The sequence below is a fragment of the Macaca mulatta genome, chromosome 6 (assembly GCF_049350105.2).
Source record: "Macaca mulatta isolate MMU2019108-1 chromosome 6, T2T-MMU8v2.0, whole genome shotgun sequence".
Classification (NCBI taxonomy): Eukaryota; Metazoa; Chordata; class Mammalia; order Primates; family Cercopithecidae; genus Macaca; species Macaca mulatta.
This window is the reverse complement of record NC_133411.1, coordinates 150,919,230-151,063,408: the sequence shown is the minus strand read 5'-3', so window position 1 is coordinate 151,063,408 and position 144,179 is coordinate 150,919,230. Positions and strand designations below refer to the sequence as shown.

The window sequence follows — 144,179 nt, the reverse complement described above, 5'->3', positions numbered from 1 at the left end:
TTGTAGCAGACTGGAAGCCTCTTGAGGCTCACCATCTATTTGTTTCTCTCTCTTGAAAAATTGTTGTGACTATTGTCGCATAAACCCCACAGAGATCTGCGGGTGCCATCCACAGAGGGCAGTTCCCAGTACTGCCCCAGCTGGAGTCCATGGCACTAGCAAAGTTCTTAGAAGAAATATCTGGCATGTAGCATCACTGTTGGGAAAGCAGAGGGATTTGCCTCCTCAACCTCCTGCAGGAGGTCCTGGTATTCCAACTGGATGTCATCACTTCTGCTGATTTCTGCCCAGGAGGGTCACCACCCCTCCCCCAAAGCCCGACTGGCTGCAGGCAGAGCCCTGGGGGTTCACCCACCTCTCAGGAGCAAAAGGCCAAAGCAATGTGGTAAAGCCTCGCTGCACTGTTAACGATTTGAAACGGAGAAGAAAGAAAACCACCAGAATAACCCTTTGACCATCTACACACACCTCACAGTGTCTTGAAATCTACTTCATTGCTCATTTTGAAAGAACTACTTCATTATTTATTTTGAAAGAACTAAAAATGAGGGTCCTCGCAGAGAAGTAAAACACCCCTGACTTGAGAAGAGACTAACACAGAGGGGATTTTCTTTTTGCTTTTTATGTTTGCCTTCAATTGCACTTGAATCCAGATAAACACAAAGTCCCCTTGACACCCTCTTCCCCAGTTCCAGTCCCCTTCTGGAGGTGACCATGGTCAGTGTTTATCTTTCCAAATCTGTCTCTATGTACCTATCTGTATGTGTACAGATAAAAATAATTTTTGTGGCATTTTAAAAAAAACATATTTCCATAATAGCCTGAAGCTTACATTTCTTTTTTTCTTTTTCTTCTTTTTTTTTGAGACGGTCTTACTCTGTTACCCAGATCGTGCAGTGGTACGATTTCGGCTCACTGCAACCTCTGCCTCCCAGATCCAAGAGATTCTCATGCCTCAGTCTCCCGAGTAGCCGGGATAAGAAGTGCGCACCACCATGCCTGGCTAATTTTTGTATTTTTAGTAGAGACTGGGTTTCGCCATGTTGGCCAGGCTGGTCTCGAACTCCTGACCTCATGATCCACCCGCCTCGGCCTCCCAAAGTGCTGGGATTACAGGTGTGAGCCACTGCGCCCAGCCAAAACTTGCATTTCTTACACATAAATATATCTTGGAAATCTTTCCATATTGGCAGTGTGGTGGCATTGGAATGCATCCATTTGGGAAGGCCGGATTCTATCTTCCCTGTACGTAGCCAGTTAGGGTAGACCAAGAGACGTTTAGGCTGAGATTTGGATCTCCTGTATTGCTGTTCAGCTGCTGGCTGCAGCTGCTCCACCTGCCCTGTGTCCTTCTTCAGCAGCTCCATCTCCTGGGCCAGGTGTGTGTTTGGCTCTTTGATGAAGGAAGGGGTCAGCTGCTCCCTCAGGACACTTGTACCAACAAGTTGGAGGTGGAGAGAGACTCCTATGGATCTTGTGGGCTCCCGCTGGTTCTCACTCTTCCCTACTTACATCCCTCTTCTCTTCCTGCCCTGTGGATGCCAAGCTCCAGTGTCAGATGAGAAGGTAACGGCCTTCCCAAGACAGTTTAGCCAGCTCCCCGATTGTTTAAAGTCAAATCCCCATCTCTCTCTCTCTCTCTCTCTCTCTCCCTCTTCGTCTCTCTCTCTCTCTCTCTCTCTCTCACACACACACACACACACACACACACACACACACACACACTGTACCCCCTAGTGGTTCCACTTCTCCAATTGAACTGTTGAGAACACATAATGATACTTCATTCTTTATTCTGTTTAACCACCATGAAAATGGCAATGTGATTTAGCCTCTCTCCTACATGAGACCTTGGGAAATTCCATTTTATTCCTCTAACAAACCTTGCTGTAATAAGTACTCTTGTTCATATTTGTTTATTTTTTAAAACCATATCTATAATTAGTTCTCCAGAAAAATTAAACTGATGATTCAAAAAGTTTGCATATCTTACATTTTAGTAGGTAGGTCCAAACTGCAGGAAGGCTGCCTGGAACCAATGTAGATAGGGAACATTGATGCAGTGGTTTTAGTCTCTTCCCCCAACAAGGATAGAGAAACATTTGACAACAATCAATTAGTCAAGATAAGCACTTTCCTTGAGTTCAGCAGTATGCTTGGCACTACACGTATCCAACATAAGAATTCCCAGATTGTACAGTATGCTCAAAAAAGTCTAAGGGACACAGAGAATGTAGTAGGTTGAATCATCAATCTCAATTCTTCACTGCCCTGTTGCAGCAGTATCACACATCCACACCTTTGCTATGGTCATGAGAGGGCAAAGTGTGGCATTTGCCCTTGAATTGGGGTTTGGCCTTGTGACTTGCGTTAAATACTAATTACAGATTTCAAATATGAAGTGAGCAGAAACTTGAAATATGATTGTGCAGCTGGGCTTGCCCTACTTTTTGGCCATGAATAGAATATGCCTCAGGTGGCCGGGCGCAGTAGCCCACTCCTGTAATTCCAACATCTTGGGAAGCCGAGGCGGGTGGATCACCTGAGGTCAGCAGTTCAAGACCAGCCTGGCCAACATGGTGAAACCCCGTCTCTACAAAAATACAAAAATTAGCCGGGCATGGTGGCATGTGCCTGTAATCCCCGCACTCCAGCCTGGGTGACAGAGCAAGACTCCATCTCAAAAACTGAAAAATAAAAAGAATATGCCTCAGGTATCTGCTGATCCAAGGGGGATGAAAGACATGTGGTGCAGACCTCAACTCAGCCACAGCCTGGAGCCAAGACCCACAGATGCTAGCAGAGAGCAGCGGAGCCCCAGCTGGCCTAGAGACAGATCAGAATCACACATTGCATTTAGTCATCATCTCTCTTCAGTCTCCTTCAATGTGAAACAGTTCCTTAGCCTTCATGGCCTTGACACTTTTGAAGATTACAGGTCAGTTTCTCACAGAATGTCTTTCAACTTAGTCCTCATGACTGGATCCTGGCTATGCATCTTTGGCAAGAATATCAGAGAAGTGATGCTATGTTCTTCCCACATCCTATCAGTGCATTTCCTGCCTTGCTTTTCATTTGTCCCATTGCTGATGACGTTCACTTTGATCACTTGATTAAGGTGATGTCTGCCAGACTTCTTCACTGAAAAGTTACCCTTTTCCCCCTTGAAATTAACAGATGTCTTCTGGAGAGACTATCTGAAGCTATGTAAATATTTATTTATTTATATTAGTGTGGAGTCATGGCTTCCTAAATCAGTCAATGGGTTAGAACCATTACTATCATAATTTATTTTGGTCTTTAAATCATCCCAGCTTTGCTTAATAGAAGCCCCTTCAAGCTGGCTTCTGTGGTAACATATCCTCATCATTTTTTAAGCACTTTTTTGCTTTCTGACACAACAGGATCTTCCAGGCTTTTCTTACACTTTCTATGCCCTAATATGGGAATCAGTCATTTCTGCAAGGAGCCCTAGTTCCTGCTATTGGAAAATGGTATTTAGAAGAGCTGGGTGCTGGGTGTGTTCATTACTAGTGAGGTGTGTCACTCTTCTCAGGCCATCAGAGCTAGTGGACACTGCTATCTCATTTTATTTATCCATCCATCTACTTACGTGTTGAAAGTCATGAGTTCTGACACAGATCTCAATTCCAACACGACACTACAGGGTTCACTTAAGTTCTGTCCCTCTCCATAATTGTAACTCCCTTCTCTGACTCTGAGAAATCTGGCTCCCATTATTCCTAATATATGTACTTTTTGATCACTTTCCCTACCGTCACCCATCTGCCATCATCATCCTTTGCCCTGGACATACTTCTCACCTTCTGACACTCTGTGCCCGGCTGCTCTCTTGCATGGACACCCTCTTCAACTCTAACACCCACATGGGGATGTTCTTCTATCTGCTCGGACTCTGATCCTTCATGCCAGGCCCTTCCTCTGTGTAGACAACTTCCTCCCTCTCTGTAGACTCCGATACCTGCCGCCAGGCCTCTCCTCCCCATGCACACTCTCCTCTCCCACCCAGGTTCTGTCTTCCCACACAAGGGCATGCCCTTGCACCATGTGGACACCTCCCTCACCTTTCACAGGCTCTGACATCCTCCTCCCCAGATGCTTCGGCAGTCTTTCTACACAGACACCCTCCTTACCCCACTCAGGCTCCGACACCGCATTCTGGACTACAGCAGTCTCTCCCAGGTGTACTAGGTGCCTGCCTTGCTTTATCCTAATGGTTTTTAGAACCATTCTGGTCAGAATGGGAAGGGAAAGCACAGGAAAGGAAGTAAAAAAGAGGGGGGAGAGAGCCAGGCTGCTAAGTGAAGAACAGACTGTAGGGAGGCAGGAGGAGAAGGAAGACCAGGTGAGAGGCTATCGCAGCAATCCCATCCAGATGATGGTGACTCGGGTGGTGAGAAGTGGTCAATATTCTTGGTACATTCTAAAGGTAAAGTCAGTAAGAGATACTGATAAAAACACTTGGGAATTCAACCCAAGGACGATTTTTTTTGCTGTTGTTTTGCTTAGTTTGCTTAGTCACGTCTCAAGTGGGTTGCAAATAGAAACCCACTCTAGGCCAGGCACGGTGGCTCACACCTGTAATCCCAGCACTTTGGGAGGCCCAGGAGGGTGGATCACTTGAGCTCAGGAATTCGAGACCAGCCTGGCCAACATGGTGAAACCCCATCTGTACTAAAAATACAAAAATGAGCCAGGCGCAGTGGTGCATGCTAGTAATCCCAGCTACTCCAAAGGCTGAGGCAGAAGAATTGCTTGAACACAGGAGGCAGAGGTTGCAGTGAGCTGAGATCGTGCCACTGCACTCCAGCCTGGGTGACAGAGTGAGACTCCATCTCAAAAAAAAAAAAAAGAAAGAAACCCACTCTAACTTAAACAAAGAGGATGACTTTGTAAGGATTCCGGTGTAGCTCTCAAGCTCTCAGAATCCAAAGGCAGGAGGAGCAGCCAGGTCTCACGAGGAGTTAGAACCAGGACCCGGAGAGGAGTCCAGTGCTGGGACAGGCGTCCTTCCTCTCTCTGACTCTCTGGCCACATGGTCGTTTGTCAGTGCTGCTCCTGCACACCTGCTTTATTCTCCTCCCTGGCAGACCTCTTTCCTCTGTTCCCCATGCACACAGCAGAAAATGGTGATGATGACCCACGGCTCCTGTCTTACCTATTCCTGTTCAAAAGACCAGTGGGAACCAAAGAGTCTGATTCCTAGTTCCAAGTTCTCAGGAGAGAGGTTCTGAGTGGCCCAGCGTGGGTCAGTGGCCCATCTCCTATGGCCTCCTAATAAATAAGTCAATAAGTCAATACCCCATGTAGTGACCTCAAATTCAGCACCACCTGGACAAGTCAGTCAGGAGTGACACTCCCTAACATGTATTCCTTGAGGGGCATTAGTTCCAGGGAAAAAGAACCAATGATATAAAGGGGCATGGCAGGAGGCATATGTTTCATGGTTCCACAGGTTTGGGAAAAGGTTAAAGGGGGACGGGGTTACATGGTACAAAGCTTGCTCCTGGGACCATTTTTTGTCTAGTTGTTATATAATATTTGACCTATGTATGGGATACATGTGATATTTTGTTACATGGATAGAATCCCTAACGATCATGTCAGGGTATTTGGGATAGCCATTACTTCCAGTATTTATCCATACATTGTTGCTAACTATAGTTGTCTTACTCTGCTATCATTGAACATTAGAACTTATACCTTCTGCAAGGCGGGCAGATCACTTGAGGTCAGCAGTTTGAGACTAGCCTGGCCAACATATTGAAAACCCATCTCTACTAAAAATACAAAATTAGCCAGGCATGGTGGCATGCACCTGTAATCCCAGCTACTCGGGAAGCTGAGGCAGGAGAATTGCTTGAACCCGGAAGGCAGAGTTTGTGGTGAGTTGAGACTGCACCAGTGCACTCTGGCCTGGGCCACAGAGCGAGACTTCATCTCAAAAAAAAAAAAAAAAAAAAAGAACTTATACCTTCTGACTGGGTGTAGTGGCTCAGGCCTGAAATCCCAGCATTATGAGAGGCCAAGGCAAGCAGATCACTTGAAGCTAGAAGCTTGAGACCAGCCTGGACAACATGGCGAAACTCCATCTCAAAAAAAAAAGAACTCATACTTTCTATCTAATTGTATGTTTGCACCCATTGGCTCAACCTCTCTTTCCTGGCCCCATTCTTGATTGAAGCAGGGACACTTCTAGGGACCAGGGGTCAATGACCTCAAAAGTGTCACTTATCTATCAAATGCAAAGGGTTGAGTGGTGGTTGTGAAGTACATGGAAACAGATGAGACACAATCGGCCTCCTCAAGCCAACAATCTCTGAAGGGAACTAAGAAATGCTACAGTGAGAAATGATCCAAGACAGCAAGGATTGTGTGGCAGGCGCTCTGGAGAGCATTGGTGACTTTGGGTCAGTGGCCCATCTCCTATGGCCTCCTAATAAATAAGTCAATAAGTCAATACCCCATGTAGTGACCTCATGGAATGAAGCCCACTTACCAGCAGGCTGCAATCAGCAGCATCTCAGTTCACAGGACAGAGCCAGGGTGGGCAGGGAGACGGGAGAGGAGAATTCTGGTTATTCTACCGCGGAAAATGCAGGCCCAGCAGAGACCCCTCGAGCAACACTGCCCTCTTATTCTGCAGGCAGTGGGCCTCCACAGGGCCTTGGATCCTCTCACCGCTGATTTATGGCTTGTGCAGCCAGCAAATTTATACCCTCTGAGGATTTTTTTTTTGTAGTATTGCTCCTCCAAGTGCTGGCTTTATACCTCAGACATATAAATCTGTTAGAGGGTGGTATATGGCCCAAAAAGTCTTTACCAGGCAGGTAAGATTTTGTTCTCATCTATAGATTCTTTCAGAGTCTCCCCAACCTGAGTCCCCTCTTTATGTATTCAGGCTGTCTTTTTTCACTGGAAAAAACAGTCCAATCTACAGTGCCAGTGGTTGGGAGATGGGGCCTGTCTCCTTCCTAATGCCCTAAAATGTTCATGGAGCCACCCAGTTCCCCACAGGTTGGAAGGGTCAATCTCAGTCATCTGCAAGGGGATTTTGCTAATACCTTTGTTTTTTTGTTTTTTTGTTTGCCTGTTTTTTTTTTTTTTTTAAGTAGAGACAGGGTTTCCACCATGTTGGCCAGGCCGGTCTTGAATTCCTGACCTCAAGTGATCCACCCACCTTGGCCTCCCCAAGTGCTGGGTTATTAGCTCTGGTTGATTCCACCATCTCTAAGACCTTGGCCAAAGGGGCAATACAACAACAAAACAGATGTGGAATCCTGTTACAACTAATTTCAGTTGTCATTTAAATCTTACATGGCTAGAATCATATTTGCAGTCTAAAGCAATATGGTGCTAGGGCGAAGAAGGAAGTGTCATGCAAATTCTTGAAATTCCTGCTCATTTCCCCCTCTTCCTTTCTGAGTGTTGTTTGGTTGAAGGAAAGTTCTAGTGTTTGATGTAGGGATGGTGTGGCAGGGGCAGGGTGAATGAAAGATATTTATTTCTTGTGGCTGAATAAGCAGAGCTTGGAACAGATCGTCTCCCACTTCCAAGCCAAGCAGCACATCCCAATAACCTTCCCCAGGAGTGGCCTGCTTCTAGAAGAAGCAGGAGGAAGCCAGTGCTGGCCTGGTTCATTTGTGGGGAGGGTTTGTTGGACAAGAGCAATGAAGGACTTGTTCCTGGGGCTCCACACTGAGCTTGGAAGTGGTTCCATCATGCAGGCTCCTTCCTTGATTCAGGGACCATAGATTTTGGTCACAAGGAAATACTAAGATAGTAAGAGTTCCTTGTTTTCCCCTGAAAAGGAATGGTTCACTCTAGGTCAGTGCTTCCAGAGTAGGTTTCATGCAAAACTAGTCCCATGAAATGCTCATCAAAAAGTAAGTTTGGGCAACACTGTTTACAACAGTTCCACCCTGGGATTAATATAGTAGTTTGTTCTGTGAAGGGGCTGAGAAGCCCAGTAGTTAAAACGTTTGGTTAGGACGGGCACAGTGGCTCACATCTGTAATCCCAGCACTTTGAGAGGCCAAGGCGGGCGGATCACGAGATCAGGAGATCAAGACCAGGCTGGCCAACGTGGTGAAACTCCGTCTCTACTAAAAATACAAAAAAATTAGCCAGGCGTGGTGGTGGGCACCTGTAGTCCCAGCTACTCAGGAGGCTGAAGCGGGAGAATGGCATGAACCCAGGAGGCAGAGGTTGCAGTGAGCCGAGATAGCGCCACTGCACTCCAGCCTGGGCAACAGAGTGAGACTCCATCTCAAAAAAAAAAAGAGAGAGGCCGTGTGGAACCCCTGCCCAGGTTTAGGACTGCGCCAGCAGTCCCCTGTGTCACCAGCCAGCTCATACCCAAGAGCAAGCACAGGACAGAGAGAGTCTTCCCCCAGACTAAGATTATCACCGGTTCCTCCCCAGCACACCTGCTCAGGCTGGGGAGCAGAGACCAGCCTCAAGAGATTGTTGACACAGTCAGGCTCCATTATAAGTTGCACTGGGTTGCATTAGCTTTTCTTCCTGCCACCCAGTGGGTAGCAGTGGGGTGGGGGCTTCTACCAGGTATAGCCTTAAATAAAGAAGCTGCACTTTCTATGCATACCGAGAGTGATGGGAACAAAAGTTACAGCTCTACTGTAAATAAACGGAGGTGTTTCTTTTTGTTCAATAATGATGGTACCTCTCTATGGAACACAGTGAGCTAATCCAGAGAGGTCTCAGTCTGTCTACCTGTCTCCTGGGAATAAAGGATTTCTCCTATAAATCGTTCATTGCTCACTTTAAGAGAATATTTTATTTATGTATTTGAGACAAGGTCTGACTTTATCACCACTGAAGAGCAGTGGTGTGATCTTGGCTCGCTGCAACCTCTGCCTCCTGGGCTCAGATGATCCTCCCACGTCAGCCTCCTAAGTAGCTGGGACTATAGGCATGCACCACCACACCCAGCTAACTTTCTATACTTTTTGTAAAGACAGGATTTTGCCACGTTGCCCAGGCTGGTCTTGAACTCTTGAGCTCAAGCTAATCTGCCCGTCTCAGCCTCCCAAAGTTCTGGGATTACAGGAATGAGCCACTGTGCCTGGCGAATAGTTTAAATTATGAACAAACTGCCAAAGGACAGGTTGGTGGCTTCACTGTGCCAGTGGCCATGGTTTTGCCTAGGGCCTAATGCATGGGCACTGGAATCAGAAGGGCCTGGGTGCAAACGCTGCTTCCACCATGCCCCAACTTTGCGACCTGGAGCTGCTAACTTCCTCTCCCTGAGGCAAGTGCACACCTGTAAAATGAGGACGACACTCAGCCCGACCTCACAGAGCCCTTGGGAGGTATCAAGTGAGGCTGAAGAAGTACTAAGTACAGGGCTTGGTACCTGTGCACAGTAATTATTTTTCCTCATCAGCAAGTGAGGGCCAGTTGTGGTAGCTCATGCCTGTAATCCCAGCACTTTGAGAGGCTGAGGCAGAAGGGCTGCTTGAGGCCAGAAGTTTGAGACCAGCCTGGGCAACATAGAGAGACCTTGTCATTATAAAATAAATAAAAAGAAAGTTTTTTTAAAAAGTGAGGATTATTACTATTACTATTCCCATATCTCTCTGCTGCATTGTAAGACGTGACTATTGAGTGATTGATTTTCTTTTTGAACAGCAGAACTCTTGTGTCTGTAAAAGTGAATGCTGTTCATTCATGCTCATCTCCAATGGGACTGAGCTGGACATAAGGAGCACTAAGTTTCACAAGCGCCTGTGCCCTGTCCCCCTGGGACTGCACTAAGCGAGGCTCGGAAGGACACTGTGCACTTTCTTTTGCTTTATCGTCAGGGTTCAGCACAAGGCCCGGGAACACAGTAGGGACTACATTCATGCTTTCCCAGTGGCACCCTGCCCTTGTTGGCAATGTTTTCTGGCTTTCAGATTCTGAGGCATCAGCTCTGGCGTAACCTCAGTGGTGACAAGCCTTCAACTTTATGTCTGGAAACCATAGGCCATTTGGAGCCCAGACGGCAAATAAGGCGAGGAGGAGCTTGTCCAATGATGCTGAATGAGACCATTTTTGGTCAAAAGTGCAAGGAAGCAGTTCAGCTTGCAGGCCCTGTGAATGGGGGTGCCCCATGGGGCAGAGAATACGCCAGTGCAAGTAAACCTCTGGAAACAGCGCACACGCCTCAGTGGTCACCAGGTCAGCTGGCTGGAGGTGAGGACTGATGTGTCTCTTTAACTCTGTGGCCTTAACTCGGGCTTCCAAGTCACGGTGGTGGAAAATTCTGATTGTTTCATTTTAAAGAACAGAAGAATAATTTGTCCTTAAATGATGTGTATGCGGCGCGATTTTCTATTAAAAAGGAATCTATATGGACTATCTCAGGAGGGATACGATGGAAACCGGTAACAGGGCCTGCCTCTGGGGTGGCAGTTGGGGAGGGGCTGGGGACAAAGGTTCCGGGGGCCATGTATTTTTCCCATACCACATTGTGTACCTTTTAGATTTTATACTATTTGCATGCTATTGCCTATTAAACAATTATGAGCAACAGAGCAGGAAAAGCAGGAGGAAGCAGCAGCATTCCTTTCCTGTATAATAAATATTTAACCTAAGTTTTCTCTCTCTAAAAAAAAAAAGGTAAACCATAAAAGGATTAACAGGAAGCGAATGACCCCATTGGGCCTGTTAGCACATCCCAGGGTTACTCTCCCAGCCTGGCAAAATAGAAGTACATTTCGCTTCCCCAAACTATGTAGGCTTGTAGTTGAAGACAATAAATACCCTTACCCTAGACCCCCATGGATAATTTGCAATAATCAATTTTACAAATAATAATCCTGTAAACTACATTTTGAAAGAAAGTGCTCGATCCACCAACTCCTGCACTCCTCTCTTTGTTGCCGGTTCACTGCTCAGACACTTCCCCTTAAGGGCAACAGGGACAAAGAAGGGTTAGAATCCGGACTTTTCATCACCTCCTCCATGAAGGCTGAGCTCTAAGACCACAACCCGTGACTGAAGCAAGGGTTTTGGATCATTTGTAATTGCTCTTGGATGACCCACAATTTTTTGTTTGCCAACACTAGTCCTGGGAGGAAGTGAATTAGCTTTAACTGAGGACAGGCAGGAGTCCCATATTCCTCCCACTGTAGATTTTACATTCTAAATGAATGACTGTGTGACAGGCACTGGGGAGGAACTAGGGACAGTCACTTTTGTCTGTGACATGCCCAGTATCCTTTCCTCTTCCTTCAGGAAGAGCTCCCAGGGTTGATTTGGGATCCACCCTGCTACCCTCAAGATGAGGCTCCAAAACACAGCTATGGGGAAGAACACACATCCTAGCCTAAGCCAATCACTGTTCCAGATTCCCTGGGCCACGGGGCTTGGATCAGGAAAGGAAAAATGGCCCCAGGGGAGCCAATGGGCCACAGAGGCCTTTCCTGGGAATGCAGAGCCGGAGACTGGCACTCTCTCTGGCTGGACTTGGATCCTGAGTCTGAGGGGCTGCCGGTGCCACCCCATCTTGTCTTCACAAGGAGTCTACAGCAAGGAGAGGAGAGCGAAGAGAGAGTCCAGGGTTGATGCTTGTCCTCTTTCGGCCCTGAATCCCTTCCATTCTCATCCCCACCCTCAGGCATCCTTGTATATGATCCAATAAATTGCTTCTTTTATTTATTTTATTTATTTGTTTGTTTATTTTTGAGATGGAGTCTCACACTGTCACCCAGGCTGGAGGGCAGTGGTACAGTCTCGGCCTACTGCAACCTCTGCCTCCCGGGATCAAGCAATTCTCCTGCCTCAGCCTCCCGAGTAGCTGGGATTACAGGCACCCACCAGCACGTCTGGCTAATTTTTTGTATTTTTAGTAGAGATAGGGTTTTCACTATGTTGGCCAGGCAGGTCTTGAACTCCTGACCTCCTGTTCTACCCACCTCAGCCTCCCAAAGTGCTGGGATTACAGGTGTGAGCCACTGCCCCCCGCCAAACTGCTTCTTTATTAAGCCAGAGTGGGCATGGGCTTTTCTGGGTCTTATAACCAATATGGTCCTGTGTGACATACTAGTGTGCAAACTCTTGGAGACTGAAGCTTGAATTGAAAGCTGGAAAAGCAGTGGGACTCACTTTGACCAGTGAGCATCTTTGAATTAAACCCTGGACTATTCCTTCAAAGTCACCATGGTTTATATTCTTTCTTCTCTTGGGAACGTGGGAATAGCAGAGGGAAAAAGCCTGAGATGTATGTTAATAATAGGCCATTTAACGGAGGTTTACCCACCATCTTACTACCGTAGTCCACTCCCTCCCACTAAAAGGGCATTTTTTGACCAGCCCCAGGGCTTAGAGTTCAGAGCTTCCTCACAATTTCACTGAAGAGCAGGACATTCTCTTACTGGGAATCACAGGGTCCTCTGAAAGCACAAGCCCGTGTAAGTAAGGAATGAGCCTGAAGATAACACGGGGTTAATAATCTGCTTGTCAACACTTTTAAAGTCTCTCTCAAAGGCAGTTCGCAGGCAGCAGAGCTGGCTGATGAAACCCTGAATCAGAGTCCTCATATGGGATATTTCCTCCCCTCCGAGCTCCCAACTATCGTTCGTTTCTTTGATGGTATAGGAAATTCGTGGACTTATTCCCAAATTGAACTCTCAGTAGAACATACTGGGCAACATAGCACGATCCCATCTCTTAAAAATGTGTGTGTGTGTATGTGTGTGTGTGTGTGGAGGGGGTGCACACCTGTGGTCTCAGTTACTCAGGAAGCTAAAGCAGAAAGATCACTTGAGTCCAGGAGTTCAAGGCTTCAATGAGCTGTGATGGTGCCACTGCACTCCAGCCTGGATGACAGAACGAGACCCTGTCTCAAAAAATGTTAAAAGTGAAACATATAAAAAGATGCCCAGCACCTCTAAAACTAAAAACAAGTTAACAAGTTATAATTTTTCATCCACGAGATGGACAATGATGAAAACAATGGATAACATCCAACCCTGGTGAGGGTATGGAGAAATAACCGCTCTTGTATCCTGTTGAGGAGAGCGTGTATTATTAGTACACGGCCCCCTGCAGGTCCTCCTCTCCTTGCACATGCACACATGCTGCTCCCCACATCAAGAGGCAGAGCTTGGCTCCCACCCCCCTTGAATCTGGGCTTGCCTTGTGACTGACTTTGATCAATAGAGTATGGCAGCAGTGACATTCTGGAGCCTGGACCCATGCTGCGAGAAACTCAAGCCACATGGAGAGACCAGCAAGAGGGGAGCCAAAGGCGCTCCTGGGGATAGCCCCAGCCCAGCACCCAGCGCCAGCCAGCCCCAACTACCAGCCCCAACTACCAGCCCCGCCAGTGAGAACGTTCGGACCCTCCCTCTCCAGCACCACAGGAGGCAGAGCCGCCACTCAGTCCACCCACAGAAACATGGGGAATAATGAATTGTTGCTTTAAGCCATTTAATTTTGAGGGATTTGTTACTCAGGAATAGATAACAGAAACAATATTCATTGTCATCTTGTATGAAATAGAGAAAAAAAAGGAAGCAAAAATCCATCAATAGGAGGATGTTTGCCTAAATTATAGTCCAGTCATACCAGAAATGCCGTGTAGCCATTAAGAAGATTGCTGTGAATCTGAATGAAGTGACAGAGGAAGGCCCCCAAGATAGGTTAATGAAAAAAGCAATTTTTTTTTTTTTTTTTTGAGACAGAGTCTCGCTCTGTCACCAGGCTGGAGTGCAGTGGCGTGATCTTGCTCAATGCAACCTCTGCCTCCTGGATTCAAGCGATTCTCCTGCCTCAGCCTCCTGAGTAGCTGGGACTACAGGTGTGCGCCACCACACCCAGCTAATTTTTGTATTTTTAGTATAGCTGGGGTTTCACCATGTTGGCCAGGATGGTCTCCATCTCTTGACCTCGTGATCTGCCCACCTTGGCCTCCCCAAGTGCTGGGATTACAGGTGTGAGCTACTGCACCAGGCCAAAAAAGCAATTTTTAAAACCATATGCCTAGTATGATTTTGTTATGTAAAAATATGTGATTTGGGTAAACACATTTAAAACTATCAAAAAGATATACACCAAACCATTAACAGTATTTACTTATTGGGGGAAAAAATGGATTTGGGGCAAAAAAAAGGGTATACAAACTTTTACTTTTGATTTCTATGTAGTTTAACTTCTTCTTCTTCTTCCTCCTCCTCCTTCTCTTCTTCTTCCTCTCCTCCTCCTCCTTCTTCTTCCCCTTCCTTCCTTTTTTTTTTTTTTTTTTTTTTTGACAGAGTCTCGCTCTGTCACCCAGGCTGGAATGCAGTGGCATGGTCTCGGCTCACTGCTACCACTGCCTCCCGGGTTCAAGCGATTCTCCTGCCTCAGCCTCCTGGGTAGCTGGGACTATAGGCACCCACCACCACGCCCGGCTGCTTTTTGTATTTTTAGTAGAGATGAGGTTTCACTGTGTTGGCCAGGCTGGTCTTGAACTCCTGACCTTGTGATCCACTTGCCTTGGCCTCCCAAAGTACTGGGATTATAGGCATGAGCCACTGTGCCTGGCCGGCCTGCTTTTCTTCTTTCCTTCCTTCCTTCCTTCCTTCCTTCCTTCCTTCCTTCCTTCCTTCCTTCCTTCCTTCCTTCCTTCTTTCCTTCCTTCCTTCCTTCCCTCCCTCCCTTCCTTCCCTCCTTCTTCTCCTTCTTCTTCCTCCAGTGAGCATGTACTCATGTTTTATAGTTTTATAATCTAATAAAAGAGGACAGATTTCCACACTTTTTCAACCCAGTCCACTGGCTTCCTGAGAAGTTAGGTTGAGCCAGGTCTCATGTTAGCTGTCCTTTCACTGAGCACCTATGATAAAACCAGGCACCCCACATACTATTTCCAATTCTCACAACCACCATGCATTATTTTTCCAATTTTAGAAATGCGCCTGTGTGGGTTCAGAATGGATAGGCAATTTTCTAAGTGTCACCCAACTGAGTGGCGGAACCAGCGTTTGAACCCAGGTGGACCCCACTCCAATGCCCTGGTGCCCTATCAGGTAAGACCTGGGCCAGCCTGAAGGAGCTGATGGTCTGGCCGGGGACAAGAACTCACACATGGACAGGAATTACTGGGTGCAATGACTGCATACAGGGACCTGGGTTCAAATCCCAGCTTCACTGCCAACCAGGTGTGAGGCTGTGGACCAGTGACAGTCTCCTGTGTCTTAGCCGTTGAGCAAGCATCTATTGAGTACCTCCTAGGTGACAGGTACTGCTCATGCCAGGTCCCCACCACCTCAGGAGGGAAATCCCTGCCCCATGGAGTTCATGATAAAATACTTGAGCCAGATACGAAACAAGTAACCAGATATGAAACAAGTAACCAGATAAACACATGATGTAACCACAAAGGATAATAAAAGCTAAGAAAAAGAAACACTGCCAGGTGCAGTGGCCAGACATGTAGTCCCAGCTATTCAGGAGACTGAGGTGGGAGGATCACCTGAGCTCTAGAGGTTGAGGCTGCAGTGAGCTGTGATCACGCCACTGCACTCCAGCCTGGGTAACAGAGCAAGACCCTGTCAAAAAGGAAGGAAGGAAGAGAGGGAGGGAGGAAGAAAGGAAGGGAGGGAGGGAAAGAGAGAGAACAAAACATAAAAATGCCTCATTTTCCTGTCTGTAAAATGGGATATTGATGATGCCAATTTCATAGGACCTTGTGCTGAGTCAATAAAATATTTTCTGTCAGATGCTTAGTGCCAAGCTGGGTGCACAATGAGTGATGGTGCTGATGTGCTAAATTGTGTTTGTACAGGCTGTGATAAAGAATTTTTTAAAAGGTGCATGACAAATATTTGCTAAATGAATGCAACGAAGAGCAAGCAGCTGGGCTAGAGCAGTCAGGGAGGACTTCCCAGAGGAGGTACCACAGGAGCCTCCGCTCAAAGCTGGACCACACTTTGTAAGGCAAAGGCCTCCACCCTGCCCAGGAGGTTCTGGAGTGTCCAAACACAAGACAGAGGCAAGGCAAACACGCCAAGCACCCTGCTAATGTGGTTAGTTTGGGCCTTATCTCTGAAAGGAGCTGGGTCTCAGACAGCTTGTCGGGGCTGACCGCGGGGCCTGCCGAGAAACCAGACTCAGAACATGCGCTTGCTGCTGCCACCACCGCGAGGGCGGTGGGGGTGGGGGTGCAGGAAGGCCTGGGGGAGCGCCGGGTTATTTGTTATGGGGTGAAGAGGAAGCTGTAAGTGGTCCTCTGTCCTCCATTAACAGCAGGATGGAGTCAGGCTGGAGCCACTGGCTTCGGAGTCAGCCTTGTTTTTTAAACACACATGGCTGGCCCAGGCCTTTTAACCCCCAAACACCCCAGGGTTCCTGCAGGAAAAAAACAGTAGCCTTTGGTCTAGAAACTCTGCAGCTGGGGTGTAGCTTCGGGCATTTCTTTTTAGCTCAGAAACAAACAGAAGATAAGAATATTGTGATAAAAGGAACTGTACTTTTATAATGGATTATTCAAAGTCAGGGAGTCTGGGATGGTTATAATTCTTTATACTTCAGACTCTTTAATGTACATCCACAAAGCTAACAGCAAATAATAAAAATGGATTATCCTTGTCTGCAAAGAAACACAAACTATTTATTTCTGCTCAATCCTCCCCCACCCACTCTCATCACCAAAAGTTGATGCAAAGAAATACAAACTATTTACCGCAAAGAAATACGAACGATTTATCTCTCTCAATCCTCCCCCACCCACTCTCATCACCTGAAAGTATGAGACCCAGAACCATTTACACAAGTCTATGAGTACTTCAGCCCCTCTGAACCGCCCCCAACCCTGTTCACTGGGACTCATTCTATAGCACTCTTCGGTGGGGTGAGGGGTGATTGTACCAGTGATTCTTAACTTTTTGGAGAAGTCCCAGACAATTTGGGAAGCTCATGAAGGCCATGAACCCTCTCCCTAGAAAGATGCATACCACAGATAATTGCGCACCATATTTCAGGGGTCCCGAGACTTCTCAGTCTTGGAACAGTACTTCCTTGATGCAGTACTTCCCAGGTCACATGGATTGGTAAATTTCTTCCAGCTCTCATTCTACAATTGATTTGTTCCCATTCTATACATTAGATAATCCTTAGCAATCAGAGTCTGATGATTAAAAAAATTCTTAGTGGCTCAGAAACACCCAGGAAGTGTTTCTAAGGCTCAATAGTTAGTAGGGCAAGAACGGTTACCACTGTGGGAGGACTAGGGTATTTGCGGCAAGCACCTGGATGGCAGCTCTGAATCCCCACTTAGCGGAATCCCCACTTAGACTGGTGACATGAGGATAGGTCCCTAGGACCCTTATGTCCAACAGGATTTCCATTGCCTTATACCCACAGATGGGCTGAGAAGGTGAGGCTTCTCCTTCCCCCCAGCGCCCATCATGTTCTCATGAGGTCTCACTCTGAGGCTAAGCTCAGACCCCATACTCCACAATGGGAGTCTGCAAGACCTTGCTGCTGAGCAGGGGGCAGGCTGGGTCTGAGAGTCCAGGCCAAATGGGTTTGGGCCCCAGACCTCGGAGAAAAGGCAGAAGTGAACACAGATTCACCATGTCCTCATCCAGCCTCGATGAACGATGACCCAAAAGCTGAAGCTACAGTTCACCCCAACCCAACCAACTACTGTGGGGGGTGTGGGAGGTTGTGTCTTCCAGAGCTTGCAGTTCTTTATCTATCACATCGGGGTTCTGTACCACTTCCCCTCTCCCTGCCACACAAGAATCATCCCAGCACTTCTGGAAAAGTTTCCAAGGCAAAACTGCTGCCCCGAAGGCAGTCCCTTCAGGAACTGGGGTGATCCGGACAAAGCAATTTCGGGAGGCAGGAAGATTAGAATCCACAAGCCTTTGGTCAGGCTCAGTGGGAGCCAGCCAGTCCCCAAATGCGGGAATGATTACTAACAGACGATGGTCCCAACCTTACACGTGTTCCACATCCACAAACTGGAAAAAAATGTCAAATTAAATATGACACAGGAAGTAGAGATAAAGACCCATGCACACACTGCTCACAAACTCACACACACTCTTCTCATTAGCACGGGATGAAAGCCAGTGGTGACAATTTTTAATTAGAAAGGAGGACTAATAGCCACCTCCCAAGGCCAAGGCACTCGGCTCTGAACACCAGGCCAGAGTTAACTCTTGCAGCTCCAGGGCGGTGCCTCGTTATAAATGGCCTCGCACTACAAAAATTAGCCGGGCATGGTGGTAGGCGCCTGTAATCCCAGCTACTTGGGAGGCTGCGGCAGGAGTATTGCTTGAACCCAGGAGGCAGAGGTTGCAGTGAGCCAAGGTTGTGCTGCTGCACTCTAGCCTGGGCAACAGGGCAAGACTCTGTCTTAAAAAAATAAAAATAAGATAAATGGCCCCTGCTGGAAGTGGTGGCTCACACCTGTAATCCCAGCACTTTAGAAGGCTAAGACGAGTGGATCACTTGAGGTCAGGAGTTTGAGACCAGCCTGGCCAACATGGTGAAACCCTGTCTCTACTAAAAATACAAAATCAGCTGGGCGTGACAATGCATGCCTGTAATCCCAGCTACTCGGGAGACTGAGGCAGGAGAATCACTTGAACCCGGGAGGTGAAGGTTGAAGTGACCTGAGATCACGCCATTGTACTCCAGCCTGGGCAACAAGAGTGAAACTCCACCTCAAAAAAAACAAAAACAAAAACAAAAGATAAATGGCCCCACTGCTAGAGGAAGCTCATCAAAGTTTTCTAAGCCTTGCTTGGTTAATTGAAGAATCATTAAGAAATGGGTGCATGGGACAGGAGGAAGAAAGGAAGAGGAGAGGAGGGGAGGGGAGGGGAGGGGAGGGGAGAGGAGGGGAGGGGAGGGGAGGGGAGGGGAGGGGAGAGGAGAAATCAAGGGGAGAAGAGACTCTCATGGCAGCATCAACCACTCCACCGGGAGAGCGCTGTTGTGGAGGTTGTGTCCCCTGAAGCCTGAGATAGACAGGTTAGACTCCCAGCTTTTCTGTTCACCAATTGTGTGACCATGGACTTACCCATCCTCTTGGTTTCAGTTATCCTTGTCTGTGAAATGGAAATGATAGCATGAACTTGACAAGATTGTTGTTAGGATTCAATATGTATGAAAAGCACCTGTTTGCTTAGAACATTATAAGTTCTCCAAAATGATGGCTTCTACCTGGCCATTAAATTAGTTTCATCATTATTGTTTAGTCTTCTGCTTAGAACATTATAAGTTCTCCAAAATGATGGCTACTACCTGGCCATTAAATTAGTTTCATCATTATTCTTTAGTCTTCTGCTTAGAACATTATAAGTTCTCCAAAATGATGGCTACTGCCTGGCCATTAAATTAGTTTCATCATTATTCTTTAGTCTTCTTCTGACCATGTTTGAGGAAAATCTTTCCTCTAAATAAATACAAGGGGATAAACTACCTCCTATAGATACTGATTTCAAAGTGTGGGGATGGGGTAGGGAAAGTAAGTAGTTGCCTTTTCCTTGAACAGATTCGCCACTCCCCCCCACCACCATCACTGTGTCAGCTGAGAGTGAAATGTGACATCCTGGATGGGCAGGTCCAGCAGCTGTCCTTTAGGGAAACCAGCCCACCCCCGCAGAGAGAAAGACAGCGAGAGCTCTAACACAGGAGCTAACGCCCCACCCCACCCCAACCCTTTCCCTGCCCATCACTCCTGAGTAGCATTTGACTCCAGCTTAAGTTGCTGCTTGAACGGCAGCTTACTGACAGCAATGCAGGTGCATGCTTCCCCCTTCCTCTTTCCAAGTCTATCTGAGAAAGAACAGGCAGGGGAAAGTGGGCTCAAGTCTTTCTAAAACAAAAATGATCATTTTAGAGAAAATCGTTATCATCCTGTAAGAGCTCTTCACATCTCAATGACCAGCTAGTGCATAGGATAGTGCTGGGCACATAGTAGGTGTGCATAAATACCTGTCGGGTATCCAAATGGACAAAGTGACCCAGTTCTCACAGTGGCTACTCCTGAGGCACTCACATGTCAATAATAGAGATACAGAAAGAACTCTACCCCTAGCCCCTGAACAAGTTTCTAGGTACAGGGTTACAATATGCAGTTAAATTATGGCTTCCAATACATTTCTGATTTTACAAAATCAGTTTTGAAAAGAATTTGTTTCTCTCTTCCCGATCAACTTCACCTACTCTTTCTAAGACATTGGATCCAGTACCTGACACATAGCTGGTTTGTAATAAATAGGTGTGTAATAAAAAGTAATTAATAAATGCATTACTGATGTCAAGAGCCACACTGCTGGCCTGATGTAATTGTCAGGAAAATATGGCAGCAGAGCTCCAAGCAAGCCAGCCATATACATTTTCTTCTGTTAGCATCCTGTACCAGATAGTATCTTTCTAAATGAGCAGCATTGCTGGCTCATCCAGTGACTCAAGCCACATGGTTTAGAAAAGAACAGCCCACTTTTATTAGTAGCAGTAGAAACAGTGCCAATAATCGACATTTTGTGAGCATGTATTAGCCAGACTCCATGCTGGTTGATTTACATCTGATATATCTTTTAATTCTCACAACAATCTTACGAGGTAGGTTATATTATCCCCATTATACAGATAAATAAACTGCAGCTGAGAGAAGTGAAATGACTTGCCCACAGCTGTGCAACTAGTCTGCATGCCTCCAGAGGGCTTTCTCATCACACCTGAGCTCTGACTCTCCAACCTGCCCCAGCTTTTCCCTGCATTCCAATCCCACCCACCCGTGTCCATTCCTCCAACACCTCCAGACATCTGCTCAAGCATTTTCCTCAGTCTGGAAAGTCCTTCCTATCTTTGCGAACCATGGAAAGGCTCTCTATATTAGTCCATTTTAACACTGCTATAAAGAACTGCCCCAGACTGGGTTATTTATTTATTTATTTTTAAGATAGAGTCTCATTCTGTCGCCCAGGCTGCAGTGCAGGGGTGCAATCTTGGCTCACTGCAACTTCTGCCTCTCAGGTTCAAGTGATTCTCCTGCCTCAGCCTCCTAGGTAGCTGGAATTACAGGCGGCCGCCACAACGCCTGCTATTTTTTGTATTTTTAGTAGAGACGGGGTTTCACCAGGTTGGCCAGGCTGGTCTTGAACTCCAACCTCAAGTGATCTGCTCGCCTTGGCCTCCCAAAGTACCGGGATTACAGGTGTGAGCCACTGTGCCTGGCCAGGACTGGGTAATTTATAAAGAAAAAAGGTTTAATTGACTCACAGTTTCTCATGTCTGGGGAGGCCTCAGGAAACAGAATCCTGGCGGAAGGGGAAGCAGTCACATCTTACATGGAGGCAGGTGAGAGAGCAAGTGTGTGAAGGAGAAACTGTCAAACACTTGTAAAACCATCAGATCTCGTGAGAACTCACCCACCATCACGAGAACAGCATAAAAGAAACTGGCCCCATGATTCAATCACCTCCCTCCCTTGTCACATGGGGATTACAGGGCCCTCTCTCACTTAACATGTGGGATTACAATTCAAGACAGGTGGGGACACAGAGCCAAACCATATCAATCCCCTTATCTCTCAAGGCTTTGCCTAAAGTCTGCTCCTCTCTAAAGACTTCCCCAGCCCTCCTCCCAACCTGAGGCAGAACCACTGCTCCCTTCTCGGTCTGTAGTTCAGAGCATCATGGCACAAACTCACTGTGCTTGCAGGGAAGAGTCAGGATCAGTTCACCTTTGCCCCTCCAGCACCTAGCACAGTCACCTACCTGCTACTTGGCAGAAATTCAATAAACGTCTTATAATTAAGTAAAAGCAAGCACATCATTCCCAGAATAACAAAACGGAGAACAAAACTTCCAACCCCAGGACATTCTGGTCCCGCCTGCTCCCTAAGAAGTAGCTGACTGCTGGGGTTGGGAGGGGAGCAGAAAGAAGCTTAGAATTAGGCTGAGAGCCCCCCAGGCAGCCCTGGCAGGGGTCCAGCTCAGAGAGAGCCAGGTGGGGCTCCTACAGCAGGCTTTGTGATAGTGAGGGGCTAGGCAAGCTCAGACAGGTAAAGGCCATTTGGCTCTGGGCGGTCATGGCCCTGAGCCTGCAGACAAGGCCTGCAGCACTAGCCCTGCATGCCTTGCGGTCCCTTTGGGCCACCAACACTCACTGGCCTCCTCTCTTGGTTTCTGTGATTCCACCTCAGAGAGTTCTTGCCTTTATCACAAGGAAGCCAGGAGAAACAGTTACCTCCTGGGCTTATCTTCAAGCCCAAGGGTATCCTTGCTGCTGGAACAGGAGTCTATTCCCCCTGCAGTTCCGGCTTTTCCCGTTTGCTCATCTCTCATCAGAGAATTCTGAGCAGAGGAGAGAAGAAGTGGACGAAGGAGAAATTGTACCATGGAGACACCTGTGAAGGGCTGGACTGAGGGATGGGCTGAGGCGGCATGGGGCTCTTCCTGGACAGCAGGGTTGTGGGGTCTGCTTGTTGCCTTCCAGTCACAGAATGAATTAAAGACCCTTGGAAATCTCTTCCAGCCCCCACATTCTATAATCTTTCTGAAGATTGGTCACATGTGCCTGTGGGCAGTGTAGCCATAATTTATTATTCTGAAAATTTTTTTTTTTTTTTTTGAGACTGAGTCTCACTCAACTGTTGCTCAGACTGGAGTGCAGTGATGCGATCATAGCTCACTGCAGCCTCAACCTTGTGGGCTCAAGTGATCCTCCCACCTCAGCCTCCCAAGTAGCTGGGACTACAGGCATGTACCACCACGGCTGGCTAGTTTTTGTATTTTTTTGTAGAAACAGGGTCTTGCTATGTTGCCCAGGCTAGTCTCAAACTCCTGGGCTCAAGCGATCTACTTACCTCAGCCTCCCAAAGTGCTAGATTACAGGCATGAACCACCATGGCCAGCCCAAAATACTTTGAAAATGAAAGAAGTCACAGGCATAAACCAGGCCTACCCCCAGGCAAATGGGGAAGTCTGGTCTTTCTACCTGAGGTATTGAGGACAAGGAATATTTACCCAAATTTCGGTAGATCCAAGATTGAAACCTGGAATTACTGTTCAAACTTTTCCAAACGAAATGGCCACTTCTCAAAGAGAGTTTGACAACCCACTTCTCTGAGTAACATGATAAGATACATGATAAATCGTAATAGCATGGATCCTTTGCCTAATGTCCCCTGCAGCTGCTCTTCACAGAGGCACGTGCCCTAGGGCATTTTCTGGGGGAAGCAGACACTCCCAGGGGAGAGCACAGAGATAATGCTAAATGGCCTGTTGTACAGAGCGATTCCCGGCAGTGCCACTCCTAAGGGGGAAGCGCGAAGGGCCTTTATCTCTTCCCAGGTGGGAGAGGGGAGGGACGAGCCAGCGGTCACTGATCTCCGGGTAGAGTCCCCTTGTGTCTTGTCTTTTGGGCTGACACCACATGCCTCTGGGAGTTGGGGGCTGGAGTAAGAGGGTGGTACTTACCGTGCTTCCCCGAGACCAGAATGTGGGCACAGGGTCCCGGTTCCCCTTTCTTCCTCCCCGCTGGCTCTGCCATGGGATTATTTTTCAGCATAGGGACAGGTTTCAGGGCAGCGCAGGGCTTAGGGGCAGCCCACTCTTACTTGGGGTGTAATTCAGTGAGCCTACACAGAGGCAGGGTTCCTCTCCTAGTTCCTCAGGTGAAGTGAGCGAGTTTCTGGGATGAGGCCTCAGGAACCCCCTCTGTAACCTTGAGACATCAGAGACAAGTGTCCATGGGTGACCAAAAACCCTTGACCTCCCAGGAAGGATGGTGTATGTGTGAAGCCAGAGACCAAAGGATCAGGTGTGGAGTCTGTTGGGAGCACTGGTTCCCTGAACTGCAGGCAGTTTTGCCAGGCCCTGCACCACAGTCCATCAAATCCAGCCAACCTTTAACTTCAATACGTAGCTTAGCTTTGTGCCAAAAATAAACACTTGTGAAATCATAGATTTTGTAAATACTTTATTACACAAAGAAGATAGTGGCAGGGCGCAGTGGCTCACGCCTGTAATCCTAGCACTTTGGGAGACCGAGGTGGGCGGATCACGAGGTCAGGAGATCAAGACCACGATGAAACCCCTTCTCTACTAAAAATACAAAAATTAGCCGGATGTGGTGGCGGGCACCTGTAGTCCCAAGCTATTTGGGAGGCTGAGGCAGGAGAATGGCGTGAACCCAGGAGGCAGAGCTTGCAGTGAGCCGAGATCGCACCACAGAACCTCAGCCTGGGCGACAGAGCCGGACTCTGTCTCAAAAAAAAAAAAAAAGAAGAAGATAGAAGCACTTGATATATATGGACACGTGTATTAAAAAATACGTGACTATTAAACTTAAAAAAATATTTATCCAGCCAGGCGTGGTGGCTCACACCTGTAATCCCAGCACTTTGGGAGGTCGAGGCAGGCAGATCACAAGGTCAGGAGTTCGAGACCAGCCTGGCCAATATGGTGAAACCCTGTCTCCATGAAAAATACAAAAATTAGCCAGGCGTGGTGGCGGGCGCCTATAGTCCCAGCTACTCTGGAGGCTGAGGCAGGAGAATTCCTTAAAACCAGGAGGCGGAGGTTGCAGTGAGCTGAGATCACGCCACATCACTCTGGCCTGGGTGACAGAGTGAGACTCGGTCTCAAAGAAAAAAATAAATAAATATTTATCCATGGGCCTCCCAGAACCATCTCACCATTTGGGAAAACAGGTGTAGTGATCTGAGCTCAGGCACCAGCAGGGGAGGGGAGGGAGAGAACAGAGTGAGGCTGGGGAGTTGGGGAGTTACTCTCCCAGCTCCTTCTCTGTGGAGTCATCCTGGGCTGGCTGTGTCCCTCTTTCAAAGCCACAGCGCCTGCCAGGGAGGCCTCCCTTATGCCAGCCCTTATGGGGCCTGGTGCCTGTTCCCTCCTTGCTGCTGCTGCTTCTTTTTTTTTTTTCAATTGAGACAGAGTCTTGTTCTGTCACCCAGGCTGGAGGGCAGTGGCACTATCTCAACTTACTGCAATCTCCGCCTCCCAGGCTCAAGCGATCCTCTCGCCTCAGCCTCCTGAGTAGCTGGGATTATAGGTATGTGTCACCATGCCTGGCTGATTTTTGTATTTTAGTAGAGACAGGGTTTCACCGTGTTGGCCAGGCTGGTCTAGAACTCCTGGCCTCACAGGATCCGCCCGCCTCGGCCTCCCAAAGTGCTGGGAGTGCAGGCGTGAGCCTCTGCGCCCTGCCAAAGATTTTTTTTTAACTGCTGCAATACATTTAATACCTTGCTAACACATTGTTCTGATGATTACCTAAAAATGGAGAAGTTAAAATTTCAAAAGTAATACATACCTTGTAGATAGTAATTAATTTGTCTCTCACCTTCTCTAAACTATGTCTTTTACCACCTGGTAACAGAGCAGCATGGTGTGAATGGAGAGTGGGCTTTGATACAGACGGAACCAATCTCCTAGACTGAAGAACTGTGTGGCCTGGGGTAAACCGTGTAAGCTATCTGAGCTTCGGTTTCCTCATCTGAAATATAAAATGATAATGTCTCTCTGTCTTCCAGAGATATTAAAGATAAGTGCATAATAGTAAGTGACGAATAAAAGATTGCTATCAGGCCAAACAATATATTGGAGCTTATTTTTACAAGTCTTTTTGGGCTGCATTGTCCTCTGCTCGGTTTCTTGTGGGTACATGTCTCGCCTCCCAAACTAGACAGTGAGCACCTTAAGGCTGCCTTCTGTCCGCTCAGCCCAAGGACGCGGCCCACCAACAACGCTCCATGAATGTCAGGTGAGCAGTACATTGATGCACCTTTTGTCCATCGTTATTATATGAAGAGGGGAAAAAATAAACAAAGACTGGAAACATTTTTCCATTCAGGAAGAGGTTGGTGACACCAATGAGCCTTCCACAAGCAAAGTGTCAACAGGAGAGATAATGACACTACCACTTCCAAACGCCCTTCCAGCTCATTCCAAAAATGGAAAAAACACAGGATCTGGAGATGAAGCCCGCTGTTCTCACCTCCCTCCACAACCCAACCCCGGGCACCAGCCCGGAATGGAAAACATTCCATATAGAGGCTCAGGAGCATGGTCTGTCCCAGGCAAGGCCCTCGGACCCATTTCTAAAGAGTTGAAGAGTCACAGGAGAAAGAGGAAAGGGAGGAAGAGGAAACCTCAACCTTTCAGTTACATTCACTCTTCTGCCTCCTAAAGACCAAACACATTTTCCCAACTCCTTACTCCTTACTTATTGGAAGGCCGAGGAGGGCAGATTGCTTGAGCTCAGGAGTTCGAGACCAGTCTGGGCAACATGGCAAAACCCCATCTCTACAAAAACAAAAATTAGCTGGGCATAGTGGCATGCACCTGTAGTCCTAGCTCCTCAGGCAGTTGAGATGGGAGGATCACTTGAAACTGGGAGGTTGAGACTGCAGTGAGCCAAGATCACACCACTGCATTCCAGTCCGGGCAAGAGTGAGACTCTGGTCAGGCATGGATGCTAGAAAGCTCTTGGGTAAAACTGGTCGTTTTGTGGTTGTGGGATCAGATATTCACACAAGGCCAAAATATCACCTCCAAAGGCCACCTCCAGGTCCCTGGCCCTACCTGGCTGTTCTGTCCTTAGGCTACTAGTTTGTCAGTGCTATGCCCTATTTTCTCCAGCCGTCAGCTTCTAGGCTTTCCAGTTTTCTCCATGGATGATGGGGCAATGAGTTGCCAGGCCGATGGGATTCATCTGGGTCAGCCCCAAGACCCAGACAAGGGGGAAGAGAGAGCAGTAGGAGGCCCCCAAATCAGGATAAAACCTCATTTGTGGGCACAGCAGTGCTGCCAAGGCTATTTCTGGGTCAGGCCTGCTCCCTGCACATGTCCTGTGGGCTCTGACAGGATAAGAGCATGACAACGGCTGGGCCACAGTTTATTGCTACACAAGCCCCAAAGACCTGGGTTTCCCCGACTCTCCCTAGCAGCCAAATAACCCCTGGAAGACCTGGTGCAACTGTTACTCTGATTGAGGGGGCAGATGAGCAAATTGAAACCTCAGAAGCAGCACCTGTTCCCAAGGAAATACCCCTCCCCCACCGTTGGCGCTCCTGCTGGCCAAGATTTCATTTTCAGTGTGGGCAGGCTGCTCAGTGCCACGTTTTCCTCCTTCCTCCCCAGGGATGGTGGTAAAAATGCATGATTTCCAGGCTCCCACGTGGCTGCAATGACTCCTTGTGTTTTTTCACTGCATACCCTCATTGTCACAGTTTTGGTGTCCTATAACCTGCACATACTGCCAAAATCCATTCTTGCCTTCCAAAGCTTTTTCAAATTTTGATCAATCAGGTCAAAATTATTAGTATCACAATCAAAAGAGTATCTGAAAATTTAAAGCTGAAAAAATTTGAAAAGCACAAAACTTGAATTCTATCCTTTTTTTTTTGAGACAGAATCTCTAGCTCTGTCACCCAGGCTGGGAGTGCAGTAGCACAATCTCTCTGCTCACTGCAAACTCTGCCTCCCAGGTTTAAGCCATTCTCCTGCCTCATCCTCCTGAGTAGCTGTGATTTCAGGTGTGTACCACTACACCTAGCTAATTTGTGTGTTTTTAATAGAGACAGGGTTTCGCTGTGTTGGCCAGGCTAATCTCAAACTCCTGGCCTCAAGTGATCTGCCTGCCTCGGCCTCCCAAAGTGCTGGGATTACAGGTGTGAGCCAACACGCCCAGCCTCTATCCTTGTTTTTAAAGCTATACTACAACTTTCTGGTCTTTTTATTTCTTGCCGTTTTTGTTGACTTTTTTTTTTTTAAACAAAACAGGATCTCACCCTGTCGTCCAGGCTGGAGTACAGTGGCACAATCATGGCTCACGGCAGCCTCAACCTCTGAGCTCAGGTAGTCCTCCCACCTCAGCCTCCCGAGTAGCTGGAACTATAGGTGTGCACCACCATGGCCCACTACGTTTTTAAAAATTTTTTGTAGAGATGGGGTCTCACTATGTTACCCAGGCTGCTCTTGAACTCCTGGGCTCCCATCTCAGCCTCCCGAAGTGCTGGGATTATTAGGCATGAGCCACTGCACCCAGCCTAAAGCTGCACTCCAACTTTCTATAGTGTGTACTCGAGTTTGAGGCTGAACAGTTCTGAGTTGATATGGTTTGGATCTGTGTCCTCACCAAATCTCATGTCAAATTGTGGTCCCCAGTGTTGAAGGTGAGACCTGGTAGGAGGTGGTCGGATTATAGGAGTGAGTTTCTCATGAATGGGTTGGCACCATCCCCTTGGTGCTGTTCTCCTGACAGTAGGTGAGTTCTCACAAGATCTGGTTGTTTAAAAGTGTGCAGCACCTCTCCTCTCCCTGCCCCCGCACTCCCGCTCTCCCACACCTTGCTCCTGCTCCTGCCATGTTAAGACATCTGCTCCCTCTTTGCCTTCCACCATGATTGAAGGGCTCCTGAGGCCTCCCCAGAAGCAGAGGCTGCTATGCTTCCTGTACAGCCTGCAGAACTGTGAGTCAATTAAACCTCTTTTCTTTATACATTACTCAGTCTCAGGATTTCTTTCTTTCTTTCTTTCTTTTTTTTTTTTTGTGACAGAGTCTCACTCTGTCACCAGGCTGGAATGCAGTGGCGCAATCTTGGCTCACTGCAACTTCTGCCTCCTAGGTTCACGCGATTCTCCTGCCTCAGCCTCCTGAGATACTGGGACTACAGACGTGCACCACCACGCCCAGCTAATTTTTGTATTTTTAGTAGAGACAGGATTTCACCATGTTGGCCAGGATGGTCTTGATCTCTTGACCTCATGATCTGCCTTCCTCGGCCTCCCAAAGTGCTGGGATTACAGGCGTGAGCCACCGCACCCGGCCCCCAGTCTCAGGTATTTCTTTTTTTTTTTTTTTTTTGAGACGGAGTCTCGCTCTGTCGCCCAGGCTGGAGTGCAGTGGCCGGATCTCAGCTCACTACAAGCTCCACCTCCCGGGTTTACGCCATTCTCCTGCCTCAGCCTCCCGAGTAGCTGGGACTACAGGCGCCCGCCACCTCGCCCGGCTAGTTTTTTGTATTTTTTAGTAGAGACGGTGTTTCACCGTGTTAGCCAGGATGGTCTCAATCTCCTGACCTCGTGATCCGCCCGTCTCGGCCTCCCAAAGTGCTGGGATTACAGGCTTGAGCCACCGTGCCCGGCCAGGTATTTCTTTATAGCAATGCGAAAATGGACTAATATATATGAGGTTACACATTTATATTGATGGGGGTGTAGGAAATACTACCCCAAAATATGGCACTTTGGCGTACTGAGTATTTGAAGCTGAAAGAAATTGAGAAAATCTCAGAAGCAGAAGTCTTTCTGACCTTTTCTCTCTCTCTCTTTTTTGTTTTTTGAGACAGGGTCTTGCCCTGTCACCCAGGCTGGAGTGCAGTGGCGCTATCTCGGCTCACTGCAAGCTCTGCCTCCCGGGTTCACCTCATTCTCCTGCCTCAGCCTCCACAGTACTTGGGACTACAGGCACCTGCCACCGTGCCTGGCTAATTCTTTGTATTTTTAGTAGAGATGAGGTTTCACCTTGTTAGCCAGGATGGTCTCCATCTCCTGACCTCATGATCTGCCTGCCTTGGCCTCCCAGAGTGCTGGGATTACAGGCGTGAGCCACCACGCCCGGCCTCTGACCTTTTCTCTTGAAGAGCCTTATTTGACAAGTGTTCTGCCCTACACCTGGAAGAAAGGACTATTACACAGACAGGCCAAGAGAAATCTGAACAAACAGGCCAGTTTGTTACCTTTAGATCATACCCTTTTGACCTCCAATCATATTTCTGCACAACTGTCCATAAAAATACAGTTTTCAACCAGGTGCGGTGGCTCACACCTGTAATCCCAGCACTTTGGGAGGCCAAGATGGGTGTGTCAATTGAAGTCAGGAGTTTGAGACCAGCCTGGTCTCAAAGTGAAACCCCATTTCTACAAAAAATACAAAACTTAGCTGGGTGTGGTGGTGCACACCTGTGGTCCCAGCTACTCGGGAGGCTGAGGCAGGAGAATGGCTTCAACCCTGGAGGTGGAGGTTGCAGTGAGCCAAGATCACGCCACTGCACTCTAGACCGGGCAACAGAGAAACTCCATCTCAAAAATAAAATAAAAAATAATAAAATAAAATAAAAATACAGTTTTCCCTGGGTCTTTGGGTCTTCATTTCTTTCTTTCTTTTTTTTTTTTTTTCCTTTTTTTTTTTTTGAGATGGAGTTTCACTCTTGTTGCCCAGGCTGGAGTACAATGGTGCAATCTTGGCTCACTGCAACCTCTACCTCCCAGGTTCAAGTGATTCTCCTGCCTCAGCCTCCTGAGTAGCTGGGACTACAGGCACCCGCCACCACGCCCGGCTAATTTTGTATTTTTAGTAGATACGGAGTTTCTCCATGTTGGTCAGGCTGGTCTCAAACTCCCGACCTCAGGTGATCTGACCACCTCAGCCTCCCGAAATGCTGGGATTACAGGCATGAGCCACTGTTCCTGGCCGGGTCTTCATATTTGAATGCTCCTGTGTCACGTAAAACTTGGGTTAAACACATTCGTTGTTTTTCTATTGTTAATCTGCCTTTTGTTATAGGGGTGTTGGCCATAAACCTTGAGATAGGTGAGGAATATATATCTCTTTTCTTTCCTTATTCCTTTTCTTTCCTACAATATTCATTCAAGATACTCAAAATAAGAAAGTCAGTTCAAAATAATAAACTTTTGAAGTTGTGTCTTACCCCAAGATACAAACAGTTAATGTACCCTATTAGTTCTATTTTTTATTGTATGAATTCATACAAAACTATTCTGACAATGATCAAGGATGCTTCCAGGACCTGCTCTCACACGTTCCCTCACCCCCACCAGCTTTTGGCAAAGATAGTTGTCTAAATAACACTAAATAGTGGCTTTTTTTTTTTTTTTTTTTTTTACGACGACCTTATTTTATCTTTTAACTTTATCTGAGTCTTATATACAGACCTGCACAACTGGAAAGCTTTTACACATGCTTCAGAATGCGGCAGTATTGAACAATGGTTTGGAGCAGGTTCTGTGGTTAAACATGGGATGGAATCCCAGTTCCACCTGGCTCAGTTGTATGGCCCTGAGCAAGTGACTCAACATTCCTGCACATGGGGATCCCCACTGGAAAATGGAGATGGGAACAGGTACCAGCCTCATACCTGGGAGGCACTCACTTCTTGCTCACTGCTAGGTTTCTTCTGTTTGTCCTGACTTTGCAGCTTTCCCTAATTGCAATTCCCTGCTACAAACATCACGGATGGAGAACACATGGAGGGAACAAATGTTAGGTAGCCTGCTGAAACCTAGGGCCAAGTTCACCAGTAATCCTGCTAGATTTTAGCCTCATAACCCCTCTATCTGGCATGGCCCCACCATCAAGGCCCAGATGACCAAAGACACCCAGGAAGGGAATGAAGACTTCTGTTCTTTAAAGCTGTCCTTCTGTCTGTACTTCACTGCCCTCAGCAAACTGCCACTCCACAGCCATATAATCCTGACCCACTTCCTCTGCTTCCACAGTCAACATCTTCTGAGCACCACAGAGGAACCGAATTTGCCCTTACTCCTGGGGTGCTTTCCATGTTGTCCTCGAGGTGCCTCAGGCATGGGCCACCAGTAAGGATTCACCCAGTGAGGATTCAGCTGTCACATGGAAACTCAAAGTCTTCTCCCCATTGAAATCTGTTGAGCTCACCTGAGCGGGATCAAGCCAGCTGACATCTGCCCTTTCAGCTAAAAACCAGCTTGCTGTAATAATCAAGATATTTCCACAACATAACTTAATGGGGGGAGGGGACATTAATCACAGATCATTAAATTATGGTACAGTCATGTGATGGAATATGACTCAGCCACTTGAAATGATGTGACTAGAGATTATGAAAAAAGATGTTCAAGACAAGTGGAGTCAAACAAAAAGCAGAGTCAAAAGAGTTTGCACAGGTGCTCTGGACTGAATTGTATACCCCCAAATTCATGTGTTGAAGCCCAGGCCCCCTCAACGTGACTGTAATTGGAGACAGGGCCTGTGAGAAGGTGATAAAGGTTAAACAAGCTGGGATCCTAATCCCATAGGGTTAGTGGCCTTATAAGGAGAGGAAGACACATTGGAGCTCTCTCTCTGCCATGTGAGAAGGCCACCATCTGCAAGCCAGGAAGAGAGGCCTCACCAGGAGCCAAATCAGCTGGCCCCTTGATCTTGGACTTCACAACCTACAGAACAGTGAGAAAAGAACTTTCTGTTGCTTAAGGCACCCAGTCTTGGTATTTTGTTACGGCAGCCCAAATTGACTAATGAAACAGTGAAATGCAACTTAAAAGTTAAAAAAAAAAAATGTCCCCTGCATGTGTGTTTATCTGTTTTCTACCTGTATATATATGCAGGCACTGAAAACAGACTAGAAGTAGATACACCAAAATGTTCACGGGGTAATCAGCGCATGGTGGAGTTAGGGATAATTATTTTATTCTTCATTTTGCCTATCAGTATTTTCAATAATGGCTACACATTACTTTTAGAGATGGGGGAAATTAACTCTAGAAGAACGTTAAGCCTTGCCTCACCCCCCGCATCCTCTTTGGCTTGAGTCACATCTCACAGAGAGAAAGACCAAGGCACGCTGCACCAATGAGCTCCCCCAAGTCATACTTCCCCTCCCATGTTGTGCTGGCATTCTTTCTCCGAGGAAGAGAATGAGTTTCTAGACAGCAGAGCCGGCCCTTCTCAGGGCCAGGATGGTCCTGGCAGGAGTCTTTCTCTAACACGTCACAACATGTGTTTCCAGTAACTCTGTTTGTGGCTGCTTTCTTCTCTTATCACTCCTCCTCCTGTGACCTTTGCTGGTTGCAGACTTACCGACTGGAGCCAGGTGGATTTGTTTGATTTTTGTTGATGGTTATTAGGAAGAGGAAGTGCCAGAAGGGATTACCTCAAGTTTAAACCTATTTCCAGCAGAGTCCCAGGGCCTTTAATTACACATCTTGGGTCTGTTTGGTAAAGAAGTGGTCAAAGATGTGCTTTTTATCTCCCTAGGAATCTCCTGCGACTGGCAGCATTCCATTTGTGCCTGATGTTCCTGTAAACTCCAGCCACAACTCCTGCGGGGAGGAGGGGCTGTTGTGGAGAATGGGATATGAAGTTGAAGCTGGCGAGAGACCTTTTTTTTTTTTTTTTTTTTTTTTGAGACGGAGTTTCTCTCTTGTCACTCAGGCTGGAGTGCGTGGCGCAATCTTGGCTCACTGCAACCTCTGCCTCCCGGGTTCAAGCAATTCTCCTGCCTCAGCCTCCCGAGTAGCTGGGATTATAGGCGTGAGCCATCACACCTGACTAATTTTGTATTTTTAGTGGAGATGGGTTTTATCCATGTTGGTCAGGCTGGTCTTGAACTCCCGACCTCAGGTGATCCGCCTGCCTCGGCCTCTCAAAGTGCTGGGATTACAGGCGTGAGCCACCGTGCCTGGTCACATATCTGGGAGTTAAAAGCACCATATCTGGGAGTTCTTGGCCAGGCCATGTCATTTTGGGTACTGACAATAGAGGAAGATTAGAGCTGCACCAGAGAGAGTTGGAATTTTGTTTTCTGGACCACACTATTGCAGTCCCCAGAAGAGTGTCACGGGTCAGACACTGCTGAACACAAGGATGAGGACAGTTGGAATGCTAAATGCCCAGCCCAGCCCACCCAGCCCAGTCCAAAAGCAGACTGTTTTTCCTTTTCCTTTTTTCCATTTTTTTCTTAGTGAAATAGTAACAGACTATAGGGAGGCAATAGCTGTGTCTGGGACTAGCAAGACACCAGCTCAGCTGTGCAGCAGACAAATGTCACTTTTCTGATACAGGTGGCCCTAATCAGAGAGATCCTACTACAGCTGGTGCTCAAAATAACCTTTTCCACACTCTGATTTACCCAGGCAGGTGAAAGAAGACGGACTCCAGCATTCTGTTCCCCAGAGCCTCAGTATGTTGCTCTTCTTTATCTAACTTGCTGGTTAGAGGGATTGCCAAATTATAAAGTTGGTTAAGGTCCAAAATTAAAAAGTTTAACATGTAAAATGCAATTTTATTGGGGAGGATAATGAGGATGCTTTGTTACTGAGGGTCTTAGCCTATTTTGGAATAACAGTGAGGTTAAGAAATTAGGAACGATTCCTCAGCTGCTTTTATTAAAGACATAGCAAGGTAGGTCAAATGCACATACAATTTCAGACAATCAGACTCGAAATTTTCCTTCAGCTTATGCCCCAGAGGGTATGGAATTTAGAGAGGAACACTGAGTTAAAATGGAAATATGAATAAGTGGGCTTTTCGTTAGAGACCTTTTTTATCCTAGGCTGAGGGACCTTACTGCACAATTCTGCCCCTGGAAGGTTATTTCTTCCATAACCCTCAATATCCCAGCAATATCCTTTCAGCAAAAGCACACAGAGCACAGATTCTTGCCCCAGTGCCTGGAATCCTTCAACCCCCTCCAGGAGAGCTAAGCAACATTCTTTTTCTTGGCATCATTGCCTCATTAGAGCAACTAAAACAGGTCCTGAAAGATACAGGGCGTGGCCTCCACCGTAAGAGTGCCTTCCCTGGAGTCAAACCCAGCCTCCTCTCCGATGCTCTTAGCACCACTCTTCACGACCCTAGCCCGTCCCTGTGCCAGAAGGGCTGCCTGGGGTGGGTGGCATGAGGGGGTATTTTAGTTTACCCACAGGTCTGCTGCAATATAGATATGTAGTCTTTAAATCATACATTAGGGTTTTTTAAAGCATGGCACCAATACACTGATGACACTCTACATGATATGAAGCAGTATTAATACATAGTATTTTTTTTTTTGAGATGGAGTCTCCCTCTGTTGCCCAGCCTGGAGTACAGCAGTGCACTCTTGGCTCACTACAACCTCCACCTTCCGTGTTCAAGCGATTCTTCTCCACAGGCACACACCACCACACCTGGCTAATGCATTTTTCATTTTAATGGTTACGTAGTTGGTTTAGTGTGGACTTGAGAAAAAAAATAGCACATCAATGGTTATTCCATAGCCATTATTTAGGAATGAGGGTAAGAAATAACATTTAATTAAAAATTTTAAATGGTAGGTAACTTAATAGCATAGGTGATATATAAATAGGGCAAAATTCATGAAGGCTACACTTTGGGGAAAAGATGTGTCCAGTTTGAGAAAAAGAGCCACCCATCCCACTCTGTGCCAGTTAAAGAAATTAACCAATGTATATGAAACACTTGAATAAGTATATTAAAATGCCAAAGGCAGCCTTCCATGGTGCTAACAGATATGGAATCAGAAAGTTGAAGTTCTGATCATAGCTCTATCATTTACTTAGCTCTGTGATCATGGGCAAATTATAACTTTTTTAGAAATAAAAATTCCTATCTTCATAAGATTTTCTGAGAATTAAGTGTGATAATATTTATAAAGTATTTAGCACAGCACCTGGCATATAGAAAGTGCTTAGAAAGTAGGAGTGATTATAATTGCAAAGGCCTCATTTCTAAGGTAGGTTACCCATGTATCTGCCCTGAAGATTACCCTCAAAGAAGATGCAGCCCAAATAGTACAAGAATATTTAGTCCTTTGATTCATAGGCCAGCTCCCAGAGAAATAGGAATGTAGAGACATTTGCAAACCTCAAAATTGCATACAATTTTAAGACATTAACAGGCCCCCAATTGACACCTCCTTTAACCATAACTATAGACCTGGTAAACTAAGTTGGAGAACCAGGGTAACAAGAGGTATCTCCAACTACTTCCACCATAGGGAGGCCTGGACTCATCCTACCTTCTGGGTGCACTCCTAAGCCGGACTGGTTCTCTCTGGGTGCCTCTTAGTACACAGGCTATCACAGCTTTATTCTCTATGTGGGGCAGAAGGCAAATAAGGTCTCGAGGGCCCCTGACACCCTCATCCCCAGTAACTGGCTTGTTCTCCCTGCCCTGGCTCAATGTAGTACAGCCCAGCCTTGCAATTTAACTCAGTGCTGATGGAGTTGGGTAAACTCGAGTGCCTAGCAAATGTACCTGGAAAACCATGGTCCTTGATAAGCTGCTGATATGGTGTGCTTGTGCTTCCGCCAGTTCTATTTAAACACTGATAGACCCTTGGGCAAACAAGACACCTTTTGTGCTCTGAGCATCCACAGCTGCCATCCTGAGCCCAATTTGGACATGAGCAAGGCTCACAGTGGGTGGAAGTGAAGGTGGGGAAGAGACAAACTTTTCCTGCATTTTATCAAATATATGCACACAGGCAAAACCAAGCTGATCTTTAACCCTGGGGGTCCGAATCTTTCCCCACACTCCCTACCCTACCTCACAGTGATCTCTCAACAATGGAGATTTAGAAAACATTTTCTAGAAAATGCACTGTAGATCAAGATCATTCAAGCAGGACATGTGGGCTAACCAAAGCCATGATCCACCTGTCACACTAGTAGGAGACAGAAGACTCAACTCACAAAGGAAGGGAAAGCTAATGTGTTTTCCTGCATGCACTGATGCCATCAGAAAGGAAGTTAAGATCAAGCCCAAAGAAACTCCAAGAAAATAAGACTGCTTTGGAGCCTGAGGACAAGGTTTTTTTATTTTTATTTTTACATGACAATTTGAGTTTTGGCTTACTCTGTAAGTAGCATTTGTAAAGTTATACTTTTTTTTTTTTGAGATGGAGTCTCACTTTGGAGTGCAGTGGTGTGATCTCTACTCACTGCAACCTCCACCTCCTGGGTTCAAGTTTCTCCTGCCAGAGCCTCCCGAGTAGCTGGGACTACAGGCATGTGCCACCATGCCCAGCTAATTTTTGTATTTTTAGTAGAGATGGGGTTTCACCATGTTGGCCGGGCTGGTTTCAAACTCCTGACCTCAGGTGATCAGCCCGCCTCGGCCTCCCAAAGTGCTGGGATTACAGATGTGAGCCATCAGGCCCAGCCTGTAAAGTTGCACTTTTGAATTTAATTTTTTTCTTGAATATTAATGTGGATTAGAGACTTGCTCATGACAATTTAGTTCTGGCCAAGCAGTTTGGTCATCACCTGGGAGGTTGTTACAAACGCAGAATCACAAGCCCCAGCCTAGACCTCCTAAACTAGAACCTGAATTTTATCAAGCTTCCCAGGTAGTTTGTATGCATATTAAAGTGTGAGAAGGACTAGATTCGAGCATTTATCTATAAAGCTACTAGAAAGGTATATTGAATAACAGTAAATGATTATAGCTTCCTTTCAGATTTGCAACAGATTTTGATCTAAATATTGAGTATAAAAAATAAAAGTTCAATTTAAAGGATGAGACTAATAACAATCATGACTTCTCAAATCTAAATGAATATTTCCTACAGATAACTCAATATATATGACCTCAACTGGGTAGCTTTAGTCACTCTTTGCTAACATAAACACATGCTCTTCCCATGAAGGTTCACATCTTTATACATTATAATTGCTGGCATTTTAAGAGGCTAATGAAACACTCTATTTTGCGCTATTGACAGAAGGCAGATTTCTAAAAATCAGAGTTAAGATGTTCCATAATAAACATGGGTTAACTTTGTAAAATAAAAAGAGGAGGGGGCAGGGGTGATGGTAGGGGGAGAAGTATTGGTTAGTGGTCAAGAGTGCCTTGATTTGTATTCTTGCTCTATCCACCGTGTGACCTGACCCATTACTGCACCTCTCTGGGAGCCAGCTCCTTTAGTGTAAAATAGGGATAATAGCGCTGTTGCTGTTCAATTCTGGAGGGTTAAGAGATTCTGCATGAAAAGGACTGTAGCAGCACTTGAACACAATAAATATTGAATACATGTAAGCTATTAATATGAAATTAGAATTGAAATCCTGTCTCGAGATACATTTTGCTTAATTGAGAGAACTTGCCCTGTCTCTGTCCAGCACTTGATCTGACTCTTAGCTAGAAAGGTGAATACTATCAGCTGTGCCTATCTCACTGGCTTAGAGAAAGGATAAAAAAAACCCTGCAGTACAAGCTGGGAGTGGCGGTGGGGGCACTGAAGCCATGCTCCAGGTGAGGTGGGGAGGCACACTGACGGAGGTGTATGAGCCCACTTCATGGGGAACATGCACAAAGAAGAAAACATCTCAGGCTGCTGTGGGAAGCCAGACGTCCTGTGCCTGCAGTCCAGAATCCCCCCCAATTCCCACCCTCAATAAAGGGAACCCTGTGGGAAGAGAAAGGAATGTGTTAAAGTGTAGATCAAGAAGGGACAGGAGAATAAAAAGAAATGGAAGCAGGTGCACACACAGGAAAGATGATGAGTGTTCTATTGTTAAGAATTCATGCTCTAACAACACAAACCAAATTAATCCCAGCCTCCCCACTTAAGAACGGTAAGGGGCAAGTCAGTTAACATGAGTCTCCATTTTTTTAAAGTATAAAACAAGGATCATAGTTTTATATCCTACCTCAAAGGATTGGGGAGATGATTAAATGTACCTGTGAAGAATAAAGCAGAGTACTTCGCACATGATAAATGCTCAATAAATGGTATTCATTACTGTCCATCTATGATATGCATCTGCAACACAAAAAAATACATGTTTACTGTAGGTTTAATCCCAGGATCAAGGAATTTGATATGAACTTCCAATCAACAGAGAAACCAGGTCTCTTTTGGATGCCCTATGGATGAAAGAAGACCAAGGGTATAGGAAGCCTTTGTCATAATTGTTGCAAAAGTCTAATTAGTCCTCTTAGCAATGAAGCAATGGAAAAAAGAGGTATTAGAAGTTGGCTTTAAAAACACCATCATCGAGACCGGTTGTGGTGGCTCACACCTGTAATCCCAGCATTTTGGGAGGCTGGTGGGGGGGGCGGGGCGGATCACTTGAGGTCAGGAGTTCGAGACCAACCTGGCCAAAATGGTGAAGCTCCATCTCTACTAAAAATACAAAAATTAGCCGAGTGTGGTGACTGGCGCCTATAATCCCATCTACATGGGAGACTGAGGCAGAAGAATCACTTGAACCCAGGAAGTGGAGGTTGCAGTGAGCTGAGAAGGCAGCATAGCATTCCAGCCTGGGTGACAAGAGGGAAACTCTGTCTCAAAAAAAACAAAAACAAAAACATCATGCGGCATTTGTCAGAACGAGCTGAAAAGCAGAAAAAGACAAGATAATCTACAGTGCAACAAAAGACTATTTACAAAATTTAACATCTGACATAAACAGAATGGCTTAAGAGACCTCATCTCACTGGGCTGTGCCAGTATGCTAGTACTACCTATGCAAAAATAAATTCACAAAAACACGTCTGAAAAAGAACAAACAGTTGATTTTCGGAGATAGTAGGCTTAGAAAGTGACTTTTTAGATGTGCTCGTCACTTTTGCAAAATCAGGGCATTTTGAAACCCCTGTAAGATTGAAGGAGGAAAAAAAATGTATAATGGTCTAACAGTTTTAGGCAAAGTAAGAGATGAGCTGAGTGTTTACCTAGGGCAGTGGTTTTCAAGCCATTTTTTTCAGCTGCAGAACGCTTTTTATAAAACAAAACCTGAGATCCCATATAAAGTACTGTGAGTAAATTCATTTATATATTGTTTTAGTATTTGTTCATGTCTGTAAATGAGAGCACAAATAACCACACAATTGAACACACATTTGAAAATATATTTTATTACATGGTTAAGGCTGTTTTTTAAAGATAAAATTCCAAATAAAAGCTTACAGAATCCTAGTGTTTTGTGGAAGGTAATTCAGAAGCATCAAAAGGATTATGAAATTTGGGACTAGCCAGGTGCTTCTCCATGGAGGCCCGAGGGTTGTCACAGATTCATGCAGATGCCATTGGAAGTGATCTGTGTAGTAAGAGAGAGCAAAGAGCAGAGGATACCCCAATGCTTTCTGTTTAATGGCCAAGCCAAACTAGTACTGAAGGGGCATGAAGTGGTGAGCCTGTGAACACTGTGACAAATGCCACAACTATGAAAAGCTCCCCAGACCCCCCAATAAAGGGGAAAACACGCAGGCCCTATCTGGACAGGCTTGGATTGGCAGGGCTGGGGTGGGGGGCACAGACACAGGCTGGAACCATCTATCCAGGGGCATTCAGGAGCATTCCCTGGAGAGCTTCAGGAAGAGAAAGCAGGTATGTGGTTTTCTTGTTGGATGTGGCTAGATGGGATGCGAAGATAGAAAGTAACTAGGGTTAGGCTGGACGCAGTAGCTCACGCCCGTAATCCTAGCACTTTGGGAGGCAGAGGCGGGCAGATCACCTGCGGTCAGGAGTTAGAGACCAGCCTGACCAACATGGTAAAACCCCGTCTCTACTAAAAATACAAAAGTTAGCCAGGCGTGGTGGCGGGTGCCTGTAATCCCAGCAACTTGGGAGGCTGAGGCAGGAGAATCACTTGAACCCAGGAGGTGGAGGTTGCAGTGAGCCAAGATCGCGCCATTGTACTCCAGCCTGGGTGACAAGAGTGAGATTTCGTCTCAAAACAAACAAACAAAAAAACTGAAACAAAACAAAACAAAAGAAGTAACTAAGGATCAAATGGCCCATGGCAAGATTTGGAGATGAGAAAGGGAAAGTGGCCACTGAGAAAATGACCCTATCTACAGCTGTGTAGGAATTTATGATAGAGAAGTAACAAGAGTGATCTAAGCAGCACTGGAAACAGGGGGATGGGGAGGTGTGGAGAGGCCAGCAAAGAAGACATGGAAAGGGCAAGGAAAGTAGCAGAGAATGTAAGGCCAGTGCAGAAAGAAACAAAGCAAAGGATAAGAAGTTCAAAGGCTGCTTTGAAGACCTAAATCCATACAAAGATAGTATATGGCAAGTCTTGTAATGTAATACAAATGGACTAAGCAAAAAAGAGGCCAGAGTTTCAGCCTATAGAACTCAGGAAAGGAAATGAGAATCAAAGTTTATTGAATTTATAGAGTGTTTTGATGTTGCTGAGTGTTGAAAAATTATTTGCCAGGGGAGGGAGGCTTTGGTTGCTTGGTGGTAAAGAACGCAAAATAATCCCTTTTATAGTAATCTGTGAAGACGAAATGAACATGTATGTAAGTTCCTACATAAACATATGATAGTATTACCAGAAAAGCAAGAGTAAACCGCATTCTCATCTGGGCTGCAGGAATTTAGGAGGATAAAGAACGGTCTGATTTATCAGGGATGGCCTAATGACATTTAGGAAAGAAGGAATGAGGAAAGGCAGGGTTTATGACAGCTATATGGTCCTGAGAAGGAAATGAATTCCCTTGATTTGAATTATAGGTTTGGGCTTTTCATGTCCTGCCCTTAGACCCAATACTCTAGCTGATCAGCTGTGAAGAGCTGTTAGCTAGATGCTGGGCACTTTACCTCCCTAAAAATGGCCCTGTGAGAAAATATTCCAGCACATGGATTAGAAAATCAAAGCTTGGATGCGGCATGCAAATGACCCAAGATTACACAGCCAGTAAATGGGGAGCGAGGGCTCAAGCCCTAGGCTAACAGTCGCAAGTCCCCTTGGCAGCTGGTTTTCTAGGTCCTGGCCGCATAGAACCCTGAGATGTTCCCCCTCCATCCTTTTGGCCCTTTTGGGGGTGGCCTCTTCAAGTGGTAGTAGTCTCTCCTTTGAGGGCATTTGGTCTTGCAAACATCTTTAAAAGTGCCCTTCTGGTGAAAATTAAGTTAGCAGCAAGCTTGAAAAGTGTAAAAAGCTTCTTCCATCACTATGCAAACAAAGCAGAAAAACATTACATATTAAGATTTCTTGGACAGGAAAGAACTTTGTCTCCTACCAGTCTCCTCCCAGACTAGAACCTCCTTGTGTTCAGGGGTTGTCTTGTACAAACCTTTGTATATACTACATCCAGCATAAGGTCATGTATGTCATAACTGGCTAATAAGATAGTTTTTATCAAACAAAGGCCCAAAACAACTATATGCAAGAAGGCAGAGCACAATTATTTATAATATATAGAAACTATATTTTTCAAAGTAGAGCATCACTTCTAACACAGGTGATTATACAAATTCTAACTGCAATTCTTTCTGAGGGGAATAAATACTATGGATGGAGGCAAAGCCAAGGATACATAGAATTTGAAGATGTAGGGAACGTTTCTTGGCTTCTCTTCAGCTGTCTGATGTCACCAAAGAAGTGGGCTGGCTTGGATAAACTAATGACCTCTGTTTGGCCCTGTGTTCCTAAAAATTTTATGGGAAGGTCACTAATAAACTAAGTGTGTAAATGCTCCACCATCTAGTTAAAAAATAACTGCTACTGGAGCTTATACTACACATTTTCTGCAAAACACATTTACTTACCTTTCCTTCTAATAAAATACACCCAGCAATAAATAAAAGGCAGTAAAAAGTATCCATGGCTTGCTATTAAACTTGAAATATTTTTAATGACAGGTTTTAGTATACTGTTTTTGGAAGGATCAGGTATTTGAAAATAAGCACCCAATGAGGACATGATTAAGATTGGCACCAAGGTACAAATATAATAATTTGTCCCAAGTACAGTGTCTGTACTCAGAGAATTTAAATGTCTACCCATGAGAGATCAGATTGCACTTTAAAATGGTCAATACACTTCTAGCAATGAGTCACTTGTATAAAAATGCCACTATAAAGCATATTATAGTCTTTTTGGGTTTTTTGGTTTTTGTTTTTTCAAGTTTAAACTACAGTCTAGGCCGGGCGCTGGCTCAAGCCTGTAATCCCAGCACTTTGGGAGGCCGAGACGGGCGGATCACGAGGTCAGGAGATCGAGACCATCCTGGCTAACACGATGAAACCCCGTCTCTACTAAAAAAATACAAAAAACTAGCCGGGTGAGGTGGCGGGCGCCTGTAGTCCCAGCTACTCGGGAGGCTGAGGCAGGAGAATGGCATAAACCCGGGAGGTGCAGCTTGCAGTGAGCTGAGATCCGGCCACTGCACTCCAGCCTGGGCGACAGAGCGAGACTCCGTCTCAAAAATTAAATAAATAAATAAATAAATAAATAAATAAACAAACTACAGTCTAGTGGATTTAGTTCTTCATGTTTTTGCCTAAGTGCTACAATGGCAGGGAAAGGGGCTTTGGAATTTCAGAATTTTTTTTTTCTTTTTTGTAAAGAAAACCTCTCAAGAGGGTATCCAACCACTTTCTGGAGACATAAACATAGGTAAAGCAAAGTGACCCAAATAAAGGAAGAATGAATATATATATATAGGCCTATATATATATATAGGCCAATTCTCTTTTACGGGCTCCTTGCAATTAGCTGGCAATCTTATCCTGTGGGTCTGAAGGATTAAAGCAGGAGCAAAGAACAAAAGGAACTGATCTGCTCCACTCCTCCATCGGTCCTTTCTGAACAAATCAGACTTCATCTCCTCCAGCGCCTCCTTACCACCTCATCTTCTTTCCCCTACCCATAGTCCCTTAGGGGAAGGACTGTTAACATGAGAAAATGCTACATAAATGAAATTCCTTCAGAATCAACATAGGTTTGAAAATGGTTCCAGAAACTAGAGGTGTTTTTTTTTTTTTTTTTTTGAGACGGAGTCTCGCTCTGTCACCCAGGCTGGAGTGCAGTGGCCGGATCTCAGCTCACTGCAAGCTCCACCTTCCGGGTTTACGCCATTCTCCTGCCTCAGCCTCCCGAGTACCTGGGACTACAGGCACCCGCCACCTCTCCCGGCTAGTTTTTTGTATTTTTTAGTAGAGACGGGGTTTCACCGTGTTAGCCAGGATGGTCTCGATCTCCTGACCTCGTGATCCGCCCATCTCGGCCTCCCAAAATGCTGGGATTACAGGCTTGAGCCACCGCGCCCAGCCCTAGAGGTGGTTTTTATGGTTTTCTCATTTTGGAATTCTGGGCAAAGCACAGCTTTTTTGGATCACTGAATCTTTAAAAAAATATGTAGCAGTAGGTAATAAGCCACCCAAATTAAGTTTACAAGAAGTTTAGATGTACTCCTTTCCCTCTTGCAGACAATTGAGGACAATGCTCCCAGTAGGTCACTACATTAAAGGAAGCATAGCCTGGGAATGGCACACATGACATCTATTGAACTTACTGTTCCATCTGTCACTGACATGGGCCACATACAAATCTCCAGAGCTCTTGGGGTCTTTAAGGGGCCTGCTAATCCATTGCTTTTCCTTTACCCTTAAGTCATTCCAAATAGGAGGATCTATTCTGTGTTTAAAGACTTCCGAGGAAGAGTCCACAATCACTTAACCAAATACTTAGAAATTAATTTCCCTGTGGCCTTTCCCTATTGCTCTGAATGCACATTCCTTCCTATAGTCCTGCCGTTCTGAAGAGGAACATATTGTGGCCATGAGCTTTGAGACCTATATAAGGACAAAATAATTCTCAATCTCACCCAACCATCAATTCCATGATTTTTTTTTTTTTTTAAGATGGAGTCTCACTCTGTTGCCCAGGCTGGAGTGCAGAGGCACAATCTTGGCTCACTGCAACCTCCGCCTCTGGGTTCAAGCGATTCTTCTGTCTCAGCCTCCCAAGTAGCTGGGGACTATAGGTGGGCACCACCACATCCGGCTAATTTCTGTATTTTTAGCAGAGACAAGGTTTTGCCATGTTGGCCAGGTCTCAAACTCCTGACTTCAGGTGATCCTCTCGCCTTGGCCTCCTAAAGTATTGGGATTACAGGCGAGAGCCACCGCACTCAGCATTCATCAAATTTTTTTTTTTGAGACGGAGTCTCACTCTGTCGCCGAGGCTGGAGTGCCGTGGCACGATCTTGGCTCACTGCAAGCTCCGCCTCCTGGGTTCACGCCATTCTCCTGCCTAAGCCTCCCAAGTAGCTGGGACTACAGGTGCCCGCCACCATGCCTGGCTAATTTTTTTTGTATCTTTAGTAGAGACGGGGTTTCACCATGTTAGCCAGGATGGTCTCAATCTCCTGATCTTGTGATCCACCAGCCTCGGCCTCCCAAAGTGCTGGGATTACAGGCATGAGCCACCGTGCCCGGCAAAATTTTTTAATGAAAAATTACTTCATAATTTATAAAGTGTAGATACAAATGTACTGCACTCAACCTTCTATGGAAGTGAAGATGAGAGATAAGTACTTACTTACCCATTATCCTTGCCCTCATTTGGAAGCTCTGTGGAACTGCTATAGAAATTAAGTCTATCTATAATTCAATAAGGTGGACATTGGAGAAGAAAAAAAAAAAAAAAAAATATATATATATATATATATATATATATATATGTAATTCCAATACCTAAATCTAGAGAACTGCTAAATCAGAGAAGAGCTTACAGACAAAAACAGGTTATACAGATTCAACTCACTTCACACACAGTCTCAGGGACAAAATATATAATTAACCAAAAAGAGGAAAAAAAGATGATTTTTGTCCTACAGACAACCATGCGTATACAGATCTAGGGCTTGAGAGTCACTGAGTCAAACCTAGAAAAATATGTACTACTAATTTTGCTTCTTCAGGTCACCAGTGCCCACTATTTTCATCAACTATACAGTATCAAAGCATACTAGTAATAAATAAAAATACATAAAAAGTAATAAATAGTTGGTGAAAATGTTGATCCATCTGATTTCTCTGCAATCACTGATTTATCTGCAATCTGTTAAAATATAAACTGGAAATAAATCAAATACATGAAAATCTTCAGTGTTGATAATCAGAGAAAAAAGCAACATATTAAAATGACATCCAAACAGAGGAACTGCCAAATACGGCCTATGAAATGTTCTGTCAAAATAAAGATGTGGAATCAGGAAGCAGATGGCAAAATTCTTTCTAAAACCCCACTTAAGTAGCATTTTAGGCATTTCTGACGGTTCTGCAAATGAAAAGAGGGAAGTTTCATCAAGAATAACTCTAGCCCAGTTATGATGATAGGTTGCTCCAATCCTCTCCAACTTGGCACAGGAAGTAGCTGGCTTAAATGGGGGAGGGGAAGTGAGAGGCAAAGCAGCTCTCAGCACGGGACACGAATGCAAACCCAGCTATGCAAGGTGAAAATCACTCTAGCTTTGGCATTTTGGATGAATTTCATTAGAATCAGGCTGGGTTTCATAACCAGAAGGCAGAACTTCCTTAGTTTTATGCTTTTTCTAATAATGCTTTGTCAGGGAAATCTTCTTCTCTATTTTAGAGATTTCTTTTAGATTTTTGACCTATTTTCTTGTTTCCCAGGCTGCGTATATCACTCGTGAACCTTCCAGACAACTGAAGAATGACAATGAATACTGCCATCTTCCCAGAGCTCCAGCACTAATCTCCAGCACTAAACTAACCACTTTTCTCAGTTTTGATGTCTATGAATCTGCAATCACTATTGAATGGGGAAAAGTCTGTGAAACATTTCCTACATAAATGATTAAAATTAGCTGCTTTTAGAGCAGAATGAACAACATACAAAGCAGGTTGGACGACTTCTATTTCACACAATTGCATCTCAGTTTCTGACCTAGGTAAAATCCTGCATAAATGCAAGAGAATCCTCTATATTCATATGTTCTGTATTCAGGTTTAAGAGATGTGAATTTACATTTACATTTTATTAATTCATCAATTGATAAACTTAAGAATTAAAACTCTCAAAATCAGAAGACAATGCTTTTTGGTAAAGAAAAAAAGAAACAGGCTTTAGTAAAAACAGGTATAAAAATTAACCCAAAACCTTTGAGTAACGTATTTATCCTACAAGTAGAAAATTCCGAGAATAACTGGAGGACTGAGGGGATTAAAATGCCATGCAGTAGATGGACTATTTCAGATTTTATAGTCAGGGAAACTGGCCTTGGGAGGACAGCTCTCAATTCATATACTTTACATAAGAGCAGTTCTTTCCATAGGCCATAAAGTTGTAGGTGATACAATAAACTGGGTTATAAAATAGCTTCTTTTTAGAATGGAGATGATACAAAATCAATTTCTACAACCATCATTTCCTCCTGAAAACCTCTTTTACATTCAACCTAAACTTACTCTCCCTTTTGGGAATTCCCAGTGTATTTCTATGAGATGTCTTCTACGTTAATAGCAGGGCCTACAAAGAACCAACGTGCAGATGCTACTTGTCAAAGAGCGCTTTCTGTAGGTAGTCTAAAAGAACACAACTATACGCATACACAAACGTGTACAGGTAAATGCAAAAGGAAAAAGGAGATGCAAGAGTACTGTACTACTGCTTTAACAAATGCTCTCACCCAATCCACCTTATCCATCTTATAGGCTAGAAATACTATTTAGGCTTTAAAATATGCAAAAAAAAATTTTTTTAAATCTACAAACCATCTGTGGAAGCATATTTTGCCTTCTGCTATGACCCTCATCATCCCTCAAATCATATTCTAAAAGCCTGAGAGGTGAAAATCTTCTAAATAGCTGAACCACCCACAGAACCTGAAAATTATTATACATTTTGCACATGATTAACCTATATTCACCACTGAGGTTTAACCAAGAACCAGATTCAGGTAGGTAATAGGGGTCACAATTACTTTTTCATAAAATATACCCTCCTACTGGCCAAGTGAGGTGGCTCACGCCTGTAATTCCAGCAGGCCGAGGCAGGCGGATTCCTTGAGCCCAGGAGTTCAAGACCAGTCTGGGCAACACGGCAAAACCCTGTTTCTACTAAAAATACAAAAATTAGCCGGGTGTGGTGGCACATGCCTGTAGTCCCAGCTACTTGGGAGGCTGAGGTGGGATGACTTGAGCCTGGAAGGTGGAGGTTGCAGTGAGCTGAGATCACGACACTGTACTTAAGCCTGGGCTACGAGTGAGACCCTGTCTCAAAAAAAAAAAAAAAAAAAATCTATTCATCCATCTCTGCAAACACACATACACACACCCTCCTACTTTACATAAATGTACAATTCTATGTCTATTCTTAGCATGTTTTAAGTTAAAATTAGATTACTGATGTTTACAAGCATGGCCAAATGATCTTTTTCATTTTATGTCAATGTTTACACACCAACCCTTCAGAAGGTTGGGACAATGGGAAGAGGGCATTGGACTGGATGTAAAGCCTGAGGCCAGGGGTTTAGTTTTGCTGGGGTCTAGTTTTGCCGATTCTCACCTCAGAATCTTGCCCCCTCAGGCAATCACTCAAATTGAAGTATCACTTCTATTGGTCCTGATACTCCACTTCAGTAATTTATTTCTTCCTTTGAATGTAAACCATTTATAGCTAAGTAGAGTATATTTTAGTAAAAGAACACAGTGAAGACCAAGCAAAACTTCATCTGTACTAATAATGACACGGTGGGCCAGAGCTCAAGTCAGATTTGTAGTAAGAAAGCAAAGGGGAAAAAAAATCATTTACTTCACTAAAAATTTTGTTGTTTAAAACTCTAAACAAAATCAATCCTATTAGTAAAGATATTCATTCTTATTGTTTTTTTAACAAGCAAATTTTAATAATGCCTTTTATTTCTATACAAAGCAATGTAACTTTCTGAAAAAAAAAATGACTATACAGAACCCTTTAAACATAGGAGTACAGAGTTTCAAATGGCAACAAGAAGTTAAGAAACACAGGCCACTGTGTCGTTACGGGTGAATCCTAGTTGTCCTGTAGCCCAAGGTCCAAGCTAGTTTACTCCATAAACTCAATAACCACGGTTCCTATGAATACCTTTCTAAAACCATTTATTATAAAATCTCACCCTTTATCCATTATCAGTATTAACGTATCCAAGTGAGAAAGAAAATGGGAGAGAAAAATGAGAATCAACAATGCAGCATGAACATTTTCATCCTGAATACCAGTAAGGACTCCAGATGATATATGGTGCCAACTTTATGTGCCTCAAAAGATTTTAACTTTCAGAACATTTAAACGATTAAAGAGAAATCATCCTCTTGACTAGGTATTTTAAAGCACATCAAACTGTAGGTTTACATTTGACAAAGTCTTATGGACTACCAAATATGTAGAAATAGGAATTCCAAATATTTCAGTTCGTTGAATATACAAAACCAAATAAGGCACAAGGACCTGAAGAATAAACACAAAGCTAGTCTACAATGTTTGAGTTAATGTGATTTAGGACCCTTCTATTTCGTTCTGCAAGATAATGTACATAGTTCTCTCTGCTATATGTGTCCACATCTATTCAGATTGTTACGGACCTTTTCATTCTGGAACTTAAAACATTATAGGCCATACAAAATTCCAAACTCCATTGTTGATATAATCTGATTTAAAATGGAAAAAAAAAAAAATCTTCAAAGAAGCTTTCATAAAACTCCCTCCTCTATTATCAAATATAACTTCTGAACAAGAACACACTATACTATTATTCATAATAATCCATAAACTGGTTGGAAGGATCATTGAAATGTCAATCCAGGAGGCTCCTAATTTTCCTGTTTGGCTTTCAAACAACCCACAATTCTGTGCATTATATACTGACATCCTAAATGACTTCCTATGCTGATTCTGGATATTCACACACAGCAGATGAATGGACATTTGCAGCTATCAGACTGTGCTGGGACTGATTTGTGTAGTAATTTGACCATCTTGGTGTATTTTTTCTTTATATTTCTTAAATAGAAAATAAAAAAAATCAAATGGCTGATATCATAAAAACCACTGGTCTCTAAATGTAACATGGAGACAAGAATAGAAATCAGGAGAAATGAGGAATCTTTAATTTCAACTGACTGAATGCTCACAGGACTCAAACCAGTTGGTGCATTCAACTGAGAAAAAGAACAAATGAGAACATGCAGAAAACACTGGAAATAAATCATCTAAAATTATGTCTAAAAATTGAAGCATAATTAGGAATTCCAGAATGATTTAAGATCTCTACAACTCTTCTCTACTTTTTTAGTCCATTATCTTTTACAGAACCAATGTTCATATACATTTTTAGGAATGTATTTAGTAGGATATGAAAGAAGAGGACTTCTTGTGCTGAAAATGAAGAAAAAAAACCTGATCCAACATTAGCTTTTTAATCACATCTACTGAATTATTCCCTAAGATTAGAAAAAATTGCCTTAGCAATCAACAAATGCAAGCCAAGAAATTAAGCACTAATCTACAGTAAAAGGTGCTACACAAGAGATATTTATTAATGTTCTGTTGTATTTACAGTTTTAACATAGCAAACCAAGATGAATTACCACTTGGGCAGAAAGCACATCATTCTACATTATAACCCACTGGTTTCTGCTAACACATTGTAAAAGCAAGTAGTACAGTATGTTAGGGATCATCTCAAAAGTTCCAAGCTACTTCTTTGCTCCTAAGTACCTAATCCTCTCCTTACTCCCAGCCTTTGGCCTAATCATCAGGAGATAAAAGGAAAATAAGGGGGGGGGGGGTGGGGGTGGGGATGGGGGTGAGGGACTCTAATTATAGAAAGAGTGTCAAGAATTACATTTTAGTAATTAAGTTTCATTTGTATCCTCGTCCTTTCTATTTTATACAGTGACAACACCTTTAGAATCCCTTAGGTACAATAAAGTATTGCAAAATTGTGAATACAGGCTATAAAAAATTAACGCTTATTATTTACCAATTAAAGACATATTTTTGACCACACCTTAAATGTATTTTTGCACTATGATTTTGCTTCCAGGTGTTCACACAGAATTGAATAAATTTCTAGATTAATTTGAACAGCAAATATGGATTATGTGCAAAAACATACTAACAAAAGTTTAACTTTTGAGAAAACCCCTTTAAAATGGCCAGCATTATACATATCTTACAATAAAATATTTAATTCCAAGTTCACTTTGAGATGGAGGATGAATAAAGCAAGACTGCCCCCTACTGACTACAGGGACATGGCTCATGCTACTTAAAATGACTACAAACAATATATAAGGCATTATTAATACATCACAGACTTGATTGCAAGAGCTTTTTCAAACATTAACCACTAATGATTCAATGATTACAGAATTCTGCATTAACTATTAAAATTTTACACCTAGGAACAAATAGAGAGAAATGATCTTTTCAACAGTACTTTATTTTTTTAAAGCAGGTGATTATTCCTCTGTGTTCTGCATCTTGATTCACTTCCTGCAGGTGTTCTCTTGCTTCTTGAGAGAGAATTCATAAATGCAGGAAGGCCTTTGCCAGAAAACATCTGCCAGAGAAGGATATTGAATATTGAAACTCTAGTTAGCTTGTTATTTTGGCTAAGAGAAGGATGTAGTCACAAAAGAAGGCAGGATGTTTGGAGACACAAGTGCATTTTAACATAGTTTTAAGATTACTGTATACTGACATCATGGTATTCAATAAACATTAAAATTTCAGTTCTTAAAGTTATCAAGGCCTCTAGAACTAGAAAAAACTGGAATGCTTTTTCTAAAAACTCCTGAAGTCAGGAGTCTCTCTTCCCAAACCTCTTAACAAAAGAATAGAATGGAAGCAGTGCTACTGCATCCCACACTTAACCCTGTCAGCAGTGACTGTAACTTGGGACAGAGAGCATAATCCAAGTGCACAGGTAATTTTCCTAATATATCTGAAGCTACTGTTTACCCTAACAATTCCACTAGATATTGCACAAGGAAGATTTCCAGTAAGGATGTCAACGATGTCATGCTATACCTCAATTGAGCATGGCAAAATTAGAAAACAAGGATAAACTCAGCCGGGCGCGGTGGCTCAAGCCTGTAATCCCAGCACTTTGGGAGGCCGAGGCGGGTGGATCACGAGGTCAGGAGATCGAGACTATCCTGGCTAACATGGTGAAACCCCGTCTCTACTAAAAATACAAAAAACTAGCCGGGCGTGGTGGCGGGCGCCTGTAGCTACTTGGGAGGCTGAGGCGGGAGAATGGCGTGAACCCGGGAGGCGGAGCTTGCAGTGAGCTGAGATCACGCCACTGCACTCCAGCCTGGGAGACACAGCGAGACTCCGTCTCAAAAAAAAAAAAAAAAAAAAAAAAAAAAGAAAACAAGGATAAACTCACAGGTACCACAAATACTTTTAAAAAACAAGTTTTCCAAAAAAGTCATTGTATTTTGGGGACATGTTTCTCTTAAAATAATATATGTAGTTTCAAACTGATTTTAAGAAAGGAATGTATCCGACTGAAATAAATGCTCTCAAAATAATGCCTATGCATTTTACTAAATGCAGTTTTCATCTAATACTTTGAGGCATTTCTGTACTAGTACATTGTTTTGGTTCTCATGAAAACAACTTGCGAAAAACTACAAGTAATTCCCTATATTAACAATAAAAGAAGAAATATTAACAACAAAAGAAACACTAAAGAGATACACTTACTGCTTAATAAATATTTATTGAGAAACTATTTTGTGGTACTCAGCAACAAGTAAGAGTTGGATGGGCTCACATATAGGTCCATAACTTACTTTTCTATCCCCCAGATTACTGTAAAAGCCACAAGAAACTCTTCTGTGTCTTTTCTTTCTTTTTTTTTTCTTTTGGAGACAAGAGTCTGTCACTCAGGCTGGAGTGCAGTGGCGCGACCTTGGCTCACTGCAACCTACACCTCCGGGGCTCAAGCCATACTTCTGCCTCAGCCCCCCAAGTAACTGGGACTAACAGGTGTGCGCTACTATGCCTGACATCTTCTGTATCTTTTCTGATTAATTACTGCATAAATATTTAAAAGGCTGCCAAAATGGAGAGACACTACAAACACACTGGAGGAAATTAACATATTTTAATATTATCAACATTTTTCCAAACTATAAATTCACTGGTATTGTGATTTGAAGTAAACCACTGAAACTGATACAAGGACATCTTTTCTTTAGATGGAGATATAAGAGACTGAAAGACCTCGGAAAGCACAGAGACAGAGACACAAGAATATAAGGAATTCTAAAGCCAAGTAGAAGCAAAAAGAAAATTGGCAAATGAATATTAAATGAACATTTTTGCAATGAGGCCAGACTCATTATAAACATAAGTAATTTCTGTTTTATCAGTTTAATAGATGAAAACTGATGAAACAGTGACTAGTAGGTCAAAACAGAGTTTGCAAGAATATGCAATATGGTACAATTACCTGGTTACTACCTTAGTTTATGATGCTTTAGCATAGGTAAACAGCTTTAATAGATTCCTCAAAGTCAAAGCCTGCCACCCAACAAACATTAAAAATCCCTTTGCTCGTTCAGTAAGAAAAGCAAAAATTAAATTAAATTAAAATCTCTCAAGAGGACCTAGATAGGTGACCAGTGGGTAATCTCAATCACCACACAATTTCCAAATGAAAGACTGCTAGCAGGCACTGCTGTCTGAGACTTGGAGGCTTGAATGGCAGTGTTACAGAAATGCTGGCAGTACGCAAACTGAAGGACAAACAGATCTTAGGGACTCTGGACCACATTACTAAATTGTAGATCAGATCACTTTGTAAAAAAAAGGAATCCAATAGCCTACAGATCATTTAATTCCAACAGGAAGACAACCAGTTCTTCTTGGAGATATTATGTAAATTTTGTTTAGCAAAAATTCTACTGGAAACACCATTTCTACTATCTTGCTATCTTATAACACAGTCCAATAAGTAAACCTTTACCTTGAGATGAATTTCCTTTAATAAAAGAGATATTAAGGAATAGGAGAAAAATTACAGAAAAGGAGAAATGAAAGTGTCTGTTATCACATGGAAAAAAATTAAAATATTTGATGCCTAATAGGTACAGGTCACTAGGTCACTTTTTAAATATGAAGGCCCTAGTTCATTAATGCTAGGGCTCAAAAACCTCCTCTTTTTCCTTCTATTTCAGATGTAGTTAAAATAAATAATTTTAAAATACATTATGCTTCGTATGTACAAGTGCTTTTGGTACCACACAAATAGTGTTATAAGACACTATTATAACCAATATATAACCAATCAACTGTGTTACCACGTTATTACTGTAGCTAACTCCTCATTCACCTGGCAGCATCAGAGGAGGTGGTAATCCATAAAAATGTATTTTCCAGTGAACTGGTAAATAGGAACAAGTATAAACACTTTACATTTTTTACCATTTCAGGTACAGATGTTTATAACAGGTTATCTGTTTCTTCTGCTTCCTCGGTCACATACTTTTTTTTTTTTTTTTTTTTTGAGACAGAGTCTTGCTCAGTTGCCCAGGCTGGAGTGTAGTGGCATGATCTTGGCTCAATGCAACCTCCACCTCCTGGGTTCAAGTTATTCTTCTGCCTCAGCCTCCCAAGTAGCTGGGATTAGAGGTGCACACCACCACGCCCAGCTAATTTTTGCATTTTTAGTAGAGATGGGGTTTCATCATGTTGGCCAGGTTGGTCTCAAACTTTTTTTTTTTTTTTTTTTTTTTTTGAGACGGAGTCTTGCTCTGTCGCCCAGGCTGGGGTGCAGTGGCCGGATCTCAGCTCACTGCAAGCTCCACCTCCCGGGTTTACGCCATTCTCCTGCCTCAGCCTCCTGAGTAGCTGGGACTACAGGCGCCCGCCACCTCGCCCGGCTAGTTTTTTGTATTTTTTAGTAGAGATGGGGTTTCACCGTGTTAGCCAGGATGGTCTCAGGTGACCTGCCCACCTCGGCCTCCCAAAGTGCTGGGATTACAGTCGAGAGCCACTGCGCCCTGCCCAGTCACATACTTCTTGATGGCCACTGTGCACACCTTTAGCAGTTCCTTCTGGCATTTTGTTATGAAGTAGGAAAACAGATAACAGCTTATTAATACATTTTCCCTCCCTTAAGCTTAAACGGACTCTGAAAGAGAACCTGAGAGCTGCCCCTATTATAGCAGTACATGAGCTCTAATGTTTAGCTTTTGTAACATCTACTTGGCTGATTAGAAAGAGGTGTTTCGGGATCACTTCAAGATTGGTTTATTTGTACTATATTTTAGGTAGCCTGACTATAAAAGTCACTATTCTTACACCCTTTTGTAGTAAATTGCCAAATCCTAGTACAATATGGAAAGTATTATTTTTCTGTTATGGTGAAGTTATTTTAAAAATTCTGTATCTGTATCTTTCCAGCAAAGTTATTTTAAAAATTCCCTACCTGTGTCTTTCTTCAGCTATCTTTTAACTGGTGACATCTCCATCAAAGAAGTAGAAGTCCATAAAAGAAAATAAAGCTTTTGGGAACACTGACCCCATCTTCTAAAGTTTGTGTTCTCTGATTGGCCATTCCCAGCTTTCTACTTGCATAAACTCTGTATTCTGATCCTTTTGATGACTTCAGGTTGACAATGTCAAGACAGGCAATTTAGCAGAGGAGTCACTAATTTACCAGTGATTTTCCTCAGCAGGAGTTAGCCTAGGTTTTTTTAAACTACATTTTCCCTCTCCCCTACCCCTATCTCCCTAGAAGAATCACTGTACATGACAGTTAGAAATAAGATCAAAGTTATCCTTTAGTAATCTGACTGCCTGCTAGGCAAAAACTCAACAACCTTCTGACAAAATTCAGAGCTCACAATCTCTACAACATGATAACTGACAATGCTGCAACAAAGAAACGACTGGCCAGGTATGTAAAAACAGGAAAATGTAACCCAGAATCGAGAAAAAATCCATCAATACAAATAGACTTATCTATCTTGATGTTGGAATTAGCAGATAATGACTTTTTAAAAACTGTGATAAACATAATAAAGAATCCATAGGGAGGAAAAAAAATAAAGCTTTCATACTTCACATGACAGTTTCCTAGTATGTCTTCTAACAAAATTAAACTAAATGTCCTCTGAACTAGAGAAAGAAAGGATTCTACATCTGGATCTGGACATAGTTCTTACCCTTTCAATGGACAAAGGGAACTCAGTCCCATAGGATATTATGGCTTTTCAGGTTCCCTCTGGGGATCCCTGGAAAATTAGTGAAGTCATTAGAATTCTAAAGTCTGCTGTAAGTTCCTCAAACCCTTAATTTAGAGCTCTGAATTCTCTGGGTGTGTCAGGAATGATTTCAAATAAACCAGGGTATCACAGTTAAACAGAAAAGCAAATAAACTCTATTATGCCCTCCAATGGAGTGCATTCATTTACCTGAGTACGTTTCTGACAACTCTTAATGTATACTCCTGAAGCACCCGCAAGTTCATCACTTCAATCTCCCTTAGCAGTTCCTACAACATTATTATTACTAAGGACTGCCTACTTCAAATCACAACCCCACATGCATAGTTTTAAATTTAGAACATCAAAAAACATTTCAGAAATTTTAGAAAATCCAAACAATAACAACAAAATTTTCAGTAAAGTACCAAACAACACAGGAAAACCGAGACGTTCAGGCTTTCTGTCAACTGGACTGCTATTTCTTATGCTTAGAACCAAGATGAAGAAGGTATGCAATCCCCTAATAAAGATCCAAATTTCCTTCTAACTGAAGGATGAAGAGAATAGGCAGAGGTGTGATCTCAGTCCATTTAGAAATTCAGAGCTAACATTAAACTACACCTACAGAATCGATGACTTTTTTTTTAAAGAGAAAGAAATCTGTCCCCTCAGTATATTTTGGGTGTCAATGTATCGGGGGAAAATATTAGGTGATTTCAGCATCCTTCATAAGGAGGACTTGTAGCAATCCAATAGTACTAACGTTTGAATCCTTGATAGGTAAAAGTTAAACCTAAGGCTAACTATAAATTCCAATCAGATATATAGATGAAAGATGACAATGGTAACTAAATAAAACTGCAAAGAATATCTAATAAGCCTCTTATGTTCCAGACATAAACAAAGACACATCGTAAGCATTAAGGCCCAGGCCAGTGGTGTGAATGTTCATCTACATCCAGACTGTGTGGCTGAATTCAAATTCATGACATGCTACACATTTTTAAACACACAAAGATTCCTGTTTTTTAGTAACGAATACTAGTATATATTTCTTTGAAGAAACTAACTTTAAAAGCAGTTTAAGCCTTCTTTACTTACATACATTTAATTATCCATGTAAAATGCTTATTATCTGACACATGGAAAACTCCATGAATGTTAATTTTAGTTTACTATATATACAATGCTTGAAAAAATGTTTGTTATATTCAAGATGGTCTCATTATATTATTCTGTTGCCTAAAGTTTTCAATGCTGTTCTATCACTTGGAAAATGAACTATCGTAGATGCTTTATTTTCTTGAAACATACCTCTTGAGACCACCACAAATCTTCAAAATTGAGAATCTGATTATTAGCGTATGATTGCCTATATAAACTGATACTCTGAGAGTACAGAACACATTCGTGTTCCACGTGGGCTTAGTCTTGCATTGACCCAACATGTCACGGGTTCTATCAATTTGATGGTTCTACTAAATGGACTTGGTGCTCAAGGTTATTTCAGAAACCTGTTTCAACCTGACTTTTTAGCCTTGACCCTCAATACTCCTTTATGCCCCAAATCAAACTACTGTCCTTTGAACAAGCTCCATACTTCCCTATTTTTGCTCTTCACTCTGCCTCAGATGATTCTGAAATTCTTCCCCACACTCTCCACTATCATGTAAAGTTATCTGAACTACTACACCTACCCTTTACAATGCTTTGCCTAAGACCTTCAACTGGACTGGCCTCTAGGTGGTGCTCAAGGTTCTACTCTATGATCAACACAGTCCCCAAAAGTCCCAAGGAACAAACAGCCAAGTCCAAGAAAGTCTATTAGAACTTGTTACCAAAGAGAGCTCTCTCTGGTGTACTCTTTCTCAAGATTCTCTACCTCTTCCTTTAGGCAGCCACTGATGTAAGATGGAATGTCGGCCTCTGGGGAAAATCATGTGTGAGTCAAAGAGCCTTGCCAGGGCTTAGTCCTCCTGTTCTAGGCAAGGGAAAAGGTCCTTTCTCTTGTTTTCTTGGGTTTGACCTTCCTTACATTAGAGTGGTATCAGAATGTCAACCTGAAGAAAGCCATCAGGAAAGCCTCAATGACAATTTTAAGAGATGGAAGACTTGGTGGGCTTGTCAGCAGCCCAGATAAATGGAGTTCTTAAAGTATTACACAGTCTCTCCAGGTTCTGGGATTTAGGGGCAAAGACAAGTGATTAGGCCTGAAGGTTTCCTTCTGAATGTCATCCTCTGGAACTGGTACAACAGTAAGCAGGGGATTCAGGATGCTGGATTCAGTCAAGCAGCCAAATATCCTAGCTTTCTGATGACTGCTAAGACCCCTGCCTCTTTCACACTGTCAAAGCACAAAGTAACAATTTCTCCTATGGCAAGTTTTCTAATTTGACTTTGTCAATAGCTTTTTGTAAAAATCCCTGTTACTAGACAAGAAACTGCTAAAAGGCAGGGACTGTGCCTTCCTTCCCTTCTCTATATCCCCCTACCACAGATACTTACTCTAAAACTGAACAGAAATCTACAACGTAGCACATGGTTACACTGGGACTAGAATAAATTTTTTTTCTTTAATACCTTTAATAAATAAAGAGAACTCTGGTCCTGGGGAGATTTGAGAAAGTTTCTGGCATCTTCCGAACTTTTGCATAATTGATAAATCCTCTGAGAAACAGGAGAAAGCCTAATTTAAAAAAGAAAAGTATGAATGAATTTATAATTTCCATGGCAAGTCCCCTCCCCAGAAATCCCTCTCCTGATAGCAATACATTGTTATTTTTCTGCTAAAGGTAATCAAAGCATGAGCAATTTCCTCCAGAATCTGCAAAGGATTTTCATACCAAATTATTCATCCTTCAATGAGAAGGTATAATGCAAGAATCAATAGTGTCTTTTGCACATTCAGAATTGAATTGGTCTAAAAAGGAAATAAAAGATGCGGCCAAACATTTACATACGAAAGTCTCATTGAGAAACACATTAAAATCTACCTACTGAGCTCCAAAAAAGCATGCCAATATAATTAACTCCAAACAACAACAACAAAAGACATCATAACTGTTATTTTCTCAAGTAAAAAGAAAAAATGTAACCTTCCTTGTCATGAGCTGTTTTTTCTGTGGACAGTATATAATGTTGTCCACTAGATGTCAGGATCCCCTTATCTATTACAGCAATTCTCATCGTCTCAACTTGAAACTCTAGTTCTCTATTTTTTTTTTTTTTCCCGACAGGGTCTTGCTCTGTTGCCCAGGCTGGAGTGCAGTTATACGATCACAGCTCTGTAAGCTTGAACTCCTGGGCCCAGATGATCCTCCTGCCTCTGCCTCCCAAGTTGCTAGGATAACAGGTTCACACCACCATTAGCTGGGCATCAGCTAATTTTAAAATTTTCTGTAGAGACAGGCGTCTCGCTATGTTGCCCAGGCTGGCCTTGAACTCCTAGGCTCAATTGATTCTCCTGTCTCAGCCTCCCAAAGAATTGGGATTATAGGTGTGAACCACTGCACCCAGCCTATTTTTCTCTTCTTAGTAAGACTCTTTTTTGTGTGACGACACCAGAATCTATAACATTCACAAAACTTTGTACCTCTTAAAACTGTCAGCAGAGAGGTGATATGCACCTCCAGTGGAAACTTGGATACTCTTCTTGGCCTCCTTCTTTCAGAGATGGTCTCTGAGCCCTTAGCACATTTTTTTAAAAAACACTTTTACTGGGATACTCAGTGGCAGAAAACTGTACTTGGACAGTTGAACTGATTTTTAGTAGTTACCAAGAGCTGTCAGCTCTGAGCTTGGGGAACATCATTCTGTTTGGCACCCAAAGCAACAAGTGAATATCGAGCAGGGGGTTACCCCTTCAAATACTAAGCTGGGGTATGGTGGTGGGATCTTACTGAACTGGAAGGCACATGACCTATATGGAGGAGACAGCAACAACTCAGCTTTAGTCAAAGGGTGCCATGGGGAATGTAGGCTAGCTTTGCTTGATATTCCAACTTGTAAGAAAAGTAAAAACATTCAGATGTTTTATGTGAAATAATTTTGATTTTTAAAATGTTGGCAACCAATTAAGAAAAACTTTAAAAGTAACTGTGGAACAAACAAACTATAGGCTAACTATAGCTCATGAGCGGCCAGCTTAGGAGCTCTGCATACAGCTCTGCAAGAGCCATGAAACTGGTTCTCTTCAAAAGGGAAGTTCCCAAAATGACCCGAATATTGGGTATAAATGCTCATAAGTGTATCTAAACCTATTACTACATATATGTATTTTGAGATGGAATCTTGCTCTGTTGCCCAGGCTGGAGTGCAGTGGCACGATCTCAGCTCACTGCAACCTCCGTCTCTCAGGTTCAAGCCATTCTCCTCCCGAGTAGCTGGGATCACAGGCATGAGCAACTGCACCCAGCTAATTTTTGTAGTTTTAGTAGAGACAGGGTTTCACCATGGTGGCCATGCTGGTCTCGAACTCCTGACCTCAAGTGATCTGCCTGCCTCAGCCTCCCAAAGTGCTGGGATTACAGGCATGAGCCACCATGCCCGGCCAAACTCTTATTTTTCGCATACAAGCAAATGGTACATAGCAAGAATGATCAATGATAAAGTATTATAAAACCACCTCCCATGAAACTTTAATATAGAAAGAGAATCAATCCATTAAATTTCCTTAAATCATTTATGCCATAAGCAATCAATCTGAACATATGCTTAAGGGCTCTTCTTTGGTCCATTCAGGATTTGACCTGGGGAAACAGGGGTGGTCAGCCTTTCTCTTAAAGGTACAGTTTAGAAAACAAGCAAGCCAAGGAACTATTTCTTCTAAATTATTCTCCTGTTGGTCATTTTTATTATTAAAGTTCTCAATAATCAAGAGAGGAAAAAAAATTACTATTTCTCTTTCCTTAGAATTCTAATGACCAATCATAGAGTAGATTATGCTGTTGAGGAGGTGGTAGACGGTGTGATGAATGATTTATATTTTCTAAGTAAAATGTAGGGTCAGCAATGCAAGGCTCTGTTAGTCTTGGCAAAACAGGTCCTGAACTGTTTTGTTTTTAGAGACACACTGTCTTGCTGTCACCCAAGCTGAAGTGCAGTGGTGCCATCATAGTTCATTGCAGGCTCCAACTCCTGGGTTCAAGGGGTCCTCCTGCCTCAGTCTCCCGAGTAGCTAGGACTACAAGCACAAACCACCATGCTTGGCTAATTTAAAAAAATTTTTTGTAGAGATGAGGTCTTGCTATGTTGCCCAGGCTGGTCTTGAAATCCTGGCCTCAAGGTGAAATCCTCCTGACTCAGACTCCCAAAATGCTGGAATTACAGGTGTGAGCCACCATGCCTGGCCCAGGTCCTCAATTTATTAAGCACCTGTCAGGCGTGGGTGCCAGGATGTGCTAGCCAGACCCATTAGCAGCACCACCAACAAGAATCTTAATTAAGGAGGCAACAAGCAGCAAAACATAACTGATGTCACAGAAACACAGTGAGGCAATCGCATCGTCTTTAACAGCCACAAGATGGCCCTGTTATTCTTTTGTAGAAATGACAGAAGTGATGGTGGTCTCTCTTACTGTATCATATATATTTTCTTTACAAATAATCAAGAAGCCAACATTGAAATAATTTACTCCAATGTTCATCTCTTTGTTTTAATGTCTAGGAAAAAAATATTTAAAAATAAATGTTTAGAGTAAAAAAAATAATCCAAAGACCAGAAACCTGAAATACCTGGTATATATATTTTTTTAAAAAATTCCGGCCGGACATGGTGGCTCACACCTGTAACCCCAGCACTTTGGGAGGCTGAGGCGGGTGGATCACCTGAGGTCAGAAGTTCGAGACCAGCCTGGCCAACATGGCGAAACACCGTCTCTACTAAAAATACAAAAAATTAGCTAGGTGTGGTTGCGGACACCTATAATCCCAGCTACTTGGGTGGCTGGGGAAGGAAAATTGCTTGAACCCGGGAGGTGGAGATTGCAGTGAGCCGAAATCGTGCCATTACACTCCAGCCTGTGCGACAAAGCAAGACTCTGTCAAAAAAAAAAGAGTCCGCTTGCCTATTGTAAAATAATTCTTATTCCCACCAATGGTAAACTAAAGAATTCTAGAAATCCAGTGGTGGTTCTTTCAGAAGTTATGTCTAGTGAGGTTATATATTTTCTGTTTTCTACTGATAGACCCACCAAAGATGGGCCACCTGCACTTACAAGTTAGTTCAACTGGCTGCAGTAAGCCTATAAGCAATTCTGGTTTGAGTTTGTGAATGCTGTGTGGCAATAGCTCACAAGGGGAAAAAACTGACAGACTACAGAGTCATCAGTATACCCCACTGATCACATGGAGGAGAAGAATGTATGTATAGGTTAGGAAAAACCTACAACCACAAAGAAACTGTTTATTACTCTGCATGTTACTCTGACGGTAACGAAAGACTATTCTTTAAGAAAGCAACATTTTAAAAATGTTTATTAACAATTATTAACATATTACTATACAGTAATCAAGATGAACATTTACTAAAAGTAATTTTACTTATAAAATTTAATGTAATATTTTCTTGCCTTTTCTTACATTAAAAACACTTACCTAAAACCAGGAACACCCACCAGAGCCAGTACTGACCATCAAAATATCCAGGGAAATAGGTGGAAAACTAAAAAATAAGGCAAAACACTTTATAGCAGCTTAACAGACACAATTTCTCATTTTAACTTAAGGGTACACAAAATCACAAAATGCAAGACTGATTCTTTTTTTTTTCTTTTTTTGAGACAGAATTTCCCTCTTGTTGCCCAGGCTAGAGTGCAATGGCACGATCTCGGCTCACTGCAACCTCTGCCTCCCGGGTTCAAGCGATTCTCCTGTCTTAGCCTCCTGTGTAGCTGGGATTACAGGTATGCATCACCATGCCTGGCTAATTTTGTATTTTTGGTAGAGATGGGGTTTCTCCATGTTGGTCAGGTTGGTCTCAAACTCCCTACCTCAGGTGATCCACCTACCTTGGCCTCCGAAAGTGCTGGGATTACAGGCATGAGCTACTGTGCCCGGCAAAACTTATTTGTTCTACCAATGCTATCGCTTAGCCTTTAGAATAATTTTAAAATATAAGTGAAAGTATTTTACATATTACTGGCTTGAAATGGTTACAATAAATGCAAATCTATTTCCTTTCAGAGAAAAGCAATTGTTAAATATGATAGCTTTTAGCTTTATGAACTCCTTATTTTGAAAGTACACAAAAATTTGTGTTTTTTTTGTTTTTTTTTTTTTTTGAGATGGAGTCTCGCTCTGTCACCCAGGCTGGAGTGCAGTGGCCGGATCTCAGCTCACTGCAAGCTCCGCCTCCCGGGTTCACGCCATTCTCCTGCCTCAGCCTCCGGAGTAGCTGGGACTACAGGCGCCTGCCACCTCGCCCGGCTAAGTTTTTGTATTTTTAGTAGAGACGGGGTTTCACTGTGTTAGCCAGGATGGTCTCGATCTCCTGACCTCGTGATCCGCCCGTCTCGGCCTCCCAAAGTGCTGGGATTACAGGCTTGAGCCACCGCGCCCGGCCTCAAAAATTTGTTTTTTAGAAAACATTTTTTCCCCACATAATATTTGCTCTTCTAGAAATGTGTTTCAATAATGATCGTTTTACTTTGCTTATTCAGTGCCAAAAGCAATTATTATTATTATTAATTTTAAGAGACAGGATCTCACTATATTGTCCAGGCTGGATTTGAACTCCTGAGCTCAAGCAATCCTCCCACCTCAGCCTCCTGAGTAGCTGATATCATTGCCTTCTTTCTAAGGAGGCCTGACTTTGTTCCTACTCCTCCAGCCTTGTCTTGACTTTGGAAGCTTTATCATCTATACCAGGGTAATCCCCTTCCTTTGCTGACAACTGGTTTAGGAATGGGCACAGGATGCCATTCTGACCAATGGAAGTTGAGGGCTTCTGAGAAGCTTTCCTGGCTCTTAGAGAAAAAACAGTTCTTTCTAAAGGTGGTAGAAAAAAATTTTTTTAAATAGTTCTTTTTCTTCTCTTGAGCACTGCTGTGTTTCAATGTAATACTGATACATGAAACTGCCATCTTTTAACCCTGAGGGCATGGGGGGATCTGTGCCAATATGCTGATAGGTCAGCTGACCTTGATGATGTCCAATAGCCACTGACTTAACTAACCTCCTTGTCAGGGACTTGTTTTCAGGGGAAATAAACTTTCCCCATTTAAAATAACAATTAAAAATTTTTTTCTAGGCCATTTTGAGCTAGGTTTTTGTTACTCACAGTCAAAAGCATCCTAACTGATACAAGTTAATTCATTTGATTAATTGTTTTTTTTTTGAGACGGAGTCTTACTCTGTCACCCAGACTGGAGTGCAGTGGCACAATCTCGGCTCACTGCAAGCTCCCCCTCCTGGGTTCACGCCATTCTCCTTCCTCAGCCTCACGAGCACCTGGGACTACAGGCCCCCGCCACCACGTCCCGCTATTTTTTTTGTATTTTTTTAGTAGAGACAGGGTTTCACCGTGTTAGCCAGGATGGTCTCGATCTCCTGACCTTGTGATCTGTACGCCTCAGCCTCCCAAAGTGCTGGGATTACAGGCGTGAGCCACCGCGCGCAGCCCATTTAATCCACTTTGTAAATGCAGTTGAAAATTTAGTTACAAAAAAAAAAAAAAGACTGGAATTAATTTTATTTCTCTTTTCCTTGGAGGCTTTGGTGTCCAAGAGTTTAATGTAGTTTGAAAATTAAAATATAGCATTTTATTTGTTAATAAAGTAACAATTAAGATTTAGGGAAGGAATGAAAACCTCTTTAGGGCTTGAGTTCTTAACCTAAAGTCCATTATTATAGATTAGTACATATTAGCTATGTGGGGGAAAAGCTTATAACTTTCATCAGATTCTCAAAGGATTCTAGAACCCTAAAAACGTTAACAAATGTTTTATAATAAATAAGGTGGCACTACTTAGAAAAACTACAGTGGTCAAGCAACACCCATTAGTTAAGTATGCCAATTTATGATGGATAAATTGTTTTTGTTTATAAGGTTGATGATAGCAATAAATGTATCTGAAATCAGGGGACACTTTAAAAGCCTAGATCTTTTACAACTTTAAATTACTTCACGCAGGCCGGGCGCGGTGGCTCAAGCCTGTAATCCCAGCACTTTGGGAGGCCGAGACGGGCGGATCACGAGGTCAGGAGATCGAGACCATCCTGGCTAACACGGTGAAACCCCGTCTCTACTAAAAAATACAAAAAACTAGCCGGGCGAGGTGGGGCGCCTGTAGTCCCAGCTACTCGGGAGGCTGAGGCAGGAGAATGGCGTAAACCTGGGAGGCGGAGCTTGCAGTGAGCTGAGATTCGGCCACTGCACTCCAGCCCGGGCGACAGAGCAAGACTCCGTCTCAAAAAAAAAAAAAAAAAAAAAAATTACTTCATGCAAATTTAACTAACTGGCAACTCTTAAGTCACTAAAGACATACATCTCTATAATTTACTTCAGAGGTAGGCTCCTAATGGAGCAATACTTGTTAAACAGTTTTGGCTCCCCAAACATTTTGGCATAAGCAATCCTGGAGGGGAGAGGGGACGAGAAGGAGAAAAGAAAAGAAGGAAGAAGAGAGAGAGCTAGATTAAAACTGTAACAGAAATGAGAGGAATGGCTGCTTTTGATGAGACATCAAAGGGGTAAATATCCTTCCTTTTATTATAAAAACAACTAATTTCAGAACATATACATTATCATATTATAAACATCAGAAACAAAGAAAGCAGATGGTGAACAATATTAATACTAGACCAGTATTCAATAGCTTTGACAACAAAACTTGTGTGCATGAACCATTTGCAAATGATTTTGGTTCAGCTTCATCATTTTTTAGACAAACTAAAAATCATTTAACACGTTGAAATAACTTTTAAAAAAGCAAATGAAAAATCAAATATTCAAAAATATTCTAATTATTGTCCCTCTGTAGAGCCCATCTTTTCTGTTGTACAACTTACCCTGACAATCAGGATCCACTTAATTAGAGAGAGACCAAATCCTGAAATGGCCCCATACCTTCCTGCAGCTGAAGTGGTCAGGCAAAAAGACAGGAAAAACCCAATCCAGTTAAAGAGGAATGCCACTGCAAAAGCAGAGGAGGGGAAAGATGTTAGACATGTCCTGTTACCCAAGAACAAGAGTGCCTTACACCTGCCTCTGTTTTAATGACTTTCCAAAGGATAAAAGCCTGTCCTCCACAACCCTCACCATACCTCCTCTAAAACAACCATTCTTCTCTGTCTTTCCCCAAAAAGCAAACAAGAAAAATTCCTCCCTATCAGGTTTTACACAATTATGTCTACTGTTAGTTACTTTCAAAAACGCCTTAACAGGCTGAGCACAGTAGCTCATACCTGTAATCCTAGCACTTTGGGAGGCCAATGTGGGAGGATCCCCTGAGCCCAGCAGTTTGAGACCAGCCTGAGCACCACAGTAAGACCCATCTCTACAAAACTGAAAGAAAAAAAATTAGCTGGGCACAGTGGTGCACAGTGGTGCACACCTGCAGTCCCAGCTACTTGGGAGGCTGAGGTGGGGGGAGCACTTGAGCCCAGGAGGTCAAGGGTACAGTGAGAAGTGACCACACCACTGCACTCCAAATTTAGTCTGGGCAACAGAGCAAGACCTTGTCTCAAAAGGAAAAAAAACAAAAAACAAAAAACAGCAAAAAACAAAAAGCAAACCTTAACAGTCTTCAAACTATATACTTACAACCTCTGCTTCCTTTTTTTTTTTTTTTTCTTGAGACCGAGTCTCACTCTGTCACCCAAGTTGGAGTGCAGTAGCATGATCTTGGCTCACTGCAACCTCTGCCTCCCAGGTTCAAGCGATTCTCCTGCCTCAGCCTCCCGAGTGGCTGGGACTACAGGTGTGCACAGCCATGCCCGGCTAATTTTTGTTTTTAGTAGAGACGGGGTTTCTCCGTGTTGGCCAGGCTGGTCTTGAACTCCTAGCCTCAGGTGATCCGCCCACCTCAGCCTTCCAAATTGCTGGGATTACAGGCATGAGCCACTGTGCCCTGGCTTTGACCTCTGCTTTTTTTTTTTTGAGACGAAGTCTCGCTCTTGTCATCCAGGCTGGAGTGCAATGGCACGATCTCAGCTCACTGCAACCTCCGCCTTCCGGATTCAATCGATTCTCCTGCCTCAGCCTCCTGAGTAGCTGGGATTACAGGCACCTGCCACCACACCCAGCTAATTTTTGTATTTTTAGTAGAGATGGGGTTTCACCATGGTGGCCAGTCTGGTATCAAATTCCTGACCTCAGGTGATCCGCCCACCTCAGCCTCCCAAAGTGCTGGGATTATAGGCGTGAGCCCCCATGCCCAGCCTGACCTCTGCTTTTTACTGTGTGTGTTATATATATAGTCCAGTAAATAAAATAAATGCATTCGACATTAAATAAGTGCCCCCAAATAATCTGATTCAAGTCACTCGTCCTCCTGTTCTCTGAATTTTGACAACTTATATAACATCACCTCTAAAAGCAATGCATTTTCTTATCTTTCTAATACAACAAATAAAGGAAATGGTTGCTCACTTATATGTGAGGCACACAAAAAGATAAATGCAAAATAACACGAAGGGAGAAAATCAGGCTGACTTTGATCTGTCAGAAAAAAGAAGCTTTCAGAGCAAAATTCATCAAAGGCATTTAATTCCTATTCTACAGATTAAGGATGAGTAGCAGCAATGCAAAAGGGCCCCGTAGACCTGGAAGATGAGGCTTAGCTCATGTAAAAATGCAGCATCCTCATAACTGCTTTAATTATATTTTCCACAGATATTCATGAAAACAGAAGGCAAAGAGAAGGGATATTAGAACAAAGGTATATTAAGCTTTGAACATTCCAGTAAAAGGCACCAAATAAATATAATGTATTAATACATTAGCTCAACTAGTTATTTTAATTCCGTCAGATTCACCCATAATCCAAAGCACTCTGGTTTGGAGGGGGTGGTTCTGCTATGCATACATACTTACTGAAAAAAGTTAACATGAAAATCCCATCATTTCCTATCCTCAGCTGGTCAGCATCATCAAAATCATCCCGACCCACAAAATCCTCATCCTAAATGAAAAGAAAAAGAATTATTTCTAGGCAAAGGGAAGATATAAAGAAAAATGAAGGCGTAAATTTGAGTAGCAAGGAAAAAAGTTATTGCTTTGGCTCAGTTCAAAATTATGAGCATTAAAGGCTCAATGTGTGTTTAAAATTCCATTTTGCATTATTAATATATAATTAGAAAAGAAGCAAATCTTTTTTCTATCCCCAGTGTTCAAAATGAAATTTTCATCTGATAACCTAAGTTCTTTAACAATACACTTCAAACATTTAAAAGTTCACAAATAACTATTTACTCTTCCTTTAAAAAAATATACCTCAAAAAAAGACAAAAGACAAAATTTACTTACACATTTGGTTTAAATTCTAGAATATCAGTAATCAAGGACCTGTTTAGGACCTAAAATATCAGTAATCCAGGGACTATTAAAGAGATAAAATCAGCCAAGTGCAGTGGTGGCTCATGCCTGTAATCCCAGCACTTTGGGAGGCGGAGGCGGACGGATCATGAGGTCAGGAGATCAAAACCATCCTGGCTAACATGGTGAAACCCCGTCTCTACTAAAAATACAAAAAAATTAGCTGGGAGTGGTGGCGGGCACCTACAGTCCCAGCTACTCAGGAGGCTGAAGCAGTAGAATGGCATGAACATGGGAGACGCAACTTGCAGTGAGCCGATATCATACCACTGCACTCCAGCCTGGGCAACAGAGTGAGACTCCGTCTCAAAAAATAAAAAAAAATTTAAAAAATTAAAAAAATAAATGCTTTACGAGGCTGATATAGGGGAAAAAAGAATAGTACGATCATACACGAATAGTCCACAGAACTGCCCACTGCTCAACTCCATAATCATGTATTTGTATTGGCATACAGATCTAAAACAATCTCACTTCTAACCTTATCAGCAGATAAGACCTCTTCCATCCTAACTTGATAACATAATATTGCAGATCTAGAAATAACATGATCCTGAACAATACCAACACATGTAGGCTATCTTTTTAACTGATGTAGGTATGTGTTGAGATATTTAAAAATAATTGAATATATACTTAAAAGTGATAGATCTGTACACAGTTCAATGAGGGCTCCTCAAATGAAAAACATTTTAGGGAATATCAAAACTTGTTGTACACAGAAAAGAGTCTCGAAGACCCAAATTGTTAACAGTGGTTTCCCTGGGAAGTGGGAACTAGAGAAAGGGAGGTCGGTGGCAATGGCAGCTTCCTTTTCTAACTTAACGTACTTCCTCTATTGTGTGAAATTTCTATTAAAATGAATTGTTTTATAATTAATTTTTAAAAACATTAAATATCTAGTATTCTTACATCATATTAGCAGAATAAGGTTTTGCCAAAATTAAAAGCTAACTCTGTTTTTTGCATAACTACTCAAAGATATACTCCAAAAAACACATGGAAGTAACATCTAATAATATTACAAATGCCTTCTTCCTGTCCTCTTGGTATCTCTTCTACCATGATTCCTCCTAGAAATTGTTGCCAAGTTAATGTTTCCAGAACACCACACAAGTTCTCTCATACCCCTGCTCAAAAACTCTGAAGGATTCTCTAAAAGTTGCATATAGAAGTTTAAATACCCCCGTCTAACATTCCAAGGATTCTATAAACAGTTCTAGTCACAACTTTATATCTCCCTTCACAAACTCTGTGCTCATACAAAGCCAATTACTACATACATAGAACTGCCCTCACCTGGCTGGATTCACACCTGCTTTCTGTGCTTTTTCCCTCTGGAATGTTCTTACCCATCAAAACTCCGGGCCCACATCTAATCACATCTTCCCCTATGATCACCCAGTAAAAAGTTTCAGTTCGTGATGCCCACTGCTCTTAAGTGTCTTAGTTATCAGTATTTGTGGGCCCCTTACCCTAGTTGGATTTTAGGCTTTTGAGTAACAATGAGGAACAGTGCCTTATACAAAGCTTTTTGCCTATCCACTGTAAAATACACTGCATCTTAGATTTTAAAAGTGCTTTATACATGTCTGCTGAATACTAGAGGCCTTTAAGAAGTTCCTAAATATATACCTGTATCAAATGAAAGTATTCTGAAGAGTTCTGTGATTTATCAGACTAATTTCCATACTGATCTATTTACCATATATTGCAACAGGTCTGCAGAGTACAGTGAAACAAACAAGGACTTTGGATTCTAGAATATCTGGGTTTGGCTTTCACTTCTGCCACTTATCAGTTGTATGACTTTGGGAAAATTACTTTATCTCTCTGGACCTAAATTTTCACATCTGTAAAATGGTGGTAATATAATCTCTACCTTTCAAGGTTACTATGAAGACTGGAAACAATATACAAAATACATAAAAGCATCAAGCACAGTACCAAGCATGTTGTTTGCTTCCAATATACGGCAGTTACATTATGATTGTCTTGCCCTTAGACACTAGGGTTCTTAGTTTCTCTCTGGCACCTATAAGAACTGAACACATATCATCACCATTTAGGATCATCCTAGACTGCGCTCATAAACTATTTCTGCCAAGCAATGATTTTAGGAGCTCTGCTCCTCACAGTAGGTGTGGTCTGTAAACAGTCTACTATCTTCAAGCCAAGAGGGGAACTTCTGGGCCTATGCCATCACACTGCCTAGACTAGGTTTCTGTTCTTGCTCATTACTCACCCCAGTTTCTTGCTAGAATAGAGCCTAGAGGCTTGATGGTCCCCACATTTCTGGGGACTTATCCTGCTTCCATTCTCCCAACATCTGATCCAATGCCCTACCTGCATCAACCTCAATCTGGATAAATATTTACAAAATGACAAATACAGCACTTACATATCTGACATCAAGAACCAAGAGTGCCCAATAATCTCCACTGGTTTATATGGCATCCCAATCTCCTCCTCCATGAATCTATGTCAAGCTAGATGGAATCTGAACTCACTATGTCCCCACAAATGACATGATCTGGACTGCTGTTAAGAATGGAGTTCATTGGCCGGGCGCGGTGGCTCAAGCCTGTAATCCCAGCACTTTGGGAGGCCGAGACGGGCGGATCACGAGGTCAGGAGATCGAGACCATCCTGGCTAACACGGTGAAACCCCGTCTCTACTAAAAATACAAAAAACTAGCCGGGCGAGGTGGCGGGCGCCTGTAGTCCCAGCTACTCGGGAGACTGAGGCAGGAGAATGGCATAAACCTGGGAGGCGGAGCTTGCAGTGAGCTGAGATCCGGCCACTGTACTCCAACCTGGGCGGCAGAGCAAGACTCCGTCTCAAAAAAAAAAAAAGAATGGAGTTCACCTAAATCAATGTGAAGATCTCTTTTATGAGTTTAATTCTATAAATTTGAACATATTTATTATCTTCCTAGACCTCCTTAGCAGCTATCCACCCAACAGCAAAATATTAAGTGTGCAGAATCAAGGAAACGTTACTGTGCTCCTGCTTCAAGATACTTCAGCCATCCCAGGAGACTTGAAAAAGTAGTGGCAATAGGAGAGATAAAGGAAAAATGAGCAGGTTTGACTAGTAATTTACCTTGTCATTTTTAGGAAGAGATGAGTTTATTATCCCAAAAGCAAATATACCTGATTTTTTAAATTAGCTCTACTTTCACTAATCAATACAATCATAAGTAATGAATCAAAATTGGACAATGAAAATAACTTAATTCCCATAGAGCAGCCATCAAGTAACATGGCAAATTATACTCACTCTCCCAGGAACCAAAGGGATAGTAGCTTCGGCCTTGGTCCGCTCCGCTTCATCATAACTGGGCAGTGTTGTAGCTACATTGTAAGATGGGGGCTTTGGAAACCCAGACTCATCCTTGTAGTCAAAATATGCTGCAGAATTTTAACAGTCACAATTTTTTGATAATTAGCTGAATTGAAATAAAAGGAGTTCCACTAACTCTAGCAGACAAAACCCAGCCATTCCCTTAAGAGTACATATATAACAATTGAACCAAAAGACATTTCTAGATGAACGTCTAAGAGACTGGGGGTGATTTTTAAATGTATCCACTTCTCAATTATTTAAAATCCAGACTCGCTTTGTAACCTTTCTTCCGACTGGTTCTGAAACGTTTTTTTTTTAAACTGTAATGTCAAAGCGCAGAGTGTTTTTAAGGATTCCGTAATCACTTTGCCCTGTTACCTACCTGCGCTCTCTGCAGAAATGCTGCTGTAAGGTGGAGGAGCATCACCGGCAGCCTGTTCAGGTTCTCCAGACTCTTCTTCATTCTGTAACTAAATAAAAATTTCATATTTTAATGCAAGCATAAAGCCAATTAGAAAGATAAGAACCCAAAAACTGAAATAAATAGCCTTTCTAGAAAGCTATTTAGCAATGTATTTTGAAAGCCTTGATACACAAATCCTTTAAGAATTCTACTCCCAGGAAGTTATTCTATGAAAATATTCAAAGAGGCAAAAAGGGTACATATAAGTGTTGTGTCAGCAAAAATTAGAAACAACCTAAATTCCAATCATAGGAGACAAATAAATTATAGTACATCTCACAAAGGACTACTAAACGGCCATTAAAAATTAAATTTCGCCATCCTGGCCAACATGGCAAAACCCCATCTCTACTAAAAATACAAAAATTAGCCAGGCATGGTGGCACACTCCTGTAGTCCCAGCTGCTCAGGAGGCGTAGGCACAAGAATCATTTTAACCCGGGAGGCGGAGGTTGCAGTGAGCTGAGATGGTACCACTACACTCCAGCCTGGGCAACAGAGCGAAACTCTGTGTCAAAAAAATACACATTAAATTTCAGCCAGGCATGGTGGCTCACACCTGTAATACTAGCACTCTGCAAGGCCTAGGCAGGTGGGATCGCTTGAGATTAGGGGAGCTTAGGAGTCAAGACTAGCCTGGGCAACATGGCAAAACCCTGTTTCTAAAAAAAAACAAAAATTACCTGGGAGTGGTGGCATGCACCTGTGGTCCTAGCTACTCAGGAGGCTGAGGCAGCAGGACGGCTCGAGCCCAGGAGGTCGTGGCTGCAGTGAGCCGAGATTGTGCCACTGCCCTCCAGCCTAGGTGACAGAGTGAGACCATGTCTTTTAAAAAAAAAATTAAATTTAATTACTCAAATAGGTATTTATGGTGTACGATTATTACATGAAAATAGCTAAATTTGCCAAACAATATGCATCATATATTCCTTTTTAAAAAGGCAGACATATAATGGAAAAGAGGCCTAGAATGAGACATTTACAGTTCAACACTGTTATTTCTAGGTAATAGGAGTACAGGGGAATTTTTCCTTTTTGTTGTGTATCTGCATGTTCAAATATTTTGTAGTGAATATTTATCACTTGTATACTTTTTTTTAGAGAGACAGGATCTCATTCTTGCTGCCCAGGCAGGAGTGCGGTGGCACAATTATACCCTGGCTTTTTTTAAATTTATTTTTTGTAGAGATGGGGTCTCCCTGTGTTGCCCAGGCTGGTTTCCAACTCCTGGCCTCAAACGACGTATACTTTTTTAAAGTTAGAAAAATAATCTGTTAAGACAAAAGACAAATCACAGACAAACCATGTTATCATTATATTTAGCATGCACACCAAATTAAATCTTAAATAATTGAGACATTTATGAAAACATAAAATTCTCCCTAATTCTACATATATCTGTCAATCGATATCCCTTTTCCCTATCTCAGCAACTTTTCTGCCAGTCAAATCTTCAATTTATTTATTTATTTTTTATATTTTTGAGACGGAGTCTTGCTCTCTCGCCCAGGCTGGAGTGCAGTGGCGCGATCTTGGCTCACTGCAAGCTCCGCCTCGCAGGTTCACGCCATTCTCCTGCCTCAGCCTCCCCAGTAGCTGGGACTACAGGCGCCCGCCACCACGCCTGGCTAATTTTTTTTGTATTTTTTAATAGAGACGGGGTTTCACTGAGTTAGCCAAGATGGTCTCAATCTCCTGACCTTGTGATCCGCCTGCCCCAGCCTCCCAAAGTGCTGGGATTACAGGAGTTAGCCACCGCGCCCAGCCTTCTTCAATTTTTTTAAATAACTCACACCAAAAGTGTCTGCTGTTGCTAGTCTGTATAGCCTACACAAGTCATCTTCACAGAATAAAGACATTTCATTTGGTTTTTCGAGTCCAGTGCGACAATGAACTATATTAATTTAAAAGATGAGCTGACTGGGACTAGGAGTCAATCTGGAAATTAATAACAGAATATTTAGTGATATAACTGATGTAGGGGTCTAGTCCTGGCTTCAGTATCATCAGGATATACAGAGCCAACTGACATACTTGTAAAATACATACCACCTCTAAACCATACTGCTATAAAGAACTCTATCTTGAATTAAGACAGAAAAACAGGCTGAGGTGTACTAACATGAAGTAAGGCTCCATAATCCATTAAAATTTTTGTTTTTTTTTTTTTTGAGATGGAGTTTCACTTTTGTTGCCCAGGCTGGAGAGCAATGGCGGGATCTCGGCTCACTGAAACCTCCACCTCCCAGGTTCAAGTGATTCTGTTACCTCAGCCTCCGAGTGGCCGGGACTACAGGTGTGTGCCACCAGGCCTGGCTAATTTTTGTATTTTTAGTAGATGTTGGCCAGGCTGGTCTCAAACTCCCAACCTCAGGTGATCCGCCTGCCTTGGCCTGCCAAAGTGCTGGAATTACAGGTGTGAGCCATTGTGCCCGGCCATAATCCATTAAATTTTAAGTGATCATCTCAATCTCAAATACTATTCAAAAACAGATGTCAATAAATTTTTCTGACTAATACTACAAAAGCTTCAATTTCAAATGAATTCCTGTGTCAAATTCTCATCAGCATCTACCATCTGGGTACATTTTTTCGAATCCTAGTAATCTAATGTTAAACTTAAGGTACACCCAAAATAACTGTATTGTAACCTAAGATAATTTTTCCTTTTAAACAAATACATGTGGTCAAAATAGCTGCAGTAAAGCCAAATGCTCCTGGGACACTGAACTAGTGAATTATTTAAAGAGAGTTCTTGGGACAACAGTTCACCTAAAATACTGGTTTTAACATTATTTGAAGCTCTTGGCAAGGTATTCTTAGCCTCCTCATACCTAACCACTCTTGTGCTGTGGGAAGGTCACCAAAAGAAGCAGAAGAGTCAGCAGCAAGAACAGAGGCAAATACGGACTTTTCGAAAATGTTCCCTTAATATACTGTAGCCAGTAATGAACTTCATTTAAATCTAGCTTGGTTTATATCTAACTCGTTTTATATTTCCTGAGCTTGGTGTCAAAGTAATCACATTACCTCTGCATAATTTAGGTCTCAGAAAGGAACCATGACAATTCTAAGAAATACAGAAATCCAAAGAAGAGGTTAAGAGGTCTTCTATGACAATATTTATAAGATAGGCTGCCTGTCTCCTGGCAACTTGGAAACATTCAATTTGATCATCCCCCACCACAGTAAAAGATGACAGTGCAAATAAATTCCAGCCTTCTTAGAAACGCCAATTTTCACTTTGATAAGGAAAAAAGAAACACTTCTATGTGAAGAGTTTGCTCCATTAAAATTCACTACTTTAGAGTAGTGTACTTTTTTCAATTAAAAAAAAGAAAAAGAAAAACAATTTAAAACACCATTATGACTATGGTACAATCCCAAGACCTCACTATACAGGCTTCCCACTCTGGCTTATTTCTATAATGCTGGTGTTAAGATTAGGCTCCATCAAGAAAGCTGTTTAAAACAAAACACTGCAAGGTAGGGGGATTGGGGGGAGAGGAAATCACCTTCAAAAAGAGGTATTTAGTGACCGCCATCTGCATGAATAATAACTTGCTGAACCATGGAATTCTTAAATATACATCTTTTTACACTTCGGGGGCAACAAATCAGGCATTCACTAACAAGTGGAGGAACACGTGCTCTAGAACTAGAGTGTACTATAAAATTCATTACTTGGTTCCAAAACTTATTTTTAAGATTCCCCTTTTCTGTCCCTGGGAACTCTTCTGTGCAGCCTCCCTGCCATGTCCCTGGAGTTCAGGGATCTTCGGGCTTTTTCCTGACACTTTCTGAAAGAATACGTAGCATTGTCACTTTGGGGTTAGAGTTGGAAAGATGCTCAGTCTCTTCTATCAACTGGCCAGTGGAAGCCTGAGTCCCATTTAACTGTCATAGAATCTGGGTTGTAGGGGACACTCAGAGAGACAGATCTGGGAACTTCTGCTCTCAGTACACGGAGATGTTGGGCAAGGATAGGAGGGATATCCTTTGAGTGACCGTGATAGATAATAAATAGCTGTTGGACACTAGATTTTTTTTTCCTGTCATATAATTTCTGTTAAAATTCTGATCAATTTTACTAACCTTCAAATATGATTTTATTTTTAATTTTTTTAATTTTTATTTTTTTGAGACAGAGTTTCACTCTGTCACCCAGGCTGGAGTGCAGTGGTACGATCTCGCTCACTGCAACCTCTGCCTCCTGGGTTCGAGTGATTCTTCTGCCTTAGCCTCTCAAGTAGTTGGGATCACAGGCATGTGCCACCATACCTGGCTAATTTTTGTATTTTTAGTAGAGATGGGGTTGTGCCACGTTGGCCAGGATGGTATCAAACTCCTGATCTCAAGTGATCCACCTGCCTCCACCTCCCAAAGTGATAGGATTACAGGCATGAGCCACCACACTCGGCTGAAATATGATTTAAATGGCATTTTTTCCAAATAGAGCTATACAATTACCTACACAGGCCATATAAAGTAGAGTTTAATACACAACTACCTATAACTACCTATGCCTCCATCACTAAGAAATAAATAATCCAATCACCTGAGAATTCAGATGACCTTTCACTTTCTCACACCCAGAGTGTGCCCTTACTCTTGTCCTGATTACCTTTGCTTCTCTCTATGTGCTGAGCAGACTAGAATGGCTCCCCAGAAGAACCCTAAAACTGTTCCATTGTTCCCACTTCAGATATATCACAATCTGCCATGGTACCTTTGGCCTTGATGACCTTCAATTTTAAAAAAACATTTATTTACAAATAGGTGCTACTAAGGTTTTGTTCTCAAGTCACACCTGTAATCCCAGCACTGTGGGAGGCCAAGTGGGCGGATCACTTGAGGTCAGCAGTTTGAGACCAGCCTGGCCAACATGGTAAAACCTCATCTCTACTAAAAATACAAAAATCAATCAGGTGTGGTGGCATACACCTGTAGTCCCAACTACTCGGGAGGCTTATGCACCAGAATCGCTTGATCCTGGGAGGTGGAGGTTACAGTAAGCCAAGAGCAAGCCACTGCACTCCAGCCTGGGCGACGAGCGAGATTCTGTCTCAAAAATAAATAAATAAATAAATAAATAAATAAATAAAATAAGAGGGTTGTTTCCCCTCCTTATCACCTTCCTCTGTATCTAGGTACTATTGGTATTAAAAATAAATATGACATTTTTATGAATCTCCAACACAGAAATCATATATAGTTCTAATTCTAATAGAAACAAACTTGAATTTAACAAGTTTAAGACATTATACCCTACAGATTTAAACTATTATTTGAGTCCAAGAAAGCTTCATCACTGCCCTCCTCGCTAAGTAGTTCTAAAATGAGTTGTTTTTCAGCAATAGCAGAACTGGGGCTAGGATTAGGGATAAGCAAGGGGCAACATTTATAACTGTAGCAAATGGCAGGACCTAAAGGCACTTAAAAGTCATTCTTGGATTCTCTATATTTACTAAGAATGGGAGAACAACAAAAAACCCTACACTAAACAAAACCCATAAATCCTTATGTATAAGAAAAGGTATCAACATATACCTCAGAATTCATATAAACAAACAAAGCACATGAAAAATAATGCTGAACTATCCAGTAAGTCTATAAAGTTGCAAGTATTTTCATTACTTCATTTTTTTTGGTTTGGTCCTACTCAAACAGCAAGAAAATTCTTATAAGTTTCAAGTCCCTTCTTTAAGTTATTAAAAATAAATATCAGAAAGTTCTGGGTCAATGCCTGAACTCTAGCTTTAAATGTTATTTACCAATTCTATCTTAGAGTTAATTTCTAAAACTTTTACCTTAAAATCTAATTTTTAAAGCTCTCATTACCAGCCCACAACTGCATCGTCCCTAAATCCTACCAAAACAAGACGGTATAATTACAAAGCACATTTCTTTTGGTAAACAGCTGAGTATGCTATTTTACTGTTGTTCAGAAATAATCATTAAGTTTGTGTGGCCTGTACATTTACTTTATATATTGTAAATATAAACTCTGTCATTCTAACATCACCAAATTATTTACATTCAAGAAAAATTCTCTATTTAATTATTAATTAGGAGAAGATATTTTAAGTAATTCTGACAAGAGAAACTAAACAATAAAAAGGCAACCCAATTATAAAATGGGCAAATGATTTGAATAGACATTTCTCCAAAGAAGATATACAAAAGGCCAGCAGACACAAAATGCTCAATATCATTAAGTCAGCAGGAAAACATAAATCAAAACCAAGACTCGATACCACTTCATGCTTACTAGGATGGCTATAATCAAAAAGACAGACAATAGCAAGTGCTGAGTATGTGGAGAAACGGCAACTCTAATACACTGCTGGTGGGAATGCAAAATGGTGCAGCTGCTGTGGAAAAGTTTGGCAGTTCCTCAAAATAAGTTAAACACAGGCTGAAAACACACTGGCTCAGCCTGCAATCCCAGCACTTTCAAGAGGCTGAGGCAGGAGGATCACTTGAGGCCAGGAGTTTGAGACCAGCCTGGGAAACACAGCAAGATCCTGTCTCTACTAAAAATGTAAAAATTAGCCGGGCATGGTGGCACACCTGTGATCCACCTACTCAAGAGGCTGAGACAGGAGGATCACTTAAGCTGAAGAGTTCAACGCTTCAGTGAGTCCAGTCCAGTCTGTTGCTCAGTCTGAGCAACAGAGTGAGATCCTGTCTCAAATAAAAACAACAACATAAATTTATATTAACATCAAGCAATTCCACTCCAAGGTATATACCAAGAGAACTGAAAACAAGTTCATACAAAAACTTGTACATGAATCTTCACAGTAGCATTATCCATAATTGCCAACAATGTTCATCAACTTACTAATAGATCAACAAAATGTGGCATACCTGTACAATGAAATATTATTCATCCAAAAAAAATGAGGTACTGACACATGCTGAAACATGAATGAACCTTAAAAACATTACAAGAGGCCGGGCGGAAGTAAACCCAGCATTTTGGGAGGTCGAGGCAGGCGGATCATGAGGTTAGGAGATTGAGACCATCCTGGTTAACACGGTGAAACCCTGTCTTTACTGAAAATACAAAAAAATTAGCCGGGTGTGGTGGGGGGCACCTGTAGTCCCAGCTACTTGGGAAGCTGAGGCAGGAGAATGGTGTGAACCCAGGAGGCAGAGCTTGCAGTGAGCTGAGATTGCACCACTGCACTCCAGCCTGGGCGACAGAGTGAGACTCCATCTCAAAAAAAAGAAAAAAAAAAATTATAGTACAACAAAGAAGCCAGTCACAAAAGGCCATATATTGAATGCTTCCATTTATTATAAAATGTCCAGAAAAGGCAAAATCCATAGAGACAAAGTATATCAGTGGTTGCCAGGGGCTAGAGAAGGGGGAGCAACTGACTGCAAATGGGTCCAGGTTTCTTTTGGGGGTGATAAAAAAATGTTTTAGAATTAGGCAGTGATAATGGTTTCACACCTTGTGAATATAGTAAAAACTACTGAATCGGATGGGCGTGGTGGCTCACACCTGTAATCCCAGCACTTTGGGAGGCCGAGGTGGGTGGATCACGAGGTCAGAAGTTAGAGACCAGACTGGCCAAGATGGTGAAACTTCGTCTCTACTAAAAATACAAAAAAAATTAGCTGGGCGTGGTGGCACGCACCTGTAATCCCAGCTATTTGGGAGGCTGAAGCAGAGAATTTCTTAAACCTGGGAGGTGGAGGTTGCAGTGAGCTAAGATCGTGCCACTGCACTCCAGTCTGGGTGAAAAGCAAGACTCCATCTCAAAAAAAAAACACCAAAAAAACAAAAAAAAAAAACACTGAATCATACACTTTAAAAGTATTTTCTAATTTTTAAAAGCAAACCTATATAAACATAAATTTTATTTAAAACAAAACATTCCTCCAAGTATTATTCTCTGGCTAAATAAATGTCCATGCCCCTCAATGGGAAGGAATGGGTCCTGATCATACCAATAAAACCAGAACTTAACACAGAACACACATTTGTGAATGAATGAAAACAAAAAAGAGGAAGAGCACACTGAATTATAAACTACTTATAGTTAAAAAAAAAAAAAAATCCTTAATGTTCTCTTTTCCTGAAGAGAAGAATTATTAGGATCAAGAGGAAAAATATCACTTTTTTCCTACTTCAAGAGTTTGAAAAAGATGACTTTTTTTGTTGCTCTTGTTTTTTATGAGATGAAGTCTCGCTTTGTCACCGAGGCTAGGGTACAATAGCATGATCTTGGCTCACTACAACCTCCACCTCCCAGATTCAAGCGATTCTCTTGCCTAGCCTCCTGAGTAGCTGGGATTATAGGCCCCTGCCACCACACCTGGCTAATTTTTGTATTTTTAGTAGAGACAGGGTTTCGCCATGTTGGTCAGGCTGGTCTTGAACTCCTGACCTCAAGCTATCCACCCGCATTTGCCTCCCAAAGTGCTAGGATTACAGGCGTGAGCCACTGCACCCAGCCAAGATATCTTTTAAAAACCAAATCTTCGGCCAGGTGCGGTGGCTCACGCCTGTAATCCCAGCACTTTGGGAGGCCGAGGCAGGCAGATCACGAGGTCAGGGGATTGAGACCATCCTGGCTAATACGGTGAAACCTCATCTCTACTAAAAGTACAAAAAATTAGCCGGGCGTGGTGGGGTACCTGTAGTCCCAGCTACTCGGAAGGCTGAGGCAGGAGAATGGCGTGAACCCGGGAGGTGGAGCTTGCAGTGAGCCAAGATCGTGCCACTGCACTCCAGCCTGGGCGACAGAGCAAGACTCCATCTCAAAATAAAGAAAAACAAAAAACAAAAAAACTTCAAGTTGCTCATGCAGAACCAAAAAAAAAAAAAAAAAAAAAAAGGAAAAAACCCACCAAAGCAATCACCAGATTCAGACTATCCTCAATATCTCTCACAGAAAAGATAAATGCAAATCCTCTTAATAGCAAAATGAAAACACATTTAAAAATCAAAATTTGCCAAAAGTGAAGTAATCAGAATAATGCTTTAAAAAGTCAATACAATAACAGATGAAAAGAATACCCTAATTTTGCAGTAAATCCCCTCAGAAAGGCTAACCGTTTGTAAAGCTTTCTATTTAAAATTTTTGTGGTTATCATCACTGTTAATATGTATCAATATAACTGATGAATACAACTTGGTTTGGAAAGAGAAAATGATTTATGTTAGAATGAGTCCTTAGAAATGAAAGCACAAATACTGTGACCTACGATCATCAATTTTGTGGGGTTTTTTTCTGATCTTTCTATTCTTTACGTAGGTCCAAGTAACAAGTAAAGGCATGCCATCCAAAGAGAAAGGCAAGGAACTAGGAGAAATCAACCCTCATCCCTGAAGGCACTAATTAGCCAACCACGGCTATGGTAGTAGCGAGCACCAGAAAATTATCATCAACCTGCCAACCCCTGGGATCTGTGTCTGACATCCAAGTATTTCTAGGACTGATGGTTCCACCAATATATCGCCAAGCAAATAATCCTCAGTGTTTTCTGACACCCAGCTTGAGAAAAACCTACAGCCAAGAGCCTTTGAGGTTAATGGCAGGCCCCCCATGGGTCATGATCTTACAAAGACTAGGGAAATAAGGAGGGACAATTGTTCAATATTTCCAAATAGCATTTTAATAGCAAGTCTCTCTGCTCATGAACATATAGGATTTTAAATTAAGAAGTAGCATCTACACAATTTATAACCAGTTCATTACTGAGGAGTAATGTGAGTTCTTCCTTTTCTCCACTTCTTGGTTCCATAAGAAAATTCAGGCTTAGTTCAGAGCTCCAGGGCCCATTCGAGAAGGATTTAAAGCCCTAGAGAAAGACAAGTTGAAAAGGAGACTAAGCACCTGGCTCCCTGACTTTGACAGAATAGCAGGAACCGGTCATCTTTTGTTTACAGAGTAAACAATACTAAAAATAGTGGCTATATCAGACTCATTTTAAAATAATTTATATAAAATCTAGTCCATAATTTAAACGCAAAGGTGGTAAATACATTGTTTTAACCCCCCACCACCCCATATGTAGATTTTATCTAAGATATGTTAAAGCTCTAAAATAGAAACATAGAAGCAGAAACAAGCTCCTAATTATTTGTCATTTAAAATGATACATTAAGTAGCCCCTTCCAAAGGGGAAAAAAAAGTCACAACAGATCATGGACTACAACTGGCATCTATTCAAGAATTATTTTATGGCTGGACGTGGTAGATCACACCTGTAATCCCAGCATTTTGGGAGGCTGGGGTGGAAGGACTGCTTGAGCCCAGTTCAAGACCAGCCTGGGCAACGTAGCAAGACCCTGCCTCTTAAAAAAAAAAAAAAAAAGAATTCTAGATTTCAAGAACAATTTTTAAAAATCATTTGTTTGGGCCAGGCACAGTGGCTCATGCTTGTGATACCAGCACTTTGGGAAGCCAAAGTGGGAGGATTACTTGAGGTCAGGAGTTTGAGACCAGCCTGGCCAACATGGTGAAACCCCATCTCTACTAAAAATAGAAAAATTAGCTGGGTGTGGTGGCACGCCCCTGTAGTCCCAGCTACTTGGGAGGCTGAGGCACGAGAATCACTTGAACCTGGGAGGTAGAGATTGCAGTGACCTGAGATAACCCCCACTGCACTCTAGCCTGGGCAACAGACAAGACTCTGCCTAAAAAACAAAACAAAACCAAAACACACACACAAGAACTCTACTATTCATTCAGAAGACACCATCAGGAAAATTAAAAGAAAATCCGAAGAGCGGGAGGATATGTTTTTCAGAAAATGGACTTATATCCAAAATACATAAAGAACTTCTTAAAATCGGGCCGGGTGCGGTGGCTCAAGCCTGTAATCCCAGCACTTTGGGAGGCCGAGACGGGCGGATCACGAGGTCAGGAGATCGAGACCATCCTGGCTAACCCGGTGAAACCCCGTCTCTACTAAAAAAATACAAAAAACTAGCCGGGTGAGGTGGCGGGCACCTGTAGTCCCAGCTACTCGGGAGGCTGAGGCGGGAGAATGGCGTAGACCCGGGAGGCAGAGCTTGGAGTGAGCTGAGATCCAGCCACTGCACTCCAGCCTGGGCAACAGAGCGAGACTCTGTCTCAAAAAAAAAAAAAAGAACTTCTTAAAATCAATAAGGAAGCCATTCAATAAAAAAAGGGACAAGACTTGAATAGACATTTCACAAAAAAAGATATCTAAATGGCCAATAAACTTACAAAACGGTGCTCTATTTCACTAGTCATTATAGAAATGAAAATTAAAGTAGGCCGGGCGCGGTGGCTCAAGCCTGTAATCCCAGCACTTTGGGAGGCCGAGACAGGCGGATCACGAGGTCAGGAGATCGAGACCATCCTGGCTAATATGGTGAAACCCTGTCTCTACTAAAAATACAAAAAAAAAAACTAGCCGGGCGAGGTGGTGGGTGCCTGTAGTCCCAGCTACTCGGGAGGCTGAGGCAGGAGAATGGCGTAAACCCGGGAGGCGGAGCTTGCAGTGAGCTGAGATCCGGCCACTGCACTCCAGCCTGGGCGACAAAGCGAGACTCCGTCTCAAAAAAAAAAAAAAAAAAAAAAAAAAAAATGAAAATTAAAACCACAGATGACGACCGAAATAAAAAGCAGAAAATACCAAATGTTATCGAGGATATATAATAAACAGAACTCTCACACTACACTACTGATGGGAGTATAAACCTGTACAAGTACTTTAGAAAACTGTTTGCCAATATCAACAAAAGATGAATTTACACATATCCAGCAATTCCACTCCTAGTTATATGTCCAACAGAAACATTTACATATGATACCAAAAGACATATAAGGAGGGGCAAAGCAACAGTATTCATAAAACTGGAAATTACTGAAATGCCTATCTACAGTAGAAGAGGTAACTAAATTGTGGTATTTTCACAAAATGAGACAGCAGTGTGCATGAATAAACTGTAACCCACATGGGTAAATTTTGCAAAATCATGTTGAGCAAAAGAAGCCAGACTCAAAACAGTATTTACTGTATGATCAGGTTCATATAAAGACTTTTTTAAAGAACAGACAAACTAAACATACCAGTGAGTATGCCCTGGGAGGAGAGTGACTGGAAAGGCCCTGAAGGGACCTTTTGGAGTGCTGGTAATTCTGTTTCTGGATTTAGTATGCTAGAGTAGAGCATACTAGTTAGCTGTGCAAGTTCAGTTTGTGAAAATTCATTGAGCTGCACATTTATGATTGTACATGTTTTTATACATATATCATACTTCGCTAACAATTCAGAAATGGGAATAGAAAAACACTGTATGAGGAATACTGATGATGCAGACTGTGAGCCCTCTGTGGACTGAGACCTTTGCATGGTTTATCAATGCATTCACCCCAGCACTTACCAGTGAGTGGCACAGCATGGATACATTAGTGAGTGTTGGCCAAAATAGGCATGGAGGTGGATTTCTAACAGAAACTTACCTGAAGAAACAGCAGCTATTCTTAATACCATCTTAACTTACCAGTTCACATCTATGAAAAGTATTCATATTACTTTACAAATCTCCAAATAAATTCACAGGCTATGCATGTAGCCATACACAGATGACTGCTATAACTGTAGAGAGGACAGTGATGATGGTTTCAGGAATGGAGAGTGGCAGTTATGGTATCCCCATCACTACTTAGCACAAGGAGTGCATTTTAAACATGGAAGAATTGAGGAGAAACGTGGCCTTACAAAGCAACTAAGGCAAAAGCAGCTCTCTCCTACTGACTGGTCTAAAAGAATACGTGTGAAACAAACAAACTTTCAAAAAAGATTGCTATGATTTGGATGGTAGTCACAGGTCTCTGATTTATTATTATTTTGCATAAGGTACATATATACTTGTATCCTTTCATATGCATCCATAATTTCACAATAAAAATGAAAAGAATAGTATGGCTCTATAGTTACCAATTTTAAAAAGAAGTAACAGAAAAGAAACACCAAGGGAGAAACAGACATCTCCAACCTTTATCACTTTAGAAATAAGCAGTGTTTAACATTTAGTATTCAATCTACAGCACTTAGCAATAAGTGCTCAGACGTTCAATTAAAGTTTTCATATGAAGGAAAACTTATCTTGATCACAATGTAATTCCTACAATATTGTTTCTTCTAAAAATAACCAATTGGCATATCCCAAAAATGGAATATTCCACATTGAAAAGGCAGTGAAATCAAATGTAGACACTGAAAGACAGTGACAGAGCCATGCCTAGAACCCAGGCTTGCATGTTGACTGCAGCCTGCTCAGCTCTGATAGTGAGAAGTTCCAAAAGTTATGCTTGCTTATTAGCCTAGAGTAGAGCATACTCAGGCAGACATTATGGGTGGGAAAAGGTATTCTATTCAGGAGAGTCCACCTTGATTCAGGCCTGGTCATGAGGTCCTCTCTTCCTGCAAGAACAATGAGAGCCAAAAAGTAGGTACATCAAGCATTTAATACCTTTCCTATTAAACTATCATCACAGAATGTTTCGTTCTACAAGTATTCAACTGCTAGGTTAATTTAACAACACTCATTAAATGTGTCAGGCCACAACTGATGTGGGGTCTGGGGACAGAACAGTGACTTGGCTGGTGTTTTTGGCCTCACTAAGTCTGCAAGTTTAGCAAACGAAACACAAATAAGTAATTACAATTACTGTATAATGTCCAATTAAAGATTAGACACTTGAGTCTTATTCCTCCTGAAACCCTCTTAAATATAAATGTGAGTAAAATGTTGCTTGTTTAAAGACAAAAAACTTACAAGCAACAGAAAAGGAAGCAGCAATTAATTTCTGAAAGCTAGAAGCGGGATGACAAGTGGTAACTGACTCAGCAGACCCAAGAAAGCTAAATCCTAAACCAGAAAGCCAAAAAACTGTTTTGTATCCCCCAAAAGCTCAAGAACGGTGGCACCAGGTACTGCTAGAAGTAGAAGTGAAAACGAGATTTATAAACAGAAGAGATTGGGCACGTTCAGGGTGGTATGGCTGTAGATGAGATTTATAAACATAAAGTTAGTTTGGGCCGGGTGCAGTGGCTCATGCCTATAATCCCAGCACTTTGGAAGGCCAAGGCGGGCAGATCGCCTGAGGTCAGGAGTTTGAGACCAGCCTGACCAACATAGTGAAACCCCATCTCTACTAAAAATACAAGAATTAGCAGGGCATGATGGTGCATGACTGTAATCCCAATTACTAGGGAGGCTGAGGCAGGAGAATTGCTTCAACCCCGGAGGCAGAGATTGCAGTGAGCTGAGATCGCACCACTGCACTCTAGCCTGGGCAACAGAGCGAGATTCCATCTCAAAAATAATAATAATTATTATTATTTGATAACAAATAGCTAAACAAACACTGAATTCTATAGAGAAAGGACTGTGATGATTAAAGGAACCTGGGTTTTATCTGTAGTGCTTTCAATTTTTATAGGATTGTATTTCATAGTTAATCAAAATTTAACAATGAGTCTAAGATGAATTCGGTAATAGATAATGAGCGTTATACTATTCTTGCAACCTTCTCTAAGTTTAAAATTATTTCTAAAAAAAATGTTCTTTAAAGGTACTTAGAAAGCAAACATGATCATTAGAAAATTTGGAAAATAAAGAGAAATCAGTCCTACCATTTTTCGTAAAATGCGTTGTTTAAAAGGAAAAAATAAGACAGTATGCATTTGTGAAAATTTGTAGAACTTGATAGCACAAAGAAAGAATCTTAAGGCATGCAAATTTTTAAAATCCACTTAGGTGGCTGGAGGATGTATGCAAAATGTGACAAAACAAGATAACTGTATTATAAATGTTTGAAACAACCTCACTCAAGTGGGTGGAGGAACAGGTGCTGACCTAAGGAACATTTGGAAATAAGTAGAGTTTTTAAGACTAAAGGCAAAAGGAACTGTACATACGCTTTGTCCTGCAGTGGTTATAATACTATTTCCCACAGGGGTGTGGGTTAACAATTCTGATACAACTTACACATGTATATCAGAACTGAAGAATTATGTAAATGGATGGTGGAAGTGAGCCAGGTTTCTCAATGTTGGAGTGGGAGTTTATAGGTAAGGGGAGTAGGCTAGAGCGACCCATATGGTAATGAATTAGAGGTGGAGATACTAGTATGAACTTATGTTCAGCTTAATATAGATAGATGGTACACACAGAAATAGTTCCAGATGTGCGTACCCACAGATTAATATACAGACATATATAGTTCCTTGCTCTGTCAGCTTAGAAGGCCTAAAAGTAATGACACCCTAGTAGCAAGGAGCACAGATCTTGGTCTGTAGTATTATTTTTCAATAAAAGGAACCTCGGCTCCTTGGAAAAATGCCTGATTCTAGGATAGTGCAGGAAATATATAAGATGAGCCTAGTGCCAAAATGTATGGAAGTGGTTTAAAAAAAAAATCCACAATGATGGAGGTATGCAATTTAAGCAATAAAATAAAGCAGTTACTGGATTATAATTAGAAGAATAAAATATTTATGAGTCTATACAGATATAAACACTAAACAAATTATCAGAGAAGAGACAAATGTCCCATGCAGGAAAATTCCAAATAATTCATGTCAATGCTTTGCCCTCAGCGAGGTGTTAACATAACTCCCCACTCCTTATGTGTGGACTATGTATAGTGACTTCCTTCCCAAGAGTAAGTATGGAAAGAGGGGTAACAAGTATCTTTACAGAAGAGAAAACTGACAAACATTACCTCAGCCAGGTGATCAAGGTCAATGTCAACAATGATAAGTCATGCTGACAGTGTACATTCTTGATATGATGTGATGAGAACAGCACTTTACTTGTGGTCTGCCCCCAAATCCACAACCCCAGTCTAATCATGAGAAAAACATTAGACAAACCCCAATTGAGGAACATTATACAAAGACCTGACCAGTACTCCTCAAAACTGCCAAGCTCATCAAAAACAAGGAAAGTTTGAGAAACTCACAGCCAAGAGGAGCCTAAGGAGACAGGACGACTAAATGTAACGTTACCACATTATATCATCCTGGATCCTGGATGGGATGCTGGAACAGAAAAAGGACATTAGGTAAAAACTTAGAAAATCTGAATAAAGTACAGACTTTAGTTGATAACAATGTACTAATATTTGTTCAATAATTGTGAAAAATGTACCACACTGATACAAGATGCTAATAGGGAAAGGTGGGCATAGGGCATATAGAAACTCTCTACTGTCTTCTGTGTTTCTGAAAAATTCAAAATGTTTCAGCTGGGCGTAGTGGTGTATGCCTGTGGTCCCCGCTACTCAGGAGGCTGGGGGGGAAGGATCGCTTGAGGCAAGGAGCTTGAGGCCAGCCTGGGTAGCAACATAGCAGGAACCCATCTTAGGGGAAAAAAGTTCCAAAAAGTAAAGTCAAGGCCAATGTCAACAATGGTAAGTCATGTTGACAGTGTGCATTCTTGATATGATGTGATGAGAGCAGCACTTGTGGTCTATTTGAAAGTACAGATTTATTTAAAAAACATTTAAAGCGAAGGAAAGGTTAAGAAGAAAGCCTGAAGATGCAGGGCTGCAGTGAGTCGAGATTGCGCCGCTGCACTCCAGCCCGGGTGACAGAGTGAGGCCCTGTCTCAAAAAAAAAAAAAAAAAAAAGCCTGTAGAACGCACACCAAATTTGAGGAGCAGTTACAGCTCTGGGAAGAGATAGGAAGGAAAGGGAAATCAAGTTTTTCTTTAGAAAGTTACTGTCTGAATCTAGCACATGAAGAATGTATTACTGTATAATACAAAATGTTTAATTCTAAACACCACATTTAAGCATTGAATGATAAAGAAAATGAAATCATTATTAAACAGGCACCATTCCCTAAGCCCTTATATCTCTATTCATAAACTGTCCAGTCTCCAGACAGACCTCCAACTTGTATTCAAGCCTCTGATTATGGTAACTACTAATTGATATGGCTGAGATAAACTAATTTAAAAGACAAAAACAGAAAAACTGTCAAAGATTATGCTAAATTGCTCAGGGATAAGAAATATATTACACATATGGGCTGGGCACGGTGGCTCATGCCTGTAATCCCAGCATTTTGGGAGGCAGAGATAGGCAGATCACTTAAAGCCAGGAGTTCGAGACCAGCCTGGACAACATGGTGAAACCCCGTCTCTACTAAAAATACAAAAATTAGCTGGGCATGGTGGAATACATCTGTAATACCAGCTACTCGGGAAGCTGAGGCACAAGAACCTCTTGAACCCGAGAGGCGGAGATTGCATTGAGCCGAGATCTCACTACTGCACTACAGCCTAGGTGACAGAGCCAGACCTGTCTGAGAAAAAAAAAAGAAGAGGAGAAAAGAAAAGAAAAGAAAAGAAAAGAAAAGAAAAAAATACATATGAAGGTAGGCTGGGCATGGTGGTTCACACCTGTAATCCCAGCACTTTGGGAGGCCGAGGTGGGCAGATCATTTGAGATCAGGAGTTTAAGTCTAGACTGGCCAACATGGTGAAACCCCACGCCTACTAAAAAAACAAAAATTAGCCGGGCATGGTGGCAAGTGCCTATAGTCCCAGCTAATCAGGAGGCTGAGGCAGGAGAATTGCTTCAACCTGGAAGGCAGAGGTTGCAGTGTGCTGAGACTGCACCACTGCACTCCAGCCTGGGTAACAGAGGAAGACTCTGCCTCAAAAAAAAAAAAAAAAAAAAAGGAAGAGAAAGAAAGAAAGAAAAGAAATATACATATGAAGGGAACCGCATTAATCAATAAGAAAATATTTCACTAGGAATGTTCTTAAACTTGATCAGTGCTAGTATTTAGGACATTTAATATAAATTGTGTTATTCAGAAAAATAATGAGTAAGCCTTATTGTAAGAGCAGGATGTGCTAAGTGTTATCAGGTTATACTTGCTTTACTACCGTACTTGATCAAGTTAATAAGACATATTACACAGTCATCCATCAGTATTTGGTGGGAACTATTTCCAGGACTCCCCACAGATACCAAAATCTGAGGATGCACAAGCCTCTGACATAAAATGGTATAGTATTTACATATAACCTACCTCATGTACTTTAAATCACCTTATAACACTTAATACAATGTAAATGCTATGTAAAATAGCTGTTATAGTGTATATTTTACTTGTATTATTATTTATTATTGTATTGTTATTTTCCCCATTTTCAATCCACAGTTGGTTGAATCTGCAAATGTGCAACCTGTGGATACCCAGAGCCTACTCTGACTCATACCCCCACCTAGTCAACCACTAGAAGCAATTACCACTGGAAAGTATGTCAAACCCAAAAAATTTCATACATGATATTTGCCAGTTGCCTAGCTTATTGGCAACAATGACTTGAGAAAAAGATAAACCATCAAGCCAATTTTCAGTACGAATGGAACAGAAGTATTAAAGTTGCTTTATCTAAATTGTCCATTATTATAAGAATATAGGTTGGGCGCAGTGGCTCACACATGTAATCCCAGCACTTTGGGAAACCGAGGCAGGCTGATCACTTGAGGTCAGGAGTTCAAGACCAGCCTGGCCAATATGGCGAAACCCTATCTCTACTAAAAATACAAAAAATCAGCTGGGCGTGGTGGCAGGCACCTGTAATCCCAGCTACTCAGGAGGCTGAGGCAGGAGAATCGCTTGAACCTGGGAGGCAGAGGTTGCAGTTAGCCAAGATCGTGCCACTGCCCTCCAGCCTGGGCAAGAAGAGCGAAACTCTGTCTCAAAAAAAAAAAAGAAAAGAAAAAAGAATATAATTCTTCTAAGCTATTGTACTTGCTCAAAGATAAAATAAGAACATTTTAAGAAACCAAAATAATTATTTTAAAGCCCTAAAAACAAATAAATCTGAGGATGTCACTTGAATCTCTTTGAGCCTTTTTTTCTTTCTTAATAAAAATAGGAAGTTACTCTCATGGTAGGATTTACTTTATACCCTAGCATAAAATAATGAAATATAATTGATGTCTAGCATAAAACAATTTGAAGTTATGTGCAGTCAAACTACTGGTGGCATCAGCTTAGAGCAAAATTCCCTAGAGCAGTTCAACTGGGCCTTGGTTTCTGCCTAAACCAGGAAGCGCTGCCCTGTTTTCAGGACACAGTATGATTAAGCCAAACAAATCTTGCCTAACAAGTGGTCACCCATGGGATCAGGTAAGAAAACAAGGATAGATTAACAGGAATCTATCACTGCTACAAAAAAAAAGGATGAGGCTTGGTAAGATTGAGACCAATCAATACAAACAACAGTTAGTTATGGATCCACAGCCCGACACTGACAAATCCTGTTTCCATACTCCTCACAGATTACAAGAGAGCTCTCATGATATATTCCTCAAGTGATATCTTCTTGAAGTATCACACCATTTGTTTTCTTTTAAGAGTTACACATATAAACATTTATCAATATATGATTTCTAGGATTCGTTTCAAAATAATGTGGTGAGTATAAATGAAATAATATTGGCCATTCATTCACAATTGCTGAAGCTAGGTGATGGTGCAGAACCTTTCTTATACTACTCTATTATTGTATGTGTTTGAAATTTCCATAGTAAAAGCTGAAAACGTAAACATCATGAAGAAATTACTCCTACAACTCAACAATGAAACAAAAAACTCAATTCGAAAATAAGCAAAGAACTTGAATACTCATTTTCTCTAAAGAAAATATCAATGGCCAATAAGCACATGAAAAGATGCTCAACATCACTAACTATTAGGGAAATAGGGATTAATACTGCAATGAGATACCACTTCACACCCATTAGATGGCTACTATCAAAAAAACAAAAACGAGAACAAGTATGTTGAGGATATGGAGAAATTGGAATCCTTATACATTGCTGGTGGGAATATAAAATGGTGAAGCTGCTATGGAAAACAGTATGGGAGTTCCTCGAAAACTTAAAAATAGAATTGCTATATAACCCAGCAATTCCATTTCTGGGTATATCCAAAAGAACTGAAAGCAGGGACTTGAAAGATATCTGTAGACTCATGTTTTTTATAGCAGCATTACTCACAATGACCAAAAGGTAGAAGCAAACCAAGCATCCATCAACAAATGAATGCATAAACAAAATGTGGTACATATATAAAATGGACTATTACTCAGCCTTAAAGAGGCAGGAAATTCTGACACATGCTACAACATGGATGAACTCTGAAGATACTATGCTAAGTGACATATGCCAGTCACAAAAGGACAAATGCTATCTAATTCCACTTATGAGAAGTACCTAGAGTAGTCAAATTCACAGAAAGCAGAATGGCGGTTTCCAGGGGCTGGAGGAGGGGGGAAAGGAGAGTTATTGTTTAATGAATATGGAGTTTCAGTTTTGCAAGGTGAAAAAGCTCTGGAGACGGACTGGTTCCACAACAATGTGAATATACTTAATGCCACTAAACTATATACTTAAAAACGGTTAACATGGTAAATTTTATATGTATTTTACCACAATTAAAAGTTTTCAAAGGAATAATTTATCCGTCTTCCTAATATTTTTATAAATTTTCTTTGATCACTGACCATGTGGACCACAAATACAGCATATAACTTAAGAAACTTTGACATAACCTAAGAGGCATTCTGTGATATAATTATAACTTCTTAGGCCGGGCGCGGTGGCTCACGCCTGTAATCCCAGCACTTTGGGAGGCCGAGGCGGGCGGATCACAAGGTCAGGAGATCGAGACCACGGTGAAACCCCGTCTCTACTAAAAAATACAAAAAATTAGCCGGGCGCGGTGGCGGGCGCCTGTAGTCCCAGCTACTCAGGAGGCTGAGGCAGGAGAATGGCGTAAACCCAGGAGGCGGAGCTTGCAGTGAGCCGAGATCGCGCCACTGCACTCCAGCCTGGGCGACAGAGCGAGACTCCGTCTCAAAAAAAAAAAAAAAAAAAAAATTATAACTTCTTTTGAAACTGAAAAATAAGCAAAAAAGCCACATGAGCACTATTCATTCCTTCCTCCAGGATCATTACTTCATCTAATAATTTAACATGAATATGGTTTGACCTATCAGAGATGAAATTCTTACGCTCATCAAAATATTCCTTCATAATCCTGAGAGAATTTATCCAAAACTATACCATTTCAAAAGCTGCTCTACAATGTCATCAAACTATAATACAGAGTATTGGTGACGCTTACAAATGGGCAACTTCTTTAGCAGGTAATGAGGCAAGTCCAGAACTAAGCATTCTGTAATCTGTTTGAACCTACATGGCAGTGTCATCATCACCCACTTACACTGAATTGAAATCCAAGTATCCTAAAATACTTGGAATGAACTGGCAAAATTCATGCACAGATCTACTGCAGAAGATCTGCGTTCATCTACGGATGAACGGGAGTTAACATCCTCAGAGAGAGAAACACGCAACAGGTTTCTCAGCACTCAGTATGGGCCTACTTAGGTCTTTCTAAAATAGTGCTTCCGTACTGTCTGAGACACAGTCTCAGTTTCAAAATGAAAAAAAAAAAAACAAACAAAAAAAACAAAATAATGCCACAGGGAACCTATAAACCAAGCCTCTTTTTTTTTTTGGGGGGGGGCGGGTGGGCAGAGTCGCGGGTGGGCAGAGTCTCGCTCTGTCGCCTAGCCTGGAGTGCAGTGGTGCAATCCTGGCTCACTGCAACCTTTGCCTCCCAGGTTTCTCCTGCCGCAGCCTCCCGAGTAGCTGGGACTACAGGCACCCGCCACCACACCCAGCTAATTTTTTGTATTTTTAGTAGAGACAGGGTTTCACCATGTTAACCAGGATGGTCTTGATCTCCTGACCTCATGATCCACCCACCTTGGCGCCTTTGTTTTTTTTAAGACAGAGTCTTGCTCACCCAAGCTGGAGTACAGTGGCGCGATCCCGACTCACTGCAACCTCTGCCTCCTGAGTTCAAGTGATTTTCCTGCCTCAGCCTTCCAAGTAGCTGGGATTACAGGTGCACACCACGCCGTGCTTTTTTTTTTTTAGACAGAGTCTTGCTCTGTCGTCAGGCTGGAGTGCACTGGCACGATCTTAGTCCACTGCAACATCTGCCTCCTGGGTTCAAGTGATACTCCTGCCTCAGCCTCCTAAGAAGCTAGGACTACCGGTGCACGCCACCATTCCCAGCTAATTTTTGTATTTTTAATAGAGATGGGGTTTCACCATGTTGGCCACGATGGTCTCAATCTCTTGACCTCGTGATCTTCGTGATCTGCCCACCTCCGCCTCCCAAAAAGTGATGGGATTACAAGCATGAGTCACCTTGCCTGGCCGTTTTTCGTTTTGTTTTGTTTTGCTTTTTTGAGACAGAGTCTCACTGTGTCGCCCAGGCTGGAGTGCAGTGCACAATCTCGGCTCACTGCAAACTCTGCCTCCCAGGTTCAAGCAATTCTCCTGCCTCAGCCTCCCAAGTAGCTGGGATTACAGGCGAGTGCCACCACACCTGGCTAGTTCTTATATTTTTAGTAGAGACAGGGTTTTGCCATGTTGGCCAGGCTGGTCTCGAACTCCTGACTTCAAGTGATCTGCCCGCTTTAGCCTCCCAAAGTGCTGTGACTACAGGTGTGAGCCACCGCACCTGGCTGAGCCTAGCCTTTCTGCATAGTCTGTCACTACTATGCTAAATTCAAGTTGTCCACATATTACGCTACCAATAAAAAGACTATAAAGACAAAACTGTGTTTGCATTTATGAATCATACAGTTTTCCATTACATTTACTTGGTGAGAAAAGTAGCTCAATTTGATTAACCAGATCAAATAGAAGTCAGAACAGCCCTGTGTGACAACCAGAGTATCATGTTCCTATCAAGTTGCCTGGACAATTCACCATCATTCTATAATTCAAAAGCCTTTTAAATATGTATATTCTCTGACCAGGCATTTCCATGTCTAGTAATTTATGCTAAGGAAACGGCTGAAGATGTATGTAAAATAAGTTTCAGTCAATGAAAAAAACTATAGGCCGGGCGCGGTGGCTCAAGCCTGTAATCCCAGCACTTTGGGAGGCCGAGGCGGGCGGATCACGAGGTCAGGAGATCGAGACCATCCTGGCTAACACGGTGAAACCCCGTCTCTACTAAAAATACAAAAAGAAATTAGCCGGGCGTGGTGGTGGGCGCCTGTAGTCCCAGCTACTTGGGAGGCTGAGGCAGGAGAATGGCGTGAACCCGGGAGGCGGAGCTTGCAGTGAGCCGAGATCGCGCCACTGCACTCCAGTCTGGGCGACAGAGCGAGACTCCGTCTCAAAAAAAAAAAAAAAAAAAAAAAAAAGAAAAAAACTATAAACATTCTTAGTGACCAAAGATAGGCAATTAGTTAAATTACGATTCATCCATACAATTACATGCCATAGACATTAAAAATATTTTATATAGAAAATGTTAATAACATTGTGTGAAGAACATTACAAAATAGAAATATGAACCCATTTCATTATTTATCTAGTATGCCTTTGTAGATACATGTGAATGATACACATATGCAAATGTATGAATGCACATGTCTGAGAACAAGATACACATGAACACGTGCAAAAGTATGTGCAAGTATGATCAGGGGCTCATAAAACTGCACACGAATGTACAAAGATATGTCTGTACATGTATATATGGGTACATAAGAGAATACATATGCATGTGCATATATCTGCTAATGCATACACCTATATTTGGACTGTGAGCCTGTGTTTTAAGTAGGTGAGTGTGTGTATATCCTTGTAATCACTACTTAGCAGCTTGTGACCTTGAGGCAAGTTACTGAGCCACTTTCAGTCTTTGACAATGAGAACAAACCCTGGTTCATAAGGGTCTGGTATGGATTAAATTTTTTTAAAAAATGGATGTAAATTACTTAGTACTGTGATTGTTGCATAAAAAAATCAATATTAGCCTTCCTGCATTCCTTATCTGTACACACATACACTGATCTATAATATAGCTATAAACCCACAAGAATGCACATTAAAATATTACCTTCGGTTATCTATTTGGTTTTTGTTTACGGAAGGTATTGCAGTTTTTTGGGCTTTCATCTTCTACAATTTTTCTAGGAAGATTTTCTTTTTTTCGTTTTTTTGATACTTCAATTCTGCATAACTAAAAAATATTAAATGCCACACTAAGGAATACATGATTTTGACACTCCAGCAATTTTTTTGTATTCTAGCAGTATATCGGCATTACCTAATAGCTCAAGAAGATGGCAGTACAAAGAAAAACCACAGTTCTTCTGCTTGTTCGCCTTATCCAAGTCAGGATGAAAAGGATGAAATCAGATGACAGTATACAGTATGGGTGATTTACAAACACTGTTTGCAAGTCACTTTGCAAAGATGTCACAGTTAAGTGACATCTGTTATTCCCATTTTATTAAAGCAGTAAGGAACCCACAGGCTGCCCAAGGTCATACAAAAAAAAGCATGTGCTAGATCCATGTGCTCTGAAAAGATCTAAGGATTAACTGCATTGCCACAATTTGGGCCGTGTTTATAAAACCAAGAAGCGAAATTCTTAACTAGTCATTTTAGGAGTCCAATCCTGAGTGGGGGCGGACTGCAACACATGGCTGATGATAGCAAAACAAACCAGTAACCAGCCGCACCAGGGTTAATCTACGTTTTCATCGTACTGGCTTTCCTTATTTCTAAAATATAAAATTGTAGCTCGTCTAAGATAGGACATTTTATTTGATAAAAGCAGGATTGACATCTGTATGCACCGAAACCATGTGAAACATGACAAACACAAGCCGTTATTTGCGGTTCCAGGCAACATCAGTTTACCACCTGGCTCAATTCCCACAATTACGATATGTTAGATTAACATTTCTAAAAATCCTGCAGAAGGTCTCTAAATTTCCTGGGGGAACTTAGCTACAGACGGGGAGTGAAACAAGCAGCTCTTTTCCCTGGGGCCTCAATTTATAAATCAGACCCGAGAAAATGATCCAATCATTCCCTATACATTTCCTCCTCAGCTATGCCATCAAATCTCTTCAAACGTCACTTCCAAGCATTTAAAATACACCCGGCACACGCCCTGCAGACTTCATCGTAGCCCTCCCTTTTGGGGCATCACCACAGCCAAACATCGCCTCTTCCAAATCTACTGCAAACTGCGGGTTTGTCTCTTGCTTCATTTTTTACTTTTGTCTTAAAACGGAGGCGAGGGGGAAGGGTTTCGACAAACTAGGCTCTGAAACCCTGAGCAATAGCATCTTGTGGGGAGCTATCGGCAGCAGCAGAGATTTTAATCTTTTCTCACCACCCAGTTTCCGTTTCTTGCTTTTTTCTTTCTTTCTTTTCCAATGACATCAAACCAAAGGTGGAAAAACGAAAAACGAATGCCTCAGATCGATGCCGCCTGTGGGTCTCGGGTTCTGACTCAGGGACCCGCCCGCCCTGGGAAATGCGGGAAACGAGGCCGGGAGGAGGGCTTTCCACCGCCGGAGTCCCACCCGGGGTCGCAGAGGGGCAGGCCGGGCCCGCGGCAGCCTCGAATCCGAGCCCGGGGCCCGACCCGCCCCTCCAGGCCCAGCGCGGCCTGCCAAGCCCCGGCGTCGAGTTGGCCGCGGGCCGGCCCGAGAGGCCTGAGGCGGCCAGCGGACACGGCAGAGCCGGGGGACGGAGTCCGGGGCGGGACTTGGGCGCCGCTTACCTGCTGGTACCGGCTGCCACAGGCCGGCTCGACCGCCGCCAGCGCCGCCAACGCCAACGCCATGGCGCAGCCGGCAGCAGGGAAGGAGAGCGAGCGAGCAAGCTAGCTAAATGGGCGCAGCCGCTACGGCCTGGGAGCGCTGGGAGGCCGAGGGGGACGCTCCTTGGGTGGGTCTCGATGGCCGCCGCTGCTCCCGGGCGAGACGCTCCTCTCAAGGTGTAAGCGCCGCCGCCGCCGAGGCTCCGACGCGGCCCCTGGGGAAGAGGCGGGGACTACGACGGCGACGCTACGCCGCCGCCCCGCCCCCGACTCGCGCCGCCCTGCCCGGCCCGGCCCGGCCCGGCCTAACCTAGCCCTGAGCCGCCGCCCCGAGGTCCCCCGGCCCGGGTGTAGTCGCTCCGACGACCTGAGCCTCCGAGGCTCAAGTGTTGTATTCGATTCCACTAAAAACGAATTACTAACAGGCCAGCCCAAAGAAAGGGCGATGCTGCTGCTGAGCACCTCGAGCCAAGCCCTGAGCTTCACTTACGTGCCCTCATCCAGCCTTCAGCACAACCACCCTGACACAGGAACCACAAGCACCATTCTCCAGGTCGTTGGCAACCAGAGAGGTTGACAATCTTCACAGCAGCAACCTGATCCCTGGTGTCTGGCAGCAGAATCGTGGTTCTTATTCACTCCCTTCTTTTATCTGCCATACTCATAAACCAGGGGTCAGCCAGCGACAGGGAGGGGGCAAAATCCGGTCTGTCACCGTGACTGTGAAAAGTACGTGAAATTCAAGTTTCAGTGTCCATAAATAAAGTTTTATTGGAACACAGCAGCACCTTTTTGTTTATTATGGCCTGCAAACCCTAGAATACTTGCTATCTGACATTTTACAGTAAATGTTTGCTAACCCTAAATCCTTGAGAACTGCTTGGATTTCAAATGCTACTTAGGGTGGATGATTATAATAACATCCTCATGTTTATGCAGTTCTTTAGTATTTTAACAGCCTCATCTGCGGAATCAGAAACCATATTTTCCAAAACAGTTCCCTGAGTCGGTGACTTGGAAGTCAAAACTTGAAGGGTTTGGCCATGCTAAAGGCTTTCCCGGCCACAGGAACAGGTGCAAAGGGTGGTCCAGAGAGAGATTGCCTTGTGGAAGAACAGAAAGGATGCCGGCATAGCTGCCATATAGGAGATACAATTATCAGTGTTTCACAGATGAGGAAGTTATGCCCAAAGAAGTTAAATATCTCACCCAATGATACAGAGCTACTAAGCGGTGAAGCTGGAATACAACTCCAATAAGCCAGCTTTCTTAACCAGTATTGCACAACTAAATTATAAGCTTTGTGAAGACAAGAGTATTTGTCTTTTAAATCTTATTACCTCCCAATGGCATCTAGCACAGTATAGTTATATAGCAGGCTTGCAAGCTCTGTTTCTTTCACACCCAGCCACCTGCAATTGCTTCTACCCACATGTCCTACAGAGAAAAAAAAAATCTTCCATCTCTGAAGCTTGTTGCAATTCCCATTTCTTCTTCATTGCCTTTCCAAGTTGGCAGTGTAGAGGTTGTATTAATATGATTATTGTCTTAGCTTCTAATTGTGAAGTTTAGTTAATTATGTATTTTAAAAGAGAGCAGTGTTTCAAACACACCCTGAGGTTTCTGTATATATGAGAAAATTGTAATCAATAAAAACTCTAGATGTTTACCATCTTCACTTTGAGTTCTCTCTCAGTATCCAAACTTCTCCGTATCTGTCGCTATTTCCAAGTATTAGTCTCACATATTAACATGCTGGAAGAGTGAACAAATGTAGCAACATTCCAAGCTCTGAAGTCTATTTAGAGGCTCCTTACTCTGTCCCTCAGTTGTTGTTTTTAATCCAGAAAAACAACCTTTAAATGTAATCAGGTACACTGAATCAAATGTAATGTCCTGCCATGTAGTCTTGTATAAAGGGTGCAAAAATCTAATTTGAAATTTTTAAAAATTTCAGCAGTGGAAAGTAGAAATCCAGACTTCTTTGTCCAGATTGTCTAAATTTACATGTAAGAAAGAATAAAAAAGAATTTGTCCGCTGGGCACAATGGCTCACATCTGTAATCCCAGCACTTTGAGAGGCTGAGACTCGAGGATCACATGAGCCCAGGAGCCAGGAGTTTGAGACCAACCTGGGCAACATAATGAGACACAATCTCTGGAAAAAAAAAAAAAAAAGAAAGAAAGAAGAATTTGTCAGCCTGCCACATACGGCTATTGGAGCAACAACTGCAATCTTTAGGCATGTCTGCAGTGCTGTGGCTTTTGTGGAAAAGATGTTGCCACCCTTCTATTTCTTTCCTAAATTACTTTCTCCCTCAACATCTATATGCTCCCTGCATGCGGACACAAATATTTATCATAATATAAATAACAGGCTTTATCATAGAAATATTTTCCATTGAAAGTAAAAGAAAACTGATCTCCAACTTCCAATCTCTTTTTCCTGTGTCCTCAACCAAAATGTTTTGTAGTCACAGTAAGGATTTTGGTTTTTTTCTCTTGAGTTCCCCAAAGCCTCTAATAAGTAAATTGAGATTATTTGCCTTGATTCGATGGGTGGATAAATTGGAGAATTGAGAAATTGAGTCACTGCTATATTAGGCCTCCAGCTGGCAGGCAAATTGTACAACGAAGGGGAAAACTGAATTTCTGGCTCACAGATCCATGCCTAGTGCAAGCCAAGCAGACAGAGAAGATAATCCAAGGCCATAAAAATTGTGCTCTTTGGCTTCATCTCGAGATGTTGTCAAGAGAGTTTCCACAGAGAAAGTTATTAATTTCAGATTGCTGCACTTAGAAACTTATTTCCCCACAGAGTAACAGTAATACTTTCCATGTGCAGTACTGCATATGTGAGTTGCTGACTCTGAATCATCCCTCCTGAGAGAGAAGAGAAATATGGACAAGTATGAGGATGGCTCACGTCCGTATGCCTTTCCCCCCGCAATATAGATACAAATCTCCAGGATAAATGTGGCCTTCTGTCTTTCATGTCCACATGAGGCTTGACCTAGGTAGTGCGGAGCTCAGTAAGTAACCAAGAAGGGTTTGTTAAATGTGTTAAATTCAGACAAAAGCCTCATTAGTCTAATATCTCATTTGAGGCCTTGAACTTCTCCAGCTAGTCTTTACAGGGCTCCAATTAAACCATGAAGTTTTATTTCTAATGACTTACTACTTATTTTAATTCTCACTACATTACCATAATGTCCATTAAGAGCAAAAGGTAATATCTTCATATTACAAATAAAGAAATTATCCACTGATAATTACTACTGTTATGGAGCACTTCCAGAATCTTGGACCCGATGGTACATCATCTGCTTAATCTTCATAACAAACCCATTCTGCAGATGAAGAGACTCAGGAAATTCACATAACCTACTCAGCTTTGTGAGTGGTGGAGTTGAAACACAAACTGGGATATGTCTGACTCCAAAACGTGAGCACTGCTTTGGGTGTGGAGAGAAATACCGGATATAAATAGACAGGAGATAGAAAGTTCTAATCTTTGGAGTCTTCATGATGAAACAGAGATGATAGTAAACAAGTATTCAACATATTTATAAAATATAAAACTTATAAGTTAATTACAACTGTGTTGAGCTGTATTAACTAATGCTGAGAGATAGTGAAGAGGATTATGTGGCCAGCTGGGATAATCAGGTAAGGATTGGGAAGAAAGGGTTTTGAATGAGAAAAGGGCTTTGTTGGCCAGGAGCAGTGGCTCACACCTGTAATCCCAGCACTTTGGGAGGCCGAGGCAGGAGGATCACCTGAAGTTAGGAGTTCAAGACCAGCCTGACCAACATGGAGAAATCCCATCTGTATTAAAACTACAAAAAAAAATTAGCCAGGCATGGTGGCACGTGCCTGTAATCCCAGCTACTCGGGAGGCTAAAGCAGGAGAATTGCTTGAACCCGAGAGGTAGAGGTTGCAGTGAGCCAAGATCGCGCCATTGCACTCCAGCCTGGGCAACAAGGGTGAAACTTCATCTAAAAAAAAAAAAAAAAAAAAAAAAAAAACCAGAAAGAAAGAAAAGGGCTTTACTGTCATGGGAAGAGAGAAAGTTGTCAACCTAAAATAACAACAGAGAGATTCTCCAAAGACAATGAGTTTATTTGGGAATCCTCAAGATTGCAATATGGGATATGTGTGCACCTCATGAAGGGCCATGGATGTACCCAGAGAGGGAAAGGAAGGCAAAGTTTTTAAAGGCAAAATGAGCAAGGTTACATAAGTTGTTTTGAAACTATTAACCTTGGCTACAAGGATCAATAACAAGGGTGGCATCACTCCAAGGCTGAACAGAGAGTTGCTAGGCAGATGTCCTTGTAGTATTCTGTGTGTAAGGTTGTAGTGGCCTTGTTCAAGGTTGTGGTTTTCAGGAAGTGTAATTTAAAAATAGATTTTAACATAGACATGTGTGCATGAGAGCCCCTCCTTTATGGCCTCCCGACTCCTATTTGTTGGGCTATGGCATAAGCGACTCCATTTTGATTCTTACAACTTTCACAAAGTCATGAGTATAATTGTACAAAAGCATAGAACTTAGAGCAAAAGCTTAGAACTTAGCAAACTTTTAATATTAAGGAATAGATAGAAATATTTCAGTCTTTGTGGACCATAAGCTCTGTTGTAGCTACTCCACTTCGCCATTGTATTGTGAACACAGTCATAAACAATGCCAAACTGGCATGACTGTGTTCCAATAAAATCTTATTTATATCATTGAAATGTGAATTACACATGATTTTTTTATTTTTTATTTTTTTATTTTTGAGATGGAGTCTCACTTTGTCACCCAGGCTGGATGGAGTGCAGTGGCACTTTCTTGGCTCACCACAATCTTCACCTCCTGGGTTCAAGCAATTTTCCTGCCTTAGCCTCCAGAGTAGCTGGGATTACAGGCACCTGCCACCACGCCCAGCTAATTTTTGTATTTTTAGTAGAGACAGGGTTTTGCTATGTTGGCCAGGCTAGTCTCGAACTCCTGACCTCAAGCAATCTGCCCACCTCAGTCCCCCAAAGTGCTGGGATTACAGGCGTAAGCCACCGTGCCCAGCCTCAACATATGTGTCATGAAATAGTATTCTTCCTTTGATTTTTTTTTTCCAATTAATTAACAATTTTAAAACTGGGCTGGGCACGGTGGCTCACACCTGTAATCCCAGCACTTTGGGAGGTAGGGGTGGGCAGATCATGAGGTCAAGAGATCAAGACCATCCTGGCAAATATGGTGAAACCCCGTCTCTACTAAAATTACAAAAATTAGCTGGTGTGATGGCACAAGCCTGTAGTCCCAGCTGTTCAGAGGCTGAGGCAGGAGAATTGCTTGAACCCAGGAGGCAGAGGTTGCAGTGAGCTGAGATCGTGCCACTGCACTGCAGCCTGCCAACAGAGTGAGACTCTGTCTAAAAAAAAAAGTAAAAACTGGCCAGGCACAGTGGCTTATGCCCGTAATCCCAGTACTTTGAGAGGCCGAGACCAGAGGATCACTTGAGGCAAGGAGATTGAGACTAGCCTGGGCAATATAGCAAAACTATCTCTCTCCAAAAAAAAAAAAAAGAAAAAAAAAATTAGCCATTAGCCAAACACGGTAGCAAACACCTGTGGTCCCAGCTACTCAGGAGGTTGAGGCAGTGGGATCACTTGAACATAGGAGTTCGAGGCTGCAGTGAGTTGTGATCACGTCACTGCACACCAGCTCTACACAATAGAATTAAAAAAAAAAAAAAGTAAAAACTCTTCTCAACTCTCAGGTCAACTGTAGGCTGGACTTGGCTCCTGGGCAGTAGTTTGCCAACCCTTAGTTTAGTAGCAAGACCAAAGAAGTTATATGCTAAGAGATTAAGTAGAGAGTTTAAAACCAGAAACCAATGCAGAACACCTACTGGAAAGGGAAAGGAAAGAGAGAGGAAGATAAGAATTTACAAAAGATCCTAAAATATAAACAGGTAAGTGGCTTTTATGAAAAAGTGAGTCAGAGGCCGGATGCTTTGGCTCACACCTGTAATCCCAACACTTTGGGAGGCCAAAGCGGGCGGATCACCTGAGGCCAGGAGTTCCAGACCAGCCTGGCCAACATGACGAAACCCTGTCTCTACTAAAAATACAAAAATTAACTGGGTGTGGTGGCACAAGCCTGCAATCCCAGCTACTCGGGAGGCTGAGGCAGGAGAATTGCTTGAACCTGGGAGGCAAGGGTTGCAGTGAGCCAAGATCACGCCACTGCCCTCCAGCCTGGGGGATAGAGCAAGACACCGTCTCGAAAAAAAGAAAAGAAAAGGTGAGTCAGAGGAAAGGGGTTCATCAAATAAGAATCCAACATGGGACTCCTGATTCCTTGGTTTACCTTCTTGCCACTGGAATTCCACAGATTCATTTATTCAGCAAACATTAATTTACCACCACTATAGATAAACACTGTGACTTTATGCCTAGAACCTGAAACTATCTAAAAAATGGTCTCTCATTTCTTCTACAAAATGAAATGAAGAAATGCTGAAAGTGGTTATTTATGTATTCTAGCTACATATGTGTAAGCTTCAGTATGTTGTATCTTTCTTTTTTCGTGTGAGGCAGAGTCTTGCTCTGTCACCCAGTCTGCTGGCACGATCTTGGCGCACCGCAACCTCCGCCTCTTGCGTTCAAGTGATTTTCCTGTCTCAGCCTCCCAAATAGCTGGGATTATAGGCATGTGTCATCACACCTGGCTAGTTTTTGTATTTTTAGTAGAGATGGAGTTTCATCATGTTGGTCAGGCTGGTATCAAACTCCTGACCTCAAGCGATCCACCCGCCTTGGCCTCCCAAAGTACTGGGATTACAGGCATGAGCCACTGTGCCCAGCCATGTATGTTGTATCTTTAGCTAATTTCATCTCAAAGTATTTTCTTTTTCTTTTTTTTTTTTTTTTTTTTTTTTTTTTTGAGAGGGAGTCTCGCTCTGTCACCCAGGCTGCAGTGCCGTGGTGCAATATTGGCTCACGGTAACCTCTGCCTCCCAGGTTCAAATGATTCTCCCACCTCAGCCTCCTGAGTAGCTGGGATTGCAGGTGTGCACCACCACGCCCAGCTAATTTTTGTATTTTAGTAGAGAAGGAGTTTCACCATGTTGGCCAGGCTGGTCTTGAACTCCTGACCTCAAGTGATCCACCCACCTTGGCCTCCCAAAGTGCTGGGATTACAGGCATGAGCCACCATGCCTGGCCTAAAGTAGTCTCTAATTTCTCTTGTGATATCTTCTTTTACCCATTGGCTATTTAAGAGTGTGGTTTGATTTCCATATATCTGCAAATCCCCCAAATTTCTGTTATTTATTTCTAATTTTATCCCATTGTATTTGGAGAACATACTTTGCATTATTTCAATCCTTTTAAATGTATTGACATTTGCTTTATTGCCTAGAATATCAGGTCTACCCTGGAGAATGTTCCACATACACTAGAGAAGAATATATATTCTGCTATTGTTGGGTGGAGTGTTTGTTAGGGAAGTTTAAACTTTCCCTCTGAGGGTTCAATAATTGAGTCTGTTGAAATAAACAGACAAGCCGGGCGCGGTGGCTCAAGCCTGTAATCCCAGCACTTTGGGAGGCCGAGACGGGCGGATCATGAGGTCAGGAGATCGAGACCATCCTGGCTAACACGGTGAAACCCCGTCTCTACTAAAAAATACAAAAAACTAGCTGGGCGAGGTGGCAGGCGCCTGTAGTCCCAGCTACTCGGGAGGCTGAGGCAGGAGAATGGCGTAAACCCGGGAGGCGGAGCTTGCAGTGAGCTGAGATCCGGCCACTGCACTCCAGCCCGGGCGACAGAGCCAGACTCCGTCTCAAAAAAAAAAAAAAAAAAGAAATAAATAAACAGACAAAAGACAGATTAACAGGAGAAGAGGCTATTAACTTGCAAGCCAATGGGAGTCACACCAAGTATGAAACTCAAAGAAGGACCTGACAGATGAAGTTTAAATACCCTCTTCACAAGGGAGATAGATGCAATTTTAGAGGAAGAGTGATATGGTTAGGTTTTGTGTCCCCACCCAAATCTCATCTTGAATTCTAATCCCCACGTGTCAAGGGAGAGACCAAGTGGAGGTAATTGAATCCTGGGGGCAGTTTCCCCCAGGCTGTTCTCATGACAGTGAATGAGATCTCGTGACATCTGATGGTTTTATAAGGGGTTCTTCCCCCTTCACTCAGCACTTCTCCTTCCTGCTGCCTTGTGGAGAAGCATTGCCTTGCTTCCCCTTTGCCGCCACGCCACGATTGTAAGTTTCCTGAGGCCTTCCCAACTATACTGAACTGTGTGTCAATTAAGCCTCTTTCTTTTACAAAGTACCCAGTCATGGGCAATTCTTTATAGCAGTGTGAAAATGGACTAATACAAAGAATAAGTAATTTTTAGGGGAGATAGATGGGCCCAAAGAACAGACAATAGCCTGGGACAAAGGTCCTCTGAGTTCTGGGGAAGGTGGTGACAAGTTATGGGAAGGTGAGGGAGCAGAACTGCAATACAAAGATTGTCTTAGTATGCAAATAAGTTCTCTCAGGCAATATGAAAAGTCTGCTTGGGTGGGTGTAGTGACAACCTTTTGTTTCTTTTTCCTGATTAATCTTCTCTAGGCAATGAGATTTTATTTATTTATTTATTTTTATTTTTATTTTTTTGAGACACAGTTTCACTCTGTCACCCACTGCTGGAGTGCAGTGGCATGATCTTGGCTCACTGCAACCTCTGCCTCCCGAGTTCAAGTGATTCTTATGCCTCAGCCTCCCGAGTAGCTGGGATTACAGGCACCCAACACCATGCCTGGTGAATTTTTGTATTATTAGTAGAGATGGGGTTTTGCCATGTTGGCAGGCTGGTCTTGAACTCCTGACCTCAAGTGATCCACCCACCTCAGCCTTCCAAAGTGCTGGGATTACAGGCATAAGCCATTGTGCCCGGCAGGCAAAGAGATTTTAAACAGTGGATTGAAGGCAATTGTGTTTCTTTTGAAAGAACTTCCTTCAGTGAGATAAGGGACCTTCAGAGAGAGCCTGTCCCCACCCTTGTGGGGAGAAACAAGAGGTCAGAGAGACCCTGATTCTGAGGTTGCTTCTAAGGCTTTCGATTTCCTTTAATTCAAAGTGCTCAGTATTCAAATAATATGCCATACTTTGGTGTATTATTTTCTGAGCCCCAACAGTTCTATAGATATCTATTAGCTTTAGCTGGCTTATAGTATGGTTTAAGACTTCTATTTCCTTGGGAGTCTGAGGCGGGCAGATCATGAGGTCAAGAGTTTGAGACTAGCCTGGCCAGAATGGTGAAACATCGTCTCTACTAAAAACACAAAAATTAGCCGAGTATGGTGGCACGCATGTGTAGTCCCAGCTGCTCGGGAAGCTGAGACAGAAGAATTGCTTGAACCCGGGAGGCAGAGGTTGCAGTGAGCCGAGATCGTGCCACTGCACTCCAGCCTGGGTGACAGAGCGAGACTCTGTCTCAAAAAAAAAAAAAAAAGACTTCTGTCTTTTTATTGATCTTCTACTTAGTTGTTCCCACCGTTTTTGAAAGTGGGTTGTTGAAGTCTCCAACTGTTGCTGTTGATTGTCTATTTGTCCCTTCAATTGTGTCAGTTTTGCTTTGTGTGTTTTGTTGCTCTATTTTTAGGTGCATATATATTTATAATATCCACTTATTTTATGCACTTGATCCTGAAAGGATTTAGGAGGTTACCATATAGCAAGAAATCACAGATTAGAAGTAGATGAGAAAGAAAAAACAAAACAAGAGTAGCAACATAAAATAGACTTTGTCTCCTTGTTCACTTTTGTTGCCATGTGAACAGAGCCTGTCACATCACAGGTCTTTATAGAATTAAAATAACACCAAGAATAAGGTTAACACAAAAATGAAGTTATACACTACAAGTGTACTGTAAACTTGGCATCCAATTAAAGTGGAGACCTGATTGGTTATACAATTGATAGTGATCCAGAGCTAAATAAAACAAGAGATGATACCAAGAACAATAGAGAAATTCCTTCCAAGAGTTGTCACTAACATTCAATTACAAATATGCCAAAACGGACTCCTCCATCCTAAACAGAATATATGCTTTAAGTTTGGGAATTTCCCCTTCCCAGGAGTGATGCAATAGTTAGTCCACATGGGCTGCCACATCTGATTGTGCAAATTGTGTACTGCCCAACTCCAGGGTATCCATCACATTGCAGTCTATGCAAACAACACCCTCTCCCCAACCACACACACACTGCATTGGGTAATATACAACCTAGGCTCCTACAAGAGTGACTCCATAAAATCATTGAGTGATTCCTCCTCTGACAAATGGCTTAGTGTTCACTGTATATTTAGGGATTGTAAAAGAACAGAATATGCCACCCCAAAATATACCTCTTTGGCATAAGGATTATTTTGAGCCGATTATTTTAGGAAATAGCAGACATGGGAGAATCTCTGAAAACAGAGAAGTTTCCCATTTGAAAGGGAAATTTACATTTATAAAGGAAACCTCCATGTGTAGGGATGTCTTTCCCTGTACTAGGAAGAGAGAGATATTCTAAATCACAAGAAATTCTTATCAATGGAGAAGGCACCAACTTATATCTGCATGACAAAGCTTATCCTTGTTTACTGTACATTTCCTGGTTCCTTCTCATAATTTACCTCCACCACACAATTCTTTCATTGACTTAGCTGAAGATGGTATTTAAGCCTGAGTTCTAACCTACTTCTCTGAGAGTTACTCATTTCCCTGACCTCCCATGTTTATATGAGATATACCTGTTAGTAAACTTCTGTTTTGTTTTTCTAATATTTCTTTCTCTTCTTTTTTTTTTAGAGATGGAGTTTCGCTGCGTTGCCTAGGCTGGTTTCAAATTCCTGGACTCACGTGATTTACCTGCCTTGGCTTTCCAAAGTGCTGAGATTACAGGAATGAGCCAAGATACACGTTAGTAAACTTCCGTTTGTTTTTTCTCTTTTTAATCTGTCTTTTGTTACAGGAGCCCCAGCAGATAACTTAGAAGGGTGGAAGGAAAATTATTTTTTCCTCCCCTACAAGTGCTGTCGGTGGCCCAGAAATGAGGAACAGCATCGTGTTCATCTACAAGGAAATTAAGTCTCATCTTTGGGCACAATGTTCCAACAAGTTGTCTTAACCAAGTGCCTTGAAAAAAGAACAAGGTGAGTAGAGAAGGTGCTTCACTTCTCCAAGCTCCCACACTGATTCATAAGATAAGTCAAGGGCTTCTCACATTTCCTAGGATGGTAGTTTTCTCACTGCATTTAGAGAGTATCAGAAGAAACACAATTACACACGGGAAATGCTAAAGCTAGGAGCTCTGCAGTGTGTCGGGGAGACGCAATATGCGTTAATTATGACGCAGAAGAGAAGTGACCCTCGGGGGCCTTAGTGGAAGAAGCCGTGTTGGCTTGCACTCTGCAGCAGTTTGTGGGCATGCACGCTGGTTACTACAAGTCTTCAGGGAGCTCTGTTCAGGTGACTCAGCAGGCCTCAGGCAAAGTACAAGAGAATCTCTAGTTCTAAATAAGATTACACCAGGACCAGAAAATAATACCTGAGTTTTTGTTTTTTTTTAGATAGAGTCTTGCTCTGTTGCCCAGGCTGGAAGCGCAGTGGCACGGTCTCGGCTCACTGCAACCTCTGCCTCCCAGGTTCAAGCAATTCTGCCTCAGCCTCCGGAGTAGCTGGGATTACAGGTGTAAGCCACAATGCCTGGCTGATTTTTTGTATTTTTGTATTTTTTGTATTTTTAGTAGAGACAGGGGTTTCATCATGTTGGCCAGCCTGGTCTCAAGCTCCTGACCTCAGGTGATCCTCCTGACCTCAGGTGATCCTCCTGACCTCAGGTGATCCTCCTGACCTCAGGTGATCCACCTGCCTCGGCCTCCCAAAGTGCTGGAATTAGAGGCATGAGGCACCATGCCTGAGTTTTTTAAAGTAGTATGGAAATCCTGGCCCAGTTATTCATAACTTCTGTCTAACCTTATCGCCAAGTTGGCACAGTCCTTTGTCACATCTTCAGTAACTAAAGCCCACAGAGAGCAGCAAAGACAAGCCCCCTTCTGTGTCAACTTCCTCCCCTGGAGTAAGCACTGTTATGATAGAATCGGGGTACAAAGTGGGTGGGCGCAGTGGCTCACACCTGTAATCCCAGCACTTTGGGAGGCTGAGGCAGGCGGATCACCTGAGGTCAGGTGTTCGAGACCAGTCTGACCAACATGGAGAAACCCCGTCTGTACTAAAAATACAAAATTAGCTGGGCATGGTGGCACATGCCTGTAATCCCAGCTACTCAGGAGGCTGAGGCAGGAGAATCGCTTGAACCCAGGAGGCAGAGGTTGCAGTGAGCCGAGATCGAGCCACTGCACTCCAGCCTGGGCAACAAGAGCGAAACTCCACCTCAAAAAAAAAAAAAAAAAAAAAAAAAGGATCAGGACACAAGGTAAGATACCACCTGGCAATGAGGCCTTCCCCAAGTTCCTTATGACAAAACAGGCCATGAAACCTTGGATTTCCATTTCTAACAGAATAATAGGCCTCCTGCTTCATGGCTGAAGGAGGCTGTGTTTTTGGCTCTTGACACACCAAACACCCTCTTGCCTTTACTTAGTGAGCCAGTGTCACTCCATCAGCAAGCATGGCCAGATTAGTTTACAGCTGCTCCAGAACACCAGCTTACATTCTCCTTGATGTATTTCACCATAAAAAGTTGTAAGGCACATTTTTTATTGTTCAATGCCCTAACAAAGGGGCCTCTGACATCATGGACCCCAGAATGCTGTTTGAATAACACATGACTTGAGTACTTACTTTAAGTGAGGGACTGTGCCAAACAATTTATATTTATCATCTTTTTTTATTACAATAAACACATGAGGCAGTGTCTTTCTATCTCTATTCTATGAGTGAAAGAACAGGTCATATGGAGATTATTTTGTGTGTGTTATTATTATGTTTTATTATTTTTTTTGAGATGGAGTCTCACTCTGTCACCCAGGCTGGAGGGCAGTGGCACAATCTTGGCTCACTGCAACCTCCGCCTCTCGGGTTCAAGTGATTCTCCTGCCTCAGCCTCCTGAGTAACTAGGATTAAAGGTGTCCACCACCACACCCAGCTAAATTTTGTAGTTTTAGTAGACACGGGGTTTCACGATGTTGGCCAGGATGGTCTTGAACTCCTGACCTTAGGTGATCCACCCGCCTGGGCCTCCCAAAGTGCTAGGATTACAGGCATGAGTCACTACACCTGGCCTGTGTGTGTGTTGTTAGAAGATTAGGGCTAAGAGGACTTTATTTGGTTTGAGTCTTCATTTTACAGATGAGGAAACTGAGCTCGAAGGAGTTAAGTCACTTGCCCATAATCATGCAGCCAGGAAGTGGCTTTGGGGTGGCACACATCATCCAGCTCTCTGTGAGTCTGCGGCCTAGCCTTTCATGATTTGAGGGTTTGTGCCACCCCCAAGTATTTTGTCATCCTGCAACCAAACTATGCTAAAAGGTGGGGCGGGCGCCACACCGCATCAGATTGAAGTCAAACTTTGTGCCTCAGAACATACAGAGTCCCTCTAGCCCGTAACAACTTTCTCTTCAGGAAACCTGCCAAGTGCTTGGTTACCTTTTGAGTTCTTCCTGGGTGTCAGAGAACATATCTAAAAATAGATCTGTCCCCAGCTCTCCCAGAAGAGGCTTGTAACTTAAAAATGTCACTCCCTCCTCCCTTCCAAAACACAGATTTCACTGTTCCTTCCTTCCAACCCAGGAGCTGCCTAAGAATATACCTTCCTCTTACCTGAAGACTAGACTTCCTTCTTCAGGAAGGGGCAGTAGTGTCTCTTGCTAGGAAGGAAAGACCCTTCATATTAGCTTTGGCAAAAATTGCTTTCTCTAAAGCAGAATGACTTCAGGGAAAAGGGTGTGGATCTTGGCCTGGTCTTTCACCTCCTAAAGATCGGCGAAATGGGACAATGTATTTTATAAATTGCAGATACCAGGAACTATCATGTGTCTCTGCCTGTGTTCCTTGATTCTTCAAAATTGCAGTGGGTGGAAGGGAGACTTCTCTATCGATACCTCTGGTGACACAGATTTTCCAGCCACAGAAACCCGGGGAAGTTTTTCCTGGTGTGGGCTTTCCGTGGGTAACTCCTTGTGTGCTGAGATGATATTAGAATGATTGCAGAGAGCAGGCCTGAGGCTGGGCTGGGCTCACACGAGCTAAAATTGAGTTTGAAGCAAGCCAGCAGAATTGAGGAGACAAAGAAAAAGAGCCTGTTCACTCGTGAGAGTCTCTCCCAGTTGATTCTGTACCTTGTTAACCTGGAGTCGATCTCAACTCTAAGATAAGACATGTTTGCTAGCTTCTTGTCAGTACCATGCAATGCTTGAGCTCCACTGAACACTTTGTCATGTTAGAGGTGTTTTCAGTTATCTTTATTTTATTCACGTATTCACTCATTCAGTAAATAGATATTTAATTCTTACTCCATTGGCAGCTTTCTCTGTTTAAAAGACTCCATTTGCTGTCCACATATAGTGAATATAGTTTGAAGGTAAACAAATTTTGTTTAAATACGAAAGGTAAAGATGTGCCCATTTCTATTGTGCTCACTCTCTGCCACCCTCCTTTCCCCCAGCCATAGACTAGAGGTCACTTTGGTGATAGTTTCTGTTCCTGGGAATCACTGTGCTCCTGAAAAGCACTATTTTTAGAAGGCCAGAGTACTCTTGGTTTTTTGTTTTTGTTTTTTTGAGACAGACAGAGTCTCACTCCCATGGTCCAGTTTGGAGTGAGTGGTGAGCCACAGCTTACCACAGCCCCGACTTTCCTGGGCTCATCAGGTGATCCTTCCACCTCAGCCTGCTGAGTAGCTGGGACTACAGCTGCACACCACCACAGCCGATTCATTTTTTTGCATTTTTAGTAGAGACGGGGTTTTGCCAAGTTGCCCAGGCTGGTCTCAAACTCCTGGGCTCAAACCATCTGCCCACCTCAGCCTCCCAAAGTGCTGGTATTACAGGCACGAACCACTGCACCCGGCCTCCTTATATATAACTTTTTTTGTCCATCTTTGATGATTTCTTTAAAATGGATATCTATAAATGAAATTACTGTTTTTCAGATATAGTCCTTTTTTAGATTCTTGATCTACATTGCTAACATGCTCTCCAGGGAGATTGTACTGATTAATATTCCCACCATCAGGGCACACCAGTACTCATTTTTCCACACTCTTACCAATGTTGGTTATTGGCAATTTTTTTTTTTTTTTTTTTTTTGAGATGGAGTCTGGCTCTGTCGCCCAGGCTGGAGTGCAGTGGCCGGATCTCAGCTCACTGCAAGCTCCGCCTCCCGGGTTTACACCATTCTCCTGCCTCAGCCTCCCAAGCAGCTGGGACTACAGGCGCCCGCCACCTCGCCCAGCCAGTTTTTTGTATTTTTTAGTAGAGACGGGGTTTCACCGTGTTAGCCAGGATGGTCTCGATCTCCTGACCTCGTGATCCGCCCGTCTCGGCCTCCCAAAGTGCTGGGATTACAGGCTTGAGCCACCGCGCCCGGCCTTTATTGGCAATTTTTTAAAAGTCTTTGCTAATCTGATCAAGTGTGGTGGCTCACGCCTATAATCCCAGCACTTTGGGAGGCCAACATGGGAGGATTATTTGAGCTCAGGAGTTTGAGATGAGCCAGCATAACATAGACCCTGTCTCTATTTTAAAGAAAAGAAAAGGGCCGGACGTGGTGGCTCATGCCTGTAATCCCAGCACTTTGGGAGGCCAAGGAGGGTGGATCACGAGGTCAGGAGATTGAGACCATCCTGGCTAACACAGTGAAACTCTGTCTCTACTAAAAATGTTTTTAAAATTAGCTGGGCGTGGTGGCATGCCCCTGTAGTTCCAGCTACTTGGGAGGCTGAGGCAGGAGAATCCCTTGAACCCGGGAGGCAGAGCTTGCAGTGAGCCGAGATCGCGCCACTGCACTCTAGCCTGGGTGACAGAGTGAGACTCCATCTCAAAAAAAAAAAAAAAAAAAAGAAAGAAAGAAAAGAAAAAAGAAAGAAAAATCTTTGCTAATCGAATGCACACACATATTTATATGTTTTTAGAATTAGTCTTTTATCTATAAGCATTCTTTATATATATATTAGGAATATTACCCTTTGTTGATTTCAAATATTTTTCACAGCTTATCCTTTGTCTTTCAGTCTACTCAGCAGCATTATTTGCCATACTGAAGTTTTTTCGCTTTTTTTTTTTTTTTTTTTTTTTGAGATAGAGTCTCACTCTGTCACCCAGGCTAGAGTGCAGTGGCACAATCTCAGCTCACACCAACCTCCACCTCCTGGGTTCAAGCAATTCTCCTGCCTGAGCCTCCCAAGTGGCTGGGATTACAGGCATGTGCCACAATGCCTGACTGATTTTTGTATTTTTAATAAAGACAGGGTTTCACCATGTTGGCCAGGCTGGTCTCGAACTCCTGACCTCAAGTGATCCACCCGCCTCGGCCTTGCAAAGTGCTGGGATAACAGGCATGAGCCACCGCGCCTGGTCACATTTTTAAAATGTAGTCAAATGTATCCCTCCTTTTTCTTTTTTAGGCTTAGGAAGGTCTTCTTCACTCCCAAAATCACAAAAATACTTAGCTATATTTTCCTTAGTGCTTTTATGGTTTCTTTTTTACATGGACATACCTGATCAAGTAATTTATTTAGGGGTAAGGAAGCTAGTAATCCAGATTTTTTTTTTTTTACATGGTTAGCTAGATTCCATACAATTTGGTAAATAACCATTTAAAAAGTCTCTTTTATTTCTGGAACCCCACCCTTTTTCTTTTCTTCGTTTTCTTTCTTTTCTTTTCTTTCTTTTTTTTTTTTTTTTTTGAGACGGAGTCTCGCTCTGTCACCCAGGCTGGAGTGCAGTGGCCGGATCTCAGCTCACTGCAAGCTCCGCCTCCCAGGTTCACGCCATTCTCCTGCCTCAGCCTCCCGAGTAGCTGGGACTATAGGCGCCTGCCACCTCGCCCGGCTAAGTTTTTGTATTTTTAGTAGAGATGGGGTTTCACTGTGTTACCCAGGATGGTCTCGATCTCCTGACCTCATGATCCGCCCGTCTCGGCCTCCCAAAGTGCTGGGATTACAGGCTTGAGCCACCGCGCCCGGCCTCTTTCTTTTTTTTTTTTTTTTTGAGAAGAAGTCTTGCTCTGTCGCCCAGGCTGGAGGGCAGTGGCACAATCTCAGCTCACTGCAACCTCTGCCTTCCAAGTTCAAGCAATTATCCTGCCTCAGCACCACCCCCCCCTCCCAGTAGCTGGGACTACAGACGTGTGCCACCATGCCCAGCTAATTTTTGTATTTTTAGTAGCAATGCGGTTTCACCACTTTGCCTAGACTGGTCTCAAACTCCTGACCTCAAGTGATCCACCCACCTCAGCCTCCCAAAGTGCTGGGATTACCAGCGTGAACCACCAAGCCGTGGCCACAACCTTGTTTCTTTTTTTTTTTTTTTTTTTTTTTGAGACGGAGTCTCGCTCTGTCGCCGAGGCTGGAGTGCACTGGCCGGATCTCAGCTCACTGCAAGCTCCGCCTCCCAGGTTCACGCCATTCTCCTGCCTCAGCCTCCGGAGTAGCTGGGACTACAGGCGCCCGCCACCTCGCCCGGCTAGTTTTTTGTATTTTTAGTAGAGACGGGGTTTCACCATGTTAGCCAGGATGGTCTCGATCTCCTGACCTTGTGATTCGCCCGTCTCGGCCTCCCAAAGTGCTGGGATTACAGGCTTGAGCCACCGCGCCCGGCCACAACCTTGTTTCTTTAAAGCCAAATGTAATTTCATTTGTGAAGACCTTAATCCTATTAGTCTACACTAATTTGAACCAAGAAGAAAACTAAATTAAGAAATTTAAGCTGGGCATGGTGGCTTATGCCTATAATCCTAGCACTTTGGGAGATTGAGGCAGGAGGATCTTTTGAGTCCAAAAGTTCAAGACCAGCCTGGGCAACATAGTGAGACCCTGTCTCTATAAAAAAGGGGGAAAAAAAAGAAATTTAGGAATTTAGTTAAAACTGTAATCTGGGGGAATTATGTCTAGGTGGGTGCTCAGAAGGACCCAGTGACAATGGAAGTGATGCTCAAGTAATTCTATTCGTGTCTTTATGTACTAGGGGCAACTCCATTCATTTATGTACTTGAGGTTCAATTTTAATATTAACGTAAACATCTAATAGATTTTGAAAATGAATCCTGTCATTAACAGGATTGCAACATATGTGGTTCAGTAAAATCAAAGAAGCAAAACACAGGACAAAGTTTTTTAATGGAGTCAGTCCACCACTAGATTCTAAGTTCTTGAGAGCAAAGATTGCATCTTGTTTGTGGTGGGCACACCAGAAATATTTGTTCAATAAAAAGATAAGGAAAGTTGTGTCCAGAATCAGATTTCCTAGTTTTCCCACCCTATTGTTTGCTCTTTCCCCAGACCCCACTTCCATCTAATTCCAAGGGACAAGATAGAGCCTCAAATCACAATGTATCGAAGGCAGGTGTAGTTGGAAGATTGTATTTATCTTTGTGGGGAAGGGAGGGAGTAACATCAACAATGGAAAACCAGGGGCCAAGCGTGGTGGCTCATGCCTGTAATCCCAGCACTTTGAGAGGCCAAAGCGGGCGGATCACGAGGTCAGGAGATGGAGACCATTCTGGCTGACACGGTGAAACCCTGTCTCTACTAAAAATACAAAAAGTTAGCCAGGTGGGGTGGCGGGCGCTTGTAGTCCCAGCTACTGAGGAGACTGAGGCAGGAGAATGGTGTGAACCCAGGAGGCGGAGCTACAGTGAGCTGAGATCATGCCACTGCACTCTAGCCTGGGTGACAGAGCAAGACTCCATCTTGTTCCCTCTTGTGCCCCTCATTTGCCAGTTTTGGAGAAACAGCAATTTTTTTTTTTTTTTTTTTTTTGAGATGGAGTCTCGCTCTGTCGCCCAGGCTAGAGTGCAGTGGCACGATCTCAGCTCACTGCAACCTCCGCCCCCCCCAGACTTAAGCAATTCTCTGCCTCAGCCTCCAGAGTGGCTGGGATTACAGGCATGTGCCACCATGCCCTGCTAATTTTTTTGTTTTTTTAGTAGAGATGGGGGTTTCACCATCTTGGCCAGGCTGGTCTTGAACTCCTGACCTCATGATCCACCCACGTCGGCCTCCCAAAGTGCTGGGATTACAGGCGTGAGCCACCGCGCCCAGCCGAGACAGCAATTGTTAATACCTTGAAACACTGGAGTTTGTATTGAGAAACAAAACAAAAAAGCCCAAAGGTGGCTGTGGAGGTCTCTCCTTCCAAGGCTCCCTGACCCCTCAGTGACCTGTAACTGTAGCTCTGGGAGAAACAGAATAAGCAGGCGGTTCAATGCTGCTATTTTAGGCACCCAGTCTGGTTAGTCGATGTGGGCGGCAGACACTGGGGTTGGTGTGTTGGGAGAAGAGCTTGTGGGGTGCTTGTATAAACTGGCCATAAAAATATGGGACAATAAGCTGTGGAAAGCCACAAGAGGCCCCTGAGAAGGAAAGCCTCCTAATTGCCATCATGTTCCCATGCTCAGAGCGAGACCTGCTCTCTTATCTGTAAACACTGTGTTCAAGGAGAAAGACACTCCTTTGAAGCACTGGAATGTGGACAGACGTGCAGGCTCCTAGTTAAGCCCGTTCCCACTAGCTACTCTCCGATAAGTTAAAGATACGCTGTTTGAACACAAAGGAGATTCATTTAAACCGCTATTGCTATAGATTACGCCTATGACGCACTGCCACCCTTTCACTGTTTCGCTCTGAACATCTGCTTCTTAGAGCTAAGTGACTGTACTCAAAAAATAGTGTGGAGACCAGAACTCTGGGCCTTCGCAGCCACTGATTTGCTCTGGCACCCTGGCTCCCATCTTTATGAACTCTTAACCTGTCTCTTCTCATTCCTTTGTAGCCACCAGACTTTGGGAACCCTATGGGTGGTGTTGAGGCTGGTCACCAACATTGGTGGAAGAAGCACTTTTATGGACCAGACAGCCATGTACTCGGTCAGCCCTACTGCAGATGCGCCAGAGGGAGGTCCAAAAACCCTTTTCAGGGAAAGGCCTCTTTGCCCCTTGTTAGTTAAACCTTGGCAGACATGCTGGGCGGGAATGACATATCCTGTGTGTAAGTAACTGGAAAACCCCACGGTGCTCCCACACACTCACCTTAACCGGAAGCAGCATTTTCAGATCTGCTCATGCTGGTTCTTTTGCATTAGTTGATAGTCAGTTCAGATTTCAGATGTCACTGTCCCAGAAGGGCCTTCCCTGGTGCCTCATAAAGGCCAAGAGACCCCAAAAGTTGAATAGCCAAGCCAGGCTGGCACGAGGTAGTGTCCTAGCTGTCTCCTTTTCTGTTGCAGAAGCACACTACTGGTGATGGGCAGTAGTGAATGGGAGGGCCACCATCTGAAATGTGCTGGTCCTTTTGATTAGTTGGTACTGTGTTTTTCACAGAAATGATTGTGATTTTCACCCCATCCCCGATCAAACAGGACTGTGACTTATGTTTCCCAGTGTTCATTGCTCATTTCATGCACCATTAAGTTTTGTAGTCTCCCATGTCCATTAGACCTTGCTTCTCCCTTTGGCATGTTGGGACATCATGGGGAGCATATTGTGACATGTTGGCATGCTGGGGTCGGAAAGGCCACGGCTGACTTGGGAGAACTCGTTCCTTGGTGACACCCACCTGAAGGGGTGGCCTACCCCTCCACACCTGTGGGCATTTCTTGTTAGGTGGAACGAGAGACTTGAGAAAAGAAATGAGACACAGAGACAAAGTATAGAGAAAGAAAAAGTGGGCCCAGGGCACCGGCGCTCAGCATACAGAGGACCCACGCGGGCACCGGTCTCTGAGTTCCCTTAGTATTTATTGATAATTATCTTTACCATCTTAAAGAAAAGGAAGTGGCAGGATAATAGGATCATTATAGGGAGAAAGTCAGCAGTAAGACATATGAATAAAGTTCTCTGTGACATGAATAAGTTTAAGGAAAAGTGCTGTGCCTTGATATGCATATGTAAACATCTCCATAAACCTTTTTAGTGCATAAACAGCAGCATTACCCTAGCAAGTCCCGCCTTTCACCCTAAGGAGGTTTTCTCCTTTCTCAGTAAACAGAACATACAATCGAGTTTTATATCGAGATGTTCCATTGCCCATGGACGGGCAGGACACAGATGCTTTTCTCTATCTCAACTGCCAACAACCACCAAGAGGCCTTCTTTCCTCTTGTACTAGTCCTCCTCAGCACAGATCCTTCATGGGTGTCAGGCTGGGGGACGATCAGGTCTTTCCCTTCCCACGAGGCCATATTTCAGACTATCACATGGGGAGAAACCTTGGACAATACCTAGCTTTCCTAGGCAGAGGTCCCTGCGACCTTTGGCAGTGTGCGTGTCCCTGGGTACTTGAGATTAAGAGAATGGTGATGACTTTTAACCAGCAAGCTGCCTTCAGGCACTTGTTTAACAAAGCACATCCCGCACAGCCCAAAATCCATTAAACCTTGAGTTACCAGAGCACATGTCTCTTGCAAAGACAAGGTTAGGGGTAGGGTCACAGATTAACAGCATCTCAAATACAGAACAAAATGGAGTCTCTTATGTCTACTTCTTTCTATATAGACACTAACAGTCTGATCTTTCTTTCTTTTCCCCACACCCACCCACGCTGAGCTTGAGCTTCAGACAAGGGAAATTGACTCTTACTCCACTCCCCACACTCACCCCACAGCAGCCTGGCTCACCAACCACAGCGAAGCCAGACGTGGCCTCTTGGTTCTTCTCAACACAGCTCCCCGGGCAGCCACCACCAATTGAACTGAATTGGCGCTATTTGGTAGTCCGACCTGACTTATAATAACAATTGAAAAAGAAAAGATAAATCTGTCCTCCAAACTGGATTCACTTATCACACTATTGCTCGGATCTATCGTATCACTTGGAGCCCTGCACTTACAGTGCTATTCTGTGAATTTCTTCTAACAGCAAGAGTTTATAAGGTGAGAGGATCCCTTGTTCTTTCAAAGAGAAAGAAAGTGTCTCTAAAAGAATCATTTAAACTTAAATTTTAATGTTGTTTAAGCATGGAGAAGTACAGAGAAGAAAACATTTGATGGCCCACATTCTTATTGCCCAGCTCACCCCGTCTGTGTTAGATAATAATTATGACGTTACAATAGTAATACATGCATACGAGTAGAAATTTTAAACATGAAAGTATAACATGACAAGTGCTGACTTCTATTCCTTCTTCCTAATGATAACAGCTATTGATTATTAATAGTTTTTTATGGGTTCTACCAGAAAAAATATAGGTATATATATATTCTTTTCTAAAAGTTACCAAAAAAGGGGAAAAGGGTGAAGCATACTCTACAATATGTTCTGCAGCTTGGTTTTTTTTCTTCTTACTGAATTATACATCTGGCATTCTTTCCTGATCTACCTCATTCATTCATTCACATGGTTTTCCAGCATATGGATGTGCCATAACTTAATCAGCACTCTGTTATTGGTAAAATATCTTTTGAAGACTTCAAGGGGCTCATTGCCCTACTTGAACTGTTATTCATCAACAAAGGAGGAAGGACACCTATTTCATTCATTCACTCAAAATCCTACAACTCCAAAGATTATTCAACTTGGTCCATAACTTCAGGCAAATACAACTACAAAGGAAAGCATCTGCAGAGCTGGGGCTGGGGTGTGGTGTGAATGAAGTCATTTGTAATGCACCAGAATAAAGATCCCTTGCAGTGATCACCAGCCATAAACACTGACAGTCCTAGAAGACTTGCTCATGTGATAGACCAGGTGGCATTGCCTGGAGTAACATGAAGGCAGCATTGCTTCACACAGAGACTTCAAACTAACAGTGTCTCCCAGAAGCCTTACAGCACTGAAAATGCTTCACTGTGTTTTCTTCATAATGGATATATTCGTTATAGCTGCTGAGTCTGCTAAGCCAGCTATGTTTTCCTATCACCAAGATGCCTTGATGGTACAGCCATCTTAATATACACATATTTAAAAATTATCCATGGAAGAACACCTTTACTTTGTCTAACTCTAATTGTGCCAGGGAATTGAAGTGGTCAGTTCAGATAATACTGAAACTTACTGACTACTTGTTAGTTCTGTGTCCTGGAGCATGTCATCTAACCATCCTAAGCCTATAAAATGAAGGTAATGATGCCTACCACATAGGGTTGATGGGATGATTAACTAGGATAATTTATATCTACAGAAAAACGTATATGGTGTGCCCCCACTTATATATTTGAACAGGTAGCTCTGTTTATTTACAAACAGAGATGTCTGGAAAGATGTTTATCAAAATGTTAAGCTTGGTTTTCTCTGGGTGTGAGATTTCTGAAGATTTTACTTTTTTCTTAGTTCTTTTCCATGTTGATCGGATTTGTTTGTTTTGTTTATACAATGATTAGGAGTGATTTTTATACTTTTTTAAAAAGCCATTTTCAAAATGAGATAATGTTTATAAGGAAAATCACACATAAGTGCTCAATGAATGTTGTTAATGTTAAAAGCTATCAGGAGGCCGGGCGCGGTGGCTCAAGCCTGTAATCCCAGCACTTTGGGAGGCCGAAACGGGCGGATCACGAGGTCAGGAGATCGAGACCATCCTGGCTAACACAGTGAAACCCCGTCTCTACTAAAAAATACAAAAAACTAGCTGGGCGAGGTGGCGGGCGCCTGTAGTCCCAGCTACTCGGGAGGCTGAGGCAGGAGAATGGCGTGAACCCGGGAGGCGGAGCTTGCAGTGAGCTGAGATCTGGCCACTGCACTCCAGCCTGGGCGACAGAGCGAGACTCTGTCTCAAAAAAAAAAAAAAAAAAAAAAGCTATCAGGAAAAGATCACTCACTCTATACCAGAAAAAATATGATTTAACTATATTTAAGACCCACCAAAGCCCAGTTCTTTGGGGTTTTTTTGTTTTTAGAGACAGGATCTCACTCTGTCACTCAGGCTGTAGTGCAATGGCATGATCTTGGCTCACTGTAATCTCAACTCCTGGGCTCCAGCAATCCTCCCATATCAGTCTCTCAAGTATCTAGGACTATAGGTGCATACCACCATTCACCACACCCTGCTAATTAAAAAAAAAAATTGTTTTTGTAGAGACAATGTCTTGATATATTACCGAAGCTGCTCCTGAACTCCTGGCCTCAAGTAATCCTCCTACCTCGGCCTCCTAAAATGCTGCTTTACAGTTGTGAGCCACCATGCCTGGCCCCTAAGAATATGGGCTTTGGAATCAAGTAGTCCTGGCTTTGAATTACAGTTCTTAATCTTTGTTTTTCCCCGCTACATCTTTTTTTTTTTTCCTCAAGATGGAGTCTTGCTCTGTTGCCCAGGCTGGAGGGCAGTGGCACAAGCTCAGCTCACTGCAACCTTCGCCTCCCAGGTTCAAATGATTCTCCTGCCTCAGCCTCCTGAGCAGCTGGGATTACAGGTGCACACCACCACGCCCAGCTAACTTTTGTATTTTTAGTAGAGATGGGGTTTCAAATGTTGGCCAGGCTGGTGTTGAACTCCTGATCTTGTGATCTGCCCTCCTCGGCGTCCCAAAGTGCTGAGATTACAAGTGTAATCTCACTTGTAATCTCAGCACTGTTTGTTTGTTTGTTTGTTTTGTTTTTGAGACAGGGTCTCCCTCTGTTACCCAGGCTGGAGTACAGTGGTGTGATCTCGGCCCTCTGGGCTCAAGCAAGCCTTGAACCTCAGCTTTCTGAGTAGCTGGGACTACAGGTGTACCTCCACACCTGACAACTTTTTTTTTGTATTTTTGGTAGAGATGGGGTCTCACCATGTTGCCCAGGTTGGGTCTGAAACTCCTGAGCTCAAACGATCTATGCACCTCAGCCTCCCAAAGTGCTGAGATTACAGGCATGAGCCACCGTGCTCAGCCATGCTACGTCTTTTTAGATGCTACACTTTGAGGAAAACACTTCACCATTTGTAGCCTTAGTTCTTCCTCTGTAAAATAAAATGCTTTTCTCCTCTATCCAATAGCCCAAATCCTACACAACCTTCAAACCTTTCAGTGTTTCCAGCTGTCCCAAACACTTGGAATTCCTAGAGTACTTGCAAGCCTGGTTACTCTTCAGGGTCCTGGATATAATAACAAAACCTAGTCATGGCCAACACAGCTAATTCTCTATGCAATATCTACTCTTCTCTTTCTCTTTACCAACAGAACTTGGATTTTATGCAGGGCAGCAATGTGCCCAGTTAAAAATACTCACTTAGCTAGGTGTGGTGGCTCCTGCCTGCAATCCCAGCTACTAGGGGGTCTAAGGCAGGAGGATTGCTTAAGGCCAGGAGTTTAAGACCAGCCCAGCAGACCCCATACCTGAAATAAATAAAAGTTAAGATACTCACCTTCCAGACTTACTTGCCACTCAGAGTGGCTCAGTTTGACCACTGGGAAGTATATAAGCAGTATGAAGTATGTATTAGTCTGTTTTCACATTGCTATAAAGAACTGCCCGAGACTGGGTAATTTATAAGGGCTTAATTGACTCACAGTTCAGCATGGCTGAGGAGGCTCAGGAAACTTACAATCATGGCAGAAGATGAAGGGGAAGCAAGGCACCTTCACAAGACAGCAGGAAGGAAAAGTGCTGAGTGAAGGGGGAAGAGCCCCTTATAAAACCATCAGATCTTGTGAGGACTCACTATCAGGAGAACACTGATGGAGAAAACTGATTTTCCCCATGATTCGGTTACCTACACCTGGTCTTTCCCTTGACACCTGGGGATTATGGGGATTACAATTCATGATGAGATTTGGCGGGGACACAAAGCCAAACCATATCAAGGTATAAGCAGTATTATCATATAAGGGGCTTCCAAGACAATTGTATCCCTCATCAGAAGGGAGCGATTCAGCTGATACATACCCTTTGAACTTTATTCTTCCCCTGTTCCTGCCTGAAGAAAGAAAATGACACCTAGAGTGGTTGCAATCGTCTTGTAAGAGCCACACTCTAAGAATAACAGAGCAGGAAAACAAGAAACCCAGGCCTTGGTGGGTTCATGATAAATCCTGGACCACATGCCCCAGACTTCTTGTTACATGATAAAATTAACTCTTAGTGGGTTAAGCCACTGTTGTCAGGATTCGGTTACATGCAGCCAAATGCAGTCCCGAGTGAATATCCTACCTTAAAAGGTTGCTGTGAGGATTCGTTTGAGATAATGTTGGTGAAACACTTAGCCCAGTACCTAGAACACAGGCATAGCCTAATAAATATTTGCTGATGAGTTGCAGTTTTCTTCCTTACAAAAAAGAATTAGGGGCTGGGCACGGTGGCTCACGCCTATAATCTCAGCACTTTGGGGGGCTGGGGTGGGCGGATTGCTTGAGGTCAAGAGTTCAAGACCAGCCTGGCCAACATGGTGAAACCCCATCTCTACTAAAAATACAAAAATTAGCCAGGTGTGGTGGCACATGCCTGTAATCCCAGCTACTAGGGAGGCTGAAGCAGGAGAATTGCTGGAACCCAGGAGGCAGAGGTTGCAGTGAGGTGAGATTGTGCCACTGCACTCTAGCCTGGGTGACAGAGCAAGACTCTGTCTCAAAAAAAAAAAAAAGGAATTGAAAATCTGATCCAGAGTATGGACAATAATAGAAACTTGGGAACTTTATTTGTTAAGGTCTTAGAATAATGCCCAGCACATAAGAAACACTTTGTAAGTATTTAATAAATAAATACAATTCTAACAGATGTTTATTGAATGCCTATTATGTGCCAGGCACTGTTCTCGATGCCGGGGCTACAGCAGTGAGCAAGACAGTGTTCCTGCTCTTATGGTACTTTCATTTTAGAAAAAGTAGGAGGTGGTATATAGTAAGAAAATAAAGGTCAAGAAATTGTCAAGAAAACAAGATGATGTGAAGGAGCTCCTTGGGTGGGTTATAGAGGGAATGCCTTCTGAAGGTGGCAACATTTGAGAACTACAAAACCCTTGGCACAAATGACTCCATCCAATACCATTGACCACCTATACCAATACCACCCTCCTACCCTTGCTGCACTAAGAGACTTGACTAAACTCTAGCACGACTTCTGGCCCCAGCCCCACCTTAAGTGCCTGCTTGAGAAAGCTCAACACTGTCAAAAGAATTTACTGTTCCCACCAAGACTTGACAATAGGCTCCTGATTTCTTTACTCTTAGAGCATTTACTTTAGAAAGCTTGCCATTATGAATCCTTTCCCTGCCCCTTTAAGATGTAAATATGTTACCATTCAGAAATGTTCCCTCAAGGACATAGGAGCCATCTCTTTGAAAGGCAGAAATTCAGGGAGGTAGTGCTTCTGTCTCCCAGTTCCTTTAGGAGAGTAAGAGCCTAACTTCTGTGGGTGCCTTGTTCCAATTTACGAAACTACCTCCTGTCCTAATGATAGGAGCAGTTTGTTTCTCCTCCACAAAAGTTCCAGTTAACAAATCCAGATAGCCCATTCGGGTGGACTAAGGCCCCTTAATGTTCTTTAGTATCTTTCCTTTAGTACACCCCAGGATTTAAAAGGCCTTCAAGGTTTTTTTTTTTTTTTTTTGAGACGGAGTCTCGCTCTGTCCCCCTGGCTGGAGTGCAGTGGCGCGGTCTCGGCTCACTGCAAGCTCCGCCTCGCGGGTTCCCGCCATTCTCCTGCCTCAGCCTCCTGAGTAGCTGGGACTACAGGCACCCGCAACCGCGCCCGGCTAATTTTTTGTATTTTTAGTAGAGACGGGGTTTCACCGTGGTCTCGATCTCCTGACCTTGTGATCCGTCCGCCTCGGCCTCGCAAAGTTCTGGGATTACAGGCGTGAGCCACCGCGCCCGGCCTCAAGCTTTTGTTTTGGCGGAGTTGAGCTGCCTTTACACTGAAGTCTCTCTCCCTTGCTACAGTAGTACTGAATCAATTTTGTCTTACCACCTGTAACAAGTGTCTGGCTCTGCTGCCCTTTGACACATTGAAAGTAAGACCTGATTTGTAAGAAGCAGCCAACTCCTGAAAGCTCTGGAGGAGGAACATTGCAGGCAGAGGGAGGCTTGTCAAAGGACCTAAAGAAGTTATGAGTTTGGAGTTATGGAGGAATAGTCTTTCTGAAATTACCAAAAGTTTGTATTTGTAACCACGGAGAGGAATGGGTATACAGGGAAAATTCACATTTTGTGCAGCCTGAGGTTTATGCAATTTGGATAACCCTCTTTAAGAAAAAGAATACAGGCCGGGCGCGGTGGCTCACACCTGTAATCCCAGCACTTTGGGAGACTGAGGCAGGAGAATCACAAGGTCAGGAGTTCCAGACAAGCCTAACCAACATGGTGAAACCCCGTCTCTACTAAAAATACAAAAATTAGCCGGGTGTGGTGCCATGCACCTGTAATCCCAGCTACTCAGGAGGCTGAGGCAGGAGAATTTCTTGAACCAGGGAGGCGGAGGTTGCAGTGAGCCCAGATTGCACCACTGCACTCCAGCCTGGGCGACAGAGTGAGACCCCATCTAAAAAAAAAAAAAAAAAAAGGAAAGAAAAAGAAAAAGAATACAAAATTCCAAATACAAAATGGAGTTTTGGAAGGGACCTTTATAAGTGAATGGCCCCGAAGCTTAAACTTCCTGGAAAGTCTATTTAGACCTGATCTGATGACGAAAACTAGATTTGAAGTATGAATTATTTAGAATTACTCAGACTCTTTTAGCAGCGAGAAACCCATTTGTGCTAGATTAAGTGAAAAAATGTTGACATGTATAACAAGAATCCAGGGTATCTCACAGGACAAAGCACAAGAATTTAGCTGGGGCAAATATATGTTGCAACCAGAGACTCAAACACCAGCAGCACTCCCCATCTTTCACTTCTACCTCTCTAAACCTACAGATGTGCTTTGTCTTTATCTTATCTTTGCAGATAAGCTCCATCTGCTTTCCTGACCCATGGGATAGAAAATCATGGCCGTCTAGAACAGCAGTCCCCAAACTTTTTGGCACCAGGGACTGGTTTCACGGAAGACAATTTCCGTGGACAGGAGATGGATGGATGCTTTTGGGATGAAACTGTTGCACCTCAGATCATCAGGCATTAGTTAGATTCTCATAAGCGGTGCTGAGTGAGTACCCTAGATCCCTCACATGCACAGTTCACAATAGAGTTCTTGCTCCTATGAGAATCTAATGCCGCTGCTGACCTGACAGCAGGTGGAGCTCAGGCAGTAATGTTTGTTCACCTGCTACTCACCTCCTGCTGTATAGCCCGGTTCCTAACAGGCCATGGACTGGCACAGGTCCACGACCTAGGGGTTGGGGACCCCTGGTCTAGATCACTTCACTTTACACTTTACGGCTTCAACCACCATGTTACAGCTTCCAACGTTCTCCCGGAAGCACTCTGACAGGTTTGAGTCACATTCCATCCTCTGGTCAAAAACCAGCACCACAGAAATAGGAGACCACTCAACCCTGGAATCAAGACAAAGGCTGTCATCTGAAAAAGAGGAATCATTGTGCGCCAAGAAGCAAACTCAAGAGGTGTCTGCCTCACCTGTTAATGTCTGACCGTAGAACAGCTCTGCCCAAAAGAAATATAACGCAAGCCACAAATGTAGGTCACACCTCATTTTCAATTTTCTAGCAGACACATTAAAGAAGTACAAAGAAACATATGAGATGAATTTTAGTAATATATTTTATTTAGTCAATATTATAACTTTAACATGTACTCAATACAAAAATTAGATATGCTTTTTTTTTTTGAGACAGAGTCTTGCTCTGTTACCTAGGCTGGAGTGCAGTGGCACAATCTCAGCTCACTGCAACCCCCACCTCCCAGGTTCAGCAATTCTCCTGCCTCAGCCTCCCTAGTAGCTGGGATTACAGGTGCAAACCACCATGCCCAGCTAAATTTTTGTAGTTTTAGTAGAGATGGGGTTTCACCATGTTGGCCAGGCTGGTCTTGAACTCCTGACCTCAAGTGATTTGCCCACCTCGACCTCCCAAAGTGCTGAGGTTACAGGCGTGAGCCCCCGTGCCCAGCCTGCTATGTTCTTTTTTACATACTGTCTTCAAAATCCATTATATGTTTTACACTTACAGCACATCTCAATTTGGGCTAGCCACATTTCAGGTGCTCGGTAGCCACTCACGGCAGGCGGCTACCACAGTAGACATGCAGGTTTTCATTTCTTGGCTGAGATCTGGTTGACGCTACCACCCCTGTACATCACAGCAGGCCCAAGTCTGTAGTGATCAAATGCAACCATTATCTTGCCTGATGCAGTTTGTCATTAATTGTGTCTCTACTCTTGGGTTCTGATAAATGTGCAGGATTAATCATCATTGGCTTTCACAGTGCACACAGCAGAAGCACACTCACTGCCAAATTGCAATTACAGAGTTCTTTCTTTGATGGATTCAGAGTTAATGTCTTTGTACTTCCTTTATTCCAGAAATGAAATAAAAGCCACACACACACACACACACACACACACATACACACACCACACGCCCACAGAAACCTGCAGCTCCATCAGCAAATTGTTCAGGCGCAGTAAGGAGGTCATTAGATTGGTTTTATATGGAGGCTGTAAAGCATCAGGACAGCAGATAAAGTTCAAAATACTGGTTACTCAGCTGTACTTCAGCTCAGTCTCCCAAGGGTACTAAATGCATTTCTCCAAAGTGTGTCTGCTTTCTCTTCAATTTGCTGTATCCAGGTGCATAAGTTCTATGAGGCACACTCCTTTCTCATTATATATGTATATACCAAGCTTGACAACATGGATATTTACAGGTCAGACCTGCTCCATCTCACTTTGAGAGCCTTGTTTCTAGTCTGTCTAGATTTTTCAGGTGAGTTTTGTTCAGAAGACAAGATGTAATGTTTTAGAAGTGTCTTATTTTTCCTTCTGGAGGCAATTGGTAACAACAGCCTACTAATTTGATAGCTACAATAAATTGAGCACTTATTATGTGCCAGCATCATGCCAAGTGATTACAGACATGGATGTCATTAAATTCTGGCAACCATGCCATTGGTAAGTATTGTGAACCCCCATGTTACAGAGAAGGAAATGGAGGTTCAAGAAGGATTGAATGATTTGCACAAAGTCACAGCTACAAAGCATCATAAGCAAGATTCGAGCCCAAGCCTTAATTGCTGACTCCAAAGCCTTAATTGACTCCAAAGCCTTAATTGCTGAGGTCGGCATGCAAGTTGGGATAATTTCTGAAATATAAGATCATCAAGCTTCAAAGGGCTAGCACTTCCATCAGATGGCTTCTTGGGGCGGGGTGTCTGAGAAGAGAGGGTAGTGGAAATAAGGTCACTTGTAAGTAGGACTGGAAGGCAGCAAATGGGGTTCCTCTTATGTCAGAAAAAATGCAGACAGATGTGCGAGTGCCTGGGAGGGAAGCAGTTGACCAATCCTAGCGAAGAAGGGCTGGCCTCCAGTCGGCAGCCATTGTAAACCAGCTCTGACCTCACTTAGCGGCCATGAGCAGGCCACCTGGCTTTCAGTAATGTATCGATAATAGCTCCATCACGCCTCCCTAAGGGGCTATTTGGATTAACTAGTTAATTGTTATATACTAGTTTGCATAGGCAAAGGGCCCAATAAATTCTCTACTCAGGCCTTTTTAGCACAGAACTGAGCCCCTGTTGATTATAAGTGTTAAAGGAAGATCAAGCCCTCTTGAGTTCTATTGCATTAATCAAGCCATTTGGCAGTACTAGGCCAGACAGGAAAATAATAGCATGCCTACCTTAATTAGCCAACTTGACTCTGACAGACAACGCGTCATGTTCTTAGGTCCTGAATTTAATCTTGCCAACCTCAGGTGGAGGGCAGGCCTTATGTAAATATTTGGTGAAAAACTAAATGCAAGAATTTGGGGCCGGGCGTGGTGGCTCATGCCTGTAATACCAGCACTTTGGGAGGCTGAGGCAGGCAGATCACCTGAGGTCAGGAGTTCGAGACCAGCCTGGCCAACGTGGCGAAACCCCATCTCTACTAGAAATGCGAAAATTAGCCTGGCATGGTGGCAGGTGCCTATAATCCCAGCTACTCAGGAGGCTGAGGTAGGAAAATCGCTTGAACCCAGGAGACGGAGGTTGCAGTAAGCTGAGATTGCGCCACTGTACTCCAGCCTGGGTGACAGAGCAGGACTCTGTCTCAAAACAAACAAACAAAAAAAAGAATTTGACGTTTGCTTAAGCACTTATTATGCACCAGACAGTGGATTACAAATACTAAGCTTTTTTTTGAGAGAGAGTCTTGCTGTGTCACCCAGGCTGGTGTGCAGTGGTGCTGTCTCAGCTCACTGTAACCTCTGCCTCCTGGGTTCAAACGATTCTCCTGGCTCAGCCTCCTGAGTAGCTGGGACTACAGGTGCCTGCCACCACGCCTGGCTAATTTTTATAGTTTTTGTAGAGACAGGGTTTCACCGTGTTGGCCAAGCTGGTCTCGAACTCCTGACTTGAAGTGATCCACCCGCCTCAGCCTCCCAAAGTGCTAGGATTATAGGTGTGAGCCACCACACTTTGCCACAAATATCAAGCTTTAAAAGCTACCCCTCGGCCGGGCACGGTGGCTCACGCCTGTAATCCCAGCACTTTGGGAGGCCAAGACAGGCGGATCACGAGGTCAGGAGATCGACACCATCCTGGTTAACACGGTGAAACCCCATCTCTACTAAAAAATGCAAAAAACTAGCCGGGCGCCTGTAGTCCCAGCTACTCAGGAGGCTGAGGCAGGAGAATGGCGTAAACCCGGGAGGCGAAGCTTGCAGTGAGCTGAGATCCGGCCACTGCACTCCAGCCTGGGCGGCAGAGCGAGACTCCGTCTCAAAAAAATAAAAAAAATAAAAATAAGGCCGGGCGCGGTGGCTCAAGCCTGTAATCCCAGCACTTTGGGAGGCCGAGACGGGTGGATCACGAGGTCAGGAGATCGAGACCATCCTGGCTAACACAGTGAAACCCCGTCTCTACTAAAAAAAAAATACAAAAAAACTAGCCGGGCGAGGTGGCGGGCACCTGTAGTCTCAGCTACTCGGGAGGCTGAGGCAGGAGAATGGCCTGAACCCGGGAGGCGGAGCTTGCAGTGAGCTGAGATCCGGCCACTGCACTCCAGCAAGGGGGACAGAGTGAGACTCCGTCTCAAAAAATAAAAAATAAAAATAAATAAAAATAAATAAAAATAAATAAATAAATAAAAGCTACCCCTCTAATGTGAATATTTTGTCTGGAGATTGGGAATGTTATCACAGAATCTGAATGTGGATTTCTCCATCAGCCAGTGCGCAACCAACAATACAGCAAAGTATCAAATTATCGAACAATCCAGCTTGATAGCAAACTGTCAAATAGTTGCTCATAACAAAGACAAACTGAAACTCTGACAATAGCTCTCTTGGCAGGATGACCCTGGAAGATAGCAATATTCATTTGCCAGATTCTGCATAAAAAACACAATTTCAGGAGTTGTTTTGACAAATGAAAACAGAAAAATTATGCAGAGTATTTTCATCTTTAAAGGATCAAATCTATTCAAATTTCTACAAGGCAAGGATAAGTAAACTCCCAATTAGAGGTGCAAGTCATACCTCGATCACATACCACGCCCTCAACTCTTAACTGTTTGGGAAAATGTGAATGTGCCGGTTTCCATAGAAATAACCAGTCAATTGTCCAGCAGGTTTCAAAAATGGCTAGACCCTGCTAGTCATTTAATGCCTTAACTTCACACAGGATAAACACAAGACAAATCATTGCCAGGCTGAAGTATTCTCTCCAACCATAATTTATTCATTCATTTTTCCATTCATTCGACTAAGATAAATAAAGGGCCTACTGTATGCCAGGCACTGTTCTAGGCATCAGTGAAGCAGGAACCAAACGAAGATTACTTGCTGTCCTAGAATTTACATTTTAGCAACTACTTTCCATTTGCCAACAGAACCAACAGAACCAACAGAACTGATTACACTTCAGGGCATAGTTTAACAAAATGAAACAGCCTTTTGGGCTAGTACTCAGATTTGCTTATGTTGATTCATTCTTTCCACAAATATTTACTGAGTAGCTACTGAGCTACTTTGTAGCAATACAAATGTGTATGAAGATGGGTATCATGCTTTCCCAGAGCTGTCTCCTTGGAGATGTAGGAAAGGAAAAAGCCTTTTCCCTCCACCCACCTAGGTCCAATGACTGGGACCCCTAAATCAAACTGATGAAATGTTAACAAGAGGAGAAGAAACTGAAGTTTATTAACACATGTATCAACATAGACACATGAGCAATGAATGATGAGTAATGTTAGAATTGGGGCTTACATGGCATCTTAACGAAGATTAGACTTAGAGAAGTGACAAGATGAAGGAAAAGGGCTTTTAGTTTCTAGGGCAGCAAATTGTGGGAAGGTAAATATATGGGTTAACTAATGGCAGATAAGGGCTAGTTAGTAAGGTTTGCTATACAGATTCTTCTGGTTTAGTCTCCAGACTGGTAAGGGTCTAGAATTGTCTCTGGTGATTAACTTCTTTTTTTTTTTTTTTTTTTTTTTTTTTTGAGACGGAGTCTCGCTCTGTCGCCCAGGCTGGAGTGCAGTGGCCAGATCTCAGCTCACTACAAGCTCCGCCTCCCGGGTTTACGCCATTCTCCTGCCTCAGCCTCCCGAGTAGCTGGGACTACAGGCGCCCGCCACCTCGCCCGGCTGTTTTTTTGTACTTTTTAGTAGAGACGGGGTTTCACCGGGTTAGCCAGGATGGTCTCGATCTCCTGACCTCGTGATCCGCCCGTCTCGGCCTCCCAAAGTGCTGGGATTACAGGCTTGAGCCACCGCGCCCGGCCTCTGGTGATTAACTTCTTCCCTTCCTGATAGAGAAGGGATGGAGGACACCTTTATATATTTATGTCCATAGCTGGGTACCATAGTGTGTGCCTGTAATCCTAGCTACTCCAGACACTGAGAGGAAGAGGATCACTTGAGCACAGGAGTTTGAGACCAGCCTGGGCAACATAGGGAGAGCTTAACTAAAAATAAATAAAAAGAAAACATATGTCCTGCTTTTAGGCAAACAGGGTGTTGTAGTCTGTTTTGTGCTGCTTTAACAGAGCATCTGAGACTGGATAATTCACTATGAACAGAAATGTATTGACTTACAGTTTTTGGAGGCTGGGAAGGCCAATATCAAGGTACTGGCATCTGGCAAGAGCCTTCTTGCTGTGTCATCACATGCAGGAAGACAAGAGGGCAAGAGAGGGTCAAACTCATCTTTGTATTAATGGCACCAATCCCAACCATGAGGGAGGAGCCTTTATGACTAATATGGTTTATATTTGTGTCCCTGCCCAAATCTTATGTTCAGTTGAAGGAAGGGTCTGGTAGGAGGTGATTGGATCATGGGGGCAGATTTCCACCTTGCTGTTCTCATAATAGTGAGTGAGATCTCACGAGATCTGCTGATTTAAAAGTGTGTGGCACTTTCCCCTTCACGTGCACTCTCTCTCTCCTGCTCTGCCACGGGACTAATGTGCCTTACTTCCTCTTCACCTTCTGCCATGATTGTAAGTCTCCCCAGCCATGTGGAACTCTGAGTCAATTAAACCTTTTCTTCATAAACTACACAGTCTCAGGTAGTTATTTATAGCAAAGTGAAAACAATAATACAATAATCGAATCACCTCTTACAGGTCTCACCTCTTAATACTATTACAATGGCAATTAAATTTCAACATGAGTTTTGGAGGGGATAAACTTTCAAATCATAGCATAGAGCGGGGATGGAGAGTTTTTCTTGTATCTACTTCTTCTCAATTGTCTTCAGCTCAAAATAATTCTTAGGCCTAAAGTAGCATATTGTGGGGTGGCATATTCTGCTACCCATCAGAAATATATAGCATTTATTAAGACAAGAAAACAGGCCGGGCCCAGTGGCTCACACCTGTAATCCCAGTACTTTGGGAGGCTGAGGTGGGTGGCTCACCTGAGGTCGGGAGTTCGAGACCAGCCTGTCCAACATGATGAAACCCCGTCTCTAATTAAAAAAAAAAAAACAAAAACAAAAAATTAGCCAGGCATGGTGGCGGGTAACTGTAATCCCAGCTACTCAGGAGGCTGAAGCAGGAGAATCACTTGAACTCAGGAGGTGGAGTTTGCAGTGAGTCAAGATCGTGTCACTGCACTCCAGCCTGGGCAACAAGAGCGAAACTGCATCTCCATAAAACAAGAAAACAATAATACAAAGCATTAGATGCCATAAGCAGGCCGGGCTCAGTGACTCACGCCTGTAATCCTAGCACTTTGGGAGACTGAGGTGGGCAGATCACGAGGTCAGGAGTTCAAGAACAGCCTGGCCAACATAGTGAAACCCCATCGCTACTAAAAATACAAAATTAGCCAGGCGTGGTGGCATGCGCCTGTAGTCCCAGCTACTTGGGGGGCTGAGGCAGAAGAATTGCTGCAACCAGGGAGGCAGAGGTTGCAGTGAGCCGAAATCTCGCCACTGCACTCCAGCCTGGGTGGCAGAGTGAGACTCTGTGTTGGAAAAAATAATAATAATAAATAAAATAAAATAAAAGCCATGAGCAAAGTAGATAAAGCTGTGAAAATTCAGAGAAGAACATTTAGCTTCATGGAGGAAGTAGCTAGGTGGTGCTGGAGTTGGGATTTAAAGGATGAGTATGATTTGCATATGTAAGATGGAGGCAGGTGGGGCATATTAGCACAAAGGGCAATCTGTAACTGATCAAAAGTAATCAATCTTGCTTTATAATATATATGTTAGTAAAACAGGTTGAAAACAGACTGGAATCTTGCCTTAAAACTTATTTATCCAAATGAAGTTTTTTTTTTTTTTTTTTTTTTTTTTTTTGAGACGGAGTCTTGCTCTGTCGCCCAGGCTGGAGTGCAGTGGCCGGATCTCGGCTCACTGCAAGCTCCGCCTCCCGGGTTCACGCCATTCTCCTGCCTCAGCCTCCCAAGTAGCTGGGACTACAGGCACCCGCCACCTCGCCCGGCTAGTTTTTTGTATTTTTTAGTAGAGACGGGGTTTCACCGTGTTAGCCAGGATGGTCTTGATCTCCTGACCTCGTGATCCGCCCGTCTCGGCCTCCCAAAGTGCTGGGATTACAGGCTTGAGCCACCGCACCCGGCCCCCAAATGAAGTTTTAAAGCAGCTGTTGTTCTCAATTCAACTGAACTCTCAAGGTCTATCTACAATGAACAATCAAAAGAGTTAAAAATTGAGCCCCTGCTGGTGGTGTAAACCTGTAGTAACAGCTACTGGGAAGGCTGAGACAGGAGGATCGCTTGAGCCCAGGAGTTGGAGGCTGTAGGTTGCCATGATCACATTTAGGAATAGCCATTGCACTATAGCCTGTGCAACATAGGGAGACCCCATTTCTTAAAAATAAATAAATACGAAGAGTGGAAAATTGGTTTTATTTCATATGCCTCTGAGGAACAGACTGCTAGAAGTATTGTGTGTTGCAAATAATTCTGAAGCTTTACTAAAAAGGGTCTGTGATTGATTCCTAATGTCAGAAACAGGCACAGGATGTGGCAGTGGCTCTATTTGTCATCCTTGGATTAAGGTCAGATGTCTGAATTGCCTAGTGAAAAGTGCTCTGTAACAGTGGTTTTCAAATTGTTTTTGTTTTTGTTCTTCGCAGCAGAACCCATTGTTTCAATGAAATCTTACTCAGAATCCCAATCTATTAGAGTGGAGCTGTCCTCCTTGAAGCAGAGAATTGAAGGGTCGAGGGTCTCACCACTGACCCTCCTCATCATTCACCATAGGGCACCCAGAGCACTCCCTGAAAAAGTGCTGCTTTATGAGATTGTTGCTTTTCATGTGACAAGAAGAAAAGCATATAATAATTCGTTTATGTTGATTTCTACAAGAGGGATGATAATCACCATTTTACAGATGCAGAAACTGAGGTCCAAAGAGGTGAAGTGAGAAGCCCCGGGCTCATGAAAGATGGTTAGTGAAGAAGTCAAAGACTAGAAGCCAGGTCTTCTCCCTCTTACACGAGCTAGCAGGCTACTGGTCTCTGGCCCTGCAGCTCCATCAGAGCTTGTCTTGGGGCTGAACACCAGGGACTTTCGAAGAGAGCTGAGTTAGGGTTGAAATAAATGCAGTGAAGAAGGAGATAGTCCTACCCTTCTGTCTGACACTCTGCCTCACTCTGCCTCACTCTGCCTTCAACTACATATCATTTTCAAAAGCTCCTTTGTCATTGACACATTAGAGATATGCTGTCTTGAGCAGCTCCAGACTCCCACACAGGCTGAAGTTTCCGCCACACTCCATGTGACTTGCAGGAACTGTGGCAACCTGAGCATCAGCCTCCACCTCTTTCCTCAGCTGTTTTAAGGAGAACCTGTCACCTCTGCCTGGACTGGAGAATGGGGTAGAACTGCAAAGGGTGGTTCCAGGGACAGGGTGGTCACAGTGAGTCCATAGTAAGGCATTTTACAAATTATAAAGCACATTTATTACCCCACCAACCCACTCTCGCATCCTCACCACCGTCATATGTAGCCTGGACCACTGCAGCAGCCTCTGGTCTTCTCTCCTTACCCACTCTGGCCTCACTATGATCCCTTCCGTTTTCTGCATGGCAGGCAGGGAGGTCATTTAATAATGCAGATCTGACTGGGTCACTGCCTTGCATAAAACCCTTCAAGAGCTTCCTATTTTCCTTAGTACCCGGCTGGAAGAGCAGTTGCTTGTGAAAAATCATGTGTGGGTATGTGTGTGTATGCATGTACACTCTCTCAAAGCAGGGTGGTTTATGATATTTAAACTGGAACATGACATTAGTATAAGCTTCATTTGATACACAGTAGGGTATATTTATTTATTCATGTATATTTATTTAGGTCCTGGCTCATCCACAAAAGAATTGGAGTGGCTGGGTATATAATACTATTTCCACCGGGCATGGTGGGTCACTACTGTAATCCCAGCACTTTGGTAAGCTGAGTGGGAAGGATTGCTTGAGCCCAGGAGATTGAGATTAACCTGGGCAACATAGTCACATCCTGTCTCTAAAAAAAAAAAAAGAGAAAGAAAAGAAAAAAATAGCTGGGTGTGGCCTGAGCCTGGGAAGTTGAGGCTGTAGAGAACCATGATTGTACCTCTGCACTCCAGCCTGGGCAACAGAGCGAGACCCCATCTCTAAATAATAATAATAATAATAATATAATGATAATGATGATATTATGTTTCCTGGGCAGGTGACAACAAGAAGCTTTCTCAGCTACATTTTGCAAATGTCAATCCCGTTGTATGAATCAACTACAGTCTAAAATAATAATACATTAATATTCCATTATCCTAGAAGTCCTGAAGGGAAAATAAGGGATGAGATGACTGCAGAGGTGCTCTCCCACAGCATCAAGGCTATTTCTGGATCACTGAAAGGGCATTCAAATGTGCATTGGGAGAAACTGTCATTACCTAAGATAGTATCCTCTTGTTTTTTTGTTTTTTGAGACAGAGTCTCTCTCTTTCGCCCAGGCTGGAGTGCACTGGTGCAATCTTGGCTCACTGCAACCTCCACCTCCTGGGTTCAAGTGATTCTCCTGCCTCAGCCTCCTGAGTAGCTGGGATTACAGGCACCTGCCACCACACCTGGCTAATTTTTGTACTTTTAGTAGAGATGGGGTTTCACCATTTTGGCCAAGCTTGTCTTGAACTCCTGACCTCAAGAGATCCGTCTGCCTCGGCCTCCCAACGTGTTGGGATTACAGGCGTGAGCCACTGCGCCCAGGCTCCTCTGGTATTAATATCATCCTAGCAGTGGCCCCGGGCCCATAACTCATGGGGGCCATTCCCTCAACCATGTCTCTCACAATTTATTAATAGAAAAGGGTGGACCAATTTTTTAAACATTTTCTTTGAAGTTACTTATTTTGAATTAGGTAACACAAAATATTTCAAAATGCCAAAGGTACAAGAGTGCTTAAGATAAAGCTGCTCCTTCCCACTCATCTTCCAGCCAGAGCAATCACTGTTACTAGTTTCTAGAAATAGTCTGTGCATATACAAGTGTGCATGTTTGTGGGTTTTATTTTCATTCAAATAGTGTAATTCTATTCACAATGTCTTGTGCCTTGTTTGTTTCCCCACCTTGCTTTTTCACTCAACAGTTTATCTTGAAGCCCAGCTTCACTATGTGACTGTTCTGAATTATGACGGACCTGTGTGCTTGAAATCCTTAAAGGGCAGGAGGGATTTGGATCCCGCTAAATTGAAACTGTCTGACTTGGGGTGGGAGAGCTTCGGCCCATGTCTACTCAGGCTGATTTGGAAGCTCATCACCTGCAGGAAGGGCAGGTCTGGGGTCAATCAGTGCCAGCCTTCTTCTGCATATCACTTGGGGATGCATTTATTTTTAGAGCTTTTAAATTACATAGGAAACACACAAATGTATTCCTGCTGGAAGAAAAACGTCAAACAATACAATTAAAGTAAAAACCCAATTTGAATTCCCAAACCCAAGTTTACTCTCTCTATTCAGAATTATACACTGTAAGCCGGGTGCAGTGGCCTGCGCCTGTAATCCCAGCACTTTGGGAGGTTGAAGTGGGCGGATTACCTGAGGTCAGGAGTTCAAGACCAGCTTTGCCAACATGGTGAAACTCCATCTCTACTAAAAATACAAAAATTAGCCAGGAGTGGTGGCGCATGCCTGTAATCCCAGCTACTTGAGAGACTGAGGCAGGAGAATCGCTTGAACCTGGGTGGCGGAGGTTGCAGTGAGCGGAGATAGCACCACTGCACTCCAGCCCAGGTGACTCAAAAAAGAAAAAACAAAAGTATGCACTGTAGCCATTTGATATTTTATGTGTTTTGAGACTGTTTTATTTTTAATTTTTATTTACTTATTTATTTTTGAGAAGCAGTCTGTCACCCAGGCTGCAGTGCAAGCTCACTGCAACCTTTGCTTTTCGGGCTCAAGCAATCCTTCTGCCACAGCCTCCCAAGCACCTGGGATCATAGGTGCATGCTACCATGCCCAGCTAATATTTTTTAGAGATAGGGCTCCCATTAGCTCAAACAATCCGCCTGCCTTGGCCTCCCAAAGTGCTGGGAGGCTGAGGCGGGTGGATCACAAGGTCAGGAGATCGAGACCACGGTGAAACCCCGTCTCTACTAAAAATACAAAAAACTAGCCGGGCGCGGTGGCGGGCGCCTGTAGTCCCAGCTACTCAGGAGGCTGAGGCAGGAGAATGGCGGGAACCCGGGAGGCGGAGCTTGCAGTGAGCCGAGATCGTGCCACTGCACTCCAGCCTGGGTGACAGAGCGAGACTCCGTCTCAAAAAAAAACCAAAAAAACAAAATAACATTTTGTCTTAGACATAATCCCACTTAATGTATATAGATGTATTTCATTCTTTACAATGACCACATTACTATTTTATTGTATGGACATGCTATAATTTATTTAGAAATTTTCCTCTTGGCTGGGTGCAGTGTCTCACACCTATAATAATAATAATTAATAATAAACAGAGGTTAAATTAGAACGTATTGAAAACAGTGAACACAGAGATTGGCAGGTAGTAAGTTAGTTCACATCATGTCCAAGAGGATCTCACCTTTTACACTGGAAAATGACCCTTCAAGGTGTTTATCTTACAAAAGAGCAGGTATTGCCCTAAGTGAGTTGTGCCACCAACCTAGGACATCCAACAGTTCGCTTTTAACATAATTATTTTCTTCCCTGTTAGTGTGTTGTAAGGAAGCTTCCTTTCGACTTAACACCTTAGAAATGTTGCTTATAAAATGCTTCAGTTCTCAGGAGTTTCATGGTGAAAATGAAAGAGGCTCTTGGATAACTTGAATGTGTCATCCTGGCCAACAGAGCTGAGATGCAGTGCAATGTCTCCCCCTGCCTCTGCTATCATCCCTCCCTTCACACATGGCACCTCCACTCATCCAAGGTTCAATCAGACCCTGAGAGTCATCCTTGAGTCCTCTTTCCCTTGCCCTCCACCCTCGGTCCCCCAGCAAGTCCTGCTGGGCTTACCTGCAAATCCTCTATCTCCACCCACACCAGCACAGGCAGGGGCCCTTCAGCTCTTACCTGGGCCAGGGCAGGGGTTTCCTCATGGATCCCCTGCTTCAACTCTTGCCTTCCTGCAGGAAGTCCACTGTCTCCCAGGTTAACAAAGAGAGCATTTAAAAGCATCAGTGGGATCACTCTCCTCTTGTGCTTAAAGGCTACCAGTGCTTCCTGTTGCCCTCAGAGTGAAAACCAGACTCCAAGACAAGGTTCTGCTTATCCCAGCCCACCTCCCTCCAGCCCTGGCTTCTGCCGCTGCCTTCCACTGACCCCCTCATTCCTCCGCCCTTAATGCCATGGCCCGCTGCTCTGAGCCTTTGCACTTGCTCTTCCCTGGACCACTCCCAACACCTGTAGCTCCTTCTCAACTTCAGAAAGACCTTTCCTGACCGTTCATTCTAAATTAGCCCAGCCTTAATGTCTCTGGATCATGTCACCTGTTTATTCGCATCTGCGTCTCTCTCTCTCTTTCTACTTATTTGTGTGCTGTGTTCTCCCTAACTAAACCGGAGGCTCCCTGAAGGCAGGAGCCTCATCTGTCTTTTTCACTGCTCTGGCCCAGCATCTTGTGTGGTATATGCTTGTTGAATGAATGAACAAATGAATGAATGAATCAATGAGGAAAATGAAGAGGAAATCCCAGGGGAATATATGGTCTGAGGAGATACTCCAAGGTAGGGGTCCCAGGTGAATTACTGCTCCATACAGAAGCCTGGTTCCTGTCTGTGAGGGAGTTTGGGTAGGTGCTGATCTCAGCCAGGAGCATTGGCCCTGGAGTCCAGGGGTCTCCTGTGTGGCTTCCTGAGATGGCAGAGGGAGCAACCCCACCCTGCCCCCATCAGAAATACCCAGACTGCTGGAGCAAAAGGGCAGAGCTGCTGTCTCCAATGCCGATTTCCACACAGCCACTGCCTTCTTCCACCCATCAGAGAGCCCCTGAGTTGCCATAGCAACAGAGGACTGCACCAGAGTCCAAATAGGGATGTCTGCATCTCCCGGCACTTCTGGCTGGGGAGGCAGGGCGTCGTCAGTCCACAGCTGTGCCTGTGCCCTGTCTCTGACCTGTCCTGGTCTCTAAGCAAAGCACCCTCCTCTGCCTTTCCACCCTCATTTCACTTCCTCACTTGAAAATCTTAAGACGAGGATCTGGAAAAATAATGAGTACTAGGCTTAATACCTGGGTGATGAAATAATCTGCACAACAAACCCCCATGACACAAGTTTACCTGTGTAACAAACCAGCACATGTACCCTTGAACTTAAAAGTTAAAAAAATAGGCTGTGCGCAGTGGCTCACGCCTGTAATCCCAGCACTTTGGAAGGCCGAGGCAGGTGGATCACGAGGTCAGGAGATCGAGATCATCCTGGCTAACACGGTGAAACCCCATCTCTACTAAAAATACAAAAAAATTAGCTGGGCATGGTGGCGGGCGCCTGTAGTCCCAGTACTCGGGAGGCTGAGGCAGGAGAACGGTGTGAACCTGGGAGGCAGAGCTTGCAGTGGGCCGAGATAGCGCTACTGCACTCCAGCCTGGGCGACAGAGCGAGACTCCATCTCAAAAAAAAAAAAAAAGAAAAAAGGTTAAAAAAATACAAATAATTTTTAAAAAATTAAAAAAAAAAAAAAGGCCGGGCATGGTGGCTTACGCCTGTAATCCCAGCACTTTGGGAGGCCAAGGCGGGTGTGGATCACCTGAGGTCAGGAGTTGAAGACTGGCCTGGCCAACATAGTGAAACCCCATCTTTACTAAAAATACAAAAAATTAGCTGGGAGTAGCAGCATGCACCTGTAATCCCAGCTACCTGGGAGGCTGAGGCAGGAGAATTGCTTGAACCCAGGAAGTGAGGTTGCAGTGAGCCAAGATTGTGCCACTGCACTCCAGCGTTGGGGACACAGAGAGGCTCTGTCTCAAAAATAAATAAAATAAATAAATAAATAAGTCTCAGGAAGCACTCATTTCAGGATCTTCTCTGCTTTCTCTCCCCACTGTGGAAGGGATGGCCTTATCTTTGTGTCCTGTCCAGGCCCACAAATTGGACAAAAGAACAAAGAAGCAGGATTCTCTGACCACTCACAGCTCTCAAGCCTGCCTGAAGAACGTTTTCTTCTCAAATACCACTTGGTTAGTCTAGCTGGTCACCTGCTGGAGTTTTTTAGTTTCTATTAGCTGCCTTTTTGGTACGCCTAAAGAGACCCCTGAAGAAGCAAAACCTGCTTTTTACTCCTCAGAAGCTAAGAGCCTTTTAGAGGAGCTGCTGTTGTCTGTCAAAATAACAACAGCATCTACCACTCACTAAGTGAATGTGTGACATGCATCACTTCTCTCTATCCTTACAACCGCCCTGCGAGAAAGATAATAGTAGTCCTATTTTGTATGGAGGGAAACTGAGGTCACGTAGCTGCTAAGAGGCCATGCTGTGATCTGAGCCCTGGACTCTCAGACTCTGAAACCCAAGCCACTGGCCGCTGCTCTATGTTGGGAGGCACAGCCAGCTCCATGGAATGACATATTTAGCTTCCCCAGCCCCAGCCAGTCCCCCAGGTCCTCACGTGGCTCCCTCCCAGCCATGGTTGTTGGCTCTGTCCCCATGCCGCGTCACCCCCGCAGGGATCTGATGGCAACTCACTCAAAGTGGGAACAAAGGCAGCATTTTTAGCCCCTTCTTTAGAAACCTTGACTCCTTGCCACATACGCGGCCACTCGGATTGGCTGCTACCATGGTAACTGGCTGCGGCTCTCTGTCCAATTATGTCAGCCCTGAACTGCAGGGCTTCCGTGCCCATTTCCTGCCCGATCTCCCCAGCCGGCCTGCCCAGCCCCTCTGACCTCCAGGCAGCTTTGAATGCCTATGCTTTCTAATTACAGCTGTCTTTCAATTCCCCGGTCCTTTCTGAACCCTTTGTAATCTGCATGGAACTTCTCCTCCCAACAGCCCATTGTCACACTCAGCCCTTTATCTGTGGTTTCTGTAGCATTGATTGTGTATCCGGCCTTGTACCCAGCATACACACACGCCCCAATGTGCACACCGTTTGGGCACAGAAATTTCAAACATCCCAGGCTCAGTGCCTGGCACTGAGATGTTTCTTCTGCAATTGTGACCTCGCTGGGGGTCTCAGTGGTCTGATTTCAAGCCAGCTTCTTTGTACATTCATTTATTCATTCAGTGACTCATGAACACCTAGATGTGTCAGGCACTAGGGATACCAAATTAAACAAGACAAAATGGAACTTTATATTCTTGGGGGGTGCAGGGGTGATAAAGGTAAACAGGTAAGCAATTAAATAAATACATGTAATTTTGGATCATGTTAAGCATGGTGAAGAGAAAGAAATGAGGGACCCCAATTCTGGAATGGACATTTGCCTCTGTCCTCACTTAAGCTCCCCACTTCCAGCCAGAGGGCTCACCAGATGAAGGGGGTGAGGAGGAGGTGCTTGGTGTCCATTGGGCACTTTGGATGCAAGTGGCAGAGACCAAAGTTCAGCACTTAGGGAAAAGGGTGCTCTGGGCAGAGCTGCAGCTGGAGCTCTGAGGCCTGAAAGTCACCAAGACTCACTCGTCGTCTCTTCTCTCTGCATCCCTCTCGGATGTCAGCTTCCTTTCCGCTCCTTGCAGTAGCTTTTCTTTTCTTTTAACTTTTTAATTTAATTATTATTATTATTATTATTTTTGAGACGGAGTCTTACTCTGTCACCCAAGCTGGAGTGCAACGGCACGATTTCAGCTCACTGCAACCTCCACCTCCCAGGTTCAAACGATTCTCCTGCCTCAGTCTCCCAAGTAGCTGGGACTATAAGCGCCTGCCACCGTGCCTGGCTAATTTTTATATTTTTGGCAGAGATGGGGTTTCACCATGTTGGCTGGGTTGGTCTCGAATTCCTGACCTCAGGTGATCTGCCCACCTCAGTCTCCCAAAGTGCCGGGATTACAGGCTTGAGCCACCACGCCTGGCTAGCTTTTCTCAGATGACAGAAAGCATGGCTGCGGACAGATCCTATGAATTTTACCTTTCACTGCCTCAGTCATGGGAGACAGCCTGACCTCAAGCATTCTTGAAATCTAAGAGACAGAAACCAAGGGAAGAGGCTTAATGGCCCAGGTCAGAGGTTCCCACACCTGGATAATCAGCTAAGGCCAAGGATGGGATCAGAGTACAGACAAGGAGGCCCCCTGGTTCCTGGCTAGGCCTCTGTGGTTGCAGAAGGCCG

General features: G+C 43.3%; 1 protein-coding gene and 2 long non-coding RNA genes across 8 annotated transcripts; 1 reads left to right on the top strand and 2 right to left on the bottom strand.

Annotated features, from left to right (window-relative positions):
* Window positions 1–10,101: 10,101 nt before the first annotated feature.
* Window positions 10,102–11,685, top strand: LOC144329559 (uncharacterized). Its single transcript, XR_013394917.1, has 2 exons — window positions 10,102–10,409; window positions 11,263–11,685. It is a non-coding gene; the product is annotated as an uncharacterized LOC144329559 (long non-coding RNA).
* Window positions 11,686–39,616: 27,931 nt separating this feature from the next.
* Window positions 39,617–45,114, bottom strand: LOC144329557 (uncharacterized). The gene is made up of 2 exons (XR_013394915.1): window positions 45,057–45,114; window positions 39,617–41,678 (listed from the first exon to the last, which is right to left on the bottom strand). It is a non-coding gene; the product is annotated as an uncharacterized LOC144329557 (long non-coding RNA).
* Window positions 45,115–48,361: 3,247 nt separating this feature from the next.
* Window positions 48,362–98,002, bottom strand: NDFIP1 (Nedd4 family interacting protein 1). 6 transcript variants are annotated; one of them, NM_001194017.3, is given in 9 exon segments: window positions 48,362–51,080; window positions 58,327–58,432; window positions 62,341–62,407; window positions 65,755–65,879; window positions 67,781–67,868; window positions 71,565–71,695; window positions 72,013–72,100; window positions 97,748–97,853; window positions 97,906–98,002. In NM_001194017.3, coding segments are annotated over 7 exon segments (666 nt in total). In that variant the 5' UTR covers window positions 97,811–97,853; window positions 97,906–98,002; the 3' UTR covers window positions 48,362–51,080; window positions 58,327–58,328.
* Between the last annotated feature and the right edge of the window lie 46,177 nt (window positions 98,003–144,179).

What these genes read in the sequence shown, in the direction of transcription:
- NDFIP1 (XM_015140858.3), bottom strand. Translation starts at nt 97,810, where the DNA reads ATGGCGTTGGCGTTGGCGGCGCTGGCGGCGGTCGAGCCGGCCTGTGGC. An exon ending in GTGGCAGCCGGTACCAGCAG is followed by an intron (nt 72,101 to 97,747) that starts GTAAGCGGCGCC and finishes ATTTTTATTTAG; the next exon opens with TTACAGAATGAAGAAGAGTC. An exon ending in CATTTCTGCAGAGAGCGCAG is followed by an intron (nt 71,696 to 72,012) that starts GTAGGTAACAGG and finishes AAAATTCTGCAG; the next exon opens with CATATTTTGACTACAAGGAT.